General features: G+C 43.6%; 2 protein-coding genes and 1 pseudogene across 2 annotated transcripts; 1 reads left to right on the top strand and 2 right to left on the bottom strand.

Moving 5' to 3' along the window:
* Positions 1–1,675: 1,675 nt before the first annotated feature.
* LOC136645052 (amine oxidase [flavin-containing] B-like) lies at positions 1,676–54,796 on the bottom strand. The gene is made up of 16 exons (XM_066621305.1): positions 54,708–54,796; positions 53,438–53,754; positions 36,049–36,143; positions 34,310–34,447; positions 24,993–25,097; positions 23,843–23,934; positions 16,797–16,938; positions 15,907–16,056; positions 13,517–13,676; positions 11,391–11,487; positions 8,669–8,722; positions 5,850–5,907; positions 5,536–5,633; positions 3,932–4,043; positions 2,842–2,904; positions 1,676–1,846 (listed from the first exon to the last, which is right to left on the bottom strand). Exons 1-16 carry the CDS (start codon positions 54,794–54,796, stop codon positions 1,676–1,678), a joined length of 1,941 nt encoding a protein of 646 aa, XP_066477402.1.
* Positions 54,797–61,259: 6,463 nt separating this feature from the next.
* Positions 61,260–61,379, top strand: LOC136646213 (5S ribosomal RNA; annotated as a pseudogene).
* A 20,158-nt stretch (positions 61,380–81,537) lies between these two features.
* Positions 81,538–88,081, bottom strand: NDP (norrin cystine knot growth factor NDP). The gene is made up of 2 exons (XM_066622442.1): positions 87,905–88,081; positions 81,538–81,765 (listed from the first exon to the last, which is right to left on the bottom strand). Exons 1-2 carry the CDS (start codon positions 88,079–88,081, stop codon positions 81,538–81,540), a joined length of 405 nt encoding a protein of 134 aa, XP_066478539.1.
* Positions 88,082–103,030: the final 14,949 nt, after the last annotated feature.

Raw genomic sequence — 103,030 nt, 5'->3', positions numbered from 1 at the left:
TCCTATCTTATTTTCCATTAAAAAGAATCAAACAAACAACTCTTTGGCTCAGGCTTATAGAAAAAGCCTGGAAGTACATGGGCTGTAAGCTTAGAAGCTAAGGGGCTGCTAGGGAGTTATACTCCTACATAGCTCCCTATCCTCCTACCACAGGCACTATTTCCTGTACTTTCTCTGCTTTTGTCCAAACATCTTCAAAATCCAGGTAGTTCCCTTCCTCAAAATATGACACTTGCTTTCTACTCACTAGCTACAGCTTTGAGCCACCTCCTGGAATGCAGCCCAGTGTTGCTCACAATGGCTGGAGTTTTTAAATACTAAGGATGCACAATTCTTCATAATGTGCAATGGTCAGATTCAAATTTCTGACATGAACCTTGCAAAGCTGACAGAGCAGTCAACACATTCCATAAGGTTGGCTGCTGAGAGAGTTCAGGACCATTGCGACATTGTTTAGAGGCATCATCACTCAAGCGCAGAAACCATATCCACTTAAAACACCTTTGCAGGACTGGAAAAAGGCCTCTGCCAGAGAACTGGCCAAGTCCCCATTACTCAGAATAGTCTGTGTAGGCTGGGTTCAGTACAAGGCCTCTCCTAATAGACTCCCATCTTTGGTAATTTCTTCCCTTACTCTGTACTCACAGTTTAATGTTATGAGAAAGTGACTCTTATCTGGGATTTAAACTTAGCTTCAGTCTGGATTTATTGTATTTACACAATAGCAGAAGGAGAGCATGATGGTGTGAGAGGTGCAGCTATATATTAGGACTCCCCGTAACATGAAATGTCTTATAGCCCAATTTTATCCCCTGCCAGCACGCAGCACTCCTGATGGAATGTGTACAGGATGCTATGGGCTGTCAGGGTACCAGACAGCCCAGGAGAGGTAAGTAAAGAACACTTTTGTTTACATGTTCATAGGATACCTGGTTTATAATGGGTCTTGTCAGACTTACAACAGCTGCTGCCATTGCCATTTCAGATGGTGGATCTGAAATGTCCACCCATGGCCCACTCTTTAAGATGTCACAGAGCCTTTGCAACATCATTACTAGCATTACAATGTCACAACAAGCCCTAAAGGATTGGGCCATCAGTCTTACAAATATTGATATACATATGCAGAAAACAGTCAGGTGAGTCTGCTCTTGCATCCCAGGAACAACACACAGGTAAAGATTAATTAGTACAGCGTACTTATGAACTTTAGAAAATCCCAAGAATACAGACTCACATCATTTTAGGAAAACTCTTTGAAGGGAAATAAAAAATTGCTGCTGAAGAACATAGGCCAAAAAAACTGTGAAATGTTTTACTGCTGGAATTTATTCACCTGTATCTCATCACTTAAAATGAACTTCTCATCCCTACTGAATAGTCCTCTGAAAGATATGGAGGTGAAGGATAAGTTTCCACAATTAGTTTGCTCCCGTCATGTATTGATTTGTGGTGAGAGCTATGTGGATATTTCTTTTAATGTATCAACACTTTGGGCCACCATATAATTTTTTATGGCAGCCAGTTGTGTACTGGGCTGGGAATACATACTGGACCCTTTCACAAGTCTATGTTTCATTGGATAAATATATGGGAGAATTGCAATAAATCACTGTTTTGTGGAAATAAAACGATTGTGCATACAAGTGTGCAGGTCAAGAGATACAGCTTCATCTTAGCGTGTCCATTTACAATTTTGCACTAGCAGACCCCTTTTACATGCAAAGAAGCCGGCTGCAGCCACAGATGTGAACAAAGTAGAGAATCCAATGAATTTTAGCAGCCCCGGTACAGAAGGGAGGTTCCTTTCCCAAAAGGTGGTAGTGATTGGCAGAGCTGGCACATCCTAGACAGAAGAACATTCTCTATTAATGTGAACTTTAACAGAATGGAGCATCAGGAAAACTAAAAGCACCTAAAACACAGATGAGTTTAGACAGAAGCCCCTACTATTAGAGGTCTCCCTGTCTTAATGTTTCCCCACTATTCCATGAATGATGTAGGAGACATTTAAACAGCGCTTGAACTTTAAAACAGGACAATAAGAAATGACCCCTGCCCTCCTTACCTTTCTCCTCAGCAAAAAATTATGAGTGAAAACATAGGTGAGATTGGTGGCCTGATCCAATCCCCCTCCCTTGCTGGCGTAACTAGCACTACGCCGGCTGATGCTGCTTTATGGCTGTTGTAAAGCAGCCTCTGCTGATGAGGAGGCTGTAACTGCTTCCCACACACTAGTGTAGCAGTTTTCAAACTCTCTAGGAGAGTTTGAACCACTCTAAGTCATTGCGGACTTGTGGCAGTGATATCGCTGGGGCAAGTCCAAGTTATCCTACAGTCATTGATGGAATTTATGCTGGGGCCAGGGGAAAAATGTCGCCTCTCCCGAGAAGACCTCCAGCAGCCAAAAATCCCCTGCAGGATGCAGCAGAAGCTGCACTAGCGACATTGCATCACTGCACAGGGATTCAGGTAGGATTGGACTTCCCAGCAATCAAAACTTCACAATCCTGTTCACATGCAAAGGAACAAAGAAATAAATATGTTCTGATGTAGTAAACGCCTTCCTTTTAGTTAATTCCATGTTATGAACTATTAGGAAAAGGGTTAAAAATTAAACTGTTAATATAATGCAATTAAAGAAAGCTATGATGCCTCTTAGGTAGTGTTCAGCACTGCATCTTGAGGGAGGGAGTTGATCCAACAAGGCAAGTGTTATGTTATTCTTTATCACAGATTATGCACGATGAGATCATGCACACAGCTCTCAAAGGAGCTGATCAAACTATTTCAACTGAATCTTATTATGAAAGGAAAAATGACCATCGAAAGAGAACTTACACGAGATTCTGGTTCAGATTGCCAAATTTCTCCTTCTGAAATTCTACCCATTGAGCACAATATCTGAAAAGGGATAACGACACTTATTAAATTCGTTCTTCAAGGATACACGACTTTCACAGTCTGCTTTAAACAGCTGTTGGCACTGTCAGAATAAAACTTCAGAAAATCATTGTACATGGAAGGCATAAGATGGCAAATCTTATCAAAATAATTGGGAGTTGCACAAAAACACACATAACTTATCTAAAACTATACAGTCCCTCTGAGGCTCGAGCAATAGGGTTCTGTTAGTGAGCCAGAACAATTCATGCAACAAACCATTTCCTCCAGGGAAGGGGACACGGGAATAAAACAAATGGAAATAATGTCTGAACTGGTCCTCAGATATATTTTCCCCCTAGTAATAGCTCAGAATTTTGCAGCAACCCTTTCCTCCCCATTAATGTTCAATTCCATTTTTCCCCCATTTAAACATTCTGTTGAGAACTCCTTTAACACAATCTTAATGGGAACAAATGCAAGTTCCTCAAGAGCACGGGTAATAGGAAGCTGTATCGGCTGTATTACCTATGTGCCCTGGGTGTGCAGAAATGGTGTGCACTGCTGAGCAGCAATCCAAGAAGAAGCCTGAGACTGGTGTGTTCACAAATAAAATTCAGCTGTTCAGATGTTGTAATGCACACCTGAGGAGTGCTCAACACTGCCCAGTGTAGGCACAGCAAATAGTATTTCTGAAACATTCCTGCACACGGTGTTTTCTGAGATTTACAATGTCTAAGACAGCAATTCTATGCACACCTATCAGGCACCAAGCCCCACTGAATCCAGAGAGACTTAATTCTGAGTAAAGATGCACAGGATTGTGCCACAAGAGAATTAGATTTCTTGACAGGATCTACATTGCAGATGAGATCCAGAATGTCTGTCAAGTCAGGTAGTGAACAGAATCAGCATTGAAGCTATTAGTTATCTTCCCATAAAGCACTTTTTAAGGAGTTGCCAAAATATTCAGAATGAGAATCACGACAGTCAAATATGATAAAAAATATTTCAAGTTTCTGTTACGGAGCATCTCTGTTAACGGTACCTCTCTGGCTGCTCTCTCTCCAGCCTGTATTGCACCTTCCATGTAGCCGCTCCATTCTGAAGCGGTCTCAGTGCCTGCAAAAAAAATCTTCCCAACTGGCTCACGAATGATCCTTCAAAACAGTCAGACAATATGCAAAGCACAAGTTAGGCGAGACTATTCCCAATATCATTCAGTACATAAATTGTATTCCTTAGGACAGATGGTTATAGTCTTCTTAAGATTTCTACAACTACTTGGATGGCAATGCTCTTGCCTTCATAACTCCACCATTGGGTGTATATCTAGCATTTCATACATGACCTAGAATGGTTAACTTGTGAGTGGAAAAAAAAAAAATCACTGCCAGGGAGGCAATCGCTTGTCATCAAGTCAATGCTTCAAGAACACACTGGCTTCAATCAAGACATTTTTGCAGGCCAGACATTCCTGCATACTGCTGTTCAGCTTGGAAATAACCAGCCACCTGCCCATGGAGAAACGCCTTGGATTCAGTTCCCCGCAATCCCTCCTGCCCCACAACAGATGATAGGTCTTGTCATAGATAATCACATCTAACTAACTATCTTGCAGAGAATTGTATGCGTGGACTTGATATCATATGACTTAATGCATGACCCTAGGTGCTAAATGTGGGTAAATTACCTAGCACAGGATCTTTTTGTATCTGCACTGGCCAGTACAGCAAAAGACTCTCTCTTTACAAGCAGGTCACTCTTATCAGATTAACAAATTCTGGCATGGAGGATTACTTCTAAGGAAAGAACAGGCCAAGGCGAAGTGGCTGCTTTGAGTGGCAGGTAGACACAGGCAGCACCCAGCAACCACTGACCACCTTCATGGCTACCTCACCTTGCCCCCCTTTGGCTTCTATACAGCAACCTTCTCTTTGCTCTGCTGCTCTATGCTTGGAGCTAAGACAGGAACAAAGGAGAAACACCGCCCCACTTCCAAAACAGGAAAAAAAACTTCTTTGGACATGAAGGGTTCCTTCTAAGACAAAGAACAGGGCTGGCCCACCCAGGTAGAAAAATCATCCAACAAGGGGGGGGGAGGAGGAAAAATATTCCTTTTCAGGAAGTGGGTTGGTTCTTCTCCCAGCTTTCTTGTACTGGCACCACTCAAAACTCAGAGCAGCAGAGGAAATGGTAGGCAAGGAAGGGACAATGGGTGACTGAGCTGGGAGGCCTACCTCAAGTGCTGCTGCTGAAGGATGGTGGAACAGGAGGCAGCAGGAATGCCAAGCCTGTTCCCAATCACTCTGGGGGAAAACAACTAGGAACAGGACTGCCTCTACCTTCTACCACTGCCACCTCCTTTCCTCCTCCACTGCTCCTTCTAAACCAGTTGGTCAGATAGGATTCTAGGAGAGAAACCCCCTAGTTAGCAGAACTGGCTAGTTTAGAAAAAGCAGTAAAGAAGGAGGTGGTGATGGGGGTGGGGCATATACTGAGGCATGCACACCCCCAAAAAGGGGAGCAGACAATCATCTCTGATCAAAACTGCAAGTTAGAGAGTGGCCCATATCGTATTATCCCATTCTATTTCTGATTTGGTCTTGAATCAGCTTCTTCATGTGACATGCCTGCTTGTTGCAACAGTACCTTCCAAACTGAGTCATTATCCCTGGTGGAAAATAGGCTGTGTAACACCCTCCAGAATATTGTTCTTCACACCAATTCTTCTCTTCATAGTGCACAGGCTATAAACACAGAATTAACAAAGTACGTGAGGAGAATGTAGGTACAATCAGTCGGCAATCAATAGGCAGTGAATTTTATTAATTATTTTTCATTATTACATTTTGGAAGTCAGCACAGTTTAGAAATTCATAAACAGATCACTAAACTAATCTCTATGAACACTATATGCCGTAAGAAAAGTAGGCAGTATTATTGTGAATATCAAAAATTCTTACGTATAAGGCTTCCTGTGATCCCAGCACCTTGGCATACAGCTCACAGATTTGTACTTTCCTATAGAAGAAATATTAAAATGATACATTGCTGATGTATACTTACTTTAAGGATACAAGAAGTAGTCTGTTTTGAATTTGAATATGTCTGTTTTCAGGATTAGATGAGAGCCAGGGTGGTGTAGTGCTTTGGGAGGTGGACTCAGACCTGGAAGATCCAGGTTCAAATTTCCCCTCCGCCATGAAGCTTCCTGGGTGACCTTGGGCCAGTCACTTTCTCTCAGCCTCACCTACCCCACAGGGTTGTTGTGAGGAAAAGAGGGGAGCAGCCGTGGAGGAAGGGCGGTATAAAAATGTGATAAATAAAATAAATTTGTGAATGGTTTGCTGACAGGGACTGCCAGAGGCATATCTGTGTCAGTCTGCAGCAGCAAGGAGCGCTATGGCATCTTAAGCCATTTCTGCCCAATGTTGCATATACACAACAGGGACCAAATGTGTATACTTGTGGGTCAGGCAAAAATGGGTTAAAGACTAAAAATTCATGGTGACTGGTGCTTTCCAACCATTTTTGTCGAAAGACTAGGTAGGGGTTATATCCCAGGGCAGCCCATCCATTAGGCAAGGTAATATGAAGATCATCAGCAGAAGACTGGAGGGAGGGGTAAGAGGACCTTTCACCTCAAGTGTGTCACTGCCTCCCCCAGCCCTCTGCAGACTTGAGCCTCATTGATCTGCTTTTGGCCCACTTAAAGGAAATGGAAAGTGGATCATCTGCCTCCTTTCCATGCTCCTGGTGTGATTTCTCCAAACATGGAAAGGCAGGAATTCTGGTTTGATTTACAGGAACAGTGCAAATGAAGGAGCTGCTTCATTCGTGTGGTCCTCAAATCAAACTGGAGGTTCTGCACTTCCACGTTTGAAGAAACCACACCAAGAGCAAAGTAAGGGGTTTTTGAATTATTTTGTGCAGAGGCAGCAGACCTGGGACTGCACCAGGAGGTGTTCTGATATACATGTCCATGCATGCATCTGAAATTAATCCATCTGCCATTTGTGGTGTCACAGCCCTTTAGTTTGATACAATTCAATTTCACCAATGATTCTCAAACCTTCTCGTACAATATAAGAATCTGCCAAATAAAGCAAGCAGATTTCCATGTACTGATACCCCACATATAACAGGGTACAAGAAGAGAGCCAACCCTTTTGGTGGAAAGGTTCTGACAGTACTGGCAACCCATTAGGGGCAGGGAGCTAAATCCAAAAACCACTAAATTCAGACACAAGAAGCAATTGTTTTTTAAAGCATTTCACACAGCAATGTAGCCTCATAGCTGAATTGTTTATACCAAACCAAATACTTTTAACTTACCTAACAGACAAATGTTCCACATCCTACTGCTAATTGCTAATCTTCCAAAACCACAAGGCATTTTTATGGTCAGATGTATGTTCTACCCACCAATAAATAGTGTGTCCTTTTATCGTAACTCCAGTAAACAACTCAGGAATTCATTCATTTCAGAGCAACAAGAACCACTCAAGGGCTGCAGATGCTTAAAAGCACTTAGTATAGAGGCACAAACTGAAATATGATAGTTGGAGGTTATGGCAGTCTGAAAAGCTAAATGCCATGGGCACCAAGAAATGTGCATTGTTAAACAAAAATCTATGTATTTTTTAAAGTGATTCTTCCCACCAAATGGGACAAAAATGGCACCTGAATAACTCCATGCAACATCAGTAATTTGAAGATCATAAAATTGTAACTAGTTCCTATCCCAAAACAAAAATGCAATTGGCAATGTATGAATATTCTTGTAGTGGTATAATGCCATCCTGGGGCTCATAATGAATACTTTTATCATGTATCATAAAAGCTTTAAGGATGTTCCACTAAAAACTAAAAAATAGTATTTTTGCATTTCCCAACTCTGTAATTTGAATATAAAACCTACATTGGTTAGAGCACATGATCCATTGCAAAGTAAATCACTCCATGCTTACTATTGTGCATAAGCAAAATTCACAGAGGTACACAGAAAGTGAGAGAAGGTGGGCTCAAAGGCACTCTTGATATCATGGGTGAAAAACACCCTAGCCCAAAAGTTCCCAAGCTCTCCAGGAGACTTTAGGACCTTGTATAAGACTTTGAGGGGAGGGACAGGGACAGCAATGGCACTCCCACAGATCACGCCACCGTCATGAAAAAATGGAAGTTTTAAACTCACTAGGGATTGCGGCAGCCGTCTGGAGGGTGCGGAGGGCTGCATCCTCTGGAGAGCCCTCTGCAGGCCTCCCGTGCCTCAGAACTGATGCTAAATGTGATTGCAACCCACTTCCAGTTTAATTAATCTCAGCATAAAAGTAATGCACAAAAGACCTGTTCAGGATTATACGAGGGTTAACAGATAAGCACCAGGTGCTGTCATACAGAGATGGTGGCAGGTCTGCTGATGTTGTTGTGTTCCCAGATCAAATCTGGGTTAGCAGCACTGACTTTACAAAAAACAAAACAAAAGCAGCTGAGTTTTCAGGATACCCCAGTGGCTTATTAAAGACCCCTTCCTTGCAAATGGCCCAATAGGGCGATATAGGAAGATTTGAACTATTTAAAATCAATGTGTTATGGAGCGAAGGGTTCCATTCTGGAGAGCTGGCTCTTAAAGTTTCACTTTGAAGCTACAAAGCCCACTTGCTGTGCAGACCTGCTACCATAACATTTAAAGACTCAAGAGCTGGAAAATGAACTGCCACATGGAAAAAAAAGCAGCATTTTTGGCTACTGAAAACAAAACCAAGTGGTTTACTGTTCATACCTTTCCTCCTTGGTGAGATGAGCCAATCTTCTACATTTCCGGGCAAGGATGAAGCTATGTTTTAAAAACACAGAAAAGGAATAAATGAAGAAAATTGACAGAAAATAATGAAGATACTTCTGTAATTAATAAATTTTAAAATCAGACCAACTGGTACGGTGGCGTCACTAGGATTTGCATCACCCAGTGCGGGAGGCCTGCGCGTCACCCCATGCTGTGGGCAGGGGTGTGGTGATGTACCATCGCCCCGCGCCCACCGGTTTTTTTGGCTGTACCTTTTGTTAGAACACAGATATCTCAATGTGGATTGTTTCATTGCATTCTGCATGAAATTATGCATTGATTGATATATAACATGATGGTAATATTCCTCCAAATTCTGATTTTAGTGATTTTGAAAACTTGTAGAGCAGCCATTTTCAACCACTGTGCCGTGGCACACTGGTGTGCCACAAATAGTCCCCAGGTGTGCCGCGGGAATTTGGGAGAGGGTCATTTATCAATAGGACCATTGGGGGATGTGAGCCCTCATTGACAGTACAGTGTGCCTTGTCAATTGTCAAAAAGCTGATGGTGTGCCTTGACCATTTTAGTGCCTTGGCAGTGTGCCGCGAGATGAAAAAGGTTGAAAATCACTGTTGTAGAGTCTCTCTCTCTCTCTCTCTCTCTCTCTCTCTCTCTCACACACACACACACACACACACACACACACACACCCCGTGTCAACTTACTAACACCTTATTACAGTAGTTCTCAAACTTTTAGCACTGGGACCCACTCTTTAGAATGACAATCTGTCCAGGACCCATTGGAAGTGATGTCATGGCCAGAAGTGACATAATCAAGCAATTAAAATAAATAATTATAAATAAGTAAATTAAAATAAAAGAAATAATTAAATAAGGGGGAGCCAGTCCTGTTCCACCAAGTGAATCTACTCTGAAGTAAGTCCTATTGTGGTCAATGGAGCTTACACTCAGGAAAGCGTAGGTAGAATTGCAGCCTGTTAGCTCAAGTCTCTGCATGTCTACTTTGAAGTAAGTCCCACAGTGGTCAATGGGGCTTACTCTCAGGAAAGCGTGGGTAGAATTGCAGCCTGTGAGCTCAAGTCTATTCATGTCTACTGTGAAGTAAGTCCCACAGTGGTCAATGGAGCTTACTCTGTAGTCTGCCTGCAATAACAACCCCCCAAAAAGAATCAGTGAGATTTCCAGCCCTCCCAGTGCCCAGTTTAAAGTTCTTCTATTTCAGGAACATCAGAATAAAGATCCTCCTGGCTTTGCAAGTGCAAAATAGAAAACTTTCCGCTTACCATTCAAGCCTCTTTTTTGTTCTTGGGGGGGGGGGAAGGCTGCCTTCTGGAGCAGCTCCATCGGATCAGGACCCTTCTGATGTCCTCACATTCCACTTTGCCTGGCTTGACCACTAGCCAAGGCACGTCTGCCTACTCGCGAGTAAACGCGACTGTGAGGCTGCTCTGTTTTCCACAAGGCTCCATAGACTGGGAGGGAGGCAGCTGGGATGGAGGAACCTCCTTCTCCTGTGTTTTGGGGGGGCTTCACTCATTGGATGAGGACCATTCTGATGCCCTTGGAGCCTCTCAGCCTGCCTCGACTAAGGCAAGTCCGCCTACTCACGAGTAAACACGGCCACGTGGCTTCGTTTCAGGTTCAGACTCACAGCTGGGATGGGGGAGCTTCTCGGGTGTTTTTGGGGGGCTACATTCATTGGATCGGGACCATTGTGGTGTCGTTGGATTCCTCTCATCCTGCCCTTTCCAAAGGACTAAGGCACGTTTGCCTACTCACGAGTAACTGCGCAATACGGCTCAGTTTCACTTTCCATAGGGCTCCATGCATTTTTCCTTCCGGTTTTTTGGCCATAACTTTTGAACGAAAGGAGTGATTTCAATTCTGTATTTTGCACTGCACTCCACTGGCCATTCCACATCCAACAATGTATGGCATGACATGGTAGCTCCTAACACCGCAGTTTTAGTGCATCACACCCCAGGGCGCGTCACCTCCCCGGTGCATCACCTGGTGCGGCCTGCACCCCCCGCACCCTCCTAGCGACGCTAGTGAACTGGTACCACTTTGATTGTTATTAGGTACTAAAGACCATTCCAAATTTTCAGACTGTCTTAGGGTTACTTTTAATATCATGAGACAGCCACCACAACACAAAGCATAGTATGATTTATTCTTTGTCCTTCCATTCTTCTAATATGGAAAGGAAGGACACATGGGCATGTGAAACAGGGACATCTTATACAAATCAGACATGGGAAAATGCAAAACTTGCCCTTTTGACATTGCCAGAGAAGAGTATAGGGAGGAAGATGATTTGTGCTCCATTTCAGGGCTTCTACCCAATTAAAAAAGAGAGAGAGAGAGAAGTCCTGAGATTACCACAAACAGACATTGGCTGTACCAGGCCACAAGGAAAAGATATGCAGCTAAAACGAAATAGGTGCAAAATTAAACATTGCACCATGAAAAATCCCATTTGGGACTGACTGGGATCCTTCTTCATGGACAACTTTCTGCACCACATAGCAAATGTCAAATCACTACCTTATTAGGATGCTCTTTCCATTTCATATCGTGTACCTACTTTCATGACATCTATGATAATATTTTCATCACATTTTGGTCCTGCTTCTTACCCTCTCTCTCACTTCCTGTGAAACTCAGTAGGCAGCTTTTTAACATCTTCTTACCCAATTATGGCTGGAAAGGTTCCATCAGGCTTTGTATCATCTAGCGTCAAACCAATTGCAGCATCCTCATCTTCAATGATCATGGTACCACAGTAATCTAGTGAAAAATAATCTAAAGGTAAGTATTCCAGTTCATCTTATGAAAAGCAAGACTGAGGACAATCTCATGTCTGACAGGTGCCCTTCTTAACAGGAACACAAAGGAAATGTTTATTAAATTGAACACACATAATACACATATTGCAATAGATAGTTACTGTACGAGTATAAGTGTCAAGCAAGCTGTCACTCACAAAAGCCCTACTGTAGCTCTATAGAAGTGTCCTTCCAGATGTATTTCTGGTTTTTATTAACTGAGCTGTCTTGAAATTCCATGAACTGAACCTGGACTCTTAGGGTGCAATCCTAATCCACTTTCTAGCACTGACATAACGGCAATGCAGCTCCAAGGTAAGGGAACAAACATTCAGTTACTTTGAGGAGGTCTCCATGAGTACCACCCAACTGCAGGATGCAGCACACATCCCATTGGCACAGCTATGCCAGTGCTGGAAAGTTCGTTATGATTTGGGCCTTACGTAGGCAACACTAATCATCTGAGTTCAGGAGTGAGAATTGTGCAGGATGCTTAGGCCTACCTCCTGACCACAAACATGTCTGAACAATGATCCCATCTCACCAGGAATTCAGAAGATTCCGATCTAAGATCTCCATGTTTTGATCAGCAACCATATGAACAAGCAGCAATTTAAAAAAATCAAAGTGGAGATACTGTGTGTGGAAGTCAGATATTGTGCTTTCACAATAAACTTGCAGGCACAGAAAATATCCATATGTGGTGATCTCCAGAGTAGCAGCAAGAAAGACCATGTTATTCCCTGAGAAATCTGGTGCTTCTCCCCACCTTGAGATCACAACAAAACTACACATAATCATGCACTGGTTGTACATGGGGTAGATTTGCTGCCACCAAAAGCACAGGATCAAGGTCATGTTTCCACCCCTTCACCCAAGTGGGATGCCAACTGACCGCCCTCACACTTGAGTCAATCACTCCCTCTCTCTCTCCCTCTCTCTCTCTCCCTCTCTCTCTCTCCCTCTCTCTCACTCACTCACACACACTTCTTGTTTGAGTAGCTTGCAAGGATGAGCAAGGCAACAGAGACAGAAGACCAATAGCTCTGTGGGTTAATGTTAAAGCATTAAGCAGGTTATGCAAATCAAAAGAAAAGATGTATTGGGGATTAAAATTGAATTAGGAAAAAAATAATCAAAGCTGTACTTGAAATCAGAAGGCAAAGCTCAAAATAAGGTAAAAACAGAGTCTAAGACACCAATCCTCTTCTCACCCCCCCCCCCATACAGCCATGCTAAAAAGGAGTGGGAAGTTTTGAAGGGGGAAGGGGGAATTGTTTCCCCTTAGCCCTCTGTAAGCCTCCCACTTTGCAATGGGTCTCCTTGGACTCACGCCAGCTCTGTAGCTGGTGCAAGTTGGAGGAGAAGAAAGGGCTACAAAAAGAGAGGATAGGATGCAGTGTGCACCATCCTGACTGGATCCCCCCTCTCCCACAGCCTCCCCAACCCCCCATTTCTCCCTACTCCCACTGATGAAAAGAATGAGAGGAATGTAGAAAAATGGTGTTAGAGAAACTCTGTGTGTGGCCCTTTAGACTTCTGGTTGTACATGCAGAACTCCCTACCAAACAGAGAGACATGCGAGTGATTAGGTTAAATGTGTTTTCCTTCAGTAATGCCTCACTGGATACCACACCAAAGAACAGCATGATGAATACACCTTTCCACATACACAAGCTTGAAGATTTTAGGAAAAGTATTTGGAAAGCTTTGACATTCCTTATAAAGTTTTGACAATGCTTACAAAGATAAACTGATGGATTACTGTCAAGTGAAGTACATGATCTTCCTGCAAGCGATTCTTCTTTCTACTTTACATTTGTTCATGGATTTGTATCCCATAAATGTAGTTTGCTATAAACTACAGTTACAGGCACAGCTAACAGAATAAAAACATAAAAAACTTTAAAAATACAAATACAATAATAAAGCTCTACTAAAAGCAACACATAAATACAAAAGCAACAAATAAGTTAATTAACATGAAATACCCTTTTGCCTCCAGAATGCTTCACTGTAATATACTATGCATTTGATGACTGATCCCATAGGAACCCGGTTGATCAACTGATTTCTCATTGAAGGCAAAGGCGGATTAAAGTGAATCTTCAAACTAAGTGATGGGGGGATGGCACTAATAACATAGCGAGCCTTGAAAGGAAACAGAAACAGAATTAAATCTATCTTTCCAAGGAACATTAAAATTACACTATGCAGCAAACATGATGACAGCGATTTAAAAGGATCGAACTTTATCACAGAACACGGAAATGACAATATAGGGGGCACAGTATGACAAACAAATATTAGATAAAAAACAAAAATACGGGGCTACACTTCTCTGAATGATAGAAGGGCAGGTTTTTGCAAAGGCTGTTATGACAAAAAGAGTTCAAGGCTCATTTCAGATCATTTTCATACTGAACCACCCAACTTGAGTTTTCTTTTCCTCAGTTCAGTGGGAATTTATTTATTTCATACATTTTTACTCCACCTTTCCCCCACTACCATGAGCACTTAAGGTGGCTTACATAACACCATCAATACATAATGCAGCAATAAAACAGAACAACAGGGTACCTCAGGGGGCCCTCATTATCTGCAGGAGTTCTGTTCCCAGAACCCCTGCGGATATGGAAAACCTTGGGTATTGAAAGGTGTGGTTTTCAGAATCCACCCCTGCACCCCAACCATAGCTGGATTCCAGTCAGGCCCAGAGGGTTTCTGAGGCCTGCAGAGGCTGCATGCTCCAGTCTACAGCTGTGCTCCACTTAGGCTTGGATGGTGGGGGTGCGTTCAGCAGCCGCAGATAATTGAAATTTGAGGATGTCGAAACTGCAGATAACATGGGCCTCCTGAATTATTCTTGAAGATGGCCTCTTTGGGTTAAATGTCGCATCACAAAGAAAGCATAGGTTGTTCTGCCCTTTACCTTAAAAGCATGAAGAGGGATTACAAAAAGCTATTGAAATGGTAGGGAGATATTAATACTTTGCACCCACTGTGTTTATATTTCCATAGCAAACCCCCTTTCCCCACATGCTATCTATAGTACAAAAGTTCCAGCTGCCACAGTCACAAGGATTTCCTCCATCCCCATGGCTGTACTTTAGGGGAAAAAAATCACAAGCGTACAAAGGGCCAATAATGCAATGTGCATTTTGGCCTTTAAACAGAATTGCTCTATCTTACAGTCCAATTCTATCCAGCACAGGAGCAGTAGCTTCAAACAGCTACCGCTGCATCCTGTGTGGGAACTGAGCTGCCTGGAGGTTTCCTCAAGTGAAGGGGACACTTGTTCCCTTACCCTGAGTAAAGCCTCATCCTGCTCAATGGGGCTTCTCGAGAATGCAACAGCAACTTCGTTAGCGCAGACTTGAGAAGCCCTGTGTCAGGTTTCTAATCCCAACACGGGAGAATAGAATTAGGCAGAGGAGGTCTCCTTCAGTCCCACCCCCCTCCTGGGCCTGTCTCTACCCTATTCCACCCTCTCTCCACCTTTCTCCGTTCAGGAACACCTCCCCCATGCCCTCCTGCCACCCTCCTCATGCCCCTGCACCACTTAACACTTGCATGTTCTCCACCAGTGGCCTGGGCTCCTGCTGTGAGATCAACAGGGTAGTGCAGACCACCCCATTGGTATTGCTTACTCTCTGGGTGCAGAAACATGCCTTGCACCATGTTTGCAACACCCAGAGCCGGTGCTGAGGCAGTATTGTATTTGGCTGCCCAACTAGCACAAGCAGATGAGAGTCAAGGCTGCAGATTTAAGCCATCAATAGAGCTGGCACAGATCTGAGTAGGCCCAGAGAAGATCAGGCAATGGCCAGAGACATAAGCAAAATTTTTCTTCGCTCACCTCTCTTGGCTGGCCTGGTCCCTTCCTGGAGCGCTGGATATAGTGGTGGCTGCACTGGTGGCCCTAAAACCTGCCTGCCAGCTGGGGATAGGATTGGGCAGTCAATATCTGTTATGTGGGTATCATTTTTGCAATATAATATGTCAAATCTATCCACTATATTTTCTTTTCTCTATGTGAACAAAAAGATCCTTGTAGATATAACTCCGTGCTAACTGGTTAAGAGGCACTTTTTCAAGTGGGTGCTCCTCTTTTATTTAGCAGGGGGAGAGTAACTGGCCCACCTCACCCCAGCACTGTCTGTTCTAGTGGCTGCCTGCTGGTATTCTTTTGCATCTTTTTAGATTGTGAGCCCTTTTGGGACAGGGAGCCATTAGTTAACTGATTTTTTTCTGTAAACCGCTTTGTGAATTTTTTTGTTGAAAAGCGGTATATAAATACTATTAATAATAATAATAATAATAATAATAATAATAATAATAATAATAATAATAGATATTAGTATTTTAATCTTTAAATTACCTCATACGTCTCATGGTCCAATGTCTCCACTATGACATTGTCACCTGTCTGATCAATAAAGGTTACAGGTTTCTCTAATATAACCCGTTCTTCCAGGTATTCCATCATCTTCTCACTTATTTGACCAGAACCACCAACAAACTTTCTCTCCTGAAAACCAATAGAGAAAATGTAATACTATACAATGAGCAAAACTGCGGAGACAGAATAATATTTATATGGAGCAGATGCCTACAGTGCAATAGAATCCACTACTGTTTTAAACTTCTAGCTCTAACTGTACTATTATATTGAAATGTAAATTGAAACCCTCAAAGTTCTTTTCCCCCGGAATACATAAGGTGGCAACTTATGTAAGTAATATACATAAGACATAAATTGCTCAGTCACTATAGATTCTTTGTGATTGATGCCTTTATCCTCTTGAATTCAATGGGACTTACTTCTGAGCAGATATGCATAGGATTGGGTGGTAAGAGTGCGATTCTTGGGACCTACTCCTTGGGACTTGGGACTGAATTCAATGGGACCTACTCCTAAAAAAGTGGGTATACTATTGCAGCCTAAAGTTTGGACATATCTGTCACACTGAGTTTTTTCATTCTCTTCCCCTCTGCCTTTCTGTACCATTATGTGGCACAATGTGGTATAATTAGTGGTTTCTGGCTCAGTAACAGCTTCTGCCTTGCCAGAAGCTGTTCAATTTCTCCCTTGATATTTCATAAAGTTTTAAGATTAACAATTGTTTGATTGAAAGAATTAATTGCCATCCAGTGCAATGGTGTACACTGAAAATCTACACTGCATTTCCCCAGAATTAAGAAATTATGACAACATTGTTACCATGATGGTTCAACACACAGGATTGGACAGAACTGATGGCAGTATACCTGGCCTCCATTGGTTGTTGAAAATATCCTGGCTGTCCCACCACACTGTTTAACGTACCACAGGAACCAGAGAGCAGAGACTTCATGGGGTTCAGAAGTAACGTCAACATTGACAAAGAGAGTGGCAAACCGCCGGGCAGCACTGCATGGGAAACCAAAGCAGAGAAAGAACATTACATCAGATGGGTGTCTTATTGCCTTGCTCTCTTGCAAAAAGGAAAGCAAAATTTCTAATTGAAGTCAGTGATAGCTCTTTGCTTTCAGCTGATGAAATAATTCACCCCCTACCACCATTAGAAGGTGCCATAGCATCTGAGATACGTATTTCTTCTCATTTTTCTGAGTTCCCTCTGTGCAAGATTCTCTTCCTTCAAAATCAGGCAATCCAGATTTCATCCATTGTTTCCACCTATCATCTACTACAGATCTACAATTACAGGAATAGAAGAACAAGGTCCAACAGAAGCATCCCTGACAAAGCATCATGATGGGAGGTGTGGGGGCTAATACCTGTGCTGCCCCTCTCTGGCTGTTTTTTGCTAATTGTGAGGAAAGTAGAGACTAATTAGCTACCATGGAAGTGCAGAGACAAAATGATAGGTGAATAAAAAGGTGTATTCTAGGCCATCAACTCCAAACCTTGTTGTGATGCAGGACTCAGTCTATTTTTCCCCCAGTATATTCTAGTCTCCCAGAAAATATGGGAGAAATTTATTTATTTATACAGGTATTTATATACCACCTTTCTTTGGTCGTCAGATTTCTCCCCAGACTTTAATCCAAGGCGGTTTACATAGGCAGGCTGTTCTAAACCCCCGTAGGGATTTTTACAATTGAATAGTTCCAGTCTTTCATCGAACTCCTCGTTCCAGCTGGATTCCTTCCCGGTCTGGCTTCTCTCTGGCCCTTCGCCTCCCACACTCCACTTGACGGCAACTCCTCTCTGCCACTGAGGGTCAGCTCATCAGTATATCAGTGTGTCGTCAGTTCTCGGGTACTTCCGGTTGTTTCGAACTGGCAGCCTCAGATCTTCAGGCATACAAGGCAGCAGCTCTACCAACTGAGCCAGACCTCCAGAAATATCACAAGTTCCCAAAACAACATGAATAGCTGTGCTACCCTTCTGGCTTCCAGTTGGATCTTGATGGTTGTATTTTAAACATTTGAATATTTGTCCATCTCCCAAGATTGGAACCAAGGAGCATAAGTAGGGGATATTTAACCCTTTTTCCTCACACTGCATTTTAATAAAATAAAAAATAAAAACCTTCCATCCCCTGAGCTCAGGAGGGAAGCTAGCTCCCACAGGTACCAATTAGCTCCTTGGGCTAATATCAGCTTTGAGGAGGGAGGGAGAGCTATTTCATTGGATCAATAAATTGAGCTAAGGATGAATTTTTCCTGCATTCTATGGTCCATTGTGACATTTTATAAAAGGATGGAAGCACAGATGATATTAGCATCACACCCAGTTTGTCACCCAGAGATAAGAAAGCTTAAAAAGACACAAATGTCCCATAGTGCAATCTTGCATGGTGAAAACCAGCTCTATGTGGTTTAGGTTGAAGCTGTTTGTTTGTGCATGGATCCATGGTTACATGGGGAATGTAACAAGTGAACTGGTTCATCCAAGGATATAACTGCAGGAAAAAAATATATTATTCAGTCTTTTTTTTTTCTTCCCTGCATTTAGTAGTGTCCACAGCAGAAATCAACATCTCCCATTTGCTCTGTGCTGAAAGAGCAGAATGCGCTTCAGGGTGTTGTTGTCTTCTGGGGAGACCTGACATTTGATCTCTTTTCATGTACATTTATGACAAGAATGTAACATTTCCAGCCACTGAAATAGCAATACTTCTGTTTTCTGCAGTATTGATTATATGTTTTGACAATCATGATTAAGGGTCAAAACTAGAGGAGACATTTACCACATGCTTAGCAACTGTGCATCTCACTTGGGGGAGAGGGGATGTGAATCAGAAGCCCCCCACCCCTCTCCAGTCCTCATCTAGATTGTCCCTTCAAAGGCTGCAACTCAAAAAAGAAGAGATACACCACCGTTAAGCACACAGTAAACATCTTACCTGGTTTGACCTTTCGTTGCTGTTTATCACTCTCCTTGATCTTCCCTGAACATGCTGACAAATAAACATGAAAAGTGGTCCAGAATAGCAGCAATACAGTACTTTTTTCCTGCTATTTGGTACTGCATAGACTGCGCAGACTGCACAAACCGCACAGACCTTTCTGAGTATAAAGAGCCATATTTGTCTAAGAAACAATCATAGATGCAAGCAGCAGACTGGAGCAGAAAGTGGCTAGCATAGCACAGAGCAAGACTTCCCTGGTTCAAACTCCATCTTTACCGTGAGCTCACAAAGTGAACTTAAGCAAACAGGATGGCCCAACTGTGAGGTGCCCCACTCATCCATACATTGCATTCTCCAGCTCGCTGCTCCACTGGGTGTTCTGATCTGACTTGCTGGATAGCAGCAGAAGCAGCCTTCTTCTCCCACCAACATTGCTGGAGGAAGAGGTAGGGGAGAAAAGCTGCCACAGTCCCAAATCCCTTCTAATGAAGTACCAAGTAAGCAGCAAAAGGCACTTTGAGCCTGCCTACCCTTTCTCTGCAATTATGACGATTGTTGCATGCAGCCTCTCCATTCTGCCTGTCTTGTTTTTGCAATGAGCATGAGCAGAGGATGCTGTATTCCTGGAAGCAAGGACCAAGGAGGCTGCATGGTGCAGATTTTTGGAAGTAAAGGGAAGGGGGGGATGGAAGTATGCCCATTTGTTTGCTACCCACTCTCTGCAGAAAGGGTGCGTGCAGCACACATGAGCAGAGGCAGCAGTGGGTGGTGGACTAAAGCAGTGGGGAGGCATGCGCTGCCCCCTGCGGGCTCAGCTGCAACATGAGGATAATAATACTTGCTTAACTTACAGAGTTGCGGTAAGGATTCGTTCAAAATAATACATGGAAGTGGTTTGCCCACTCAGAAAGTGCTAAGTACTATTAGAAATATTTGCCTTGCCTGGATTTTGACAGCTTTTCATATTTTTCCTTTGAGAAATTAGAAGAGCCTAGGAATGCTCCAGTGCTACCATTTTGGCCAACAACAGGGTCAGGATACAAAAAAACACCCCTAAACAGTGTGCTGGACTTCCTATATGTTTATTGTTTTGTCCAAACACAGCTATTTGCACTGTGTCAAAAGCTCCTCCAAAGTTCCCCCAAGTTTTCAAGCTGCCTTGTTGAATGGCACAGAAGTGTGTTATAGTTTTCAGAAATGGAGCCCTCTGAGCACATGGTTTAATCACAGCAGGTACCTCTTGAATACTGAAGAAAGCCGATTACTGTATTTAGCGCACATCAATCCAGAATGTTAACATCCTTTCAAGCAACTCATGATTGCTCACAACAAATCAATACAAAGGAAAGCATATGCAAGAAAAGAAATAGCAGCAAGCCAGAAAAACACACCATCCAAAAAAGTAACCAATATTCTAAAGCTAGCAGAGAGAAAAATCCTTTATAGGAAAAGATAAATCAGTCAATCCCAAAGACCTTTGGGGGTAAGTCATGCTTTTACTAGGAACCAGAAGCAATATATACTGTCAGGGTCAAATGTACCTCCAGAGGGACAGTCTTCTGTAAAGCTGAAGCCACTACCAAAAAAGGTTCTACTCCTTGGAGATGCCAAATTTCAGATGGCAAAGGGACCTAGTGCAGTACCCACAGATGGTAGATGAAGGGTACAGGGAGGCACATATGGGAGGTGATAGTTCTTAGAGTAATCAAGTCCCAAATTGTTAAATAAGAACCAGCACCCTTTACATAGCCCAGAAGCAAATAAGTCGCCAATATAGATTAAATGAAGTTGCAGCATTGTGCTTCAAATGAGTAGTCCTTGGCTGCAGTGGTTTGCATCAAAGGGCTATCCAAAGGGTCTTGAACGGGGAAGTCCCACATAAAGGGGCCGATACTATCCAACTTTCCAGCACTGATGCAGCTGCAGCACAGCCCTAAGGGAAAGGAACAAACATTCCCTTATCTTGAGGAGGTCTCCATGACTGCTCTCTCCACTGTAGGATGTAGCCCATGCTCCATTGGCATAGCTGTATCAGCACTGAAAAGCTGGATAGGACTGGCCGAAAGTGTGTTACAGTAGTTCAATCTGGAGGCGATACAGATGCCATGCTAGATACTGCATGAATTCTGTGCCATTGGTAGATGTCAACTTCCTGCCTTTACAACCATAACAATTTTACAGGGAAATAGATGAATCTTGGTTTAATGTACTGTGAATCCCAGTGATTTTTTGTTGAAATGTGTACAGTTTATAGGAAATCATCTAATTTTCATTATTTCCTGACATAATTCTTTAGCTGCATCCTGGCTTGCCAAATTTGACTGTTTACTTAATACGTCATGCATTTTCAACCGCAATGAACATTCCAGCATGCAATACCAAACAAAGGCCAAGTTGCTCAATTTGTCAGCAGAATGGAAGAAAAATGGAGATTACCCTTCTGCTTCATTGCATCCTAGGGAAGAGAAGCCATTTCAAAAGACAACATAAATCTTGATCGCAAAGGCAGACCAGACATACATGAAACAGGTACAGTGGTTGGCTTCCAAAAGAGGATAGAGGGGGAGAGAAATGGGAATCTAGTCAGCAGAGAAGCCATACCCTCTTAACTGAAAACCTTCATCCAGGAGTTGAGACAGAGCTCAGCCCTGGAACTTGCTTTTAACACTATTTTTCTAGATCAAATTTGAAAGTACCTGAATATTGTGGCTGTACACACAGCTCCAGCTTATAGGACTTTACAAGTGTGCCTTTGTAGTTTCACCACTGTCTACAACAGTGATTTTCAACCAGTGTGTTGTGGCACATTGGTGTGATGCAAAAGGTCTGCAGGTGTGGTGAGGAAATTTGGAGCACTGTGGTTGAAAATCACTGAAAAACTCTTTCGGGCTCTGCAGCTCTCATTCCAGGACAAGCATCTGTAGTAAAAAAAACTGTGTGTCCCTCTCCCTCCACCCTGGAGTGGAAGAACAGACAATTGCCCTAGAAAAAGAGCTGCAGAACCTAGAAGGCTCTCCCAGAACTGACATCACAAAAGGCGAAGACCATGAGAAGAAAAATGTTGAAAAATCACTGGTCTAAAAGATTCTAGTTTCCCTGAATCTGACTCCCTAATGGGGAGGAAGTACAACTGGTTTCTCTAGAAACTGTCACAATGCTTTTCCAGTTGAGTGTTAGCTGTGGGGATTTTCCTCAGCTTCACTGAAGGTAACACTTAGCTGAACATTAAACTCTGAAGTGGAGTATTAATTTAGGAGTACTAGGTAGCTTACCCACAAACAAATGCAAACACTAAAAGCTAAGATGACCTGGCCACAATTATTTATGCCTTAGGGCACAATCCTAACCCCTTATGTCAGTGCTTTCCAGAACTGACATAAGGGCAATGCAGCTCTGAGGTAAGGGAACAAACATTCCCTTACTTTGAGGAGGCCTCCATGAGTGCCACCCAACTGCAGGATGCAGCACATATCCCATTGGCACCGCTATGCCAGTGCTGGAAAGCACTGACATAGGGGGTTGGGATTGCGCCCTTAGTCACATCCAAACTCGACTACTGTAACAAGTCTTTCATAGGTCTGTTTTCTCAAAAACAACAGCTGACACAAAATGCAGCTAGCCTGGCAGGTTTCCTGATGAATTTAAAGAAGTTTTTTTAATCTGCCTTCCTGTCTTTAACTATTCACTCCTCACATTCTTTTTTCTCATTGTCACAAACCAATCCAACCTAAGCCCCCGTGCAGCAATGCAGCTGCACCAGTGTGGGCTACAGTGCATCCCATGGATTTTTGGCTGCTGGAGATCTCCTCAGGATAAAGGGACATTTGGCCCTTTGCCCCAGGGTAAGCCCCAGCAGCCACAACAGGTCAGCAATATCGCTGGTACAAGTCTTCGTTGATCTGTGCAGGCAGATCAGGTCCCGGAAAGGCATCAGGATTTGGTGTGCGCTGGCACCGCTGATTCTGCTCCTTCCCCAGGCCTGTTCTGCCCACCCACCCCAAGTACATATACGATGAAATCTCAATTTAATGAACTAAGTGGGGGATAGGTGTACAATAATGCCAAAAGTCTGCTACATCTAAATGCACTTAAGTCAATGGAGACGTGCACGGGCAAAACGTATGCAGCTAGTTTTTAATGAAGCAGATAAGTCTGTTGTTTCCTAAGTCCATTAAATCAAAGATTAACTACATGTTGAACTGAAGAGCATTGTGGTCACTGTGCTGACAATTCAGCAACATTTGCATTTCATACTAGGATCTGGGCACCACATAGGATTTCATCTAGGTTCACTCCCAGTGGCATCACTAGGGGTGTGTGGGCACACTGGGTGACACGCACAGGGGGATGACACCACTACTGGCCAAAAAATTTTAAATCTTGGACTTTCAAATAATACTATCGTGTTATATATCATTTGATGTGTAATTTCATGCAGACTGCAACAAACAACAAACAAACTGCATTGAAATATCTCGATTCTATCAAAAGTTATAGTCAGAAAACCAGGGGGGCCGGGCAAAGGTGCATCACCACGCCCACCACTCAGGGCATTGCTCCGCCCACTGCATAGGAGGAGGTCCATCAGGGGGGTGATGTGCTGGCCTCCCGCATCAGGTGACACAAACCCTTGTGACACCAGTGGTCACTCCTCCTCCAGTCAGGTTCAGGACCAGGTGTCCAGCTGCATAGTTGCTTAGTATATTTTGCATCTGTCTGTCTCTCTTTGTTATAGCCTGACATTAATTTACTTAGCCTATGTGAGGATTACTACCACTCTTTCTTCTTTGGATGCCTCCCAATTTCTTTCTCCAAGACAAGATCACCTTCACCCTGACCATTTTGGTCAGGAGGGCGATTAGCTTCTCTCTTATTAGGGACATGCTAGCGTCCTCCTGACCAAAATGTACTATTCACACATATTTTTAAAACTGTATGCATAAAACCACATCTCACTTTGTCCAGCACACTTTGTTTATCAACTCTTGCATAGTCATTTTGTCCCATTCCTCTGCATGTGGTGCTTTCCATGGAGCTTCATTGGGAATCTAAGAAAGAAAAGGAGTCACATCTTGAGAAATTCACATACACACACACATAAATTTGCACACCCTCACCTCCGTCTGCAGCCTCTGCCAGGCTCAGACTAAGCCTTAGTCTCTGCCAAGTTAAGACTTCTAGTTTTTTTGTAAAACCGGAAGTGACTTCTTAATGCCTTATAAGGGATTAAAAAGTCACTCCCGGTTTTACAAAAAAACTGAAAGTGACATTTTTCACCTCTAAGGGTCTGTTTGAGCCCAACAGAGGTCGTGGGTGGACATCCTTAGCTTCTGAGGGCTCAGAAGACCCTCAGGAGGCAAGGGGAACTCCCCTTGTCTCCAGAGGAAGTACTTGCAGGGACAGGGGCCACAAACCTGATCGCAGATAAGTGAATTCCTGAATAGGGGATTTGTGGTTGTGGGGGCCCCCTGTATTCTACAGCAAGATGGAGGGCTTAGAAACACTGTCCTGCCCAGGCAGGGACAGCCCAGCTGGATTCACTGCCCAATGCTGCCATGACCCAACACCACTGCCTCCACAAAAATCTAGACAGAAGAGCAGCCTTCATAGTTCCTCACCGCATTCCTTCCTCCCTTCTGCAGTTCTTTCCCAAAAACAGGAAGTGTGGGATTTTCTGCCTTATTTACCTCATTTTTGCCTGGCCCACAGGTGTACACATTTGGTCCCTGTTGTGTATATGCAATGTTGGGCAGAAATGTTAAAGGGACCGTGTGAGAGAGAACAAGGCAAGTGAAGCAGATTACTGTTTCCCAACCTCCTCACCTAGCTTCTTCCTCATGCAGTTCCTTTACATAAAACAGGGTGAGGAAGGAGCAAGGTAAGGAAGGAAATCAATGAGTCTCTGTCCAAGGTGGAGGCACCCAAAATTAGTTACTCTTCTACCACCCACCACTCAACACAAGTTCCATCATCCACTTCAGGAATGGGCTGGCTCTGTGCCCAGGGGCACTGAAGAACAAATGAATACTGTTCCAATAAACTCCACCAGTCTGAGCAACAGTGCTCCTACAGCATTTAAGTAAGTTACAACATTTACAAGCCATACCTCTTTCCCCATTTCATCCATTGTCCTCCACAGGTTGTTGTAGTCCAAGTAGGCAATGGGATTCCACATTGGAGGGAATGGACCTTTGAAAGGATAGGATTTGCCCTGCAACGGTAGAAAGGAAAAAACAACAACAATCAAATCAGGCATTAACTCTGAATTGTCAGCAACGTAAGTTCAGTTAGGATGTGAATCAATGCTAAAGTTCCTTTAAGGAAAAGAGCCTTCAAATGTACATTTTGTAAACGTCTCCTCTTCACAAGTCAGGGGATAATTGCACTGATATTTTATTGTGTATCAGTTACCTTTGCGTGAAATCCCCCAAATTCTCTTTAATCTCTAAATTTTTTTAACATTCAAGACTGTGAGCCAAAGGGTGAATTGAGCTGAAAGAGAGGTAGAAACCTTCGGCAGCTCCAGAAATTCTCATCTGTCCTCTTTGGACCAGGATCAAGCAGACTTTAGTACAACAGAGGAGAAAGCAAAGTGAAAGAGACTTTCTGGAGGGGATGAAGGAGTGGGATGAACTGGAGAGAAAGGAGGAAGACTAGAAGGATATCAACACATTTGCATTCCTCTGTGAAGAGAATTATAGAGGAGATCTGATCAAACTGTCACCACCACTGAGGGGGCAGGTAGGAGGAGGAGCAGGACAGGGAGGGGGAGGTACAGGGGTGTTGGGGCAGGATGCAGGGCAGAACAGGATCGGAAAGGGCAGTTACTGGCAGCACTCACACGCCCCAGTATCCAAAGCACCTTCCCTCTCTCTTACTCACCTCAGTTCTGTGCTAGCAAAATGGCTGGCATAGAACAAAGGAGATGCATTGGACAAGGAAATGGATGTTACCTTACCCTGAGGAAACTCCTTGACTGCCTCCCCATCATAAGATGCAGTGTGTGCTCTGTTGGCACCTTTGCATCGGTGATGGTGAGGTTTTGATAGGATTGGGCTGTCAGTTCAGGAAGCTGGCCAGGTCACACGCAGTTTGGCTGACTCACCAAATAATCACAGGATGGCAACTGCACTGGCAACTGAAGGGAGATAGCTCTATTACTATGACAATCCCCCCAGACAGTGTCTACGTCCCACAGCTCATCATTTTCGATGGCCTTTTCATTAATTTAAAATATTTCGAAAATCCTCATGCATTTTGAGGGCGTAACACCGGAATCAGAGGTGGTAATCCCCATAAGCCACTGTAAAAGCATTTCAGCTGGGTTATCCTTCTTGTTTTCATCAATACCGCTAAATTGCCTTCCATTTTTGGTTTAATTGGATTGTGGATTGGGTTGCCTGCGTGTAATATTCAATTTTAATAAGTATTTGATAAAGTGTCTGGTTAAATTGGCAAATTAATTCAAATGAACTGCTACATAAGCACGGTAATCAGATTTAAAACGTTAATAAATTGACCACAGTATGAATTTCTTGGTAGGAAAGATGTTATGGATCAGCGTTATGTCTCATTTTATTTAGCATCTTTAACAATAACCTTTGAGGAAAGGTAGGCATTGTAAATGTGCAGCTGTTACAAAATAGCTGTGAGGACCGTGAAATATAACAAAGGCACCCAGGAGACTAGAAATATCAGCTGGTCAAAGCGCATGAAAAGCAACTTTTGAAATTGCAAGCTAATAAAATGGGAAGAAATTGAATTCAAAAGAACAGATATATTGGGAAAGCATAATCACAAAGCAAATCACGGGGCTGAGTAACAAGAGACTGTGCCTGCTGGCAATGTGTTACTGTGTTGAATAAGACAGTGCAAAATTGGATAAGATGAGATACTGCTTTCTACACCAGTGACAACATGATGAGATACGATTTTCCACTCTAGTGAGAAAGAAAATTCTTGTAACTAGTTCCAATCCTATCAATCTGGCATCAGATCCATTTGTGGAATGGAAACCGTCTTGGACACCTGGTGAATCATTGATGTTGGCAGCTAAACAGGGAAAGTACAATTCTCTATCGATTCTCCTGGACATCTCAGTACGATGTATTATGAAGTCCTTCTGAATTGTTTGGTTGGGCTTAGAGTTGGGGATTCTGCATTGTAGTGGTTCTGCTCCTGGATGACCAGAAGATCGCAGAAAGTGGTGTGAGGGGGTTGCTGCTCTGTCTCGTGAGATTTGCCCTATGGCAGCAATTCCAAAATTTACTGTGGTCATAGTGCCCTGCGGTTCTACACAGCATTATTGCCCAGCTCTCTGGGGTGCCGCCATCTTGAATTGTGCAAGATCTCTTCGAGCCCTGCATGCTCTTGCGTGATTCAAGATGACAGTGTCTGGGAGAGCCAGCAAGAAGAGGCTTCCAGGGATATCCCACAGCCCCCCCCCCCCCCGGTGAGTTCACCATGGTGCCTTTGAGTGCTACAGAATGCAGTTTTGGAATCACTGCCCTATGAGATTCCATAGGACACCATATCGCCCCCCCCCATTTTTTTACCATCATCTTAAAACTGACAAGGGTTGGGTTTGTCCAAAGATCTGGAGTAAAATGTCCTCACAACCTGCTCTATGGCGCCTTTTGCAACAGGGCCAGGGGAAGCTGTAACCATTCTGAATGGATGTCCAGAGGCAGGGATGACCTGAATGAGGGTAAATAAACTAAAACTCAATCCAGGCAAAACAAAGATGTTAATAGTCTTTGTTAACTTCAAATAGTCCAAATAGTTAACTCCAGATAGTCTTGGTTAACTCCAACTGAACTGGGATTTGGTGGGCCACTGCTCTGGGTGGGGTTATATTCCCCTTAAATGATCAGGGGCATGAACCTAGCAATGCTCCAGATTCCCAATAGTGGCAAAAGAATGCCTTTTATCAGCAGGTAGTCCAATCCAACCTAAATCCCCATGCAGTGACGCAGTGACATCAGTGCAGCTTCTGCTGCATCCCACAGGGGATTTTTGGCTGTGGGAGGTCTCCTTGACATAAGGGGACATTTGCCCCCTTTCCCTGTGCTAACTCCAGCAGCCACTATAGGTCAACTCAGACATGTGCCAGCAATTATGGTGCTTTTGCAGCACCCTGCACCAGTGGAACTTGCATTCTTAGTCAGAGACTTTACTGAATTGTAGATAACAAGAATTCCCAAGAACTTATAATTCCCAAGAACTACAATTTCCAAGATTTCTTGGTGGGAAGTCACAACAGTCAGAGAAGTCTGAAACACTTAAAATGCATAGGACAGACATGCCCATCAAGTGGCTTCTTATGGTGTAGCCACCATAAGGAGACAGCTTAAATGGCTTTAATCCTTGTGGCTGTTCTATGCATGAGCCACTCATACATATTGGCTTGTCAGACATATCAAATTGTGAGATCCCCTGTGACTGCATAAAATGGATTTATAATATTCCATTGGTTTTATTTCTCATTATTATATAAAGATTCTTGACCTTTAAAAAAGATTAATTTTTGTAAAGGAGTTTCACAAGAAGCCGTTCTGATTTTTATATGTGCCATCAGATTTGCAGAGCTGAAAAAAAAACCTCCACTAGTGTTTCAAAAGCTGACAGAAACCCCAGAAGAATGATGGCATTCTAGGTCATCTTAAATGGATGAAGATGAAGAGCCTCATACTTTTTACTTTAATTAAAATGGGACTGCAAAGAAAAGCTTGAAAAAGAAAAATGGAAGCAATTTGATCAAGTCACTTAAAATCCATTTAAACTGTTCTACTCCAAGCTATGCCGATGGAAACTGCCATTTACTTTTGTGGCAAGGTCAGGGACTTGAATAAATCACAGTGTTTAACTCTTATAAACGTATCACTGGTATTGGTCTCATAAAAGAAACACCACACAATTGTACGCCTTCCAATGTAGTAATCACTTACTTTGCTGCTAATTAAATCTGAAAGGAGCAGCGGATTCACATAGTTTATTCATGAGCAAGAAGCAGGCGGGTAACATTTTAATACACAATCACTTCTATAATGGAAACGAACAAAGACCCCCATATCAGGCCTTGCACAGTTTTACTTCATCTGTCTCAGAATGCAGTTGATGGACTTTACATTAATACAGATGAGTCATTTCAGTGAAATTTGTATAGGTACAAAATGGAAAACCAAAGAAAACGAATGGAAAGCAAGCTTACATTAAGAAACACATACATTTCCATATAAAAATCAGTCTCATGTAGTGTAATTCATTTTCAGATGCCACATTTTCTATTGCAAGGTTAATGGATGAATGGAGCAAAACACACTCATGGCCCAATACTATGGGCCTTTTACAACAGTGCCCCACTGATGTAAAAGGCGCTATGATGGTGCAAAGACTGCACCCCTGCTGGAGATTCAAGGCTGCTGCTTCAAGGACCTACCACCATGGATTTCAGGCAGCATCAAGGCAGGTAGGATGGCATAGGGGCAGTTTGTGAGTGGAGAGGAAGATGAACTGGAGTGCATATGGGGAGGGCAGAAGGTGGTAGATTTGGTGGCAGCAGCTTTCACTGGATCCTATCAACCAGTTTGCAACCTGACACCCCCACACACACACACCTGTCCTTGGACATGTGTCAACAAAATGGCTGAAGCAGGTTCAAGGAGACCCACAGATGATCACCCAGCCTACTAGGAGGTAAGTAAAAATATTTGTACTTGCCTCCTGCAGGCTCGCTGCTCACCCCTCCCACCATATTACACAATGCATGCTCTGCTGCACACTATAATGTGGGTTATAGAATTGCGCTGTCGGTTTTGGAAAAATCTCTTGGTTATGACACTGCCTAATCAAACTAATGAAAGACAGTAAACTATATGATGGGAGGGACTGGGGCAGTAAATACAAAGGAGATGAAACCACAAGTCTAAGTTGATGTCAAGACTGGTTAGGGTTTCCCCTCCATGTATTCTCATGGCATAATCTCCTTATAACATGTGGTTTCGTTTATCCCATGGTGTGACATCATCATGGCTTCTGTGTTTTTCTCCACATCACTAGCTGCCGCTGATGGAGAACACAGCATGACCATGTCTACTGTGAGAGGTGTATTGACCCTCATGCATATAGGTCATGATTCAACTGTGCTGTCACTGTTGGCACAATCCTACGGTGCCTCTGCACCAGCGGAGTGTCCACTCCAGTGGCACAGGCTGTTGCAAATGTGCAGTAAAGCATGTTGTAAAGGACAGGCTGGTGGGAAGGCCTGTGCTGTCCTGCCGGTGCCAGACATGGAATGTTCTGCACTGGGCAATGCAGGGGCAGGGGAAGGGTGGGGAGGATAGGGACGGGGCGACTTGATTGAGCCTGGGAGGGGGCAGAATTGTCCAGGCTTTTCTCGGGGCAAAGGAACAAATGCTCCCTTACCTTGAGGAGACCTCCACCATGCAAAATTCCCCCTGCAGGATGCAGCACAAGCTGCGCTGGTGCTGCTACATTAGCATGGGCAATTTAGTTAGGATTGGGCTGCCGTTATGAATGCACTGTGTGACTTACCACCCATGGTACTCCTATTTAGTTTAGTCCCCACTCTAAAGTGCACTCAGTACAATTATTATTTTCTGATATGCATCCCCTCTGGCTCAGAAAGTATTTCGTTAATTTGGTACTACAAAGAAAGGCTCATAATGAGAAGTACTCCTTTAATGAGCCTTTCAGTTGGTGAATTTAATTAACTCTGAAGCATTCATCAGTAAAACAGCAAGAGGTTTCACATGATCCACAGGAAAGTTTTCAAAGAGAGTGGGAGGTGAATTCCTCACATTTCATGGTGTTCTCATGAAAACAGCATCTCAGTCAGTAAATGGAGAAAGTAGTGCGATGCTCAGTCATGGAACAAGTGTGATTGTCACCCCGCATAACTTCTGGCAGTTGAATAAGTTACACAGATGAAAATGAGAAAGGAGATTTAAATATGGTGAATGGCTCGCTCATGACTGAACCGGTATTGAAGCCAAGATTTCCCAGGTGCAGACCTACTGAACTATATTGACTCAGTGTAAATAAGCTAACAACATTTTATAATAATTTCACTCAGATAAATAGGAGGCTCTCTCTTAAACTGCAGCATTAATGTAGTGGTATAAACTATTTAAGGGCCGAAATGGATGCAATGGCAACCACAGATGATCTGGTTAACGACATAAATGTTTCATGCACACCCCATCATGTTTAAATGTACTTATCATACATTTTGGTTCATTTCTGAGTTACACTACCACACTAGTAATTGGTAGCCTGGGTGACAGTATTGCTGGTATGGTAATGTTCCATTTGAATAGAGTGGCATGGCAATGCTACAGTGCAAGCCATAAGTGTATTTAAATATGACAGAGCATGCCTGGAACATTTACATAGATCAGGAGTGACCAACCCATGGTACACATGCCACTAGTGGCATCCAGACACTTAAGTGATACACAAAAAGTTGCCACACCAGGCAACACAGGGCTCCACAGCAGTAAGCACATGGTGCTTTTTCCAGCACATAGCCTAGAAAAGGATTGACAAGGCCCAGGATTAGGAAAAGATAGCTAAGCGGCAGATCACATGGGCCAGCAAGACCACCCAAGCAGGTCCAGAGAGGGCTGCAATAAGGTGGAGTGGCACCATTAAGTACTCTGTATATAAAAAGTGGCACGTGGTGTGTTGTGGGCTGGCCACCCCGACGTAGATAAAGAGCCACTTCGAATGATGCCATCTGCCAACCAGTCTAGCACATGATTAAAAGCAAGGAAATGCACATTCCTTCCCCCCCCCCACTTTGTGTGCCATTCCACTCTACTTACACATAAGGCATAAAGTCCACATTTTCCAATACACATTTAATTAAATACACATAGTATTGAGATATTCTAAACCTATTCACACTTGATTATGCATAGTGGAGCAAAGAGCTAGGTGGAGTTATGGTAATAATCAACTAAACTGACCTAAACACTTTCTCCATGGCTCTCATTGTGTACATTTTGGCTGTTACTGCTCTGAAATGCAGAGCTAGGTGAACCACCTTCATCTAAGAATTATTTGCTTCTGTCACCTTACAGTGAACTTTGATAGATATCTGATTTGTTCATTACTCATTATAAGAGATATTTTATTTTCTGATTTAAATGGCTTGTACCATAATCACCACCACCCTAACAACAGGGTTCCCAGGGTGGATAATATCTAGCTTTTCCAGTTCAGCCCAAGGCAAGAACTTCCATAACATAATCTACACTGGATTTCACTTGTGGCAGTGAAGTCTCAGACAACAACTGATTAGCTGAATGTTCACCAACTGCCCAAAGAACAAAAGAATGTTTCAGTATATTTCCATTCCAGTTTCTCTCTTAAAAAACGAAACAGTGTTAGTTTGATTGGAATTAACACCTCGCCCACAGGCCCAAGGGAATGTCAGGGCTTTGTGAACCAAGATGATGATTAAGAAGGAGTTCCAGTAGATAAGGAAGCCAAGGAGCATGAAGCCTGAAGTTACAAAGTGGCAGGAATAGTACACATTAGGAAATAACAGGACTGAGAAACAGGAAGGAGGAGGAGGCTTAAGGAAACCTCGTGGTGCTTCGGGGCAGGAAGCATTGGTGCAAGGAGGGAAACAGGAGGAGGACTAAGTAATTTGACAGTGAGTCCTAAGAAAGTGAGAGAATGGAGGCTGGTGAGCAGACTCTCCTGGTAGGCGCTCAGCTCCAAGTACATGTGCATAAATGTGTCTCCTGAACAACTTGAAATAAAAGAAAATTAAATATTGGCCAAGTACCAGTTGCTAGCCATAGAATCTACTGTCAAGAGGACCCAGTGCACAGACGGAGTCTGCTGCCAGTGGCTTCCACTATCAGTGCCAGATTGTGGCCTGGTAACTCCAAGAGAACAAAAAGGACCAAGAAATGGTGGGCAGAGATATTTTGAATAGAATTTAATTAGTCCATTTCTGCAGCCATCTAGGTATTCCTGAAAACACAAAATAAAGGTTTACCATTCCATACACTCAGTTTGCATTCTGCTACAATGCAAAAGGAAGTGTGTGACTGCATCAAATGCAATTTTATCTAATCTACATTGGAGAGCATTTGCAATATTCAGGAAGCCAAAGGGGCTGTAAACCATATACACTTGGTAATGATCACTCTCTGCCATTATTGCTATTATAAAAATTAGTGAAATGCTGCCAAATACAATGTAACGTAATATCATAATTATTAATATTTTCACCTTTGTCTGACACACAGGTAAACTGGCCCAGGCAATCACCATTAACCTTCACTATTTGAGATAACGAAGTGAACTTTGTATAATCCAGCAATCAATCTCTGGGCCATAATTTAATACTATTCTATTTAATAGTATTTAATTTAATACTACCTGAGATACGTATATCCTTGAAGGCATAATTACGAGACATTTCCAAGAAATCAAAATGTCTCAGTATGGCAAGGTCTGCCATTGGTACTATCTAGGAACATACCAACTGGTTTCCCTTCCAAGTTCTATTCAAATGCAACAGAGCCACTGACAAGGAACTGCAGTTTTAAGCACCGCCAAAGCTCAAAGTTACCCTCAAAAGGAATGCGAAAGGCTTGAGTTAACATTCGTCTTTATAATTCTCGACAAGTATATCATCTAGACTGAGGATACACTACAGATATAACTAAAAGAACAATAAAATACATACAGTAAGAGCAAACCAAGTTAAAGATGTTTCAGTGGCAAACTAGGTTAAAATGCAATCTAAAAACCTAAAAAGTCTGGGCCAATTAAATGGTGTTCACCTGCTGGTACCATAAAGACATCAGACATGAGCCCCTCTGGGAAGGGCATTCCAGAGTAAGGGCACCACAACTGAAAAGGCCCTGTTTTAGGTCATCATACACGTTATTTGGGGAACCCAACAAATGGCCACTGAGAACTATCCAAATATGCAGGTTCATGTGGAAAATCTTTCAGATTATCTAGTACCAAGCCTTTGAGGACTGAGGACTTTAAAGGGTAGAACCAGAACTTTTGAGTTGTGCCCAGAAATAGATCAGGAACCAGCACAGCTGTTGCAAGTCTAGTAAAGATACATCCCATTCGCCCTGAAATGATTGAGGATAAGTGTGTCTTTTTTTTTTTTTTTGCCCAGAGCAAACACCCTAGGAAGAAAATTCTGCCCAAATTGGCTTTCTGAAACAAAGCTTGGGGAACATCAGATCATGCTAGGTTGTGCATATTTTCCTACTAGATTATGTTGCTCATAAGACTCCAACAGTGTTTCATGACCAATCAATAACCTTTAGTGAACCTGAGAAGTCAATGATAACAACATTCCAAGATGTGCAAGACGAAACTCATTCCACAAAACCATTTCAGAAGTAGTTCTAATCTTACCTTGACATGGTGAATGAGATGCTCTACTTCGTTCACTTTGTATGTCTCTAGTCCAAGCTCCTTCGATAGTCGTAAGACACGGTTTTGTGTTGGTCCCACATATGCTCCCCCTAGGTCTACATATTTGCAATGCTTATTCTAGTAGAAAGATTAAAACAAAAAAAATATATATGTACAAATATCAAAACAAAATCAGAGGCTCTCCATTTCTGCACAAAATACTAGGCTTTATGTTATGCAGTGAATAGGTGTAAGTTCACAAGGCTACCCCTGAAATGGTGTCAAAACAACAAAGTAATGGCACCAAGACTAACAACCCAATCTACCCACCTCAACCAATGCAAATGTGCCAATGGAGCACTTGCTGCATCCTAGGATAGGGGTCAGTTAGAAGGGTCTCCTCAGGGTAAATGAACTCTGTTCACTTGCCTTGGGGAAAGCTTCCACTTTCCTCCTATATTGCTGCGCAGGACTGAGAAGTGCAGCAGAAAGTGAGGGGGAGATATATAGGATTAGGCCACAAGGGAAGTGCCACTGAAATTTTCCTCTCTCCCCCTTGTTCCACATCCTCCATTTGCCCCCCAAAACTCCCCCATTCTTCCCCTTCAACTCTGTCCCTTCCACTGCCAACTCTCTGACACTGTCGGATGCAGCTGGCTCTGCCAGTCAGTGTACCAGGCCACCGGTGATTGCACTGGTGGCCTTGCAGTACTCACCAGCAGAAGTGACATTCTGCCAGCATCATCCTCCTAATTCATAAGATCAGGCTGCCCAGGGCTATTAAAATGAAATATACTTCATTGAGAGATGGTTGACATGGCGCTATAAGTCATGTTTTGTGCTGCTGGTGTAGCAAGTATTTGACAGGCATGGGCCGAGACTCAAATGACTTGGACTCAAGTCGCAAAAACACATGTGGCCCTCGGGGGCTCCCAATCAGGCCCTTGGGGAGCCCCCAGTCTCCAGTGAGCCTCTGGCCTTCTGGAGACTTGCTGGAGCCCGTGCTGGCCCAACGCAACTGCTCTCAGCATGAGGACGACTGTTCGACCTCTCACCTGGGCTGTGGGATGAGGGCTCCCTCCACTACTTGTTGTTTCATGTCTGTGATGCAGCTGCAGCAGTGAAGCAAGGGCTGGCCTTGCTTTGTGCAAGGACTTTATAGGCCTTGAGCTACTGCAAGACCTTCATTCATTCATATAAGTTCCATCTCTAATAAATTAATTTATGTAAATTTATTCAAATATTAAATGTAAATTAATTCTTTTTTTCCCCGGCCCCTGACACAGAGAGATGATGTGGCCCTCCTTCCAAAATGTTTGGGCACCCTTGGTTTACATCAATGAAATGAAAAAGGGTGGGTGAAAATTCATGGACTTCAGCACATAGCTGACAGCAGACAAGATGGGAACATCCGGGCAGTGTAAATGAGAAATTCAACACACACCCTGCCCCCACCAGCACCTCCGTTGTTTTTTTCCTGCGGAGCTGCAGCTCCCTCACAGCTTTGCTCACTTTTTGAAAAGACTAACTCGAGTTATAGTGACTCTAAAAATAGCACTGGATGAGTCATGAAGGCTGCCCATTATGACTCGCTTGCAACTCAAGTTAGGGGCGCGAACGCTGGACTCAAGTCAAGTCCTGGGGGGTGGGTGGCTCTGGCACATCCCTGGAATTTGAATCCTATTTTGAGCAGCCTCTCTATTCAGTTTCTGGATTGCTGTGATGCTAAGGATACCTACTCTCACAGTGTATGTCCGGCCTCCAACTCTGTCCCGTGCTTCCAACACCACAACATCCAAACCCGAATCAAACAGTAACTTGGCTGCTGACAGACCTAAGGAATAAATGAAAAGTTAGATTATACTTTCAAAGACACTTCACCGCTGCCTGAAAGAAGCTCTGACTGAAGATGTATCTAAATCTTGGCTATTTAAGCTCATCCAGTCATATTAATATTGCAAAGGTCGAATTAAATTGCACCACACCACTATTAAAATAAGAAACATAAGAACATAAGAAAAGCTGTGCTGGTTTAGATCAAATGCCCATCTAGGCCTGTATTCTGTTTCCCACAGTGGCCTCTTGGAAGACCCCAAACAGGAGAGAATCCCGATCACCCAATTAAAGAGGTGGTCGGAGTTTGTTTGGCCTGGCCGGGACACGAGAGTCCAGCCCCTCCCCAAGGGGGAGGTGAAGGGGGCAGGGTCTGGCAGCCATGGCGGACCTTTTAAAAGGGGATGAGACCCAGCCCTCTTCCTCCTTGTGCACCGTGGGAACAGAGTGGACCTGACCCCATCCAGCCACCTTAGGACCAGTGCAACTCCCAAGGAGGACTTCTGCGCTGGATCTCATGTGCAGCGTGTTTGATCTGTAAGGTGGGGATGGGGTGGGGATGGGGGTTTGGACAGGCTCTGCACAAGGAAGGATCAGGTGCAGTCCAGGCACACCTTCCTGGGAGTAAGCCCTGGGGAGTGCAGGGGGACTTGCTTTCCTGGGAGTAAGCCCCGGCGAGTTTCCCACACTTTCCTGGGAGTAAGCCCCAGGGAGGGCAGAGGGAATTGCTTTCCTGGGAGTAAGCTCCGGCGAGTTTCCCACACTTTCCTGGGAGTAAGCCCTGGGGAGGGCAGAGGGACTTGCTTTCCTGGGAGTAAGCCCCGGGGAGTGTGGGGAGACTTGCTCCGTCTGCTTGGAGTGTGCACTCAGTCCCTGGCCTGGTGGGCGGAGGGGGCAGGCAAGCCCAGGACTCCCAGTGCGCTCCACGTGGGAGCAGGATCTGCATGGCAAGGAGCAGGTGCCTGGCCGCACGTGGCTCAAGCTGCAGGACTGCTGCAGCTCCCTGCATGCGGCTGCAGGCCAGCACGGGGCTCCAGGAGGTGTCCCACCGAGCCCCGAGCCCTGCTGCATGCAGGATCAAGCACATGGGGAGTCGCCATGGGAGGCGGGCGACAGCTCAGCGCCTCCACATCACCCACTTTCATGCGAGTAAGCCCCAGAGACCATAATGGGGCTTGCCTCTGAGGAGCCAGGCAGAGGCTTAAATGCTGGGGCTGCAACCCCAACCACAATTTCCAGGGAGGAAGCCCCTTGGACTATAATGGGACTTGCTTCTGAGTAGGCATGCAGAGGCTTGGACCATAGAACTGCAGTCCTTGCCCCACTTTCCAGGGAGTAAGCCCTTTGCACTATAATGGGCCTTGCTTATGAGGAGGCAGGCAGAGCCTTGGACTCTGGCTGCAATCCTAGACACACTTTCCTGAGAGTAAGCCCCATAGTCTATAATGGGCCTTGCTTCTGAGGAGGCAGGCAGAGCCTTGGACTCTGGCTGCAATCCTAGACACACTTTCCTGAGAGTAAGCCCCATAGTCTATAATGGGCCTTGCTTCTGAGGAGGCAGGCAGAGCCTTGGACTTTGGCCGCAATCCTAGCCATGCTTTCCTGGGAGTAAGCTCCATGGACTATAAGGGGCCTTGCTTCCGGATCATAGGGCCACAGTTCTTGCCCCACTCTCTAAGGAGTAAGCTCCTTGGGCTATAAGAGAGATTGATTCTGAACAGGCACACAGAGATTCGGTCATAGGGTTGCAGTCTTCGCCCACTTTACAGGGAGTAAGCCCCTGGGGGATAATGGGGGCTTGCTTCTGATGGGGCATGCAGAGGCTTGGACATAGGGCTCAGATCCTGGCTCCAACTTCGAAGGAATAAGTCCCAGGAGTATAAGGGGTCTTGTATCCGGGTAGACATAGCTGGACTTAAGGCTACAATCCTGTCCACACTTTCCTGGGAGTGTATTCCATTGATTTTAATGGGACTTAATGATGAGTATACGGGCATAAAATGAGCTCCAATGAGTGCAAGCCAGTACAGATACACCAGCCCAACCACCTGCAACAATCTCCTCCCAGGCACCTGACCTCCTCCTTGTTAATACTTCATCAGTTTTGGAGGATATTTAGAGGCATATGGGGAGCCCCTGGCCATCTCGGATTGCTTACAGCATACACTCCATCTATGTGGGAGCCGCTTTGAAAGCTGCCTGGCCAGGCTTCAGCACCCAAGGAATGGGGCAGAGTGGATGGGGCATTTAATATGTGAGTATAGCATTTAATATTATGTTTTCCCTGGGCATCAGCAGGGCATTTAGTAACTCACTTGGTGGGCATGCCGCCCTTGCTCCTTGTGAGAGGAGATATGTGTGCCACCCCCTATGCCTTTAAGGGAAGAGTGGCATTCTATTACCAACCTGCTTAACAGGCATGCTACCCCTTCTCCTTAGGGGAGGATGATGATCTGTTACCAGGCTGCCTAATGGGTGTGCTTACCTGACTTCTGTGGGGGTGGTGGTGTTCTGTCAACAATGTGCTTACCAGGAGTACTGCCCCTACTCCTTTCAGAGAAGGGGGGTGTTCTGGTGCAGACCCACTTAGTGGGCATAATGCCACTAGGCCTTTGGAAGAGGGGAGGTTTCTGTTAACAACCCACGTAGCCGTTTCTCCTTAGAGAGGGGTGATGTTTCATTACCAGCCCACTTAATGGGTGCACTGTCCTGGCTCCTGGGGGAGGGGCAATGTTTGGTTACAACCGCCCTTACGGATTTGTGGCCCCTTCTTCTTTGAGAGGGGGTCGTTCTATTAGCAACTGTTTTATGGGTGCTCTGCCCCCACCCAGGAAAGTGGTAATGTTCTGTCAACCAGGATTGCATGGTTCACTTCAGTGACTCTGGTGTTCCGGGCATTCCTTCCGGGCATTCCCCAATCTGTGGGAGAGCAGCGTTGGAGGGGATGCCTTGCTATAACCTCTCTGCTTTCATCTTGCAGGACGCTGTGGTGGCCCAAGGCGTGTGTTAAGCTGCGGCAGCAGCAGCAGGGATACCTTGCATTAACATCTCTGCTTTCATTTTGCAGGACACGGTGGTAGCCCTGTATGTGTATTAATCTGCGGCCACTCCATGGTCTTTTTGGGCCCGCAAGAGGGTGGCTGCAACCCCAGATCGCACTTGGGCCTCAGCCCGGCAGTGCAGGTTGCTTGGTTAGCCAAGAAGGGGATGAGATGGGGCCAGCTGCTGCCCGCGTTGATGAAGTTACTGAATGTGAACCGCCCACCGGAAGTTTTGGTGCTCCACCTGGGCGAGAATGACCTTTGCAGGAGGTCTGGTCTGGCTCTGATGAGCAGAGCCTGTGAGGACATCAGCACCCTTATGCGTTGGCTGCTTGGTACCGCCTTGGTCTGGTCGGACCTCTTGCAGCGTTGTGGATGGCAAAGGGCCTTCTGCTGCACTAAGATTGAAAGGATGCGCAGGAAAATCACCAAGGGCATTGGTGGCTTGGTGTCTCGCGCTGGTGACAGCATGGTAATGCATCTTGCATTTGTGTTGTCGCTACCTTACCTGTACAGGGGCGATGTGTGTTCATTTGTCGGAGAAAGGCGCAGGCATCTTTCTTAAGGACCTGCAGGACAGCCTTAAGTCGCTTCTGCCCCTGTTTGGGAGCGGGGGGGTCAAGCGCTAGGCTGACCCCTCCTTGTGGCATGTGGTGCGGGTTAGGAGGCGTGAATGGGACTTTGGCATGCACCTTCAGGCGGCATAGGCAGGGCAGAACCCTATTTCAGTCCTCAGGGGCTTGGCGGCACGAGGACGTAGACGGGGGCCCTGGTAGGGACCGTGGGGCACACCTCAGAGGCTCAGCGGCTTGAGGTGGTGCAGTCTGCGGTCCGGCTGCCTTCCCTTTAAGGGATAGACATGGATGAGACGCGCTGTCCCAGCAGCGGGGCGCGACTTGGAGTCGGGTGCATGCCCGCCTGGGGGCAGAGGTTTCTGGTACCGCCCAGAGGTCCCTCCCCGCACCACAGGGCCTTTTGCTGCCTCGGATGCTGCAGGTCTCAGCCTCTGCTTCTCTTGGTAACATGAAATAAAGTTGCCCTTTCTCCCATATCTGTTGTCTCGAGTGTTCATTGGACAGTGCGGAAACAAAAATCCTGCTATTGTTCTCCTGCAACTAAGGTTGAGGCTGCTGAACCAGGAGGTGGCACACAGTCATCATGGCTAGTAGCCAGTGATAGTCTTTTCCTCCAAGAAATGGACTGCAAAGAGATGTTACTGCTTCAGCCACGAGGGAAGCTTAGGTGGTACTCTTAGGGAGGGGCTGTAGTTTAGTGACAGAGTACAGGCTTTGCCTGCAAAAGGGAACTGGGTTCAGTTGCTGTCATTCCCAGATAGAGCAAAAAAGAATTTATGTCTGAAACGCTAAAGAACTGTTGCCAGTCACTGCTAACATTATTAAACAAGATGAGCCAATGGTCTGACTCCGCATGGGCAGGGTCCTATGTGCCTAGCATGGGACCATCCACATGCAAAGCATGTGTGCTACTGCTCAACTAGAAGCACCCCCCTCCAGTTAGTGACAAATAAGAAACAAATCAGTTTCAAAAATGCCTAGGTTTAATGGAAAAAATTAAGCATACTCTAAACATAAGGGTATCTGTTTAAATAAATTTCTTTCATGGAATATGATAATATTGTTTTTGCCTAGAAAGATTGCAATATATATACTTTTGCTCTTGGGGAGAAAAAACGATTTAGGGTTTACCTATGGAAGAAAAACAAAATTATACCACAAGATCAAATACAAAAATGCAATATATACTCCATTATAAAACTGCTTGCTAAAAAATAAAATTGGATTGAATCTACAATCAAAATAAGAAAATGTAGTAACTCGGCCATTAAAGAGTTAAACCTTTGAGACTTCTGTTATTGGATGGACCTAGATTCCACCCTTAAGTATTTTCTTTCTTGTTCCTTTTAATTTCTAGCTTAGACATGTTCTGCCCTTCAATAAACATACATGCTTGTTTGATTGCAATAAACGATGCATAAGAGTTATTTCCTCTGGAACACAGGGCCCTATAGACAAGAAACTACAATCTGGATTGTTTTGGAAATCATGTTCTGTACTAATTATGGTTTGGTGCGATGTCTGAATCAAAAAGCTAGTTATACAGTTATCCAGAGACCACTGCATTTAGAAATGAGAGTGCTCAGCACAGTGGTTTTGAACCTTTTAAATCCCATGGTACACTGACATGGCACCAAAATTGTCAAGGCACACCATTGGTTTTTTGACAAGGCACACCGCATTGACAGCAGGGGCTCACATCCCCCAGTGGCCCCACTAACAAATGATCCTCCTCCAAACTCCTGAGGCACACATGCAGACCATCTGCAGCACACCAATGTACCACGACACAGTGGCTGAAAATGGCTGGCTTAGCAGATGGAAAACAACAGTGGACAAAGAATATTAAACCATAGTTTGCTTGATAAATATTTTGGTTTCTAAACTATGGCTAGCACAAACCATGGTTTGGCATGATGTCTGAATTCAGGCACTGAGGACCCAGGGGCACTCAGCAAGTTTAATTTCTATTTGTGCAAGAAATTTGTGCAAAACGCATACAAACAACAGAGGGGTGACAAGGACAGATCTTTGCACAATGGCCGTTGTAGTGCTCAGATGGTTGTTAAGCCAGGCAAATGCAATAAGCCTTCATAAGTAACTATGACAACCTGCTATCAAACAGAAGATACTGTGACGAGATCAGCTTCCACACGCTTTTATAATGAAAGTTTAATCGGCAGAAATGGCCTCTCCATCATAGAGCAATCTGTATGCAAATTACTGTATGACTGAAATGTCAGCAACGATGATCATTTGTTCATGGCCTTCTGCATTCCTGGTGTTTTATTTCTTTTAACAATCGTGGACCAGAGCTTTAGACAAAAGCATTTTACAGACAAAAACATCAGATAGAAGCATCCTTGAAATAAAGCAAACACGAACCATCATCTCTCAGCCTTCGCTCAAATCAGAGATACAAAAAAAAACAACTTTTGTGCAGCTGCAAATGTGAACTTTGAGTGATATTCTTTTGTATATGACTGGAGGTGGCCTATGATTTAAAAAACTGAGTGCGGCTTCAGATTTAGCAGCATGTACACCTGTTCCTTTTGCCCCACTGTCACTTCATATCAAGCAGCTTTCTAAAACCATACAATAAAGGCAAAAGTCAATTGGCGTACGTGCCAGAAGCAACGATCCCTTTTCTAAACCAGCACCAATGGTCTGAAATCACAATTGTTTGTCTCCAGCCCATGTGATAGCCTAATAGCCATTTCAAATCTGGAAAACCAACCAGACTGAATGGTGCGGCAATTATTTCCATCTCTTTGGAAAGACTGGTAAGAAATGAAGAAAGAGGTCAATGTTATTTACCTAGAGACCCTGCAGGATCAGCATCTCTTGCAAATTGTCCTTCCATCAAAAGGAGGAGCCAGCCCTGTGTAGTTTAATTTGGATCTACGCATATTTACTCCATGAACAAAACAGACCCCAAACCAAGTTATGCTGGTCAGATGCACTCAAACTCATATCTTAAGTACTTCCTTGAAAATAAAAGCAAAACAAATTTTTGAGCTCTCTAGACTAGAGATAAACAACCAAACCTGCATTTTAGAAAGGACAAACCTCTTTTGTTCACAGAAAGCCATTTCCCAAGCATAGATTTTCTCTGAAAAACCCAAGATTCTGTTTATTACATTACTTTGCCAGAAACTTGCGTTTAATAGCATTGGGATCATTAGAGCAGTCAGCAAAATCTAAATCCGATTACTGTGCCGCTGAGAGATATTGAACCTGGCAACAGGTCCCTTCACCTCTGGTCTTGTTCACCATCTATCAGTCAGCTGAGCTCCTGTTAAGAAGGCTGCATTCCAACTGCCCTGCTTTTCATTTCTATGTTGCTTTCGATTCTCTATTCTATTTCTCAAAGTTGGGGGAAACTCTGGATCCGTTTTAAAAAAAAAAGGGGCTTTCTGCATGCAAGAGTTTTAACTAAATGTATACAGTGAAACCTAATAGCGAAGGTCAACCAAGAAAGGAACTATAGCTTTGAGATGATGCACTAAAACTAAAGGGCTCAACAGAGGGAAGTGATCAGTGCAGTTTTATAGCATGTACAGAAGAAGAGAGAAACCCCAAAATAAGAAAAGCCATCTTCATCAAGTTTTATCAGATTTTTGAAAAACCTGGTATACGTTCCAAAAAAGTTTGCTTCCTTCAGAAACTTCATTTTTCAGTGACTTGTACCATCAGGAAATTGCAATTATATCCTTTCAACACTTTAAACAGCACAGCTCAGCAATGACCATATAATAGCATACACACTTTTTAGAGCACATCATTTCAGACATCATGAAGCCAGTCCAGAATCCACTTGTCCTGGTAAAACGAGCTCTATGCAGGCATTCAAATGGAGTAGTGAACGCATAGTGGTGGGGTGCAGAATTGCAGTGGCAAGCTTCCAACTACATGTATTCAAACTGCACATACATAACTGAATATGCACAGGGCTCTCTTCCCACATTCAAAGCCCTTGAAAAGCAAGTTTCCCAAATGCACAAAGAGCACAATGTAGTATCCCTGCAGATAAACTGTAAAGACACTGGTCTCTCTCATGCGCATGCATTCAATGTGAATCAATCTGTGGAACTCCTTGCCACAGGATGTTGTGATGGCACTTGGTCTAGATACCTTTAAAAGGGGATTGGGAGGATTTAGGGAGGGAAAAATCTATCACTCTGGGAAAAGTCTGGAGAGAACATAAGAAACTTTCTGATTTTTTTGCTCAGTGTTAAAAATAGCTATATATTTCCTCCTACTAAAGAGTGAAATGACCTAAACAGAGAGTTTTGAGAAAATAACTTCTTTTAACAGAATATATATAAATTTGCTTCTGTTGGATGGTATCTAATATTCAGTTGCTACAGATCTCAGGTCTCAATGCAAAGCTATATGAAAAGAGATTATATATATATATATCTTACTTTGACCCTTGATATTTCCATGGTAGGTCACTACCAATAAAATCAAATTGATCTTGAAGCATATGAGCTATGCAGACAATTAAAATGTGTAGCAAAAACTGTTTGATCAGCTGCTTCAGAGAGCTGCAAATCAAGCAGATTGGATTCAAATCCTTATCTGGAGAGTCTGAATAATGGATAAGGAGCAGCTGGCCCAGAACCAAGAGGTTATGACATTTCCCTTTACAGATCAAACAAGAAGAACAAAAACCCTTAAGGCAGGTGATAGACAAGAATATGCAGAATGCTGTGTAGCAACATTAGAAAGGCAACAAAGGTTCTGTGGGGGCTGAAAGAAAGAAAGAAAGAAAGAAAGAAAGTTAGTTAGTTAGTTAGTTAGTTAGTTAGTTAGTTAGTTAGTTAGTTAGTTAGTTAGTTAGTTAGTTAGTTAGTTGCCCAAGTTTAGAACAGCTGTGTGTTCATATGATACAATAGGTTCTAGTGTGCTATACATATACAAGCAATGTTAGAAACAGATTTTGGGATGGATTTATATACTTCAATTTTTTTGGTAACAATAGAGAGAATTGAAAAAATAAAGGAGCACCTGGATACAATGTTTATGTCAACATTAACTGACACAGTCAAGATAAGGGAAGGCAGACAAGTGGAACTTGGTTGATTGAGAAATAGGAATTATACTGTCCTGAAACATGAAGACAAGGGATGCCATTTACCCTTTTTTAATATAAGGAAACAGAAAGATGACTGTGTGGTATAATTTGTGGAATACTGTGTGATTAGGAGCCCAATCCTATTCTCCCCTCCCCCACCAAAATAGCTACCACTGCATCCTATGGATCTGGGAAGGGGATTAGGATTCGGCATCCACCACTGCTGGTCACCACTGCTGCCAAACCTGCCCCTTCCCGGACCTGATCCACCCATCCCCCACCCCCATGGCCACCCCATTTCCACTCTCCCCATCCAGTCACTGCCTCGCTTTATTTCATAATAAATACATTTATTATAAGGGATATCACTTTTATTTCTTAAATTTGTATACCATTTTTCCACTGAATAGGATTTCAAAAGTATTTCAACCTGGTTTACAACAGAGTAATTTTAAAAAATAGTTTTAATAATCTTTAAAAAAAAATTAATTTAACCACCAAAGCCAGTAAAGCGGTAAGAGTCAGCAGAAGATAGCAGTAGCAACAAAGGAAGGTAAAACTAGCAACTCAAAGCATGTTGATACAAAAGTAGCTTGACACATTTATGCAACATGAAAAGGGGAGATGCCCAACACAGAGCCTGTGAGTGGCAATCAAGAAGTCCTTGTAGCCTCCATCAGGCTCTTATGAATGAAAATACTATGGTATATAAACTATGAGGGAGGTTCATTTTAGTTCAGCTATAAATCTGGCTGAAAAAAGATCTATTTATGCATTTGATGCTTGATGAGTAGTTTCCACTCCCCACAAAAAAAGTTCATCTTAAAGCGGTGCATTAGCATCATTACTGAAAAAAAGAGCTTCTGGACTTTCTTCCTGAACAGTACTTCTCTCAAGCTAAGCAATATTGGGGGAATTAGGAGGAAAGTGCTGCAAGTATGAATATTCGTATTGTAGACATTTCATTCTGTACTGTACGAATGTTTGTATTGTAGGAATGTTCACACTGTAGGATATTGCAGAGACAATATTTTGCAGAGACAATGGAATTGAAACAGCTCCAGCTGCCAGGCAACATTTGCCATACAATGGAAATTAGACAATCAGTTCAGTCATTCTCAAATAGCATTGTCAATGCACTCTAAATCCACAATTGCCGCTGAAACATTGGAAAGTGGCTTTTCAAATCAATAATATAAAAAGAAAGTACAAGTGTAAAACCAAAGTACATAGCTCAGTTTTTCTCACCGTTTGGCCTCCACCCTACCACTTCACATGCTCCACCTATCTGAAGTACCACTGGACATAACTAGTGATGAAATCATCACCAGTTACTTCTGGGTTGGGAGGCCAAATGCAACATGACAAACACCAGTAAGAGGCTCAGGGAGAATGGGAGGGCTTTTTGAGGACAGAAAAGCATGCTGTAGAACTCTGCCTGCTAAGCCAAGCTTCCTACCACTGCTTGTTGTGTCACATTCATGGTCTTGCTGCAAGGCAGCAGGTAACCAGCAGGCAGCAGGTAACCAGGGGTCCTGGAAGTACGACCAGGCACCACCTCAAGTACCACTGGTGGTACCCATGCCACTGGTTGAGAAACACTGACATAGATCAACCATGGGAAAATGGTCCTCAACAGTGAAAGACCATCCTACAGCTCAAAAATCACCTGAGACATGATCAACCATGATCAAAAAGGGAAAGATAAACAGGAACATAAATTATAGTTGCAATCATCTTTGGCATTAATGTCTAGTATAAAAGAAGTGTAAACAGAAATAATAAAATTTATTCCATAAAATGCTACCTGGATATCTTACCATCACACAACAGTGCCAACTGGTAAACAAGACTGTGGGCCCAATCCCATCCAACTTTCCATGACAAATGCAGCTGCAGTTGAGCTCTCCCTTACCTTGAAGAGGTCTCCACTGTGGGATGCAACACATATCCCATTGTCACAGCTGCATCAGAGCAGGAAAGGTGGTAAGGACTGGGCCCTGTGAGAGTGTTTAACAACACACAAAGTAGCTTTCAACACTGTATGAAGTAATATTTGCTGTATTGAGTAAGTTTAAGGTGAGTAAGGTACACAGTACTGAAATTTATTTGAAATACTGTCTTAAAATCAGAGTCAACCTTTGAAGGTTGGCCATTATAAAATGCTGATAAATAAGAAGGCAAGTTTATTCTTATGGCCTAATTAACTGATAATATTCACAATGCAGCATTTTTATCTACAGAACAGAGAAGATAAATTCAACTGTCAGCACTACTACAACAGAAGTTTAATAGTGACATCAAACACTTAATTAGTACAAAGTACATTACAGAAAAAAAGATAAATCTGTGCTTTACATACATACTGGGGGGGGGGGGGTCATTAATAAATATGGTGTTTAGTCCCAAGGTGGAGTACTCACATGCACAAAAATGGTTGCTATTTCAACACATACTATCAAAGATATGGTTATTTTATTGGCAGTTTATCTCAGCCTTTTTTTCTTAGAGACTGCTTCCCATGTGATACCCATACAGGTACTGTAGTTATTTTTTTATCATTCTTTTTAGCCTGAAATATCAGCTGTCAAAAAGAGTGAAGCATAGATTCTCTGTCCACACAGAGAAATCAGAAATAAATTCAAATATATATGCAACTCATAGCAAACAGATCTGAAGAACAGTTACAAAGCTTAGCAGTACTTTCACAGTGCTTCTAGGACTCAACCTGGGGAAATATATCAAGATTGCTAATCTTCAGTCTAAAATGTTTCAGAAATGCTAGCTATTGTGGGACGGGCATATTTTTTTAGGTCATAGAAGCCTAAGAATCTCACAATAGCAATGCAATCAGTCTCTTTAAGGCCAAATCCATTTACAAATCCCAATGGGGTAGGACTGGAGGTAATTAATCCAGTAACTCTATTATAGCAATTACTCTCTGAAAAAGCACACAAACAATGCTGAGTGCATTCATGAAAGAAATATAAAAATATATCATGGGTGCTCTGTATAGACATGTACCCTTACAGCATCAATTAACACAACAGTAATACTGAAGGTGAACCTTGAACAAGCTCAAGAGCACTATGGAGAATCAACCAGTAGAGACTAGCCAGCACTCCTCTGTAGATCTGCAAAATATGAAGCCTAGACGTATTTCACAATGCAAGGAATCATATATTTCCCTTCCTTTGGGATGTATTTGCACCACCAGAAGATATTTATTTCTCCAGGAGGTCAAGCTATCCCAGACCTTTCTACCCCTACCTCTTCCTCTGCAGCTCTCTGTAGATGTAGAGGACACACCCACCAAGACAAAGAGAACAGTTATTTGTAAGTAAGCCATCCAGCCTACCATGTAAGGGGGTAAGCTGAGAGACATATTCCTGAATAGATCCACCAGCAGAGACAGCTTCACCCAGCCCCAGGTGAGGGAATCCTTCACAGTCAGATCTGCTATGGTCCTTCCTGGGCAGCATGTTCCTCGCAATTGTCCATTTCTGACATCACACAGAACATCAGAGGCACATGCTATTACTACTAGGTTAAACTCTCTTTAAAGGGTTTCAGGGATGCATCCTTGGGAAATACTATGCATGTCTACTCAGAAATAAGTCCCATTATAGTCAATAGGGTTTTACTCCCAGGTAAGTATGGACAGGATTGCAGCCTTAGGGCCCAATCCTATCCGACTTTCCAGCACTGGTGCAGCTGTGCCAATCGTGCATGTGCTACATCCTGTGTTGGTGGGACAGTCATGGAGGCCTCCTTAAGGTCAGGGAATGTTTGTTCTCTTACCTCGGAGCTGTGTTGTGACTGCATTAGCATGGATATTTGGATAGGATTGGGCCAACTGGCAGGTACTTAATATGGAGCTATTCAAGCTAATTAGCAGAACAATTTGTTATCTGAGCTAGAGGGGTGAAGCAGCTCCACAGTTTAAAAAAAAAGTTCAAAAAGAACGTCAGATCTTCCAGCTGCAGTTTCATCCAAGACTTTTGCTGCAACGTTTTCTCACATTAATTTTGGGTCAAAAATGGTTGGCAACCTTCAGTCTCGAAAGACTATGGTATAAGCCTACAGCACCCGGTATTCCCAAGCGGTCTCCCATCCAGGTACTAACCAGGCTTGACCCTGCTTAGCTTCCAAGATCAGACAAGATCCAGAAACATTAGGTCTCTTATATTACAGAACAGGGTGTCCAAACTTTTTGGCAAGAGGGCCACGTCATCTCTCTGACACTGTGTTGGGGGCCAGGGGAAAAAAGAATTAATTTACATTTAAAATTTGAATAAATTTACATAAGTTTGCATAAATGAATATATTAAAGATGAACTTATAGGAATGAATGAAGGTCTTGCAATAGTTCAAGGCCTATAAAGGGCCTTGCACAAAGCAAGGCCAGCCTTTCCTTTGCTGCCACTATTGCATCACAGATGTGAAACAGTAAGCCATGGAAGAAGCCCTCATCCCACAGCTCACGTGAGAGGTCAAACAGTCACCCTCACACTGAGAGCAGTTGCATTGGGCCAGTGTGGGCTCCAACAAATCTCTGGAGGGCCAGAGGCTCATTGGAGACTGGGGGCTCCCTAAGGGCCGCATTGAGAGGCCTCGAGGGCCGCAAGTGGCCCCAGGGCCAGGGTTTGGGCACCCATGTTATAGAACAAAAGATGCACACTTAAGAATCCTATTTTTTATATCCTTGACAGCCATCACTAACTGAAAATAATTTCAGCAATATTTTCCCATCTATTGAAAACATACTGAACAATTTTTTTAATGCTATTTTCTCAACTCTTTTCAGTTGAGTTACTAAACATCTTCCTCTTGAAGGTGCATTAGAACACAGAGATATGAATAACTGATCTTCCTATAGGAATGCAAGATAATCCAAAGATTTCTGGGTGCATGACAGTTGATTTAACATGCACAAATCCAATTTAGCTTGATAGGGAAAAAAAAAAGAGTTTCAAACTGGATTGGGCCTCCGTTCACATGGAGAGAAATCATGGCCACAGGGAGTTCAAGAAGAGCCTTCTCATGTGCATGGTTACATTATCTTATCCATGTTTACACTAATTTGAATAGGAATCACTCCCAGGTCAGTGTACACAGGACTGCAGACCTATTTATTATTTTTTACAGCAGAGGACAATGCACTGGATGTGACAATGATTAACAGTCCAGTCACTGTGTTCCTTAGAGAGGCTGTTGGATAAATGTAGATTAAGTAATATTACCCAAACAAAAGAAGTATGATAGCCAAGGTGTTTCCAGGGAAAGTGATGTAAATATGTTGGGGAGGGGGGAGTGATAGAAAGCATCAAAGAGTTCATAAGTAATGTATTTTACCAGTTTCCCTTGTTGTGAAGTTAAACATTTCATATTGTCACATTTTCTGATAGAAAGAACTAAAATTCATATTGTAGGCAATGCAAAATGACAGCAAATATAAATATATGTCATTTCATTTCTGTCTGGGGGCACCAAAAGAAAACCCCTGCACAGGCTTCCTTTTAAGCAAAACAGGAGACTCATGTCTTTGCTTATCATGCCTTTTCAATATTAGATTGAAGCACCAAACATGAGCCATTCCTTTTTTCTTTCCAGGATAATATGCAAAAATGGAACAAGTGCTGAAGTATACTTCTGATGCTCTGGAGCTGACCGGAAAAGAAGTCCATATTTCATCACTTTGAAACATTAACCTCGGAAAATGACCATTCCATTTTCATACTTTGAATTGCTATAACTTGAGACATTTGCTGGGACATTATGAGAGGGTGTAAATCTGAACTTCCAAACTATAAACTGTTAGCTGAGCAAAGATTTTTTCCGAATCAGTTGTTCATTAACAGCCATGATTAACAGCAGCACAATTTAAATCTTTTTCAGTAAACATGACAAAACTGCAAATGTTTTAGAAAAAAGTTGGGCAATGTCTGAGGTAACCAATGTTGCCAAATGTGAGACAGTTGCCAAAAATGAACTCAAACAGTCAATCATGAAGAACTGGAAGAGCATTGATGGTGCTAAATAGTTTCTTCCATTATCTTGCCACAGAAATTTCAAGATTTAATTGAAAGACATGCAGCATAAGTCCACGTGCATTTACCTGGAAATAAATTCCACTGATTGCAATGGGATATATTCCTTAGTAAACATATGTAGAATTGCTGCCTTGCTGATAATATTCTATGCACATTTACACATACAGTACACATTTACATATACAGTACACTTTTAGCTCAAATTGACCATAATAATATTATTAGCAGCAGGACTTTGCCCTGCCACCATGAATGCATATACAATAGATCTAATAGGCCTAAGCTGCAGGAGAGGAGATTTTGGTTGAATCTAAGGAGGAATTTCTTAACAGTAAGAGCAGTTCAACAATGGGACTGATTACCAAGGGAACTGGTGGGTTCATCTTCATCACTGGAAGCCTTCAAGCGGAGGTTCAACAGGTACTCCTTGGAGATGCTCTAGAGCAGTAGTTCTCACACATTTAGCACTGGGACCCACTTTTTAGAATAAGAATCTGTCAGGACCCACCGGAAGTGATGTCATGACCAGAAGTGACATCATCAAGCAGGAACATTTTTAACAATCCTAGGCTACAATCCTACCCACACTTAACCAGGAGCAAGTCCCATTTACTATCATTGTTAAAAGAATATACATAGTAGCTTGTTAAAAGTACAGGTCTGTAACATTTCCCCAAATGCAGTCACATACCATGGTAGCATCAAGTCTAATATATTAAAAATAAAATGTTGAAATGAATGGGAACCCACCTGGAATTGGTTCATGACCACAGTTTGAGAAACACTGCTCTAGAGAGAGTTTTCCTGTTTCAAGCAGGCACTTGTACTAGATGAATGTCCCCTTCAACTCTCTGATTCTCTAAATGTGTGACACTCAGTGGTTAGGTGCCTTGTAGTTTTATGGCTCATCAGAACACAAGCCAACATGTAGCATATGTACACTCTTTAGAATGCCACATAGGGATAATGAGCAAAGGGCACATTTTGCTTGTGTGACACATGAGCAAAGACACATGAGCAAAGGGTCATAATTCAAATCAAAGTCAGAGCAGCAGCAAGGAAAACAAATCCAACCATAAAAGGTTTCAGAAAATTAAAATTCAGAATTATTTTTAAGCAATTACCAACTTATGTTTTCAAAATTAGGCAGAAAACCATGCAGGGAAATACCCTCAGTGAGAAGTATTCTCATCACGTAACAGGTGGCATAATGTTAGACATTGAACTTTTAAATAAGATTACACCATAATACAGTTTGAAAACAGAAAAGGTTAAACAGACATTGCCTTTCATTCTGCTTGCTACTCTGCCCGAACCTACAGTGTTTACAGAGAAGCTGCTCAGAAATTCTTCCATAAAGATAACCAAGCAATCCATCTTTGCTGGTATTTGGCAGCTATGGGTTTGCCCCCTCCTAACCGCTCCCCTTCAGGCGCTCTTGCTTCATCTCAGTCTCTCTCTTGTAACTAGTGCTTTCCTTTTAACAATAAAACAATAATCATAAAAAAGAAGAGAATAGTGACACTAATGTCACAGGCACTGCCTCTGCTTGTCCATTCTGATCCTTTCAACATCAGTTAGCATTTGATTGTGTTATTCCCACTGCTGCTGCTAGTACAAACAACACCAATTTATTCCTGGGGGAGGGGGGAATGATACAGTAGTTCCACTACACATCCGTGAGTAAATAAGTGTACATCAGGGGTCTGTTCCCTCCCCCAAAAGTCCTTCTTCTAGATGGGGGCAGGGGAGAGTGATTTAACTTTGTTATACATCATCTAGCTGAACCCATTTCTGCCTGGCCCACAGGTATACCCATTTGGTCCCTGTTGTCTATAAGCAACGTTGGGTAGAAATGGCTTAAATATGCCATTTCCAAGTGCTACTTTGGTTAGTCCATGCCCAGATCTGGGATAGGCCAGTCCACTTTCATAGCCAATTGGATCTGCTGCAAATACACCTGTAGATGTACCAACCAACTACAAAGAGCGCAATTCCAACAAGGGTTCCAGCACCATCAGCATCATGTACTTAAGTGGCATTTCAGAGCCTGCGCTAAAATTAGAGAGGCTTTGGGCTTCTCCTTAGACCAGGTTTGACCAGAGCGGTCACCCTGGAGCAGGATGGCCGTCTGCTGTGCAAGAGCAAATCATGGGGAGAATGAGAAAGCAGGTGAAGACTGACTGAGGTTGCGAAACTAGCCACACTTTCCTGGGAGTAAGCCCCACTGCCTATAATGGGACTTACTTCTGAGTAGACATGCATAGGTTTGGGACAATGCTATCCACACTTTCCTGGGAGTAAGCCCCATTGCCTATAATGGGACTTACTTCTGAGTAGACATGCACAAGCTTGGGCACACAGATAGTTGAAAAACAGCTCGCCACTCCGCTAATGGGGCTGCCTGCAAAGTGCAGACGGGTGGACCCGATCCTGACAACTGCACGCTGCCGCTCCTCCTCCTCCCAGCCAGCGGCTGTTCTGTTGCCGTCCACTCCTCCAGAAGGGTCCGGATCGGGCCCTCCCTCGCTCCCTGCTGCACTGACCTGAGATGCCTCCCCCAATGACGACCACATCGCACTTGGTGCCGCTCATGCTGGCCTGACAGTCCGCGGGACGCTCCTTCTGCAGCCACCGACGCCGAGCCTGGCTGGACTGCAGGAGGTGAGCGGCCGCTACCCGGCGAGGGACACGCCTCTTCGCTCCGTCCAGCGGGGAGCTCCGCCCGCCTGCCAGCCAGCCAGTGTCAGGATTAGGAAGCAGAAGGGGCTGAGGTGAAGATCCCTTGGAGCTCCGCCCGGGTTCTCCTGGGCAGGAGAGAACGTCAGAGTCAAAGGAGGTCAAGTCCTGGGTTCGGAGCCACCTAAAAGATCACAAAGTAGTCCAGAAATGCTGCTTCAGCCATCTCTGCCCAACGTTGCATGTACGCAACAGGGATCAAATGTGGGCACCTGTGGGCTGCGAAAAACTACTTTTGGTGTCCATTGGTCCTCATACATGCATATGCCTTGGATTATTTATATCTTTTTTCCTGTGCTTTGAAGAATAACAGAGACAGGGTCACTGCTTGATTGCCACCTTTGTTCCTGGCAAGGATCCTCTGCTTCTAAGGGCTGTGGGACAGGAGACACCCAAGGGAGACTGTTGATGCTCCTGGACCTCTTTTAATACCATCAACCATGAGATCCTTCCAGACCATCTTGCAGGGACAGTGGTTGGGGGCACTACTTGGTGGAACTTCTAGGGCAGTGGTTCTCACTCCTTTAGCATCAGGACCCACTTTTTAGAATAAGAATCTGTCAGGACCCACCAGAAGTGATGTCATGGCCGGAATTGACATCATCAAGCAATCCATCATTTAACAATCCTAGGCTGCAATTCTACCCCCACCCAGGAGTAAGTCCCATTTACTATCAATGTTAAAAGCATCTTCATAATAGCCTGTTAAAAGTACAGAACTGTGACATTTCTCCAAATGCAGTCGTATACCTTGGTAGCATTAAGTCTAATATATTAAAATAAGACATTGAAATGAATGGGGATCCATCTGACATTGGCTCATGACCCACCTAGGGGTCCCAACCCACAGTTTGAGAAACATTGTTCTAGGATGGTTCTGGTAGACTTCTGTTCCACCCCATGGGAGTTATCCTATGTGGTTTCTAAGGATTAAATACTATTTAACATCTGCATGAAAGAACTGGGAAAGTTGTCAGGGATTATGGGTTTGAGCATCATCAGTGTGCTGATAACACCGGATTTTAGTTCCCAAATTTGTCAAACCCAGGTGTGACAGTGAGATCTTTTAACCTGTACTTGTGATCAGTCATGAACTGGGTGAGAGGGAATAAGGGCGCAACCCAGAGGGCGCCATGGGCCAATGCAAGTCCCTTGTGCCAGCCCATTGTTGTCACAAAAGTGCCATAAAGCACCTTCGCACCAACATAAGCAGGGTTAGGCCAGCGCATGGACTTGCGGCAACCTCCCCATGCCAGTGCAGGCCCCAGTGACAGGGTGAGTTGTGTCTGCCAAGCTTAACAAATACAAGGGTCTGGGGAGGATGGGGAGGAGGTGGAAGGGAGTTGTTTCAGGGCAGGGGAGTACGGGCGGCGGGCATTCCTGGGGCAGATGGGGGGAGTGGAAAGCGGGGCCAGGTTCTCCCCCCGTTCTCGGGCAGCCCAGGGCAGTCCCAGGCTGCTTAGATTTGTACCACCTCTTGAGGTGGCACAGATCAGAGTAGCCCCATTGGGGCTACTGCGGCTTTACTCATGGTAAGGGGAAGCAATTCCCCTTGTTCTGAGCAGTGCTGCCTTCAGCCCCAATCCTGTCTTGGATGCAGTGCAGGCCCACCAGCCTGCATGCTCCAGGGCAGGTTAGAATTGCGCTGTAAGTTACACAGACCTGGTGACAGCAGGCAAGTTAGTGGACCAGTGAACTAGAGAGATACCCATTCTTGAAAAATCACAGTCCACTGTAAGGATCAGGTTCCCAGTGTGGGAGAAGTGTCAAGTCCTGCTTTACTCCTGGATTCTCAGGTTGCAGCAGTCTGGCTAGATTCTCTGGCTAGAGCAGGTAGGTCTGTTATGAGCACTTCTGTAAAACAAAGATCAGTCGAGGGTATTGCTATTCATGCTTTGTTGACTTCTAGACCAGATGGCTGCAATGTGCTGAACATGGGGCTGCCTTTGAAGACAGTTTGGAAACTTCTGCTAGTGCAGAATGCAATGCCCTATCAATTAACAGGCCTGGGCAGACCTTCTCATAAATCATCTATTTATGAATCTACACTGTGAAGATTCATCTACACAGTGTAGAATCTACAGTGAAGAATCTACACTGACTATCATTTCATTTCTGAACCCAATTCAAAATGTTGGTTTTTATCTTGAACCCCCTATCTCAGGGAATGTCCCCTGCCATATGAACCCACCAGCACTTAAGATTTTCTGATGGGTGTCTGTCTGCTCTTAGTCTGACCTTACGTGAAGGCCTGGTAACAGCCCTGAAGCCCTGGAACTGTCTTCCAAGAAAGATCTATAGTCTTCTCCCTTTTGTCTTTTCATAAGAATCTAAAATTTTTCTATTCAAGATATTGCCTTTACAAACTGCTGGTTGAGCTCTATGACCCTGTTACATCCCTTACTACCTTTCCATTTTTTATTGTATTGCTTTTTCATTTCCTGCTGTTCTATTGTTCAGTTGGTTTTTAACTTCTGTTTTGTTGTTATATTATCTTGGTGATTTTTATTGTTATATATATATATATATTTCTACATACCATGCACGTGCTCAAGGTTCAAAGGCTCTGACATTTGTCCTTCAAAACTAAGTGGAATGAATAGCTGGGTGCCAAAAGACAGCAGCTCTGTAGAAGCATGCACTGAAGGTCTTGAATGTTAACCCTTCACTTTTAAAGAATGGAATTGTACCTGAGGAGCAGGCCTGAGAAAGGCCCTCCTGAACCCCTAGAGAGCTCCTGCCAGTCAACAGAGACAATACTCAGTTAGATGGATCAACAGTTGGTTGCAAAGTTAGAGAATTAATTTTGTTAGTCTTCAATGATAGCAGAATGACTGGGCTTGCTATTCCAATCATAAGCTCACTCATGCAGCTTAAGTTGGCCAGCCTCAAGTGTACTGGGTGTGCTCAGGATAGAGCTCTCTGTCTTTGGGTCAAGGGTCTTCTTTCTTTCTATGTATTCGTTTTTTGTTCTTCTGGGCCCAGCTTTTAACCCTTTTCTCTCAGACCGCTATCCCTGTCAACTTGCGTCATTCCCTCCTTCTCCCTCCCAGTCTCAAATTATCTTCTTGTTTTCTTTCTCTGACACCTCATTGGCCTAATATCAAGGCATAACTTGCATTGTCTCATTTGTCTCTGGTCAAATAGTTTGCTTATGGTACCAGGATACTTATGGCTCAGTGGTTCCCAAACTGGTGGGTCGTGACAAAAGCAGGAAGTGGTTTTTTGTTTGTTTGTTTTGCTTTTGTCAGGGCTTTGAAGATGCCAGGAGGGCTGCAGATGGGGGTCGTAGTTTCCCAGATCCTCCGGAGAGCCATAGTGACCCCCAGGTAAGTTACAAAACTCCCTCCCCAGCAGCAGCACAATTGTCCTGATTGGGTTACTGCCCCCTCCCCGCCCCTCCCACGCAAATACTTACAGGGTTCCCAAAGTCCAAGTAGGACTTTGTGTTATCACTACACATCCTAGCTAAAGTGGCTCTGAGGATGTTCAGGTTATGGGGTCGGACGCTACCTAAGCTGATTCACGCAACTCAGTACCATGTTACACACCATGAAGACTTTCTGTGAAATCAAAGATGTTCCCACACAAGTGTAGTCAGATTTCATGGGACTTCTTTCTTTCTTCTTTCATTACCAGGAAAGCTGGGGGAGTGGGTGATTGCTTATTTGTTTATTTAAAAATATTCATATCCCCCTCTGCCCCTCCTATCAGGAAGGGCCCGGAGTGGTGCAACAGATTACCTTCAAAGGTATGTAGCCCTTTTCGTACAGAATATGGTTTCAGTAGTTCCATTCTGTGAGCTTGTAGGATGATGAAGAACGGTATCTAGGAATTATATTCTCCGGGAGTATACAAGAGGCTACTTTTGAAAGAATAAAACACAGTGCATATTTGTCTCCCTAAAACAAGCAGATGACCCATTTGGTTACTGTTCCTTTGGACTTAACACAACAAATGTTACTGTTTTATAGCTTCACACTGGGCATTGATAACTTTGGCTTAACAGGTTACAACTTAATTGCTAGAGTGAGTCAGAGGAAAGCTAACAATTCAAAGGGTGTATTTCCGAGTTTACTTTCACTCATTACAGAAAACTTAAGAACATAAGAAAAGCCCTGCTGGATCAGGCCAAAGGCCCATCTAGTCCAGCTTCCTGTATCTCACAGTGGCCCACCAGCGGCCTTTGGGAGCACATAAGACAACAAGATACATGTGTATCCTGTTGCCACTCCCTTGCATCTGGCATTCAAAGAGAGGCTACCTCTGAAACCCAGAAATTGAATCATGGCTTGTAACCTGTGATGGACTTTTCCTCTATAAATCTGTCTAATCCCTTTTAAAAGGCTTCTAGCCTGACAACCGTGAGTCTTCCTAACTCTGGTCTCCACACAACCCCAGCAGAGCTAAACCTCTCCCACACCTGCTTACTGCTAACAACTAGCTCTCTCAGCTTAAGTGTTGCTGTCCTTTTTTTCTGCTCTTCCCCCTCCCCACCTCAGAGCTTCAAATGCACCTATATGATTAACCACTCTCAAGCCCTGTGCATTCCATCTCTGGGTAAAAGGCGATAGGTGGGAGATAACTCTGTCCATCACAGGAGGCTCACAACAAAGGTTAAAAAACAATAATATAGTAATAATTTAAAAACAGAGAATATCAGTAGCAAACAAAAAATACAGTAATAATAAAATTATCAAAACATCAAGGCAGCAGAGAACAAAAACCCAAACAAAAAAACCTACTGAATCCTTCCCTTGAAAAAGACTACGAAAACAGAAGAGCAGTTTTATGCCGAAACCATGCTGGCAGCACTGCTACAATGATTCAACATTGGCACAATGTTTGCTGTATCCTAAGATCATCCAGCATAAAGAAGGAGGGGGAAATGAGGCAACTCCACACTGGCACAGCCCTCTCTATAACCCCGCCAGCACCCATAGATATCCCGACACATCTCAGCAATCAGTCACTGGGCAATGACCAGTGACCCCATGATAATGACCTACCTGACAATGACCCCATGACAATGACCTCTTGATGTGCAATAACCAAACAACATATGGCAGAGATACAACCCCCATCCCCCCACAGGAACACATAATGGTGAAACTTGCTGTCTTGCCAGCAACCATGGAAAAAGCCCAATGATCAATGTGTGGGTCATGCCTGATTGATGACAGCATCCTATTAGCTCAACATGCAATGACTCAAACATCTCTGCCCTGGTGACCCAATGGAGTGGCAACATGTGGTAGAGCCCCAATGAGCAGCCATCCCTGAATTGATACCCTCCAGTGGTCACCCAGAGCAATCCTATGCATGTCGTCCCAGAAGCAAGCTCCATTGATGTCCATGGACTTTACTCTCAAGTAAGCATGCACAGGTGTGCAGAGTGATAGCGCAAGCCAAGCCATGCTGCCCTGGAAGTAAGCTTCATGCAACACAATGCCACTTATGGCCGAGTAGACATGGAGTGGTTCACATCCAGCAGTGCCAGTGGCAACTGGGTCCAGACAGATGGGTAAGGCTGCACCCACACAAGTTGCTGCCCATCTGAAATTCCTGCATGCAACCTCCCTACCTGCCTTGAGCCAGGCATAGCAACAACTAGGGATGGTTTGGGGACAGGAGGGAGTAAAAAGCACTGTGGAGAGGGAAAGGAGGATGAACAGGGGTGTCAATAGCAAGGCAAAAAATCCCTGAGCCTGGCACAGGTACAGGGAGTGGCCCCACACCCCCATCCTTAAGGCACCCTTCAATGCCACCAATAACCAGATCACCAGAATCCTACCCCAAAGACATGGAGCAAATAATTCATTTGCATCCAGTTAATTAAAAGGAAAAAAAAGCCCGCCCACCTTCTCCCTGAATCAAATAACCACTGAAAGGAGACTGTTTTTCACCTCCCAATCATTTCCAGATCTGTCTCAATGTAGGGTATTAACAGGCCACAGACCTCTCATTGTTATCAGGCTGGCTTTGGTGCTTAGCAACTATCTGCACTACAGCATCCCTTCACAAGGTTGCTTCTGGCATTACTTCTTAAAGACACAGATGCTGTACTTGTTTGCTAGCCCCACCCATGTCTGGCAGAAAGGGACTCCCTGTCAAATGGAATAGGATTGTGCTTTACATTACCATTTTGTCTGAACCCCTACTGCCCCACCTCTCCTTCCACATCTGACTTGTGGAAGGCCTTCATGTTGCAGTTGCTCTACACTAAACTGCTGAACTGTTACATCACTATTACGACATCTTTTGCCCCTGTACAATGTCAGTATTCGTAGTGTACCATTGTGACAATTGCACTGGTATCCTTTCCTGTGAATACAGCGATGACAATACAGGATGTTCGGTCCCCCTTCTGTAACATCTGCTAATACAAAATGTGTGAAGGGATGTCATTGCATTGTGAGTTTCCTCTGCCCTGCTAGCAGCAACCAGTGCAGCTGAGTGCAGTGAGGAAAGCTCACAATGTTACATTATACATTATAGGGAGAAAGAAACATAGGGCTTCTGCATTCAGCAGCCCTTTAAAATACCTCCCACCTTTAACATTCAGTAGCAGGCTAAGCAACTACTACTACTGTGCCTTATTATTATTAATAAATAATAACTGCTTTGACAGCAGGGTGTACACACCCCATTAGCTTGCCAAAACAGCAAAATAACAATGCACTCCAACTTTTCTTCTCCAATGACAAGTGCCCCAATACAAGTACTACACAATCCTGGAAAAAATATGAACTCATTCCAAATTCATGCCAGGTTCACCCGCAAATCACTTAGAATGCCTAATAGCATAAGGAAAAAGTTGTTTGACACATTAAAATAGAATAAATAACAATAACATTAATAAAGTGTTAAAGTCAACAATGAACAGTTCTAGCATCACATAATGAGATTCAGTACCTCAGCTTCACCTGTTTTTCCAGCTTTCCAATTTTTTTTTCATCTTCTGTTCTTTAGGGCCCATATTCACAGTAATTTGTAGAACAAATTACAGAACAAAAATAGATACAATGGACCTTCCGCATTCATGGGTCCCATGAATTTAACCATCCATGGATACAGAGGGTCCACATGGCTGCCTCCAGAGTCTCCTCGCAGTTACTTTCCTGGAGCCTCCAGAGTCTTCTCCTGGGTTGCCAGGCCAGCGACACAGTCTGTTGGCCTCTGCAGCCTCAGAATGGCCCATAGAAGCCTGTGGAAGCTACTTCTAGTTTTCTGAGTCATCTTCAAGTTTGACCAGAAGTAGCTTCTGGGACTTCTGTGGGCCATTCTGAGGCCAACAGAGTATGTCGCTGGTCTGGCACAACCCAAGAGAGGCCTCTGGAGGTTTCAGGTAAGTAACTGTGTATCCATGGAATTCCTTATCTGCAGGGGGTCTGGAACCAAACCCCATGGATAAGAAGGTCCCACTGTACACTGTAAAAGGGAGCATGACATGCACATGCCTTGAAAGCGTGACGATGTACTACCCATCAGACAGTGTGTTTCATACAAAGGAGGATGCCTCTTCCTAAGCTGCATTTCATCCTATGAGGGTCCTGAAGAGTGCTTCCCCTACAACCCACAGGAGCACACCAGAGAAAGGGGGCACTTCTAGACCTACAAATGGGAGAAATCTACAGCAACTGTTACCCTGCACATGCCCAATCTCATCTGATCTTGGAAGCTAAGCAGGGTCAGGCCTGGTTAGTACTTGGATGGGAGACCGCCTGGGAATACTGGGTGCTGTAGGCTTATACCATAGTCTTTCGAGACTGAAGGTTGCCAGCCAACCAACCAACCAACCAAAATTTAATCCAACCTCTTGGAATTCCTTCTTGGGCACTTGAGGCAAATTCATCCCCTTCTTTGTCTCTGGACCTTAAGCCTTCCCGCCAGCATCCCTGACAGTGTGGTACTAAGCATGCTGCTAGAGCACCTTTTATGACTGGCCCTGAGCGCTTTACAGGAGTCAGCACCAGCAGAAGTGTGCTAGACTGTTGGTCTGCCTGGATAGGATTGGGTCACTGGTATACTTTAAAAAAAAAATACTTAATGTTACATACAGAGAGCAGCAGGAAAGATATAGTGTAATGTTATAGAATATATTTGGAATATTCTTATGTAAAGTGTTTGAAAATTCTATTATTTATTTTACTCAGAAGTAAGCCCATTGGGTTCAGTAAGACTCACAGCCCGATCCTATCCACACTTTCCTGGAAGTAAGCCCCATTCACTTTAATGAGACTTACTTCTGAGTAGACATGCATAGGATTGGGCTGCCAGGCTGTAATCCTATCTTACTAACTGGAAACAAACACCTCTGCTACAGGTCAAGAGGCATCAGCATTTGCTCAGTAAAAGGCTGAACAATTACAACTTTCTTTAAAACTTTTTTCCCCCCTTTATACTTCTTTCAGGAGTTTTCCTGCCCCATGATACCTTGTATCCTTGGCTCAAAAGTAGCTCTTTACAATTATTTCAATTAAAGACCATGATGAAGAAAATGGCATTTGGAAATTGGAATATTGCCTGGTGATTTTAAATACCCTGAACTCATTATAATAGTAATTACTTCTGCCTTCGAAAATGTCAAGAATTAGTTGCTCAGTAAGAGTAGAATGCTGTAAGTAAATCAGAGTAACAATGCAGTTTCAATACTATGGATGGAAAAACTGGCAATTCCCACAGCTGCAGTGGAATTTACATAGCAATTTACATTGGCAATTTATGTAGCAACATTATACTAAGAACATAAGAATATAAGAAAAGATTTGCTGGTTCTGGCCAAAGGCCCATCTAGTCCAGCATCTTGTTTCCCCCAGTGGCCATCCACCTGTCTTTGAAAGCCCATAAGGAGGAGAGAAAGGCATATTTCTCTCATACCAATGCTCCCTTGCAACTGGCATACTGCTACTGAATCTGGAGGTAGCCCTTAGGCATCTTGACTAGTAGCCATTGATAGATATGTTCACCATGAAGCTGATCAAGGCAGCCAAGCTAGTGGCCATCACTGCAACTTGTAACAACAAACTCCACAGACTAATTAAAGGTTGAATGAGGAACTACTTCCTTTTGTCCATCCTAAATCTCCTACCATTCAGTTTCAATGAATGATCTAGTACTGTGAGAGAAGGAGAAAAACTTTTCCCTATCCATCCTCCCGACATCATTCTTGGTTTTAAAAAGCTCAGTCATATCCCTATCTTAATTGTCTTTTTTTCCCCAAGCTAAAATGTTTAGCCTTTCCTGATAAGGAAGGCAATTCAGCTATCTAATAGTTTTGGTTGCTCTCTCTTGCACCTTTTCCAGTTCTGCTTCTTGAAGTGTGGCAACTGGAAGGGTGTCTGTGGGCACAATCCTAACCAACTTTCCAGTACTGGCATAGCTGTGCCAGTGGGGCATGTGCTGCATCCTGCAGTTGGGGGGCAGTCATGGAAGCCTCCTCAAGGGAATGCCATGTTTGTTCCCTTTCCTTGGAATTGCATTGCCCTTATGTCAGTGCTGGAAAGTTGTTTAGGATTGTGGCCTATGTGAGCAGTCCCAAAGTCTCAACATAGGTCAGCAACCTATAGCAAAGAGGCCCTTCCAGGCCCCCATCATCATATACTGGGGTGCCCAAACCCTAGCCCTGGGGCCACTTGCGGCCCTCGAGGACTCCCAATGCAGCCCTCAAGAAGCTCCCAGTTTCCAATGAGCCTCTTGCCCTCTGGAGATTTGTTGGAGTCTGCACTGGCCCGATGCAACTGTTCTCAGCATGAGGGCGACTGTCTGACCTTTTGCGTGAGCTTTGGGGTGAGGGCTTCCTCCACTCCTTGCTGTTTCATGTCTGTGATGCAATAGTGGCAGCGAAGGAAAGGGTGGCCTTGCTTTGTGCCGGGACTTTTAAAGGCCTGTAGCTATTGCAAGACCGTCATTCATTCATATAAGTTCATCTTTAATATATTCGTTTATGTAAATTTATGTAAATTTATTCAAATTTAAAATGTAAATTAATTCTTCCCCCCCCAGCCCCCAACACAGTGTCAGAGAGATGATGTGGCCCTCCTGCCAAAACGTTTGGACACCCCTGTCATATACTGACCTTTCAGCAGAACCTTTTTATTTCCTGCAAGTGCCAAGGTGATGGCGGAAACTGGGAATCTGGTCCCAGCAACTACTGCACATTTTTCAATCCTCTAGCTATTTAGTGCTTCATACATGAATGATGAAGACATTGATGAAGTTTGCATCTGACTAAAGTTGTGGCCTTTTTAAGAAGGGGATTTATGAACCCTGCTCCTGGACTTCCAAAGCAACCAAACCAAAAGCACATCAAGCTTACAGATAACAGCAATCATGGAAGCTGAACACTGCCAGTGACAAATATATAGTACCAGTCCTTATACCCTCCGGTCAAATGAAACTGAAAGCTAAAGCATAAATACAAAGAAGTAGAGGAACATGAAGCCCATACATGAACATTCTACTTGTACTGTCCAACTTAAACATTAAAGGTTTGAGCAACTGACTTGAAGAGTTACAGAAGCTCATCATTTATGTAATGATGTATTTCTTGGAAGTAAAGCATAGCCTTTCCTAAGCCAAGCCAAGCAAAAGGGATATATGTAGCTTGGGGTCATGAAATGGGGTTTCAAGGAACACAGGAAGTGAATGTTCCACCACCACTCCAAGTCAGTCAAGCATCTTCTTAGAAAGAGAAATTATCCTTTGATCTAAAATATCCTATCTGTCCCTAGATGGCAACAATCACAAGCTTTATTGGTTCACACTAGGCTAATCAATATGCAAAGAGAACAAAGGAAAAGAAATAGCTGGCTGAAATTTTCTGATGGGCAGCCCTAGTTCCCCCACACTGATGCAGTGGCAGAGCATGGCTTGTGCTGCATCCTGCAGGGGAATTTTGAATGCTGGAGGTTTCTGCGAGGTAAAGGGCATTCATTCAATTTGACCCAGGGAAAATCCCAGCAGCTGCAGTGAGGCAACTCAGATCTGTGTCTGCTAAATAGCCAGTGCAAGTCCAGTTGCAATATTGGCAGATCAGGCCCAGGAAGGGGGTAGGATACAGCATGCATTGCTGCATGCATCCTACTGCCCTCCTGGGCCAAATCTGGTCAAAAAATCTTCTATTTGCAGCACTTCAGGTTCCAGCTATTGACTTCAGGGATCATAGGCTGGAAACCACATTTCCAGGAGATGATAGAGAGATGCCTGCTGGTAGCCACTGCAAGGGGGTGGCTCACAGCTTTCCAGTCTCCAGTCTCTTTCCAGTGCCACTTTTTTCATAATAGAGAGACAAGCTATGAGCCACTCTCTGCCCCTTGCCCCGCTGACACCCCTGTTGCCCCCCCGCCACCCCACAGTCAAAGCCGCCTGTTGCTCCAAAGCTTCCAAGGCTTTCCTCTTTTGCAACTGCTCCCACTTGTGGCAGCTGTTGAGGAAGGGCACATGCCAGCCACAGCCATCTTGACTAAGGCCAGTGTGATGCCCCCCCCCCACATGTAGAGCCAGGGCAATTGAGCCCCCAGCAACACCACTGTATCTCTCATCCTAGATTCAAATAAGTCATCCAGAGCCCAGCTGTAGCCCTAACAATTTAACTATCTGCCAGTGCTCTGATCAAAGCCAAATTCCAGTCAATATGATGCAGAAAAATAGAGCAATAACATTGGATTAACTCGTAGTATATACATACCTTACAGGGATGGGATAATAGTTATATGTAAATGTGTGAGGGGAAAAAATATTCAACTGATTTGCAGAGAGTTACTTTCAAGGCACTTTTCAAGAAGGTGGCACCGGAAATCGCAGCCATTTGTTACCAGTAACAGTTAAACAGGGTACAAGTGCCTCCCTTGTTTATGCTTCTAACCTTTAGTCTTCACTGTTTACCATTTGAATAGTTTGCAGCAACAAATGCTATGGATGCTCCCATCCACATCCTTGAAATGAAATTCTAAACAAATATGTTACCCCAGTAAATACTGCTTATAGTGAAAAGACAATTGTGAAAACTAATGGAGAATGCTGGGTTAATGGTAGCACTCCTCTCCCAACAGCCTTATTTTGCAGAGGGGATGGGAGCCATCAAGCATGAACAAGGAAAAGACTGTTGCTCTCTCGTTCAGCAATGCATTAGCGCCATCTAAGGATGGCATATGCATCTTCTGGTTCTGCATTGCTTTGACGCACACTTCCAGTACAATGGAACAGGCTGCTGAAGAAAGAATCCTCTCAATCGTTTATAGTACTATGCCAGGGCTTTCCTTCCAGTAGAATAAACAGAAGTCAAGCACAAGGCTGTGAATTGCTGACCACCTATTTCTTTGACGAACCACGAAACCATGAGTTAAAATGAAAGCAAAATCTTCCTTTTATCCTTGATTGTTGTATTGTAAGAAAAAAGCCTTTTTCCTTTGTTAAGCAATTGGCTAAGGGGTTTGGATTATTCCTGCTTTAGAATACCAAGAGACAAATTGCCTTTCCAACAGGTTTAATTGTCGTCATTTCTGTTTTGCTTCCTGCTTTCATTTTACATTTTATTTGCTTATTATTTCTGCCATGCACTTGGACTTCATAAAATGGGTTTGAAATGCATGAAGAATTTACTGTAACTGTAGGATGCCTACTTCAGTACTCCTTGTGCTTTGAGGTATTTTTTTTGGGGGGGGGGTAGTTTGTGACCTCTTTCTATTACTAATTTCAATATAATGTTAAATTGTGGCATGAGCCCCTTTCATGTGCTGGCATGGGAGCAGGAGGAAGAGACATGCTGTGTACACAGTTCAGTGGGCTGCAGCAACTGACTTGCCCATCTTCTGGTATGCTGTGGAACACACAACTCTTTCTTCAACCAGCTAGCATATGAAGTCAGGAGTGTAATGGACCAGAGGGAGAACTTTGCCTCTCTGGTCTGTTCATGGACTCTATTCCACAAAGACTTGTAGTCTATAAAGTGCCAGAGAACTCATTGTTCTTTTCATCCAGAAAATCTAAAATAACACAGACCTGTGAAATTGAGGGCCAGAAATACTGTTTTCAAAATTTATGGTGGTTTTATATGAATTTGGGGTACTGGTTCCAAAAATGGCATCAGTTGCCCTATCATGCCTAGTTTTGGTGATACAGCATAGCCTTTTAGTGATAATAAGCTGCACCTGCTGAAATTCTCTCACCTACGCAATTGATAAAGGTCCAGAATCCCTCAAGTTGAAAGTTTGCCCACCCCAGTATAGGCAAATGTCACGGTGAACAGCCATAAAAATGCATTGTAATATTTCTTGTGGTGTCTTTACAGTGTTTCTCCACAGCAGGGCTTTTCAAACTGGGGAGTCACGACACCCCAGCCTGTGGGTCCTGGCCTCTGCCCCCTTAAGGGGCAGGGGCAGAGAGGAGGCAGGGAGGAGGCAGCAGTGCGATCCCCAGGATTGCGCCGCTCAGGTGGCTGCAGGGGCTTGGCTGCACTTACCAGAGCCTCCTGCAGCCTCCTGGGAGTGCAGGGAGCCCTGCGCGACTGTCTGCAGGGCTCCCCGAAGCTTTAGAAGTGAAAGTGGAGCGATCGTGCCCCACCTTTGCAAAACCAGAAGTGGAGTGCAATCGCTCCACTTTCACTTTTGAAGCATTGGGGAGCCCTGCAGACAGTCAGGCAGGGTTCCCCACACCCCCAGGAGGCTCTGGTAAGTGCAGCCAAGCCCCTGCAGCCCCCTGAGCGGCGCAATCCTGGGGATCGCACTGCTGCCTCCCCCTGCCCCCGCAAGAACTTAGAGCGGTTTCCAAACTACTTGAGAGCTTGAAAACCACTGCTCTACACTGTTTACCTATGCAGCACTCCCTTTTGTTTGAAGAAATAAGGAAGCTCTAAATTAAAATGGGTGCAATCTTTCCAACTTTCTATTGTAGGACCACTTATAATCATACAAGGGGCATTATAAAATGCCAAGCAACAACAGGTTGGGATGAAAGCTTGTTGCTTTGGTAGTATTTATGACTTACAAAAATGTACTCATGCTCATTCAGAAGACGTTTAAACTCCTGTGCCATAACAGCGGCTCTATTTGCAAAGTAGAAGCAATTTACCACATACTGGCAGTGGTATCACAGATCTTTCAAGAGATCACAGATTTATGAACTTGCTGGCTGAAGTTATTGGGGTATGCAAACATTCTCTTTTACCACAACATTTTAGACTTGTCTACTGAGATTGAAATTTATTTTTTTTCAAAGGAAAGGTCAGTGCGGTTTCACAACCATTTTTTTGTTCTCTGATGAAGCAAGGATCACTGAAGGCGGAGAGCCTCTGGCTCAGGCAAAATACTCCATGTTAGTCAACCATAATGACACCTGCTGGCCAATTAAAGAAAACATGTACTGTACGGTGCCGGGAAGGAGAAAGAAAGAGAGGTCAAGAAGCACCACAAAGCCAGTAACTAAAAAAGATGAGGTTTTGTTAGCATGAGAATTAACAATAAAGTGTCTGCAATGCTATAGCCCTTTATTAATATATTTTGAACTAATTGTACATTTAGCAGTACAAGAACAAAGAATATGTCCTAAAGAACAAGAGAGAGAGAGAAAGAGAGAGAAGAGAGAAAAAGAAAAGATAATTAAAGCAAGTGGAGCCACAAACAGACCAAGATTTGCATGTGGCAGCTTCATTTGATTTCCATCAAGCAACATAACAATACAAGGCACCCTAATTAAAATTAGGGTGTGGAGTTTTTTTTGTAGAACATCCAACTCTGAGAACACACACACACAAACAAAAGAACAAATGTTTGCATCTGTGAAATCTGTATTTTGTATTGCTCTTCAGATTGGCATGAACCTCTTTGAAGCATATGTTCAAAGTCTGAATGCTTCTTTGCATGAAGTAAAAAACCACGTCCCCGTTTCTGAATATGGATTGAGCTACATCTGTGACTAATGATGCTCGCCAGGTCCTCAAAATCCCACCTTGTCACACTGCCACATGGCATCTCAACACACGTCACCTCCAGTCACAGGAAATGATGTTCTGTGCAAGTGCCTGCAGCTCAGTGACAGGCCACTGGCCCTCAGGGGAAACCTTGGCTCAGTGGGAGAGCACATGTCTGCCTTGCAGATGATCCTAAATTCAATCTGAAATCATGTCCATAACATGATGGGAAAGAGTCTGCTGCCATTTAGTGCAGACAGTACTGGACTACATGAACAATGTGATTTATGAGGTGTTTACACAAAGCCAGGCAAAGCCTCTCAAGGCAGCTGACATGTTAAAATACACAATAACAATAAATAAATTATTAAAGGCATGTGAAACAGTAAAAGGCAATTCAGCAAGCAAAACAGGAACCAATAAAAGATAGTCCATTTCAAAATGTGGACAATAAAAAGTTTTCATCTGACACCAGAATGGACATGGCCTTGGTGCCAGGTAGTCCTTCTAGGAAGAGCCTTCCACAACTGCTGTGTTACTGCAGAAAAGGCTGCCTCAGTTCCCCACCAACCACAGTTACAATGGGGTAGACAGGGACCCAGAACAGGGCATCTGCATCCAATTGTAACAACCAGACAGGTTGCTGTAGAAGGATGGGCTGCCTCCGGGTTAAACAGCTTCCAGCCTAGCAGGAAACTCACTGAAGCATCAATGGGGTTTCCAGAATCAATGCTGACTGCTCTCATGCATGTGTAACCAGTCCTGTTGCTTACGGCTCTCTAGCTGCTCCGTGTGTTGATTGAAACCAGGCCTGCAGACTGTGGACCTAGCTATAAGCATGCGGCCTCACTACATGTGGTCTTTAGCAGCCAGCATGGGGTCTACCGGCTGGTCTGAAACCTGGATGCACTGACCTGTTTCAAATCAGCTTCACAAGAAGCCTAGTTACTGCACCAGCACGGCCTGTTAAAGACTTTGCAGGAGGGCAGTGTTATGAATTCTAATAGTTGGGGGAGCTCCAAGGTAGGCCTGGTTTCAATCAGCTTCCACTGACTTTTCAAATCAATGCTGCTTTTAGATGAGATTTAGGGAGCAACTCTGAGACAGAGGCACTATTATAGCCTCCTGATCAGCCAGTACTGGTCAGTGGTAAGCTGTTATTTGGGCACATATGATGTACTGCATCTTTCTTGTCATTAAGGTGCGACTTAGACTCCGGATAAAACACAAAAGCAAAAATGTAACAACATGTTGTAGGTCTTCTCTCTACATGGAGACACAACATAAAGAACAGGCCTGAGCAACATTGTGCCACAAAAGCAGCAGCAATTGGGGGGGGGGGACAGAAAGCAGCTGACTGGACTGTTCAACGTGCCTGTTTGCATGTCCCCACAGGCTAGTGATTCTGTTTCTGATGGACATGACAGCCCAGGTATCAGCCAATAGGGTCAATTCAAATCGGCCTACCATCAATCTTGCTAGTGGAGTGAAATTAGAGGGCAAAGAAGGGAAAGAAAAATAGGAGTAGGCAGAGGGATAGTAAAGATACATGATTCTTCCTTGAAAGAGCCTGAGTGAGTACTGTGTGTTCCAAGTGTTTTTTTGTTTAGAAAATATGGTTTCACTTAGGCCACACAACTGATTATTCAGTTCTCCACTGAAGTTGCCAAGTAAATGCTACTATCCAGAGCTGTTCTGAGCAACTGTTTATAGCCTTGCTTCTCAGTTCCATTGCTCACTGGGTAGAATTGGCATAAGCTGCTGCTGGTGCAATCTCTTCTTTGTAACATCTTCAACAGCCTAACATTTGGGGATGGGATGGGATGACACTGCATTTCCTCTACCAGCCAGTGGTGTGGATGCAGGGGAGAAGGCTATGCGCTGTGCACTGGTGTCATAGTGCATGTTTGTTTCAGTAGATATTACAAGGGAGGGAATGCTAGAAGGCTGTGGGCCCAATCCTATCCAATTTTCCAGCACCGGTGTAGCCACAATGCAACCCCAAGGTAAGGGAACACATGTTCCCATACCTTAAGGAGGCCTCTCTGACTGCTACCCCACCACAAGATGCAGTGCATGCCCCATTGGCACAGTTGCACTGGCATTGGAAAATTGGTTAGGATTTGGCCCTGTGTTGCCTAATGGTCACTCCAGGAAAGAAGCATCAAAAGATCTTACATACAATTGACTTTCTTGCTGCGGTTACCTGTGCCTGTGGAGGACTGACCCCTTGAACCTTGGGCTTGGCTTTCTCAAACCTAACTGGGGTTAATAGGTATGGCAATACTTTCAGCCAAATTCTGTTATCTTAATAGTGGCTACAGGTCCATGACTCTTCTAATGTCAAGATCCACCTTCCTTTACCTGCTTCTGCTTTCCAGGAACCAGAATGACCGGTGGTCACCTCTGCGGATTTCCTGTTCTTTTTTTCTTACATCTGTCTTTGTCTGGAAAGCAAAGTGGCAGAAACCCAACTGATCATAGTTCAAACGGCTTGTAGTTGTGCAGAAAGGGAAAGAATGTTGAAAGCTCTCATACAGATTTACTTTTTAACCCTTTGAGCATCTAATTATTGTGCAAGTATTTTCTTTATGGGCACAATGCGTGATCTTTTGCATTTGTTATGTTAACAGCAATTGTATTTTTTTTATGAACTGTAAATAATTCTTTCCATTTTTTGGAGATATTTGAATTCCGATCCGAAGTACAAGCAAGTGTGCACGTACATGGTGAATTCATGATGAGCTGCCCTACGTGAGAACTTTCCTCCCAGCCTGCTAGTTTCCCATGCTACAGCAGCGGACCCAGCGCGGGCAAAGAGGGCAAATGAGCCAGCGCATCTCTAGAACTGTGCAGGAAGCCTCCCTGAGGCTCCCGACACGGTTGGAAACTGTTTCTGGAAGTGCAGTTTAAGATCATGGGGAAGCCTCACAAGGCTTCCCCAGTCTGCTCCAAGGTTGCACGAGGCTCCATTGCACTTCAGAGGTGGAGGGGGCGGCTTCGTGTGCAGGAGGGTGGCATCTTTTGCAGGGGTTGGCTTCCCGCCTGGCTGGAACCTAGCTAATAGTATAGCTATTAGTATACCTGGCTGGAACTAGCTAATAGTATACCATCTTTCATTGACTCTCCTATTTGGCTAGCTTTACTACTGATTTTATTTCTTACAGTATTTATACATGACTTTTCTTTCAAAGCAGTTTACATCAGCAGGCTGGCCATAAACCCCATTTTTTCAAATGGGGTTGTATGAAGAAACTCACAGAACCCTTCATTTCTCTAGAATGTTTCCCTTTTTCACAGTGTGGTCATCTTCCTGGCTGCATAGATTTCATGCCTTCCAAGCTCCGCAGGCAGCAGCTACAAATCAAGCCCAGGAAGGTTCTCAGGCTGTTATCCATTCCTGCCAGCCGATTCCTCCACATTCTCCTGCACTCTCACAGTGGCTTCTCAGCAGCTTCTGGTCTCTCATCCAAACACACAATCCAAGCTGATACTGCTTAGCTTCTTCAAACAGGGTGACAGTTCAACCTCCAGTTGCACCTTTTGCCCCATCTCTGCCTGGGAGGAGGTTCCACAGTTGCATCCAATTTATGGCCCAATCCTATTGGGGCCTTGCAGTGCAAGAACTAGTGTTTACAGCTGTCACATATGCCAAGCTCTCTCTTTGGTAAGCGGGGGAGAGTTTCTCAGAGAACCCTCTTCTGCCTGATCCTTGTATCCTGGGATGGTGGCTGCGGATACAATCTACCAAGGTTTTTATCCATTTGGCTGCTGGTCCAATAAATGCAGGAAGGGGTATCAGTGCACTAACCACTAGGCACCACTCCCCTGGCAGTATGCCTTCTCTTGGGAGGTCCCCTTTCCTAACAGTCAGCATAAACAATACTGTGCTAGACAGACCACACCAGTGCTTTACTGGTGTAGATGGAAGCTTCATCTAAAAAGTCAGCAAGGTCATGGATTGCATTCCTGGCACTTCTACATGAAGGGGACTTACTGCAAGTTCTTTCACCAGGGGCCTCTCAAATTCTGGAAGAAGCACTACTCCTAGCTACCACATCTTGTTTGAACAGTGTTTCTCAACCAGTGGTATGGATACCATCAGTGGTACTTGAGGTGATGTCTGGTGGTAAATGAAGGACCCCCGGACACTTGCCACCCAGCAGCAAGTGAAGCAACACAATGTGACAAACAGCAATAGAAGACTTGGCGGGCAAAGCATGCGTCTTGTGTGCTCAAAAAAAGCCCTCCTGTCCACCCTGAGCTTCTCACTGGTGTTTGTCATGATGCATCTAGCCTCCCAACCCAGAAGTATCTGGTGATTACATACCAGTTACTTTCATGTGAAGTGGTACAGCAGGGGACAAACGCTGAGAAATGCTGTATTTGAGCATTATTTCAATGAGTGCATCAGTCAACTGTTGGAACTAGAGCCAGCCCAAAACGTTTTACCTCTCTGACTGGCTGCACTAGACGCTCAGAGGGCTGCAACTCAGGCTCCTTGGGCAAGGTTGCAGAGCATTCTGGGGCAAAAATGTCCTTCTGTTTCAGTAGTACCTTTGAAAATAGTGCTGTCCCAAGTGTTCCTTCATGCTTCTTGTTTTGGGAAGACCCTATTTGAGAATCACAGCAATTAGAGGTTGTGCAATTTATGCATTACAAGTGATTACATGAACTGATGTAATCTTGCAGGCAGAGCCTTATTGTTGTTAATTTTATTATAGTACAGTATCAAGTTTTTAGGTCCCTAAGAAATCATAGCAACATTATTATTAATATGATTATATTTGAAGCCTGGCAATCATAGTCTTCTTGCATTCTCTTAACCAAGGGAGGCTAACAGCACAATCCTATTCATGTTTATGCAGAAATAAGTCCCAGTGTATTCAGTGGGGCTTACTCTGAAGTAAGCATGTGTGAGATTGCAGCCTGTGCAATGTGACTGTTAGCAGTTTGCCTTCTGAAGAAAGGCCATGGGGGTTAGATGATAATTATCTACTGGATAATAATGATATTATCCAGAGGGACTAATTAATGAATACTCTTATTTGGATTTTGGAGTTTTCTGCGATTGACATTTTCTAAAACTACAGTTTTCATAGACATGCCATTTTTTTTTTAACAGAAAGTAGGACATTTAAGATTGCCTTTTAACCAAAAGAAGCTTTTGTGGAGTCAATTGTTCAAAATGAAAAAAACAAACAAACAAACATAAAAGATAAAATTGATCCAATACCTCAATTTAAAAACAAAACACAATCTTATGTAAAATTAGAATGGCAACATCATTTGGGGGGGGGGGGGGAGCGCAGTGAGACCAATGCCTTCCTTGAGGTCCTGACGAATGCCTGACTTTGCCATCATCTGGAAGCACCATCTTTCATTGCACTGTCAATTTTTGTTTCAAACTTTGTCTTTTGCAACTCAACCAAGTCATCAAAGGAAATGAAAACACTCTGACAAAATGTCTTCCCACACACTACTGTAGCCATATGCTCCAGCGCCTGCTGTTACTCTGAATGTTTTATGCCTTTTGGATATTCTGAACAGCTTCTTTGTATTTCAAAAAACTCTCTGCCAAGCTAAGCTGTCCTTCCTTTATTGGGACTCTCTCCTGTGCTTGCTGTGCTCAGTTGCAAATCTCCCACCAGCTTTAACAGCACATGATCGCACACTGTAGTAGATTTCATTTTACAGGAGATGATACACCATCATGTGTTCCGTCAGAGCAGATGTTTTTTTTCTCCTTATCAGATGTTGCTTCATACTTAAGTGTGGAGACAGTATGAGAAAGAGACACAGAAAAACATTGGAACTTTCTCCTTTACACTCAAAGCTCGACTCTTTCAACATCCTCTCCTCAAATCATAAAAGTACGTTTAATTGGCCATCACAACTTTTCTTATGTCTGAAATAAAAATACCTACATGGTTTTGCCATGTCATGCTTGGAATTATGCAATGCTATTACTAGCTATTTAGCCAAAGTTCATTTATGGTCCTTAGCATTATTTACTCAAATGGACTGTAGAAAACACTTGTAATAATAAGCAGAGATAACCCCAAAGTCCCTTATGAATATGTTTGAAGCGCACAACTCAAAGGAAACTATTACGTACCTTCCAAGTTAATTTGTGACAGCTTCAGGAAAGTACAAACTTTAAGCCAGTAGCATGCTTAAATATACACTCTCCCTCAAGCCAGCAGCAGGTCACAGTGCAACACAAAGTGCTCGGCTGGCCATATAAACACATTACTCTGCAATGCAAAACCTTTACATAAGTGAATGGGATCAACTGGAAAGTAGTATTGCTGTCATCAAGTTGCCTGAAAATAAGCTGTTTGCCAGAGCTCATTTCCATGAGTGGAGAATGATGTGCTAGAGAACAGACCTCACTTCCCAGTGGTCCATGTTTTGTTGCCATCTTGGTTCCCTGAACCCACACATTCTTATTTAAACCTACTGTAGAAGTCCCTATGAAGTGGTTTCAGGATTGGAGCTAATTGTATTCTTTCTACACAGGCGGATCTGGCAGACCAGTTAAGCATGAAGCACAGAACTTTAAACCGCTAAGCAGTTCCGCCAACAAAGCCATTTTTCCGCTTAAATTTATGCATACAAATCACTGCTTTGTTGGATCCATGCCCCCAGCCTTCAAAGTTTACTAGATGTTTAAATGAGCATCATGTTCTGGGACACTGCAACCTCCTCCTGACAAGTCATGATATAAAACATTTTACTGCACTTTTTACAAATAAACAAGACCAGTGAGGAACTTGGTTATAGTATATTCTGTGCTCAGAGTTCCCATCTCTCACAGTTGGGCCCCAGGACATTCCAAACTCCCACTACTCAATTAGTTTATCTAACTGAAACTTAACTGTCCTGTTGCTGAGGCAGTACCATATGATGTTAGGAGTTAGCCAGTACCATTGGCAGTCATGTGTGGATGCAGAAGAAACTGCTATTGTCAGGCTACATGCGCTGGATGGAGAAAGGAGAATTGAAGGGTTAGATTCACACAGGCTGCAATCCTAACCACACTTTCCTGAGAGTAAGCCCCATTGAACAAAATAGGATTTACTTCTGAGTAGAGCTGGTTAGGATTGTGCCCAGTATCAGTTTTCTCAGGCTATCGAGTGATTTGCTGTCCAAACCCCATGCAGAAATGATTATTTTCTGAACTCCATGCAGAATTGGGCCATGGGAAGGGTTCAGCAAACATTCAGAGCCAGGATGATGTGGTGGTTTAGGAGGTGGACTTAGACCTGGATGATCAGGGTTCAAATCTCCCGTCAGCCACAAAGCCCCCTTGGTGACCTTGGTCCAGTCACTTTCTGGGGGAGGAGCAGCTGTGTAAACTGCTCTGAGCTCTCTGGAGGAAGGGCAGTATAAAAATGTGAATAAATAAATAAATAAATAAATAAATAAATAAATTCAGATAGTGGCGGTGGTGGTGGGGAAATACAAATTTAGAAAATAGGATTTGTGTGGCTTGCCCAGGCCATGAAAATACAAGCTCATCTCACTGGCTAGCACAGCCCAATCATATGTACAGTCTACACAGAAGTAAGTCCCATTATAATCATACTCCCAGGTTAGTGTGGATAGGATCAAAGCCATAGATTCTTCCCAGAAGTGATGGTTTCAAATAGGTAGTGCTGTGGAGCACAATATACAGGCACAATCCTAACTTGCACTGGAACAGGGAGGCTGGCAGGCCTGCCCTGTATGCAGCGCAAGTTTGGGGCTAAAAGTGGCTCAGCCTGGGGCAAGGGGAATCACTTCCCCTTACCCTGGGAAGAGCTGCTACAGCCCCAATGGGTCTACTCAGATCTGAGCCACCTAAAGAGATGGTACAGATCTGAGAAGCCCTGCACTGCCCAGCTTAGGATCCAGCATAAAGGGTCCAGGGTTAGGATCCAGCATAAAGGCCAGATCCTGACCCCACCACCCACCCACAGACCCACCCTCAAGGCTTACACAAGCTGGGGTGTGCCTGTAGCAAATAGTTTCTTACCTCACAAGGTTATCCTGGGAATTTAAATAAAAACAGAAGATTGTGAGTGCTTAGCTATTAAGGGCTAATAGTACAATCCTATGCATGTTTGTTTAGAAGTAAGGCTGCAATCCTATCCACAATTACCCGAGAGTAAGCCCCATTGATAATAATGGGACTTACTTCTGAGGACTACGCAACCTAGGATTGGGCTGCTAGTCTCATTGTTTTCAGTGAGGCCTACTCCCTGGTAAGTGTATGTGTTTGCAGTTTAAATCTACTTGTTTAAGGCTGCTAATCTTAATATTTTTATTTGCAAATGTTATAGTAATGTTACAGTTAATGTTTAACCAGACAGTTGTTTTTATGACATTAATTGGCTGGGGACAGACTTTGATACCATAACAAGAATATGATTTTGCTCATTTGGTAACTAAAAGGGAAGGAATCTGTGAGAGAGTATTAATAATACTCAAATACTTTCTGAGAGATCTATTGTGGCTATAATAGCTCTTGCATTGTAATAGCAAAGGGAATACGGAAATATACTCAGTTCTTTTGTCCTACTATAAATAGTCTATTCTATGTTGGTTCTGGAGTGACAGTGTTTCTTTAAATTCATCCTCTCATTTTACCAAAGACAAAGGATGAGGAAATGGCACAACCACATGCTTTTCTGTGGGGCATCAACGTGGTTTTTTTTTTTTTCCCTGAACTTGGAAAGATGGTGGCTGCGCATGAATTCTTCCGTTGTAATACTATTAACCAGTAAGTTGTTGGAACCGTTGTAAGAACACTTCTAGACTGGTACTGTTTCAGAAATGCAAGTCTTGGTGTGACATACATATGTCAAAATGAGATGGTCTGTATTCACCTAATTACAATAATTATTTCAAAGGAAAAAAGAGAAACCAAGGGAAAAGGAATTTGTTGAATACTGATTGCATGTATATTTGAGTTCCTGGTCATACCCAGCTTGACATACCATTCTTGAATTCTCTAACCTGGGGTTGGCCACAGTTTCTCTTGCTAGACCACCACAGATCCTGCCCTGTGTATCTTGAGGTCTTGTATGCTCCCTGAGGCATCTGGTGGGGGCGCTGTGAGATACAGGAAGCTGGACTAGCAGGGCTCTTCTTATGTTCTTATAACATAATCTTATCATGAGATGCTCAATACTTTGTAGTGTATTGCCGCCCCTTTCCTGGAGGACATATCAGGAAGTGCTTAGGTTCAGATATCATATACTCTACTTTCAGTTTCCAGTTCAATTTAGTGTTGCCTGCAGATAGTTCCTGCAGGTGTTCAGTCTCTTATATTAAATAATGTTGCCAGTTGATTTTACACCCACTTTATAGCCTTTTCCTCACAATGCTAATACTCTTAACTATCTTCTTTTGGGCCCTTCTCCAGCGGAGCTGGAAAGGGAGATATGGATATAGTTCTTTTTCTTCCCTTTCAGTTCAGAGCTGACAATATTGATTCCGTTTGTTGGGGAGCTCAGCAGAGCAATACGCCTGCCAGTGATTGCACGTATCCCTGGATTAGAACCAATATTAACAATCACTCAGAGAGAATTGAGTGTTGGTCTCCAACTGCTTCGGAGTGCTACTGTCAGGATTCAGAAGACACATTTTTGAAGTAAGATTCTCAGTTGGGTTTAGTGGTTTGAAACAATTACTAATAGTGATGTTTGTTTTATCATATGCATGAAGTACTTCTCAAAGGAGGGCAAAGTAGTGCTTAATAATTAAAATATGCACAATTTATTGGACATTAGCCTTATTCTAATTATTGGACATTAGCCTGTTCTTCCTTTTTTTTTTTTACCTCTATAAGCATGAGCAACAAAACTTCCCTATAGCAGGGGTGGGCAGACATCAGGCTTCTGTGATCTGCTTTCAGCACAATCCTACGCATGTCTACTCAAAAGTAAGTTCTACGGTACTTAATTGCCTTGAGTAGCCTTACTCCCAGGAAAGTGTGACTAGGATTGCAGTCTTTGCATCTCAAGGTCTGCTTACTAAATGGTGGCTTGAGACTAGAGCCATGGAAAGTATGCAAAATGGTTGTTCAGAGGACACCACCAATTATGTACTGTATATATGGTGATAACCTGCATATGTAAAAGTGCAATCTACAGCTGTACCGATCAGGGCTTCTACTGTAGAACTCTAGAACAGGCCAGCAGAGCTGCACAAAGCCCTGGTCAATGGCAGTCAGTTAATATTTATCCATTGAAAACCAATGGACTTTTTCCAATTAAAATAGCATCCAAAGTGTGCAACTGAGATCAGAACTTTGGTGAGACAGAGTCCTAAAGCCTCTGCACCCCCTTGCTGTGGTTTCATCCTGTTTCAGCCCCCCTTTCCCAGTACACTAAGAAAAAAATGGGACATATTTTTAGGGTCAAACCATATGTGATCCAGAAGCACATAAACAGGTATCTATAGATCATCTATAACCATTGCATAAATAAAATCATAAGTTAAAAAAACGTTTGAGAAATTGTGAGATTTAAGCATCTCTCCCATCTCCATTCTTTATGTGTTCAGAATGATTCCTCAAGAGTGGAGAAAAGAACAGTCAACATGAAGAAATATATTTATCTAGGAGTTAATCTTCTTCAACATTCTGCCATGAATGATCTCCTGCCACAGAAAGCAGCTCACACCTGCCACTAATTTCCATTTTCTGTAGCATTGATGGAAAGCCAATAGCCAAGAACTTTTGTGTTCCCTGGATGATCACAATTATGGGCATGTAGGTCATAAAGCTGCTTGGCTACAAATTCATCAGGTCATTTGTTGTTTTCATTAGCCAGGCAACCATTCCCCAAGAGACACTGGGGACTCCTTTAGTGTGTTTAATGGAATCTCTGTGATGTAATTGTCAAAATCCTGGTTGCTATATATGGCAATTAGTCCAGACAGATTAGATGACATAGAACAGATGGGCTGCTTGCCTGCTCATTTCTGGCCCCCATCCTCAATTTTTTCACATTTAGCCCGGTGCAGTAAAACTAACTAAATTAGTACTAGTGATTGGGGAGGGGACTGGAAGTTGAAGAATTCTGTGTCCATTTTTTCCTCATATGGAAGCTGTATTTGGGTTTATTTGGAGATAAAAAGATTCTAAACCTAGTTAATTGTTCTGAAGCATGTGGTGCTATCTATAATACGGCTCTTATATTGTCAGGCAAACTGAACTTTGTATCAACCTAAAACTAAATATAGAAACTCTACAATCTGTGGACCAGAACTATTAAAGTGGTATCAGAGGAAACGGTAATGCTTACCTAGATCTCACTTTCGCAATAACCACTTGATTGTAAATTGTAAGAACTCCATATTTGTCCTAATTATAATTCTCTTTTTGCCCATCTTTGAAAAAAGCAAATTATATTCATTCACTGGCAAACTGCATGAATGGAACTCGGACTCCCATGTCATTGTGTCTGATGAATGCAGGTTATTGATTACAAAAGCCAATGCCATCACAAAAATGGTTGACAATAAAGTTCTCATGGTCCTTTTGTTACTATAGGCCAGTAAGGCTATGTTAGTGTAATTAATCGTTCTGGTAGTGCATATCGTAGCCATGCCACAACTGAATAACTTGATAACTCACAGTTGACCATCTGAACAGTCTCCAGTGCGAACTCTTGAACTTGAGGTGCTGCCAGTTGGTATGAAAGTGCATATAGTCTATGGCAGGGGTGGCCCAAACTTGCTTAAGAGCCACAGACAATAAACTTCAAATGTTTGGGAGCCCAAGAGAGATGCTTGAGAGCTGCAATATTTAAGAAGCATTTAAATTCTTAAATATATTTACTCAACATGAGCATTAAACTTACGTTTTAATTCAGTGGACTCTTGGTTTATACCCAGTAAATAATTATAAAGCTTGAAATTTTTTTTAATTTACCTTGTATACTGATTATGATGCAAAAAGGAGCTCAACCAATGTATTTCCATGAGCTGTATGTTATATGTCAAAGAGCTGCATATGGCTCGCAAGCCATAGTTTGGCCACTTCTGATCTATGATCACTGTTTTGTGCATGTAAATAATCATTTGATGTCACACATACTGTGAGGAATACACATGTTCATTTACCCGGAAAGAAGCCTTTTCAAAATGTCTGCCTATATATGAATGAAGGCAAGGTCAACAATTGCCATTCTGGAAGTTCTGTAGCATGATGTGACTTCTACCCGTTCCAACTATCACTGGGAAAATTGACAAAGAAGGCTTATGGGGAGGCCCTGTTAAGCAGTGTTCTTTTTAAAGCTTCAGTCTTTGGCTGTAAATATGTCTTCCCAACACTGTAAGAGCTGCACTAGTAGATCCATAATTTTCATGTTATTTATTTTGTAACTGCACCTAAATCACAATTAATTGTCCGGCACTTGCCTGCCAGACCAGATAAAATATAACTCTTACCATCAACACAGTCCATTTTCAAGGCCAATATAAACTAAGGGGCATACTTAAATGATACAATATGCTTCTGTATACAGGGATGGAGTTTTTCTCTTCTTCTAGAATAAAACATTTCCATCATAATGACATCCACTGTACATGTCTGTCCTTACTTTTTTACTCTAGTTGCAGGAACACTCAAATGAAGAGCCATAATTCCGCATTGGGTCTTACTCAGGATTAAAGAACTGCTGAGCCAGCAAAACTACCCAAAAGTTATTTCCAATAAAAATAGTTCTGAAGATGATTGCACTCCAACACCCCCCTCCAAGTTTTCATCTTCCTCGCGGATATACATTCTAATGTCTGTTTCATGTTTTGGCACATTCCCAAGAATCATCATGGTCCACTTTCCATAACTCTCAAGAAAATCCATATTAATTATCCTTAGTTGAGTCAATACTGCAGAAGCATGCTGGGAAAAGCGGCCATCCTTGGCTGTGGTTGCTTCTGGGGGACCTGCAGCAGAGTTTCTGTCCTTCCCTCACTCCCCTGTCTGCTGCAGCAGGTTTGCCCCTAGGAATTGCACTCTTCACAGTGGCAGGAGAGGATGTAACGATAAGTGGCTGTGAGTCTCATGCCACCTGAGCAGCGCAATCGCATGGCCTTCAGCTTGGAAGTCTGTGGCCGGCAGCAGTGGCAGGTGGAACGGAAAGGCTGTTTCAGAACTGTACTGAAGGATACCATTGGCTCAGAGCGTGAGATCTGACTGCAGCGTCCCTCACAGCGAGCCAGAAGCACCATCTGCAATGAGGAAGTAAAAAGAATAAGGAATGTAGCTCTAGATCACTGCAGAGTTTTGATACAAGAACATCATTCATTATACACCATCCACTATCTAGTTCTTGTTAAACAGCCAAATCCTCAGATTAGTTAAGAATCATTGCTTGGTCTTAGTATAATTAGGGTGTACACACTCTACACTACCCCCACCCCAAATCCATCAAAATTCAGTGCACCAATTCTGCACCAAGAAAGTTCAATTTTGCAGTCTGTACAAATGATAAAGGTATATTTGCTTATTTTGCAAAATTTATTCTGCTTCTATTATTGATAAGCAGTATGGAAACTAGTGAAGACCAGTGAATTCCTGATCACTGGAAATAATGCAAAACTTTTGGGATAGAGCATCCAGAATGTCTGTTTTCTCTTGGGCTGCTTATACATTTATAGTATTGCTATCCAAGTCCCACCCACCCCCCCAAAAAACCCTCATCCCTCCTTTTTCTGCCTGAACGTGCTAGTGAAATACACAGAAAACAACTGAAAAGAAATTAGAAAGGGCAAACCAAGATAAAAGTTTGACTATAAAGCACCATACAAGACTGAGCTTCTGTCAGATCTTAATGGAACCCATGCTAAAATTGGCTTTCCACCAAACTTTGCAATGATGCTGCTTTTGAAATCAATTAATTACCCTGCTACAATAGATACTATTTTTGACACATCAGGCAAGACTCTGTAAATTGTAAATTGTGTTAAGGGCAAACATTTTCTTTTTTTTTCTTTTTTTTAATATATTTTATTTATTCATTACAGATACAGGAAAGGAAATAGGTTTAACTTTGGGTAGGGTACAACACAGGTTACACATAAGGTTAAGGGCAAACATTTTCAATAAACAAAATATTGAGGTCTTCTTCAGAAGCAAAATATTTAGGCATTCAGAAGTATCCATTAAAGCCTCACCCATGCAATGAATCTCAGGCTGAAATCCTAGACACACTTACCTGGAACTAAGCCCCACTGACTATAATGGGACTTACTTCTGAATAGGCATGCATAGGACTGGGCTCTATGTCAATTAAGATCTGCATCAGGGCCTGTTTTGGGTGCCCCTGCCTTTAGAGATTAACAGCCCAATTCTAAAGGCGGCGCTGTTACCGTGTGTAGTGGCGCCAGAGTTGCTACTACTGCATCCTGCATCCCCAGGCAGCCATAAGAGGTCTTCTTGGGGGAAACCCCAAGTCCCACAATTTGGCTTCTCAAGTCTGCACCAGCTATTTTGCCAGTGCAGACTTGAGAGACTCTGTATCGGACCTTCCAGCCCAACATGGAGTTCAGGATCCGCCAGTTCCACTCCCCCTCTCGTCCTGGTTGGATCTAATCTTGCAACAGGCTTATCCATCAAGGAGTCAAACTACATGCTACAACATGCATTCAATACCACTAGCATGCATGCTTGTAGCATGCTAAATACCTGCTGCTGGACAGCCATGGTTTAAATCAAAACCATGACAGAGGGTGCTTTAATCTTTTGCCCCTGCCACAGTCATAATCCAGATCACAGGGCCTTAAAACTGCTATTTCCTCTAGGGAAAAAACTTCCATTGATTCCATTGTTAGACTAAATTAACAGCAATTACTTTAAGAGTGTTGAAATAAATAGTTAATGTTTTGTTTTAAAGTTCCTGTTTTTCAACTACAACAAATGCTTAGCAAGTGACTTTATCAGAAAAATCATAGATATCTGAGCTGCATCATTTTGTGGTTGAAAATAGATTTTTGTGTTTATATATTTACTGTACACGTATTAAATCCTTTAATTAAGTACGTTTATTAAATACGTTTATTATCCTTTTATTAAATATGTTTGACTCGGCTGAAGGTTTCGGTGTAATTTCATAATGCCAGAATATATTTTGGCAAGTGTGCAGATGAGATGAAAATAGCATGTACTTCGGAAGCTTTGCTTCTCCATTAAATCAGTCACAGCAGCTGTTTATTACATGGTATACTATATAGCACAGTAGAGATAATCACCTAAATAATTAGCAATGATATGATCGCATCGCACAGAAATAGTGCAAGCGTAATATAGTCAAAATGTGCAGATATTATATTGCCTGAGACCCTTTGTCTCCGTGTTCTCCTCTTCTATCTGCAGTCATAATTGTGGACATGTCAAAGTACACTCATAGACAGACCATCACAAAATGAAATGAAATTACTGAAACAAATTGCAAGCAGAAATGAATACCACAATAACAATCTAGTACACTGACTATGAAAACTCTGGAATTCACACTCTCCTTTGAAGGAAAAGGAAGTACCTTTTTCAATAACACCGATCACTGTTTGCTAATTTAAAAGTCAATGTGGTGTTGGTTGAACCAATAGTTCTTGCCCTAAAATAGATGGTCTCAGCCAAGGGTGTCAAACATATGGCCCACAGGACAGATACAGGCAAATAACATGTATATGCCTGCCTTACTTAAAATAATGTCAGTATGAGTTGCTTGTTCTTTTCTTTTTAACTTTATGGAGAACTGTGAAAGTTAACTTGTTTTTCAATAAAGCAGCCCGACTCGGTGGGCGTTCTTGAGTTGACTTTTGCAGAGAAAAAGAAAATGCAGAGAAAATGATCAGAAGCAGAAGCAGGTGTCAGAACTGCAATCAATGGTTCTCTCACACTTTTTCTTTTCCATCTAGAAGAACACAGCAGAAAACTCCGCAGCTGCTGTTAAACCATACTGAAATTCTCCAAGCATAACATTTCAAACAAAAACACTTTATTGGCATTTTCTCATCTTCCTAAATGTAAATGGAAGGTTGGCCAAAAAATCACTTGAAACCATATGCAAACCACATTTACTGCATTTGGCTCTAACAAAACCTAGGTCTGGAGCAGTTGTGAGTGAAGATGTGTATAGATGTAGATAAATCTCCTAATCCATGATAAAATGCAAGTGATTTGTCTACCAACAGGAACAGCATTTAGGGTGGGAGTAGACACACCCATGCTTCAATCACATGTAATTATTCCTGAAAAGCACCTGTATTATTATTACGAGGTATAAAAAGTGCTCACAACAAATACGTTCAAAACACACAAGGTGTTGTGTTTTTTTTGCAATTTACTCTTAACTATATCCAAAAGCAGTCCTCCTGCTATGCATCCTGTTCTCACCTCCAGTGAAACCTCCCTCCCACCAAAAGTTACATAAGAACATAAGAAGAGCTCCACTGGATTAGGCTATAGGCCCATCTAGTCCAGCTTCCTGTATCTCACAGTGGTCCACAGGATGCCTCAGGGATCATACAAGCCAAAAAGAGACTTGCATCCTGGTGCCCTCTCTTGCATCTGGCATTCTGAGTAGCCTATTTCTAAAATCAGAGGTTGCACATACCCATCATGACTTGTAACCCATGATGGACTTTTCCTCCAGAAACTTGTGCAATTCCCTTTTAAAGGCATCCAGACCAGATGCCATCACTACATCCTGTGCAAGCAATTCCACAGACTAACTACACGCTGGGTAGAGAAATATTTTCTTTTGACTGTCCTAACTATCCCAACAGTTTTCGTGGATATCCCCTGATTCTGGTGTTGTGTGAGAGGGAAAAGAACATCCCCCATCCACTTTATCCATCCCCTGCATAATTTTGTAAGTCTCAGGATGCAATCCTGCCCTTTACTTGGGCCGGCACAAGTCCCTTGCACCGGCCCAGAAGAGTCGCAAACATGCTATAAGGCATGTAAGACATGCTGTAAGGCATGTTTGCACCTCCTCTGGAGTTGCTTAGGCCTGCAGAGGCTGGAATAAGCTGCCGCACCGACAGAGGCACCAAGCCCTGTGTCGGCCCGCCCGGACAATGCAAGGCTCTAAGGTAGGCGGGGAGGGGGCAGGGAGAAGGTGGGAGGGAGGCGTTCCTGGGTGGGGGAGGATGGGCAGTGGGCGACCCCGGGGTGGGCAGGCGAGGAGCGGAAGACGGGGCTTGGATCTGGCAGAGATAGCGCAAGTCCGAGGAGACCCATGGGGCAAGAGCGCCTTGCTCAGAGGTAAGGGGAAAAGTTTCCCCTTGCCTCTGGATGAGCTGCTTTTGGCCCCTATCCTGCGCTGGATACAGCGCAAACCTTCTGGCTTGTCTGTTCCAGTGCAGGGTAGGATTGTGCCCTCAATCATATCCCCTCTCAGGTGTCTTTTTTCTAGATTGAAGAGCCTCAAATGCTTTAGCTTTTCCTCATAAGGAAGGTGCTCCAGCCCAGTAATCATTTTGGTTGCTCTCTTCTGCACCTTTTCCATTTTCACTGTATCCTTTTTGAGATGTGGCAACCAGAACTGGACACAATATTCCAGGGGTGGTCTTACCACTGATTGACATTTTATTCGTGTTTTATTCTCAATACCTTTTCTGATGATCCCAAGCATAGAATTAGCCTTCTTCACTGCCACTGCACATTGCGTCAACACTCTCATCGAGCTGTCCACCAGCACCCCAAGATCCCTCTCCTGAGCTGTCACAGACAGCTCAGAATCCGTTAACCTATATGTGAAGTTTTGATTTTTTTGGCCCAATGTGCATTACTTTACACTGAAGCACATCTGCCGTTTTTCTACCCATTTTTCCAGTTGGGAGATATCCTTCTGGAGCTCCTCACAATCCCTTCTGGTCTTCACCACTCAGAAAAGTTTAGTGTCGTCCACAAACTTGGCCATGCTGCTGCTTAAATGACACCTCAAATTGCCAAGTTTCAGACCAGCAAATACCCCTGGTAAAGGAACCTGCTGCATTTTTTCCACCAGTCAGTCAGTTGCCCCCATTTGAGAATATATGAACAGTGTTCTTTGGGTAAAGGGCAACAGCTTCTTGTCTGCCAGTGTTATTTCATCGAGGAGCAATGTGTTGATGACTTCCAGTATGTATATAATAAGTAGAGATGTGATTTGTCAGTGATAATGAAATACGTAAAAATGGATAATATAACTTTCTGCACTTCTACATACACAAGGATGGGCTACTCATCTTCAACATCAGAAATTATAAACTAAAAGACAGTGACTAATTTACAGGTTGTTGTTCTATGCATGTTATTTGCATATCACTTACTTAAATCTGGCAGGGGTCTGATTGCAGCTGGTAATCAGGTTTAACCATTTTTAAAAGTACACAGGGTCTTTAGTTCAAAAATGTACCATTTGAGAATTTTTTGCTATCACATTTTCAAATGCATCTCTTCAACCACAAAGGCTTGGAGCCAATTCAGACAATCTAATTTGTGTTCATGAGGAAGTCCCAGCCTTCTTCAGGAATGTGCTCATGTGGACAAATTTAATATAGTGGCTGATCAAAGATGGATCAGCGGAAATTTCTGTGATTGTAGTTGCTGGAAAAAATTGCCACTGCAATCAAGGAAAGTGCAGCTGACTATATTTGGGATAAGCCAATTCATACATTTTTTCAAGCATGCATATACCTGGGGGACAAAAAATTATATTGTGTGATCCAGTCAGAACTGGATCTTATCACAAGGCAATTCAAAGTAGTTACTTCAGTCAGCAGATTCTAGAAAGGTGTTTTCCTTTCCAAAACTCCACACTCAGGATCCAAAGAACTGTACAACTGGATCCACACAGAATCCAAGGGGATTCTGCAATTTTGTGTTTCTTGAACATTGCTTTTGAAACTGATGGAACTTTCTGGTGTGGCATGGGGGTCTGCAGTTCAAAGGGGGGAAAATCCAAAATCCCACTGGATATGGTTCTTTGGAACGTAGCCCACCTTTTGTGTGACAATTCATTTTGATTTGATTTCAAGCACTAAAATGTCTAGGATCAGCAAAACAATCAACTCCAAGTATTCTGTTTGTCAAAATGAAAGTTAGATGTTTCAGGAGTTTTCTGAGAACGTCACAAAAGCATCTTGGGGACTGCTGTTATTTAGCCCTGTCTCTGGTTTCAGGGCAGCCATGAACACAATTGCCAAAACATCTCTGAGAGACTGACTATGAGGTAAATCTCTGCCAGCTGCCTCATGCTGGGAAGAAAGCATGAAACCTCCAAAGTCAAACTAGCCCTCGATTCAGAAGACTGCTTCCGTTGTGTGGGTGTATTTATGTTGCTTGCAAGAATGTAACAAAAGGTTGAAAAGTAGTACTTACCTTCGAGCTACACTTGTACAAAGGGTGGCTGATGGAATCCACATAATGGTGCCTCATGCAGCGGCCGGGATCTGAGTCCATCATGAAAGTGCCGTCTGTTTTACTGTCTGTGTCTCCCATGATTGCCAGAAGGGACAACACAGAAATTGAAGCTGCTAGTACATGATTTCCCATCATTGGAGAACTTCACAGGAGTAACAGTAGAGGGAGGTAGCGCATCAAAAGCACTCTAAAGACTGAGGCCCAGTCCCTTTCCAGGAAAGTGAAAGATCTGCTTTAAATCTCTGGGTTGTCATTGCTGGTTGAGTTTAGACATTTGTTGAGGTCATAATCCATCAAAACATCTCCTGCATGGCTGGAATAAAAAATTAAAAAAGAAAATTATCCTGGACAACAACAAAAAGGTTTCTAGCGGAAAAGAGACATAAATAATAATAAGGCTCAAAGGACTGCTCTCAGCCAAGAAACACTTACTGAGCAAACATCATCCCGCAGTAGGTGTAGTGAAAGAGGAAGTCAAAACCTTGCTACTTTAAAGCCTCTTCTTTCATCGGTCTACTAATGAGGATATTAACTTTTAATATCGCAAGACATGTTTTTATGTGATTCAAGTCTCCAGTGGATCCTGTTGAACATGAATTAATGCACCTGAGAATTTCTGGACATTAAAAAGGCTGCATATTCACAAGAGAAACTGCAAGGTACATTCCAAGTAGTTAGACTGAGCGATGGTTCCATTAAACATGGAATGTGTGACTCAGAGGAGAAGTGAAAATAAGTTCATTGGGCTCATCCTTGTTCCTAGTGATTGGCCTGGTTAAAACAACCAGAAATTACTAATCAGGGACTGGCCCTGCTATATGCAAGGTGGCCACAAAGTCACTATGCATAAGATTGTGTCCTCCGTTAATTATCCAAAAAATGATGAAAAAGGATTTGAGACTGAAGCCATTTAAGCCTGGACGAATTAATGAGCTTTCTGATGGTGACTTGGCCACTCCTGAGGTTGCTTGCAAGGATCTTTTGGAGCACTTTCCCACCAGTGAATCAAGATGAAGAGTATTTTTTTCAGATGAGTGTGCTATTTACCTGGCAGCCCAATCCTGTCCTGCACTGGAACAGGCAGGCCAACTGGCCTGCATTGTACCCAGTGCAGGGTAGGAGATGGTTGTTGCACCACTCTGAGTAAGGAGCTTCATGTCCCCTTACCCTGCATTTCACAGCAGCCACCCCATAGGGCTACTCAGATTTGTGCCAGTGAAATCACTGGCATAGATCCAAGCAGCCCAGAGTGGGGTTAAGATATGGCCTAAGTCGCCCAGGCTGGTCTCACCCCCTTCCTGGGCCCAATTCACCCACCAGCCTGTCCATCCCTGCCCTGAAATGACCCCATTACACCCTCCCACCATAAGAACATAAGAAAAGCCCTGCTGGATCAGGCCATAGGCCCATCTAGTCCAGCTTCCTATATCTCACAGCAGCCCACCAAATGCACAGGGAGCACACCAGATAACAAGAAACAAGCATCCTGGTGCCCTCCCTTGCATCTGGCATTCTGACATAGCCATTTCTAAAATCAGGAGCTTGCACATACACATCATGGCTTGTAACCCATAATGGATTTTTCCTCCAGAAACCGGTCCAATCCCCTTCTAAAGGCATCTAGGCCAGATGCCATCACCACATCCTGCGGCAAGGAGTTCCACAGACCAACCACAAGCTGAGTGAGGAAATATTTTCTTTGGTCTGTTCTAACTCAATTTTAGTGGATGTCCCCTGGTTCTGGTGTTATGTGAGAGTGTAAAGGACATCTCTCTATCCACTCTATCCTTCCCTTGCATAATTTTGTATGCCTCAATTATGTCCCCCCTCAGGCGCCTCTTTTCATGTCCCCCCTTAGGCCTCTTCTTTTCTTTTCACCACCATCCCCAATCCCCTACACCAGCCTCCTAGGCCAGCTCAATTCAGTGCCGCCTTGAATCTGGTGTCAGAAGCCCAGTGTTTGTTCTTGTGCCACCCTGCCTGACTCTCAAAGCGGAGCGAATGTGCTTTACAGTGCTTTTGTGACATCTCAAAGACAGCATAAGTCCTATAAGTCAGCATAAGTGCTGGTCAGTATTGCACTTGGGCAGCACTGAAAACGGCTGTCACTGCATTCAGCACACCCACAGCAGCCATGGACGGCACCTCGGGAGAAGGGAACTTTTGTCCCCATCTCTCGGGTAAGGTAAGTAGCCCCGCAATGGGGCTACTCGATTCACCATCGACCAAAAGGTCAGTGGTGAGGGAAGAGCGTTTGTGTAGGGCGCTGAACCCCGCATGAATGCTCTGGATCCGGTGGAGCAGAGCTCCACCAGACCCACCTACCTCCCTCCCTCCCCGCGCCCTCCCCTAGCACAAACCCGCCTCCCTCCCTCCCCGCTCCCTCCCCCTGGAACGCCTCCTCCCCACCCTCTCCCTGCCTCTCCCCTCCCTGGAACACTTTCCCCCTGCCCCCACTTACCTTACTGAGGCTCAGCGGTCTGTGCGACCACCGAGCAGCGGAGGCTGGGCACCTGCCCAGTGCTAGCCCAGCGCTGGCCAGCACTGGGCTAGCACGGGTGCTCACCCAGCAGCTCCTAGTAATTGATCTAGGCATGCTTATTTTGGGGGCAAAGAAAATCCACATTTTTATGAGGAAATTGAGCAGCATTCTGCTCATTTCATGATATGAGCAGCAATTTCAGAAGATCATTTGATAGGGCCATTTTTTGATATAAGTGTGAATCACACAGCTTATTTGAACATGTTGTGTGCCAACATGTGGCTGAACATGTGGTTTGTTCCACAACTCTGTGACAGAGGTCTCGAGAGAACCGATGGTGCACCAGCACATAATGCTCTCCCAGTTAAACAATATCTTGATGACAAATTCAGTGAATGATAGATTGGACATAGATCAGATATGGTGTGGCCTCCTCGAAGTCCAGACTTAACATGTGACAATTTGCTTTGGGACTTTGTGAAAGAAGACATTTCTCAACTCCAAATAACAGCTGAAGACCTAAAATCAGCTACTTTAATATCTTCCAACTGTCAACATGGAAAATGATGTCCAGAAGAACATGGGAAAAAATTAAAATTTGTGTGGCAAATGGAGGGGAGCATACAGATAACTTCTAACTAGCATGCATCTTTGTTGGACTTTGTTGCCATCTTATACATGCTTTTATGGGTCATGGTCTCATATACACTTATGCCACTAAGGGCACAATCCTAACCCACTTTCCAGCACCGACATAAAGGCAATGCAGCTCCGAGCAAAGGGAACAAACATTCCCTTAGTTTGAGGAGGCCTCTGTAAATGCCACCCAACTGCAGGATAAAGCACACGTCCCATTGGCACAACTGGTGGGTTAGGATTTGGGCCTAAATTTATTGGAGGATATAGGTAGTAAAAACTGAACAAAAATTAGATAGGGTGTACACACACACACACACACACACACACACACACACACACACGAGAGAGAGAGAGAGAGAGAGAGAGAGAGAGAGAGAGAGAGAGAGTGCTATAGAGAAAGCAAAACCTCTTGCCTCCATAAGTGGGATGGAAGGTAAAGTGGACCTATACTTTAAGAACCCTAAAAATGAAATCTGAATATGACTTTACTATCCACACTTCCTATTATCATATGAAGCACTACAATATTACTCTTTTTTTTCAATTTCAGAGAAGTGACATCAATTTATGTTAATTTATTCTAACATATGCAAATATACAGTTACTTCCATTAAGTCTCAAGGCTCCAAACAAAGCAAGCAGCTCCCACAAACAGCTCTAAACCACATCAAGTTGTTTTCAGTCCAACCAAAAGGCCATAAAGCCTAACCATGGTGACATGTCATGAAACTACGAGGGAGAACATTTATTTTTCAAAGCAACCCCAAGTTCCTGGTCATGACAAAAACTGGTGCCTGAAAATTCAAAGCTCTTAATGTTGAAAGAATGAATGTTCCACAGGATGTTATGTTTATCCACAAGAGATATTTCACATCATTTCTGTGATATCTACATATACATGAGCCACCTGATAAAACAGCAAGAGCTGCCAATCTTGCAGCTTCAGCTCAACCAGTACACTTACTCATCACACTCATTTTCCATTAGCATACAAGAGCTGTCATTTTCTCCTAGAACAACCTGGTAATATAAAGAAAAATAATTTTCCTTAGTAAGTTTCAAGGACACAGAGGGCCCCCTTGCCTGCTCTGGATGCCACCTGCCTCCCCCTCATTTCTTGGCCCTACTCATATGGGCAATTGTAGAAGTTATTTTCCTCTTTTTCTCTGTGCTGTTAGTGGATTGAACTTGCAAACTCTAGTTGGAAGAAAAGGTGCACATACTCCATGCTCATGGTTCATTTCTCAATGCCCTAGATGGCTTGAACCTAGTTCAGACTAAATTCACAAGCTTTAATAAACAAAGTGAAGGCACAGAGGAATCACTGGTCAAAATCTTCTGTGGTTCTCCTCATAATTCTGGTACAGTAGCTAGATGGGAATAGGCAACTTTAAAAAATATAGAGAGATGAGCAGTCCACCAATGTATTTTAACTTGACAAAACAAGAGTACATTCTCAGACTCTTGTGATAGTGAAAGGGTAGCTCATCTGATTAAGTGATCCTAAATATGGACTCTTGTATTAAGAAATGCCTAGCTGGATTAGATTGGGATCCACTTAATCCAGCAGTTTTTAATTTTTGCCAAAGTCCAAACAAGCAGCAGGCACTAGGTGATAGTCCTGCAGAAACTGGCCAATAGTCCCCTGGACTATAATCTACCTTCAGCCCATGCTTGAGTAGAACAGGTACATTATACTTTGACCAGCCCACATGATAGCTGACCCTCCCTCCTAGAGACACATGGAGTTGGATTTAGGGAGGAGTCATGCCTAAGTGACAGAGCTCATAATTTGCATGCAAAAGGTTCTAGGTTCAGTTCTGTGTAGCGATGAGAAAAGATGTCTGTCACAAACACTGGAGAGCCACAGCCAGTCTGTGTCAGCAATACTGAACTAGAAGGACCAATTGACTCAAAATATAAGACAGCTTCCTATGTAGGATATTCTATGTTCATAGCATAGAGGCAGCATGGAAAAGAAGATCAGGATATAGCAAAGGAGGAAAAAGCAGCATCTTAATGAGTGTATAAAGCATCAAATATATCTGTAGATTTGTAGCAAGTGTTCATGGAACCATTCCTCAGAGACCAAATGTTTCTGTTCTGGTAACAGTTCCAAGGCGAAAGGACCAATTATTCTTATGTGGTACAAGTGGTGTAGTGGTCGGTTTTGAAGTACAGGAGACAATCCCCAGTGTCTTGCTCAACAACCACAAATAATCAAACTCAGATGCCTTCATTATCTGGTTTTCCTTCCTGCCATTTCTACTCTGAAACTTATTTTATTACATCTAAAAATGTAGCTCATTTCATCCCATACTTTTGAGTGGGTTGCTACAGTTTAAAACAAATATATAACTTAGGCATGTCTACACAGAAGCAAATCCCACTTTGTTCAACAGGACATATTCCCAGGTAAATTTGCATAGGATTGCAGTCTTACTGTAACATGACCTACAAATTGTCTCTCAGGTAGCCCTTGAGAAAGACAATGGCCTAGGTCAGTGGTTCCCAAATTTTGGGTTCCACTGGTATGTTGCAATGTGACTTTTGGTAGGTTGCCAAAGGGTGATAGAAAGATCAGATAACTAATTGCCTCAAGCCCTGAGCTTATTCAAAAATCAAATACTGTAGCTGCTAATTACCTTGTAAAGAGCTCAGCTCCTGCAGTTTGCAAGCATGTGTAATACAGGTAGATAAATATTTGAGGGTCTTTTTCTGGTCATTACCAGAGATGGGCAAGGATGAGTGTTGGGAGAGTTAGGACAGACAAAAGAAAATATTTCTTTACTCAGTGTGTGGTCGGTCTGTGGAACTCCTTGCCGCAGGATGTGGTGACGGCATCTGGCCTAGATGCCTTTAAAAGGGGATTGGACCAATTTCTGGAGGAAAAATCCATTACGGGTTACAAACCATGATGTGTATGTGCCATCTCCTGATTTTAGAAATGGGCTATGTCAGATGCAAGGGAGGGCACCAGGATGCAGGTCTCTTGTTATCTGGTGTGCTCCCTGGGGCATTTGGCGGGCTGCTGTGAGATACAGGAAGCTGGACTAGATGGGCCTATGGCCTGATCCAGTGGGGCTGTTCTTATGTTCTTAAGTCAGGCATGACTTGACTCAAGTTGAGTCATGAGTCTCCACCCCCGCAACTCAACTTGAAAACCAGTCATAATAGGGGCACTTTCTGATTAGCCAAGTTGCCTTTTCACAACTCAAAAAAACACAAGTCATGAGTCACCCCCTTTAAAAAGCCTGCCATGGAAAAAAAACTGGGGTTGCTCCTGGGGTGTGTGTATTGGAGCTCTCTTTAAACACTTCCCTGCTGTCTCTGCCCATCAGTAAACAAGGCAGGAGGGGGCAGGATGGACTGTGAGAGAGCGGGGACAGAAGCGGCAAGAGGGAGGATGGACATACATAGCAGCTGCGAGGCTTACCAGGATGACCCAATCCTTTGCAGTTCTACTCAGAAGTAGTCCCATTTGCACCGGTTGTTCAATGAGGCTCCCTCCTTCCAAATAACAATAGAGCCATGAGGAGGAAAGCATGATTGCTACCAACTGCCTTCTCCTCCCTCCTGGGCTTCTCCAGCCAATCATAAGGCAAGAAACTCCTTGGGCTCCTCCTTCTGCCCTACCTCAGCCAAAGAAAATATCAGACCTCCCATCTTTCAACCAATTATTATTTGTTCTTTGATGGGCCCACCTCCCACCTCCTACTCATTGCAAAAGTAAACATTAACCCTTCCCTGCCTCTTGGCTAGAACTTCCCTGCTGCTGACTTAGTCTGAATGATGGCCCCACATGGTTTTTCCCGCTGCAAAAACAGTAAGCAAGCACACCCAGACACAGACAGGCTCAAGTATGAATGCGTGGGGATGAATGCCGAATCAAGGGGCCCTTGATTTTAGTCTTTTGCCAAGTCTTCCACGTACGTGACTTGAGTGTACACAAGTCAGCAAAAATAGCTGATTTTTACAACTTGGACTCAAGTTTCCACCCTGGTTATTACTATGTATAAATAAATAAAGTATTACTTCTTTCTAGATTTCCCTTTTTTTTAAAAAGTCTGGTAAACCTAGATGGGTCCTGATAGAGTGTCATTTTAAAAAGTGGGTCCAGTTGCAGACCTCCGCAGCCCTGCACCCGGGGCAAAGCTCCGCGATAGCGCCCCCCACGGGCTTTCGCCGCCCTCCGGGTAGAAATCCGCCCCCCCTACTCACCAGAGGCTCACGGAGCCTCAAGCAACCTCCTCCCATGTGGGAGAAACCTCTGTGAGGTTCCCTGGCGCTATAAACTGTGCTCCCAGCAAACCGGAAGCACAGTTTCTGCCCCCATTGGGAACCACAGAGAGGCTTCCACGGGTTCCCAGCGGCCAGTGCCTGGGGCTTTTGCCCCATCCCAGTCTATCGCAGGCACGTAACTGAGTGGGTCCCAGTGCCAAAAAGTTTGGGAACTACTACCTTAGAAAGAACCCTAGACATTAGCATATGTCCACAGGCATTTTCTGTTTGTCAAAAAACTGATGTTGTGCCTTGACAATGTTAGCACCTTGTCAGTGTGCCATGAGATGAAAAAGATTGAAAATTGCTGACAAAGAGCCCAATCCTATGGGCTTTGAGCAGCAAAGCAGAGCTCCAGTACTGGTGTCATAAGGTGCTGTTTATGGCACCAGGAGTGTAAGGAGCGCTACTACCAGCCCAGCACCAGTCGGAGCACAGCTCCGGTCTCCTTCAGAGGGCTTACAGGGCAGAAAATCACAGAATTGGTTATCCACAATTTTTGGCATCCGGGGGGTGGTGGTGTCTGAGGACAAATTCCCTATGGATACTGAGGCCCGACTTGTCCTGGAAAGTAAAATTGCTCCTTTTCTTCCCCACTCCCCCTTGTCCTGCTTCTCAGCCCAGTCCCACCCCCACCTCACCAAGCAGCTGCTCTTAGAAGTTTCATTTACTGTATTGACCCAACTATAAGTTGACCCATGTTTTAGGGTCAATTTTTGTCTTATACACAACTGTATGTGGTATGCCACAGCCCCTTCTTCACTTGCACCTCTGCTTCTCCATCTTAGTCAACTGGCTATTCACTTAAGACCTGGGGAAGAATAAGACACCAGACACTCCTAGGTAAGATAAAGAAAAGCCTCTGCTTGTCATGAACTGACAAGTTGTGTGGGGGTATGTTGCCCTACAGAGCAGGTTCAATGAGAGCTGGTGTAGTGTAATGGCTAAGCAACTGAGTTACACATCAGGACATTCCCAGTTCAAATCTCATTTCTGCTACTGACATACTAGATGGCCTTAGTTGAGCTACAACATGGGAATGATAATGGTGGTGGTGATACTTACAGGGTTGTTGTAAAGATTACAACAAGTTAGTTCATGTGAAGTGCTTTGAACAATCAAAAGCACTATAAATTGCCAAGTATTAAGGTCCAAATTCTATCCAATTTTCCCGTGCCGGTGTAGCTGTGCCAAGAGGGCATGTGCTGCATTCTGTGGTGGGGAGGCAGACACAGAGGCCTCCTGAAGGTATGGGAACATTTGTTCCTTACCTCAGGGCTGCACTGCGGCTGCACCAGTGCTGGAAAGTTGGATAGGATTAGGCCCTAAATCTTCTTATGCCCAGTACCATGGCAACTTAGCAGGAAAAAGCATTTTAGCACCCATGCTCTATTGAAGCTACTCTGTACCCTGCTCTCCAGCCAGACAGGGCTGCAGTACCATGGGTGAGAAGACTAGGCCAAGAAAAGTAGACATCGCTCATTGTCATCCAGAGACCTCTCAAAACGGTGTTCATTCACAATGAAGGTAATGCACTTTTTGTTGTTATTAAGCCCTGCACTCACCTCTGCCCTGAACTCACTAGGTAGTCTTAGCCAAGTCACTCTCAGCCCCCCACAACAATAAAGGTATAATAATACTGATACATTTACATGGGTTTTGTAAGAACTACAAGAACGTATAATGATGAAAGACAATGTATATAAAGGCTGTAGTGCACCAAAGTCCCTCTCCCATATTACAGAAAGTGAGGTTGCCTTGTTCTGAGGGCAGTGACTATTTAAAATTGACAGAGGTGTCCCCATGTGCTGGAGAGGACTGGTGTGAAAGACTTGTGATGTATTTGGTAATAATGCCATGGTATGAGCCTCCTTGGACTTGGCACTAAAAGAGAACAGCTGTGTTCTAACTGTCAACTGGGGAGATTCCCTGCGCAGCTCCTGCGCAGCTCCAGGTTGGGGGACTTCCCTGAGCCAAGCCTCTTGGGGCTGAGCCAGGGACTGTACCAGAGGCGTTCCTAGGGAGGAAAAATGCTTTTTTTCAGGTGCAGGGACTCATTTTGCCCCCCCTTGCCTTCAGAGCCAGTTGCAGCTGTGAAAGTAAAGGCTTTCACAGCCACAACAATCTGAAGGCAAGGACATGGAGACACTTTACACAGGCATCCCTACACCTGGAGAAACTTAGCATTTTACCCCCCCCCCTTCTAGGAATGTCACTGAACTGTACAGCTTCCCTGGGAAAAACTGGACTGCTTCTTCCCACAGAATCTAAGACCTTTTTTAAACAACTGCAGTGGAGCTTCCACAAAGCTTGTCCTTTTAGGGCTTGCATGAACACTTCCATGAACTGCATGAACACTGAACAGGCCCTTCAGCTAAGGCTGTAGAGCAGGGGTGCTCAATACATCGATCGCGATCGACCGGTCGATCGCGAGGCAAAATGAGTCGATCGCAGGCTTCTCTCCCGTCCACGCATCCCTGGGAGTGAGCCCCGTCCTGGGAGTGACGCATCCCTGGGAGTGAGCTCCTGTCCACGCATCCCTGGGAGTTAGCCCCGTTGACTCTACTGGGGCTGACTCATGAGTAGACCTGGAGAGGAGCTGCTGGCAGGCTTCTCTCCCATCCACGCATCCCTGGGAGTGAGCCCCATTGACTCTCCTGGGGATGACTTACCTTTCCCCTGTTTTTGCACTGGTATGTATGGAGATCTGCCCCCCCCCAACTTCCATCTGTTGGTTCTGTGTGCAAGGGGTTTTGCACTGGTCTTGCTGTGATGTCTATACAGAGATCTTCCCTCCCCCACACCTTTCCCCTGCTTTTGCACTGGTCTGTATAGAGATCTGCTCCCCCCCCCACTTGTATTGGAAATGGTGTCAGCAGTGGCTCCTTTAAGGGTAAGGCCTGGGCATCCAGCAGAGTGTGCTGCACAGCTGCAGCCACTTGAAGGCAATAGGGCCCTCAGGGATATAAGAGCACCTGAGGCAGGAAGGGCTCCACTTATTTATGTGAGTCAGCCTTTTCCTACATGAAGATCATTAAGTCCAAGTACCGTTCCACCATGACTGATGAACATTTGGAAGTGTGCTTGAGGCTGGCTGTCAGCAGCTACTGTCCGGACTATGCATCCTTGGCTGATTCACTTCAGTGCAAGTCATCAAAGTAAACTCAAGTAATTACAAAAAATGTTTATAGTTAATTATGTTGTGTTGTGCAATATTGGCTCATGCGGTTATGCACGGTACACCAACATACATTGTACACATAAATGTTATATGTTATGATGGCGCGAAAATTATAAAAAAGCTCTGGTAGATCTCCGGGTCTTGCTGGGTTTCAAAGTAGCTCTTGAGCCAAAAAAGTGTGAGCACCCCTTCTGCAGAGCTTCTCTGGCCATGCTCCCTTTCTTCTGAGGCCATGTCAAAAAGTCAGTAAAAACAGTCAACATTCATTATGTATGAAAATTAAACAGTAGAACCAATTTTGGCACAGCCGAAGACTCATACACCAATCACATTTCCTTGGGGAAAACGTGAGGGTGAGTTGGCATCACGCACAGTACCTGATTGATTGACAGATTTGAAATCTAGAAGGAATTTTCTCCTCAGGTCATTTTGGCTGGCCACCCATTTCTTTAGTTTGTGGCTTTTTCACTTGCTTGAGTCGTCCAAAGCTCTCCATTCTGCAGTCACCTGAGTTGGGTGTCCTTTCTTGGCTTCTGACATACTGGATATAATCCAGATTACAAGAGTTTTTAATCATAAAAACTGGTGCGTATTATAGAAGTCCTTCTTTGGATGTGTGGGTTTAGATTTTGTCTCTTTCTTGTCTAATGCCTTCAACCAGTGATACGTGCCCCATCAAACATCCTGTGAGGTCCAACTGGTTAAAAATATATTGTTCTACTCTCTTAAGGTTTGCCAGTTCTGACTGAAGTTATTCCTGGTTACTTTTCCTCCAACGTAATTACAGTGCGAGCCTTCACATGTTTACTCACACATAAGTCTATTTGTGTTCAGACTTACTCCCAGGAAAGTGTATATAGGATTGTAGCCCTAATTAATTGATTACAATCCCAGTTACAAGGGAGTAACAGCCCAATCCTAAACTTTCCCAGTGCCCAGGGATGCAGCAGCACCAAAATGGTGACAGCTGCATCCTACCGGGCCAGGGAAGCACCGCCAGGTCTCTTTGGGGTAATGGAACATTCCTTTACCCCATGCAAGACCCAGGCAGCCCCAATGGGTCTTCTAGGATCTGCACCTGCTAATGAGCTGATGCAAATTTGAGGACAATGATGTCAGTTTTCCCGGCCCAGGAGGGGGTTTAGGATAGGGTGGCAGGGCCTGCCGCCATCTTTGCCCCCCTCCCAGGCCCGGTTCTCCTCTCCTCTCCCATCCAATTCTGTTCCCTCCCTGCTCTTCCCTCTGCCCCAGAACACCTTGCTGCCGGCCAACAGCAAAACTTACCACCAGGAGCCTTCGCCATGTGTCCTTTAGTGCAGAGGCCCCACACCAATTGCCGCTGGGCCGTGTGCCGGAGGTACACCTGTAACTCTGGCACAAAAGTGCCTTATGTTCAGTTCAGTAAGACTTTTATTGACATAAGTGCCTTATGGTGCTTCTTGCAATGGTTGGGCCAGTGGCGCTGGTGAAGTGCCCAATAGGATTAGGCTCGAAGCCCCATTAAACATACTGAGACTTACTTCTGAGTAAGCATGCTAGGCTTGCAGTGTTGATGTTATAGTTTGCCTTAAACTGGGTCACTTGCATAAACAGGGAAAGATCTCTTCTGAAGTAAGATGAACTCAACTAAACCTCTCTGCACAGCAGAATTGATTACTTACATATATATTTTTTTTAATTTTAATTCTTTTTAAAGACCTGGGGGGCAGGCATGTGGAGGGGCTGCTTCCTGTGGGTTTTTCTTTTCTTTTCTTTTTTTTAGTTCATAGGACACAATTCCATTGTTTAAAATCTATGTCATAACACTAATGGGGCGAGGAAAGAAAAAAAGGATTTAGCAGCATAATGATGAGACCCAGATGCTTGGGAGGGGGGTTCAGCTTCAATGCCTTTGTGTTCATTTTAGGCTGCACAGGACAGCATCAACTCATGCATTTATCAGTTGACTTCTCAGAATCAAAATCCTTCTTCTCTCATCTTTTGTCAGTGCCTGTGTGGCCCTGACTTCCCCCACAGTCAGAAATCCAGTCTCTGACTACCTGCTTCATTTTTGCTGTTGCATCTCCCTCAGCTTGCCTGCTAAGCATCTTAGGTGCTGTGGAAGAAATGTGAGTGCCCAGGCAGTGGTGAGGGCAATGCCCCCTTTACCTCTAGAACTGGCTGCAGATGGGACAGACAGACTGTGTCTCAGGCCTCAGAGGAGGACACTGGGGGAGGAGGGGCTTGAAAGTTATCCCAGATTCTCTCATGTGTCCTCAGGAGAATACTGATGATTTTAGAAGACTTCTAAAAGATTATTTTAGAAGATGATTTTAGAGTCCTGGAGTTAGTTGGCAGCCTGATTGTCCCTTCTACCCCTGTGGATTGAAGAACCTGAGCTTTCATTATTACATATTTTTAATTGGCTTAGTCCAGTGAGATTGCATCTCTCTCTCTCTCTCTCTCTCTCTCTCTCTCAGAGAGAGAGAGAGAGAGAGAGAGAGAGAGAGAGAGAGAAAGCGCAAAATGATCTGAAATGTATAGTAGTTTTCTGGTTTAATCAAGATAAAACTGGAAATCACCAAAGAAATATGGTAGAGGTAATAAAGCAGGGTGGTAGATGTTTAATCGATGACAGCAGCATCATGACTGCAAATTATAAAACTAATGTGCTTTCAGGTTACAAGGTTAAACTCTTGTTAAACACTTGTTCCTTACTTCAGAGCTTATTTCATCCTCCCAAAAAGATAAAATGGAATTTTATTTTTAAAAATGAAAAAATAAGACCATTTAACCATTGAAATGGTACACGATGTCCTTACTTCCTTAGATAACTTTCAACACTATTTGTACAAGATGGGAATGCTGTTCCTGTATAATAAGTGCACCTATCAAAAGGTTTCCTGCTCTGCTGAAACTTTCCCCATTGGTCAGCATCTCAGAGCAGCTTTGCACCACACATATCAATTTGCTGTGGCAAAACTGGTGTCACACTAGTATTTCATTTTCCACAGTACAGAAATGAAGCATGGAAATAAGATGTGCATCATTGAAACCTGATTGAACCAGGTAGGTTTCTTTGGTCTACCAATGTTTCAAACTGAAATCTTAATGAGAGCATCACCCCCTAACTTAAAGAGCCTTTTTCTGATACACATATAAACATTAATGAGCAGGTCTTATATGCAATAACTGCCTCTTGCCAGAAACTGAGAGCATGAATGCACCCAAAAAGCTAAACCCATCCCTCTCCTGCTTTGTCAAAAGGTCTGAGGAACTTTATAGTATTTGTACTCCAATGTCATAAAATGAAAATCTATAAAAACAATAACCAAAGTACAAATAATGATGTTTTAATACAGGCTAGTTGCCCCTTGATACATTTTAACTGCCCTTTTATATGCACACAGGATAAAAGTGGTGGGGCTTTCCCCATTCCTTAAATACCTTTTAAATTTGTGTTTTGTGATTATGATACAATTTTTACAAGAGGATGGTGGCTATTCTGTATTAGTTAAGAACTGAAGAAGATAGTCTGTAAACCACTTTGTGAACTTTTAGTTGAAAAGCGGTATATAAATACTGTTGTTACTGTTACTGTTGTCTTGCATATGCAAGATGTTATGTACTCATAAGCTATCCCCAGCCCATAGCTTGTCTTTCTTAGACCCAATTCTAAGGGCCCATAGCACCAGTGCCAGTGCTAGGTATTGTAAACATGCCATAAAGAATGTATACTGCACCATGAGAAGAGGGAGCACTGGTGCTGGGCTGGGCCCACTCTGTGCTAGGCCCAGCGCTGAAAGGATGCCAGCCGGCGGTAAGTAGCTCCACCGGCTGGCAGTGCAACTATTCAGGGTGGGGGGGAGATGCTGTGGGATGGAAGGGGGACGGAACAGGAGAGGGGACAGAATGGGAGTGGGTGGGACCGGCAGATCCTATCCTTCATGTTGGGCTGAAAAACCCAACATGGAGAATCTCCAGTCTGCACCAGCAAAATAGCTGTTGCAGACTCGAGTAGTCCCATTGCAGGGCCTGTGCCCTCACTTGCTCTGATACATGGAAATAAGAGCTAAGTCATGCTAACACCTTTTTGATTCCCTGCTGTGTCATAACAACACCTCATTGGCTCTCAGAAAAATCAGTCTCATTGATCAGTTTTGAGTTAGGAAATCTACTTTTTGTTACACAAGACGGTTGTGTTTTCCTAATTGTTGTTATTTGGCCATAACGTAATAAAATCTAAAGACAAAGAAATGCTCTGATAGTTGTGCTGACAATGAGAACAAAGAGAAGCTACTCAAAGATCCTGCTCAGTCAAAGACTTTGCAGGTGAAATTAGCCGCATTCAGTTTAGCTTCTCTTTCATTCCTACTGCATAACTCTTCAGTTACACTTCCTGGTTTTGCAGATATGACAGGCACATAATGAGCCTAAGGGTGCAATCCGGACCAACTTTCCAGCACTGGCATAGCTGGGTCAGTGGGGCATGTGCTGCATCCTGCAGTTGGAGGGCAGTTAC

Source organism: Tiliqua scincoides, chromosome 3, assembly GCF_035046505.1.
Source record: "Tiliqua scincoides isolate rTilSci1 chromosome 3, rTilSci1.hap2, whole genome shotgun sequence".
Classification (NCBI taxonomy): Eukaryota; Metazoa; Chordata; class Lepidosauria; order Squamata; family Scincidae; genus Tiliqua; species Tiliqua scincoides.
Note: the sequence above shows the minus strand (reverse complement) of the source record. Positions and strands in the feature narration are given on the sequence as shown.

Bases quoted from the DNA above. Each gene is read 5' to 3' on its own strand.
- NDP (XM_066622442.1), bottom strand. From the start codon at position 88,081: ATGATGGGAAATCATGTACTAGCAGCTTCAATTTCTGTGTTGTCCCTT. The intron at 81,766-87,904 runs GTAAGTACTACT...TCCTCATTGCAG, and splicing joins TGTACAAGTGTAGCTCGAAG to ATGGTGCTTCTGGCTCGCTG.
- LOC136645052 (XM_066621305.1), bottom strand. From the start codon at position 54,796: ATGGGCTGGCACAAGGGACTTGCATTGGCCCATGGCGCCCTCTGGGTT. The intron at 13,677-15,906 runs GTAATTTAAAGA...TTTCCTTTCAAG, and splicing joins TGGACCATGAGACGTATGAG to GCTCGCTATGTTATTAGTGC. The intron at 4,044-5,535 runs GTACTGTTGCAA...ACTGTTTTGAAG, and splicing joins ATAATGACTCAGTTTGGAAG to GATCATTCGTGAGCCAGTTG.